Genomic DNA, 144,179 nt, shown 5'->3' with positions numbered 1-144,179 from the left:
AGTTAGCTAGTTGTGATGTTGAAAGGTGCGTATCAGGCATTATTAAATCATATAGGTTGTTTAAAAGTGATGTAGGTGTGTTTAGTTATGCTTATTGTCTGGTACAACAGAAATAGCTTTTGCCGTCATTCTTTATGTATTTAAGTTTGTCATCTTCCGTATTTTGGTTTTCCATTTGAATGTGTGACATGTCATAATAACTAATGCCCGTCTCGAAGGTAAAAGTTTCCCAGATCCACTCGAAGCCAGCAATAGTGTGCAACAGTGCCCGCCCACTTTTTCAGTAGTCTGGATTCCAGAGCTATTTTTACCATTAATTTTTTTCCATAGACTTTTCATAAAAATCCTCCATAAAGGAGTTTGTAAGCCATGAACCAAACTAACAAGTTCCAGGGTAAATCACAACATTACAAACTTTGCTTTGAGGCAAAACATTTTTTTTTTTATTAAAATCAGACAAAAAGACAGTGAAACAAGACTGTGTACTTAGCATCTTTCACTGCGGCACAAACTACAATCCCATGAAGCATTGTGAATAATGTCATTCAATAAATAAAAAATATTGATTTTAGGTTGTTGATTAGAATTATGGAAACAATATATTTAACATTTATTGCAAAATATTTTGATATGTACAAATATATAAAAGAGTGAAGAGAGATCGACTCGATTGCGTCATTCACAGCATGCCATGGAAGTGGATGGTCCCTCTTGGGCTCATTTCGTGGGGTTTGTTGACTGAGGTTCTCTGATTGGTGAAGCTTTCTCTGCTGGGCCAAGGGTATTGTAGTTGTTCACCAGAAAATTCCACTATCAAACAGTTTTTAAAAGATTTTTAAACAATGAAGATGAAATAATGCAAACTGATGGCTTCAACAGATGCATATACCAACATCAGAGTTCAAGGTAGGTCCATCTTTAAATGTTTCTAAGTTATAGTTGAAAATAAATTAGTCTATGGAAAAAAATAGTATGGGATTTTTTACTTCTGGAACCAGACTGTTGCGCTCTATTGAGCCTCTCTCTCTCTCTCTGCCAATAGATGTGGGTCTACACAACATCCCTCTGTGACAGCCATAAGAGAATAGGACAATTTGAGCTCTTTCTCTGCTAGTCACAGTAAGTCTAACCTCTCTCTCTGGCAGCAGAGCAGAGGTGAGCTAGTCTGACCTCTCCCTTTCTATTCCCAGGCAATCTTCAGGGGCTGTTCATATCAACAGTTTTGCATCCATTTGTGTGTGTGTTTCGTTTTATTGTTTTTGTATATAAACATATAGTAAACTGTACAAGACACTGTTTTTTCAGTGTCTTGTACAGGTGCACCATGTTTTTTATGAGGCAGTTAATATAACAACTAGGGCTGTCGATTTAACACGTTAATTCAGTATGATTAAATATATATAAAAAATAATGCATTAAATTAACACAATTAATCTTTCCTCTGGAGCAATTCTACCTTGAACTACCAACTTTATTGTTTTTACGAGTCTCAGGTAAAGCTTTAAAGGCAACTCGCTGCGAAGGCAGAGGTCTCAAGATGAGTTTCTCAAATTTAAACTATGTTTAACTTGATACAGCATTCAAAAATTGTGTTTATGACTGACGCATCCAAAGTGAGATGCTTCAGAAGCATCTGCCTTGATGGCTGTGGACTGTAGGCCAATTATATGCTTGTTCAATGATCTGGAAATAAACAACACATTGCATTCTAAAGCAACTTTTTGTTTATTGTGTAATTAATGCTTTACATGTCTGCTAAAGTATCTTAATTATTTGTATTATTATATTTATAATATATTATTATATATAATTATTTAATCATTATATATTGAAAAAAAAAAGTAATATGATGAAATTATTTCAATTACTACTAACTAAATACTAACAAGAACTAAATTACTTAATCTAAAACTGGCATAAGCATTTGATCCAAGTCAACATGAAATGGCATTCTCAACTGATTCTTACTTCTGTAATGGAACATATTTCTGAGTGAAACAAGATATTCAATGAAAAAAAACGTTGAAAATGTCTTGATTTTATCCATCTGTAAATGATTGGGTTGTGAAATTGGGGTGTTCCATTTCATAATGGAGTCAGACCTGGATGCAATTTTGCAGTCGATGGAGGACAACACCCCTCCTGAAACACTGCTGGCACCCAATTTTGAGGAGGCTATTTAACCAGGATGTGGATGCTGAAGGTCAAGTTAACACTTGAGAGAGATCTCAACTTATCCCAGTGGTAACAGTTTTTCAAATCAATAATTTGTATTTGCCATTTTAGCAGTAAACTTTTTTTTACATTAATGTTAACTGGCATTCAAATCACAGTGTTAACTACTGGCAAGGTTTAAGAATAGGGTTGTACTATGCCATAATCGTAAAGACAAAAGGGATGTCTGGATGTCACAAATATTTTTATTTTCACTGCTCACACCAGACCAAAAACACTCTCTTACATATCGGTCTCTGTACTCATCCAGTTCCTGTGAGAGGTTTATATAACCTTACCGAACAGGTCCCGAAAAGCTTCAACAAAGGGTCAAGAGGGTGACATCATCAGATCACTTTTCTTTAACTTGCATCTGCAGACATTTAAGAAGTTGCATGACACACCCATACATAAACTTTCTCTCAGGATCAAATCTTTGGGTTATTCACAAAAGTCCACATTTAACCATCAGACACAGTTTCTGCATTGTTTTTTCCTACCAAACCATAAATGTCTTTTTGAGGGCTTTATGCTTATTGCTATCAGATGGTTCTGGTGAATGTCTTCACTATGATCTCCTGGGATAAGACTGCAGCTGACTGTATTCAGGTGGATCACTTGTCTCTGAATAAGCAGAGCCAAGTCAAACTGGTGATTGAAGCAAAGATGAATGGGAGGGTAGGGTGTATATGTGCATGTGTGCCTACGTGATGTCAACAGAGTGAGTTTGAGAAGGAGGGAACAAAAATTCAGAATATAAGAGAGAAAGGGTTAAGTAAAAAATTATATATATAAATATATATTAAAGGCTCTTTCCTTTTAAGTGTATAAGAAAGAGAAGAGAGACAGAAAAGTGGGGCCGGTTCAGGGGCTGTTAAGACCAAACATGTTGTTGTGCTAAAAAAATTGAACAAATTGAACAGAACACAGGTGTCTCAAGAAGCTCTTTGGAGTTGAAGACCAAACGTGGCATTCATGCACAATTTGCTTAACCTAACTTAACCTAAACCTGTCCCTTATACCCTTTCATTTTCTGTCTTCCTCCATCTTGTTCCTGTCCTTTGCCCCACCCTTTTTTTCTCCCCTTCTTTATTTGCCACTCTTTTTTTTAATCTCTCCCTCTCTTTCTCTCTCTCTGAGGTAATGTCCCTGAACACATGACATTCACATCGCAATGACCTCAGCAGCAAATGAATGCTGGGTGGGGTACATTTAATGAGGGTAGCTGAGGTAGAAGAAAAAAAAAAAGAGTGTAAGGGAAGGGGAGGATGGGTGGAGGCTGGCGATTGTTCGTCAACTGCTTAGATGTGATGGGTGTGGTTTTGAATAGTTTATTAATGTTAAATTCATAGGTTTTCGTGTTAATGCATTACATCAAGTCAGTATGATGCCTTTATTGAGGAGTACATAGACACATAAATAGTCATATTGAAATTACTTAGAGCTTTTAAACTTTGCTAGTTACTTTCAATCAACAAAATCTCAAATGTGGTCTTTATATCTGAAGTAATTCTGGCACCACCAGCGTCATTAAAATTAATTGCAATTATAACTGTTTTCCAACAGATTTCTTAACACTCCCCATGTCTGCCACTGAAATGGATTCTGCACCAACCACACGCCACTGGTTGAGCCAATGTTGCCATGTCAGTCTGGGGTGCGTTTCCCGCACTACTACAGAACTCATTGCTTAACCACCATAGTACGATACATAGTTGGAGAAGTTAACTAGCTAGTCACGACTGTTTCCTGAATCTGTAGTAAGAATGTCGAACATCATTCATTCAAACCACGCTAAAAATATAGACCTGTCGTTACTGACATTATGCACAGAGTGATCCTTTTTGAGGATATTCAATTATAAAAGCTCATTTACACATAATTCAGAAAGCTGTTTAATGCGCAAAAGCTGCTGAAGACATGAAAGCTGCATGCACTATGCTTTGTGATGATGATTGTGCTACAATAGTAGGGTTTATCTTTATATCACACTTCAGGGTTCCCCGACGCACTTGAGCACATACGCACTATTCAAAAACATATAAGAACTTCACTTATGCTTTAACATGTACACGTAAGCAGTGTTCTCCATATGAAGCCATGTGTGTTACACCGCTTTCTCTTAACAGTCTTTGATCACTTTAATGGCAGCATTCGTGTTTACGTGACGTTTCGGAACTCCAATCACTGCAAAATCAAGTCGGATGTTTTTTTAGTGCATGTAAACATTTAATCTTGACAAGATTAAAGATATATATATATATATATATATATATATATAGCACAAAATATACAGAAACCTCAGCAAGGTCAAATTATGTCCAACAAAAACTATACTTTTAACCACAGGTGGAGAGCTGTAGTTCCAATCACACAATTCTTCATTGGAACTACAGTTTCCAGAAACACCAAATGTTGAACTAGGTTGGTAACAATGGAACATAAGATCATAGTTAGCTAACAATGCTTTTGGGAAGTGTACCCCAGGACAGGATTCTCAAACAAACAATGTTTTGATAGTGCCACAAAGCTACAGTGTTTACAAAATCAACCTACACATGGCTTACTTTTAGTTGTCTCTGCATACAGGTCAAAGAATTTTAACATTTGAAAAAATTAAACACTTCAGATATAAACATAACAAATATTTTTCCAATGTAAGATTTAATTTGCTATTCTAATTACAGAAGTGAACACTATTACACACACACACACAAATTCCTCTCTTTCATGGGAATGGGATAAGACACCTTAACTTTCACTGTGTACATGATGGACATGGTCCTAGACACATGCAAATACATTCCAGGCACATTCATCTCCATCTTTGTCTGAGAGAATGATTATTAACTCGGAGTGCTGAATCAGGATAATTTACATTCCTCTGGGTGGTGAGAAGATCTTTTTTAGCTCAGTTTGAAAACAGTTGTTATAATAAACTGTCTGTATTCATGGGTAAATGTTTATTATAGTCAAGGGAAAAGGTCAGTAAAGCACCCTCACACACACACACACACACACACACACACACCCATATACTGTACATACAAACAAGCACACACCCAAACTAACACCCACCTTTCCTCTCTCCATGGCAAAAAAGGCTAAAAACAGAAAATAGCTGCCTTGGTTTCTGTGATTCACACAGCCAGCAAGAGAGGGGCTGCTATACTGTGTTATGCATTATCACAAAAATAAGTGAATCACCTAGCAACCCAGATCAGCATTCCTGACATCATATTGCAGAGAGGAGTGACACAGTGAAGGAGAAAATAAAGTTTGAGAGAAATCGAATTCTGGCTTAGATGGAATCTGCTGACTTTGATTTTACACATTCTGTGCTGATTTTAGAGGAAAATCTGCTGAATTCTGATTAATTTAAAGGAATAGTTCACCCCAAAATAATTTACTCTGTTTAATTCCACTCTTCTGCCATGTCTTTTATCAATATACTGTAATAGTGACTGAAGCCTACATTCTGCCTAACATCTATTGTAAATGACAACACAATATTCATTTTTAGTTAACTATTCCTCAACAACACATTGTAAAATGTGTTAAAAATATTTATCTATAAAAAAAAATTAACAAGCAAATGGGTGCGGAATTTGTAGAATTTTGTGAATGGTTTTTCAAATTCTGCAGAAAACTACGGAGCTTTAGGAAGAGTTCTGCGGGTGCAGATTCCGAATAGGCCTATGAATGCGTAATTGAAGATTAGGAAAGGGAGGGTGGGTTTGGTGTCCGTATCTTTCACGTCCTGGAGAAAGGAGAAAGGTGTGCTGACATATTCAACTGAAAGCTTCCTGACACAAAACATAATCTAAGAAGAAAGGAACTGGAGGCAACATTAATGGGACAGACACTTCCTGTGCAGCTGAGAGCAACTCTGAAGTCATATTCTGCAGAATTCCCCCATTCACCGGTCCACAAACACACACCCATTACTCACTGTTCCAGTAACACTGATCTTTTTTTTTTTCACCGAGGCATGAATGCAGACTCATGTTGAAACCGTTAGTAAAGGAAAAATCCATAGTCAACAGAAAGCAGCACTTACTAGTGTAATTCCATGAATTTATAACAAGATTTGCTGAAAGACTTGAGTTATGACTCGGAACAAAAAAAAAAAAACATTCAAGTTATACATTTTCATTTTGTGAGAACAAGAAAGCTTAAAGAATTATGAACAGATTCATTTACTCTGAATGATATCTGTTGTAGTCAGTCCTAAACTATGGACTGTCCTGTGCTACTATCTGTTCTAACCACTTCTGAGTGTTCCTGTGGCCTAACTGGTACAGAACTGGAATTGCCAAAGTCAAGAATTAGATTCCCAGGAAATACACAAACTGATAAAATGTATATGTTGAATGTACTATAAGTAGCTTTGGATAAAACATGTGCCAAATGCATCAATGTAATTGTAACTTCAAAACCTTGGTAACAATCCCTGAGTTAATGTTATAGGGATAGTTCACCCAAAACTGAAAATTCTCTGGTGACCAGCCTGAAGCTACAAAAATCACATTAAGGCAGAATAAAAGTAATCCATAAGACTCCAGTGGTTAAATCAATGTATTCAGAAGTGATATGATAAGTGTGGGTGAGAAACAGATCAAAAGTCCTTTTTTCTATAAATATTCTCTTTCAGAATGTGAATATTTACAGTAAAAAAGGACTTAAATATGTATCTTTTTCTCACCCACACTTATCATATCACTTCTGAATACATTGATTTAACCACTGGAGTCTTATGGGTTACTTTTATGTGGCCTATATTTGGTTTTTGGCCTTCAAAGTTCTGGCCAATATTTAGTATAATTATAAGGACCAAAAGAGCTGAAATATTCTTCTAAAAATCTTCTTTTATGTTCTACAGAATAAAGTAAGTCATACATCTGTGATGGCATGAGGTTGAGTAAATTATAAAACTTTTCATTTTTGGGTGAACTATCCCTTTAATGAGAGTCCTGATACGTTTAGAATTACTAAATATGACTAATGTCCTGTTCTGTTATTAGACAGAGCACGAAAACTCACCTGTAAAACATCACTCAGGCTTCTCCTAACTCCATCCACCAAAGCAAACGGCCTGGTCTTGACCAAAGGCTTAACATCTCTTCTACGACTTGAGACTGTTAAGAGGGGAAAAAGAAAGCTTTATCTCCAAATTAAATGAAGAAAGGTTTGTTTTGTCATCGCAATCTAAATGCCAGATAAATGCTAGTTATTAGTTTGACTAATACTGCCAAAATTCCCCCTGCAGTGAAAGTTATTTTTCTTTTCAAATTCAGAACAGTAACATTCCAACACAACTTTCTATCTGTCTTCTACAGTGATGAAAAAAATCCACTACTGGTTTTGGTTTACATGCAACCTCATACGCAGATTTCCTGTCCACAGACACCAATTTGAGTTATAACTGTGAGTTAGTAATAATCAATAGATAGGCTAGCTCTGTTGTGAAGGCAGCTGTTGTTTTGACTGTGACTGACAGCTGTGCTGAAGGGCCCCTAAACTGCAACAGAAGCCCAGAAAATGGACAAGTTTTATTTAAAGCAAGCCATAATATAGCACTAGAATTCTCTACAAGCCATTCAAAATTACTTGAGAATTGGGATTGGAACTGTTTAGGACATGTATTGCTTTCTAAGAATCAGCAACCTCCAGCAACCCAGATTGCACACTTTGGAAAAAATCAAGCCACTAGAATTGTAGTCTGCTTAATGGATTCTTAAAGTTGTCTTATCTAGACTAATTAAAATAACTGATCTCTCTGCTGTGTTTCTCTCTGTAAGCCAGCTGACTTTTAGGGGTCAGAGCATTTGAGAGGTGTGAGACCACATATTTATGGATCCTCTGGACAATAAAACACCACTAAATATACTGGGAGAAGCTAGGAATTTAGAAAATCGAAGTTAGCGAATAAACTGCATACACATTCCAACAAATAGCCAATAATATGTGCAGATATGATGGAGTGATCTATATTTAATGCAAACATGACCTACATAGTAGAAATGAATAGACTGATGTTTTTGGGACTCTATCTCATAGTAGACTATCAGTCTCTTACTGTGGTTGTACAAAGCTTTTAGATATAGAACCAAGATGCAAAATGTATTTCTGGAACAGTTGTGATGACTTATTTATCTGTCTGCTTTCCATTATAGACCATAGACACTTTTATATGTAATTCCCCCAAACTTGAATATTATGGTTAATTATACATATGGTGAATGTACAATTATTATATTAAGTGCTAGGCCCTACTGTTATTTTTCATCATATTTCTAATTCAATTCGTCCCTTAAATCAGAGAGTTCCATACCGATGTGAGAAGAGCAAGTTATCTGCGCGTCCTCCTCAAGTGTGAAGCTGCTGTTCTCAACGGTCAGGGTGAGAGTGAGAGAACCCCTGAACAACATGAGCGGTGTGGCATCAAACAGAAGAACAACGACGAACGTTCGCCACAAACACCTAAACAGCTGATGGTGCGGCTTCATGGTCCAGTGACACACTTGTTTAGCTTTTATTTCTTCTTAAAAACAGTGTAAACACGTTTGTGTTGCTCGAGCGGGTCCACGTTCAGAGGGGCTGATCCGGATCCGTCACGCGGAGGAGTGCACGTGAAGCTGTCCATTCACCTGCTGAACGCCGAACTGCGGTCTGCTCTAACAGCAGGCTCCCGGCCCAGTAATGTTGGTTCTGTCAGGAGAACCGACATCCTTCCTAAAACATCACCGCAGTCCCAGCTATAATAATGGATTCCCTATTCTTCCCTTTCGTCAGCAGATCTGCGGAATTGTTAAAAAAATCTCTGCGTGTAGTATTAACCTTGCAGAATAACCTTTCTTTATGAGTCGGATCGTAGAATGCTCAATCCGTCCGTTCGGCCGTGTTAAACTGAGGCTGTATAATCGTATTTGTACTGTGACCAACCAGATAGGATTTCCTCTTTCTCGTTAACTCTTTGCTGTCCGGTCTGGTGGTTTACATCCTTGCATCGGAGACTATAGTATGCATAGATTCCTTAAAGAAATATCCCAGTTCCAGTGTTTTTTGACTTGCCTTTCCTTTTTCTTAAAAATAAAGAAAGAAAGAATGAAAATCTGGGATCCAGTGTGGCACTTACAATGGAAGTGAATGGGGCCATTATGTAAACGGTAAAATATTCACAATTTCAAAAGTATGGCCACAAGACATGATTGTAGTGCGATGAAATCACTTACTAACCCTTTCTGTGTAAAGTTATAGCCAATTTTACAACTTCAAATGACTGTAAAAATAACATTGAAACAGATTACAGCTCAAATAATATATGAGTTTTAACACAAGAATTAATGTAAGTGCTTTTAAAAAATTATAAGCTTCACATTTCTGTCTTTTAACCCTCCAGAAATTGGTCTCATTCACTTCCATAGTAAATGCATCACTGACTGTAACATAATGTTTGCTTTTCATAAAGATTAAAGATAAGAAATATTTTTAACTTAATCTGTATTGAACCTGGAATATTTATTTAAAAGCTAGCTGGTGTAATACAGATTGGTCCTACTACTGGGCATACTATTATTATATAAAATATGCTGTCAATAAAGGGCTTTGTTTTAAAGTTGTGTTTTTTCTTTTTCTTTGCGCAACTGGATTTCTATTAAAGGTAAAGTTCCCCCCAAAAGAAAATGCAGTCATCATTCAATCATCCTCATGTTGTTCCAAACCAGTGTGACTTGTTTTTCTGTGGAAACAAAAGGGAGAATGTTAGGGTCTAACAGCTTCAGTCACCATGCATTTACTTTTATTGCATCTTTTTTACTGTACATACAATCAAAATGAATGGTGAATGAGGTTGCCTCTCCCTAATATTCTGCCAAACATCTCCTTTTGTGTTTTCGGAAGAAATAAATGTATATGTGTTTAGAAAAATTTGAGGTTGAGTAAATGATGACAACATTCAAATAATTTTTTGGGTGAACTATCTCTTTAAGTACTTTAGCAATAGCAATTCAACAATCCATACAAGAAATAAGACTTTATCACTTTCTTTATCACTTATCAGAACTTCTCAGGTATCTTTGTTCATGCAGTTTGGGACTGAGAAAACTTGTGAGGATGGGCATGGATTGGCTGTGTGCTCTGTGTATAATGTATGTGCAATGGTGTGCTTTGCTTGGAGCTGGTTTAATGTTCAGATCCCATTAATAGCCATAGTACACATCAGAATCAGAGTCGCTGTCTTGCAGCTCACACTGGTTATGAGTGGAACAAGCATAGCAGATGCAGTCGAGGTCCCTCCAACACTGTTGACAATAGATCACTGTGCAATCTGCAGAACTGCACTGGACAGCCTGGTTGTGCCACACAAAGCCATCACACACACAGCACCAGGGCAGCCTACAGCTCACACACTTCAGGGGGCCAAACAGAATCAACAGCACCTGAGGAGATAAGAAGAGGGAATTCAGTATTCAATCATACAGTAATATAGCAAAAGGATAAATCCCATACTTATTTATTTTGTGATTCCTGTGTCACAATTTATTTACCAGAGGATTACACTTGTCTATTGTACTACTCATGTGTCCCAGTGAAAAGTCTGCTGGAGAGGTGCGGCTACAGAAGAATGTTGTGATTGTGTGCTCACTTTGTCAGACAAATACAGTCATCTCTCACAAAACAGTTGCCAGTTTTTATATCAGATGGAATGTTTTCTCATGTCATTTTACTCATGAATTCCTTCTAATTGAACCTGAGCACGTTGTCAGTGTGGTCTCATGCATGTTGTTTTATTTGTTTGTTCTCAAACTTTATTGCATTTATGACCTGCTCTGAGTGTTGCATTCTGTTCTACAAGACCACTTATTTTTAATAATCCCAGATTAAATTGAGCCTGTGAAAATGCTAAACGGTTGTTTAAATTTAAATTAGGACTGTCAATCAATTTTAAATGAATCAAATTGATTACATGATGTGCCAATTATTATAAAATGAGTCACATATATCAATATTTACTGGAAAAGACCAAATAAAGATAATTAGCATATACAGTGGCAAGAATTAGCTGGTAAAATATTATCTCATCTTCATCAAAGTCACAAGTATAGATGAACACAATGTGCTTAAGCTAAAATCAAACAAATAATAATAATATTTCATGTCTTTATTTAATACATCCCATTAAACAATCAAAGTGCTGTGGAAAAAGTAAGCGAACCCTTGGATTTAATAACTGGCTGATCTTTATTTGGCAGCCATAGCCTCAACCAAGCGTTTCCAGTAGCTGTGGAACAGCACTGCTTCAGCTCAGCCATATTCTTAGAATGGCTGGTGTGAACGGCTCTCTTGTGGTCATTCCACAGCATCTCTATTGGGTTAAGATCTGGGCTCTAAATAGGCCACTCCAAAAGGTGGATTTTCTTTTTTTGAAGCCATTCTGTTGTGGATTTACTTCGATGTTTAAGGTCATTGCCCTGCTGCATCACCCAACTTCTACTGGGCTTAAGCTGGTGCAAAGCCACCCTGACATTATCCTTTACGAAGTCTCCATAAACTTGGGAAAACATTTTTCCCTCAATGATGGCCAGTGGTCCATGCCCCGAAGCATCAAAGCAGCCCCAAATAATGATGCTCCCTCCACCGCACTTCACCACTGGGATGATGTTTTCATTTTGGCATGCAGTGCCCTTTTGTAGTAGTGCTGCATGTTTTTCCCAAACAATACAACCTTAGTTTCATCAGTCCACAAAACATTTTCCCAGTAGCATTGTGGAGTGTTAAGGTGGTCTTTGGCAAACTTCAGGCATGCAGCAATGTTTTTGTTGGAGAGCAGCAGCTTCTTTTGTGGTGTCCTGCCATGGACACAATGCATGTTTACTGTTTTCTGTATAGTAGACTCTTGAACAGAGATGTTAACCAGTTCCAATGATTCCTTCAAGTCTTTATATGTCACTTTTTGAGTATCCTGTTTGCCCTTTGTCATCTTGGCTGGATGGCCACATTACTAAGTAGTATCAATTTATATACAATTCATCTATCTGTGGACAAATTAATATCTAAGCTCTTCGAGATAAATTTATATCCAGCTTCATGCAAAGCAACAATTCTTGATCGTAGCTCTTCTGAGATTTTTTTTGCAAGGCTTGGTCCACGTCAGCAGATGCTTCTTCTGAATAGTAAACTCAAAATGTTTGAGTGCTTTTTATAGGTCAAAGTAGGTCTAACCCACACCTCCAATCTCATTTAATTATTTGGATGCCAGGTTTGCTAACTCCTGAGTCAAATTAGCTTTTGTTGATGTCATTATCTTAGGACTTCACATACTTTTCCAAACTTACACTGAATGTTTGAATAATGTATTCAATATGTACAAGAACAATAAATAATTTGTGTGCTATTAGTTCAAACAGATTGTGTTTGTTCATTATTGTAACTTAGATGAAGATCAAACCAGATTTTAAGACAAGTTTATACATAAATGCAGGTAATTCCAAAGGATTCACATCCTTTTTTTCTTGCCACTGTAACAAGCAAACACATTACATCATATATTGTGGCAGCAGACAAGTATTTAGACAATACGCAGAGTGGCTTTAGAAGTAGAAATACTGTTTGTTTTATTTCCATATCATTGAACATATCTCTAATATTGGCCTAATTCTGTCTGCACTATTTTAAATTGTTGCTCTATGTGCTCATGCATCAGACAGGTGCTTTTGGAGCATCACACTTTGGTTGTATTGTATCTCACTGGTTTTCAGCATCTTTAGTCATAAACATTGTTTTTACAATGCTGTCAAGTTAAACATAGTGTGAAACTTCTTAAGATCTCTGCATTCTGTATTTCTTGGTCCAGCTGTCATTAATGGATAAGTTCACCCCAAAATTGTAATTTTCTCATCATTTACTCACCCTCAAGCCATCCCAGATGTATGACTTTTTTCTTTTGCAGAACGATTCTCTCGATTACACTTCCAAGTTCTTGACACATGCGCAGAGCACTAGATGGCACTAGGAAGCTGTAATCGAGCTTGAAATCATGATCGCCAAGGAGACTGCTGATGTCAAGATATATAGTAAAAAAGGATTTTTTTGGTCTGTTCTCTCCCAAAGCCGATTGAATCGCTTCAGAAGACATGGATTAAACCACTAGAGTCATATGAATGACTTTTATGCAGTCTTTATGTACTTTTTGGAGCTTAAAAATGTTGGTCATCATTCACTTGCATTATATGGACCTACAGAGCTGAGATATTCTTAAAAAAATCTTTGCTTGTGTTCTGCAGAAGAAAGAAAGACGTACACAACTGGAATAGCATGAAGGTGAGTAAATGATGACAGAATTAAAATTTTTGGGTAAACTATTCCTTTAAGAGCACATTATTTGTGGAAGACTAAGCTGCCTGATCGTGTCTAGAAGGTAACCGTATGGCTACCCAAAGTCTCGCGAGAGTCACACGCGTCGTTCACACATGGTGTTTATTGTGTGTATTTGGCATCCCACAGAAATCCTACACCTACCCCAGCCCCTAAACCTTTTCCTTACCTTAACCCTACACTTAAATCTAACCCTCACCTTAGCAACAGCAAATGAGAATCTCATGAGACTTTGGCAGCCGGACAGTTATCTTCTAGGCACTGCCGAGCTGCATGCTCTTTTTGGTTTGATGAAGTGTCATCCCACTGCCACAGATTCGCAAAAACATCAAGGTGGTGTCATCAAGCTTGAATTTCTCAGATTGCAGGAACATACCTTACGAATAGTTAATTGTGCTTCATTTTTAATACATTATTTTTCATATCATACTAAATAAACATGTTAAATTGACAGCCCTACTTTAAATTTCAGGAATCTGCAGAAGTCGTGTTGTCTCAGTGGGGTCCTATGTATATTACATACATTTTTAAATGTTTGTTTTTGATTCCTCAGCCATCTGCGCTGTCTTTTGATAAAGGAGATCCGTTTCTGGATTTGTAGGTTGTACAGGAAGAGGATCCGTCTCTTTTCTCTCTGCAAAGCAGGATATTGATCAGATGTGTCTATCCGGTAACATTCAGAAGAACATATTCTGTTATTAGAGTAAATCCATGAAACACAGTGAGCCTGCATTTATTTACAAAAGCAAACTCCAACAATTATTTCATTAGTTACCACCATTAAGTAAGGCTCCCAAACTATGCAAGCTGCGCATTACAGAAAACAAGATTCTTCAAGATTCTTTATAGTTTGATATTGGAGAAATGATGAGAAAGAGATAGGATGTAGATGTGTTTGTGGTTCACCTCTTCATGAATGAGGAAATACTTGTGGCACCACAGTAGCTGAATCAGGCCTTACTGCGGGCCTGTAATCCCTTCCATGCCAGCACGGGCTGCAAATCTAATGCTATTACTGTAAAACCCTCTTAGCTTATTAGTGGTTTACCACACATACACAGTAGAGAACACATATTTCTCCCAGTATGTGTGAAAAGTATCCTGCCTATACACTGCATGCTGTGTCAACCCTTTGAACTTGCTGAATCTGGATATGTTACATTTGTGACCAAACCAATTAAATTGCAGAACAATTTCACATTATTTCAAGGAATAGTTCCTCATTTTCTACAAAAACAGCACAGCACTGTACAACTAAGCTAAGAACCCAGTCCTGGATACAGTGTTTCTGCTTCTATAATTTCATAAGAAAGAATGAATAATAACCCCCCAAAAATACAAGCATGCTCAGCTGAGATTACTCAAAAACAGATAAAAAGTGCATTCATGTAAATAACACTAACTACTTTAAAACATCTAAGAGCTGTAAACTGGACCATTTCTGACATAAAAAACACTATGAAAACACAAAGTTTATTTTAATTGGAGAGCTGGTGGTAAACCTAAATAATATCAGAGAAAGTAGTTTTGCCTGTCATTGTGCTTTCAGTTTGTTTTGATTATGCTGGTTAGGAGAAGCCGTTTCCCCAAGTATTTGTCCAAGCCTTCCTCGGCCAAGAGCAAGGCAAAACAACAGCCTGCATAATAATAAATATTCTCCTATGTCTTTGTGAAATACACTGATTATAAGAGGAGACAATTTACCTTGGTCAGTTTACTTTATGTCTCTAAGTACATATAGTAAGTTTATTAGGACTATTTAGGAAGAAAAATTACACAGAGTGCTCATACCACAAGTGCAAATAACATAATAATATTCTAGATAATCTGATGAACTGACACTGAATTACAACACTTTTATATTAAAAAAATAAATAAAAAAGTAAAACATTGATCGAACAAAATGCATGTTTTTTTGAAAGCCTTTGCACAATATTAAGATATTACTAACTGAGTAATAGCTGGACATGTCATGACATACAACATTACCACATGTACAACACTATATATCTACATCTGTCTGGTTTTTGTTATACTATACATGATCAGTATTAGAATGTGGCAGCACATGCAGAAGAGTGACTCATTTAACTCCTTAGCAAAATATGGCAGTTCTGATGTGTGTGAATGGCCAACAATGTGATTGATAAACACACAGGAGAGCTGCAGTTTTGTTTCTCCCATGTCTACCAGCATCTCTCTCCATTCAAACAAAACTCCAAACAACCCATTCAACGTCGTTCATAGGGTTGCTGAGCTACTGTATAGGGATGCTGAATTCAAAGTGGGACTGTTTTACTCTGAGGATGAAGGTAAGAATGTGTTACACAGTTGGTGTGCTAGCAGGGTTCATAGGGCAGTTGGTGTTACCTTAGGGAAATAAAAGGCAGTGATGACCCTGCGCAGACGGTTTGTGTACACCTGCAGGCAGCACATGAGGCACATCAGTAACAAGGGTATAAGGATCCATAGGTAGTTTGACTGACTCAGAGCATGTGGCTGGGGCAAACAACCTAGACACACACAAATAAATACACTCTAAACATTCAGCAAGACAGTGGCTAACATTATACTTACTCAGTAATATTTTCCTCATTAAAAAAGTTTAACTTCTTAAGACAATGAATTGTAATTTTGCAATATATGTAGGAAATCATGAGCACTCATATTAAAATGAAGACTCTAGTCATATCAGTAACCTTATAAAAGCTGTTTTATTCTACATGGAGAGGGTCCACACATAGGGCTGCCAAGTTAGAATCACATGACCAGCCGAATACTATTCACTTAATCTCAGTAAACATCCTGTTATTTGACACTTTTACTTATTGATTAAAGTAATCATGGCTGACTGTGAATAGAACTGAATTTCTACAATGACATTGATTTTAAAGTGGTACATTGTTTATTTAATGTTTTCTATTGAAAACAAACCAAAAACAAACCATAATTTATCTTTCACAACCATTTTTGACCCTCTCTCTCTGACACTTTTGCTACTTTGCTTTGAGAAATGTCTCCTTTGCATGTGCTCACACTCAGTAAGATAGTTGTGGAAGTTCCAAACAAGCTGTATTTGAATTTGAGTCCTTAAAGTTGCAGCATGTTTTCAGAGTACATCAAGGTAAGTTTTAGATTCCTCATGCAGGCAATGTGCCTTAAAGGGATAGTTCACCCAAAAACAAAAATTCTCTCAACATTTACTTACTCATGTTATCCCAGATGTACAGTATATGACCTTCTACTGCTGAACACAAATGAAGATTTTTAGAAGAATATCTCAGGTGTGGGTCAATACTGATAAACAGATAAATAATTAAGTAAATTTTCTTGTGCCCAGTAGGTGGCCATATGCATGAAGAATGCAAATCGCCAAAAACAAAAGAAGATGAATGTGATAGTGAAAATGGAGATTTTTAAGTAAATATTTACTTAAAAGTAGTTACATTTGTTTCTCACCCACACCTAAAATATCGCTTCAGAAGATATGGATTAAATCCCTGGAGTCGTATGGATTACCTTTATGCTCCCTTTATGTGCTTTTTGGAACTTGAAAATGTTGGTCACCATTCACTTTCATTGTAAGGACCTACAGAGCTGAGATATACCTTTAAAAACCTTAATTTGTGTTCAGCAGAAAAAAGAAAGTTATACAAATCTGGGATAGCATGAGGATGAGTAAATAATGAGAGAATTGTCATTTTGGGGTGAACTATCCCTTTAAACAACTTGTTTAAAAATACCATTATCTTTGTATGACTGTATGTAGCCTAATAAACCTAAATAAAAGTGTGGGGCTAAAGGAAATATTACACATCATGAAAGTTTATTCTGACAGATGAGTCTCAGATGATATGTAACAAATATACATGGATAACTAAAGAAATTAAAGATAATGGTTAGAATCAGCAATTATTTGATCAGGTTACACAGCAAGTAAATGGAGTGCAATGGCTGAAAGAGCACTTGACTGATCTGTCTATGTTATCTGGCATATGTCCCATCATGCCTGCCATGTTATAAATAGTCCTCTCATTAGCCAGTCTGTGTGTGTACTGCCATGTGCCTACAGGTCTAGATCAAACCTATTCGGATGAGACACATTGACACAATCAGAGCTTTGAATTTATCTCTGATCAGATTAAACATGCAGCCAGACCAAAGATGTCACTTGGCCTCAGAAGATACCAACCGTATCATTGTGCCAATGGTCACCTGTACAAGCCAACACAGAGTACAACAACAAGCTTTCTGTTTTCACTAATAAAAAAATTGTAACTACAGAATTTTCCTTTTGCTGTGAATTATTTCTTTGATTTTCCTTGAGTTCTGAAGACATGAACAGCATGTTCATGTCTTCAGAACTCAAGGAAAATCAAAGAAATAATTCACAGCAAAAGGAAAATTCTGTCATAATTGACTCATTCTTATGTTGTTCCAAACCCTTGTGACCTTTTTCTGCAGAACACAAAAGGAGATTATAGGCAGAAGGTTAGCCTCAGTCACTATTCACTTTCACTGAATCTTTTTTTTTCCATACAATAAAAGTGAATGGTGACTGAGATTGAATATTCTGCCAAACATCTCCTTTTGTGTTCCACAGAAAATGTCATATGGGTTTGGAACAACATAAGTGTGAAAAAAGGAAGACAAAATTCTGTTCTCCCTTTTGGGGTGTGCTATGCCTTTAAGGAACCAAATATTTGAGTAATTATATTTTGAAGGAGAAGCCAACAGAATCTGATTCCATCTCTGGCTTCTCAGGGAATGAGCAAACAGTTTATTAATTTAAACCCCCATTAGCTGTGATCAATTTGAGAGTGCTGCTGTAGTACATGGGCAAGGGTTGCAACACCAAACATAGAGAGTGATTGTTAAGATACAAAGCCATTATCTCCGGCACAGAGAATGGTAGTCAACCTACGCAAGTTACTGGATTCCACATCAAGATTGGAGGAGGTGTTGAAGGCACCAATGGTTTTCCGCAGTAGTCTGGCTAACATGGAATCTCCCCCGATCACAATGTCTGTGTGATGAACACCTTCGGAAATAGAGGTATAGAGGTATATTATAACACAAATAGTCTAGAGTAAATATATTTACATCAATTTTAATCAAGAAAAAAAAACTTTCCTGTATTTGTGTCTGTGTTTGTTTGTGCTTACTATTTGGGATGTCACGGTTAGATGGTTTCACTATTAACCGTGATTAAAAATATCACTGTTAATTTAAGAAATTAGATCCTATGGTTAAAAAATATGAAATGTTATATTTACATGTAGCTAAATATATAATATAAAAGAGTTTTTTGGTGTAACTAAATGTGAAAATCCCTTCTGCGGTTATTGCAGCTGTTACTATGGTTCCACGTGGTGCTTTGCCAGGTATCGAAGATTGTACATGAACTTTCAATTCACTTGAAACTGGGACTACACACAAACTCCAAAATATAACAGAGGAATTAAATCTACCAGAATCATATCCACCAAAAAGCAATTTAAATTGGCTGTTTGGGAGCATTTGAATGACTAAAGATTACTGAAGATGGTGGATGTAAACATGCAAACAAAAGTCAGGAACACATCCTACAAATGGACATGGTGATACATTAGTCACCCAAAAACAAACTAGTGTTTAAATTGTTTAGCTATGATGCTTTTAAAGGGGTCATGACATGAGGAATTACATTTTGCTTGATCTTTTGACATATGAGAGGCCATTTTACTATATTTACTATATAAAAACATACTATAAGTTTTAGAAGGCAAAAAGAGCATTTGGTGAAACCAAGCTTTCAAAAAATTACTCACTCTATTTCCACTGGTGAGCAGTGTGATGGCAAATAGAGAGTGCAGGTCAGTTAAGAGCAGAGAGCCAATCAGAACAGTGATTGTTTACTGTCAAGTCTTAAAGTAGAAGCAGCACCAAAACTAAGTATTTCTGACAGAGGCTCAGAATGAGGGTTGAAGATTATCATGTTAAAGCATGACTGCTTTTTTGTGCAAAAAACTTTACTTATATTATAAGTCAACCTTATGGAACATATTAAAATAATAAAAAGGCATGCCATGATGCTTTTAAATGGATGAATTGAGAGAAGCAACTTTCCGGAATGTTTAAGTGTGCTGACAGTGCACGGTGCATTTGCGAGTAGTTACTATCAGCGTGGTAAATATTATGCATAGTCCACAGGTTTATTTGTGAGTCTTTGAGGACAGATTTTTATAGAAACTGTTGCCGATTCTTTATTGTGGTGTGCTTTAATAAACCTGAATAAACTGTTGCAGAAGAATAAACTGTTGGATGCTGTGAACTACATGTTTGTGTACCCACAAAAATCTTACAGTTATGCACTTTTGAAGCAACTCCAAACACTCTACTTACATTGAATTGCATCATTCTGTGCCCGGGATGCTTATAAGCTGTGTTGTGCCCTCTTGTTTTTTGGAACGTCTCTAATTATATACCTCCTATTTATTTGTTGTGTATTTATCAGTTTTCCTATCAAGGGCTGCACTTAGCATCCATATATCCCTATATCCCTAAGATACTTGTCCACTAACACATTTAATTGTTATATGATATGATTTATTTTTTTTACCTCACTGCTGTTGCATAATAAGAGAATGTGCAAATAATCCCCCCAAAAAACACAATTTATACTTACTGGTAATGGAGTACTTGGTAAAGGTGTGTCTTCGGATGAGGTCAAAGATGTTGTAAAGGATTCCATCAACGGCAAGGAGAATACACACAAGCAGAGCCAGAGACACAGCCTGCAAGAAGCCTACAAGCTGCACGAGAGACACATACTTTCAGAACCAAAATCACCATCAAAGTTTAAAGGTGAAATGTCTATCAAAAAATGGCTTGTCTGTTTTTGTATCCCAACTAGCCCGACACAGCAACACTGGCTCAAACAATTGCATGAGTTTGGGGATGGAACTGTCGGTTTGTCCGAAACAATGGAAGACAAGGGTTGATCGGAAGACTTGTTTGAAAACAACCATTATTTTTGCAATATAGTTTGGTACCACTAAAGGGAATGAAATTGCACACTTCACCTTAAAGAGACAGTACAACCAAAAAAGTATGCAATGAAAGTGAATGGTGACTGAGACTGTAAGTCCCTAACATGCTGACTAACACCCCTAACATCTCTTTTGATGGAACTATTAATGTAACTCTTGTAAGCTTCATTATAGATACACATATACTGTACTCAACCAGCATGAACATTAGATCATCATCTGACTTGGTCTAAGTGGATTACAAGCTCAAAACCATGACCATAAAAGCATAATGCCCTAAAATACAGTACCACAGGCATAAGCTCGCCGGAGTGAATAGATAAGCTCCAAGGGTTGATCAAACACTCTTGCTCTGCTTTCTTCAGTGGCAGCAAATTTCTTTTCCCCTGAAACAGATTTTTAAATCAGTGCAAACCCACATATGGTTCAGCAATATGGAAGAGTAAGGTTTTAACTTACATCTCTCATTCTACGGGAATCAATCTGTCTGAAGTAGGTTGTAATGTATACATTGTCAAAGCGAATGTCTCTACAATACTGACGAACATATCCAAATGCTCTGCAAACAAAATGAAATGACAAACAAGCTATACGGAACAACATTTTGAACAGTTTTATCATTATAAACATAATAAACTAAGAAAATAAGATGCCTAACAAGAAATGAAATGAACTGAAATGAACTGTTTACATATAAAAATAAATTTCTACAAGGCAATTTTTTTAGTTAATAGAAGTGACATACGATATATGTACACTCTACATAAATGCAAATATATGCAACTGGAAAATGCTAGAGGAAAAACTTACGAGGTAAATACAGTGATGAAGGTGAAGGAAAGAAGGAACTGAATCACCTCTGCTATTTGCTCAGCGATATCTGTTTTCTCCTGAAACACACGGACTAGCTCCTCAGAAAAATCCTCGAGGACGTTCACTCCAAACACTGACTGCTGCTCCAATTTCTTGGTTATTTCAAAGGAAGGAAAGTTGTGTAAAAGTTGTAAAAGATGTATTAATACAGTCAGTCAAATCATTGCTTTCTAGTCAATGGTTGCTGCTTCTCAAAACACGTTTCATGTTGTCCCAATAAGCTGAAAATAGATAGCCTGCAGAAATTAGATAAGTGACAAAAAAACACAACAGAAACCCAAGTGCATTTGTTGTTGTTTGGCCCTATGGTTTGTTGCACCTGAAGTACTACATTGGTGGTGAAGTGCTCCGCAAGTCTGTTGATGGAGTAATTGAGTTTGTCGAAGGTCTGACCAAAGTTTCCCTCAATTGGGATCTTCTCTGTGCACCACGGGGACATCACTGAAAGACAAACATCACTGATTAAAAAAGTATCATTGGAATCTTTTAACTGATTGTTGAGATAGTTAACAAAATACTGCTAGAAGCTGATTTAGAGCTCTGAACTGTTTTGAGTACTGAAGGAAACATTATATAAATCTTACATCTCATGGTATCACACAGAAAGTTGAATTTCATAGGTACGCAGAGGAAGTGGTTGATAAGAGGGGCTTGAATGATGTTCATGCACTCTTCCCACTTATCGCTGAACCAATTCTGACACCGGCCAATTCCCTGCTGCACCACGTCTGTTTCACAAAACATTTAGCATATGCAAAAAAAAGCACTTTGTTTTACTTTGGTTTATAATGTATGTTCATTAAGCACAACAAAATCTTAAAAAGGCACAAAAAAACAATAACACAGTGAAATAAGAACTTGCTGCTGTCTTGTCATTTACACTTACAGTCACAACGTGCCCTGGTCTTCACTACATACTCCTCCTGGGTGCTGTTGGCTGTGTGGACAGACTCCTTACCAATAGAGTCATATCCGTACTGACCCATTACCTCATCACGAATTTTCTGGAACTTTCTGCTAATGTTTTGCGCCTCGATCTCAAAGTCCTCACTGTCATGCTAAGGGGAGGGCATTAATGAGACACATTTGTGGCAATGATTTTCCTGATTCATAAATGATTCATATTGGCAGTTTACTTCTGGTAGTCATATATTGTTGTTCATGAACTTAGACACTTCAGGTAAACAAACTTAGGCAATTGCTTTCCCACTGACAGCAAAGATGCCAAGAGAGTTGCACAGTGCATGTAATTATTTAGTAGAAAATACCTGCCTGATATTTACTGTAAATGTAATAAACACTTCTGTCATCATTTACACAACCATATGCTGCCTTTCACATCTGTTCTCTTTCTTCCTCCCCCTCCTGTCCGTGGGGGAAGAAGCGTTAAGGGCTTTCACCTGAGATGCATTGCTGGTAATTGCTTTTTCTATGTTCTCAGTGAGAGACGGGGGAAACAAAAGGGGCCAGTCCCTTCCAGTGATGGGGAGAGAGAGCCGAACCTGCTCGTGTGTGAGCGTGTCAGTGCAGCCAGCTTTTGAGTTGAAACTTTGAGTGAAAGAAAATAAACCTTACCTTTGGGTTGGATTCACCATCTCCTGCTTCCTCATTCCTTAGAACTTGTTACACTGGTGCTGAAACCCGGGAATAGAGGAAGAAGGATACCCTGTCATGGAGCCGTTACTGCTTGAGGAAGTCTTCCGGTCCCTCGTTAGTATCCACCAGGGCCAACACCAGGACCTTTTGGATCTTTGGAGAGAGCAGCAACAGCATTTTGAGGCATTTCTTCGGGCCCAGGAGGCGGCAGCTGCTGCGTCTCTGGCAGCAGTGCCAAGATGGGGCCTCAAGATGATTCAGAGGCATACCTTGAGCTCTTCGAGCACACCGCTGAAGCTCTGAAGTGGCTGCCGGAACAGTGGCCGGTGTATCTTCTGTCGCTGCAGACCGGGGAAGCCCAACTGGTGGCCAACCTCCTGGACTACTCGGTGCTGAAAAAGTCCATCTTGCAACAGGTTGGCCGCAGCTCAAAAGAACACCGCCAGCTCTTCCGCTCCTTGATGCTGAGTGACGTTGGCTGCCCGTTTTCCTTTGCCCAGCTGCTCCGTGACGTCTGCCGGTGGTGGGTGCTGGCTAAGGAGGACAATGATGATGATGTCATAACCTGCTGGTGCTGGAGCAGTTTGTCTCCCGGTTGCCGAAGGGGATGGCCGAGTGGGTCCATTGCCACTGATCGGCATTGCTGAATGAAGTGGTCCAGCAGGTGGAAGACCATCTGGCAGCATATCCGGGGGCCAGCACGTCCCACACCCTTTCTCACTCTAATGTCTCCTCCCCTGTTCTCTCTCCCCCTCCTTCCATCCTGTTCCGTTTCCCTGGAAACGGCGGAACATTCCCCCAAGACCGGCATCCCAGACATGGGGTTCCCTGCTCCAACAAACCCTGTCTCTCCCCTCTCTTTGTCCCAGGTGAAGGAATTCACTGCCACGAGTGCGGGAGACTTGGGCTGGTCTGCCAGGTCATGTCCAAGAGCAGTGCCCGGTAATGGAGGTGGGGACCTTGATCCAGATCCCTGACACCCCACAGACCGCCTCCGATTGAGCAGGGACGTAGCAAATACCCTTGAGTATTAAGGGGGGTACATACCAAGCCTTAGTGGATTCAGGTTGTAATCAAACCTTCATTGGAGCCAGATAATTGGGTGAGGTGTGTGCAGGGGTATATTCATGATTATCCTATAGTGACTGTCATGGTAAAATTCAGGGGACAAAAGCATAATATTGAGGCAGTGGTTAGTCCTACTCCACATCAGGCTGATGCTGAGGAAGGGGAGGTGTCATCCTCCCCCGCCCCTAATTTTATGTCATTGGCTTGATACATATTTCCCTGACTAATAAATTGTTAAACTTCATTCTATTCTGACTTATTCAGAAATTTTTGCCTTTAGAAGATGATGTCCTTGTTGACACAAATCTGCGATCACTATTAGTACAAACTAATGGCTCAGCGTTGATAGAGCATCGGGCATGTCTTCTGAGACCTTAGCTTTCTGGCTAAATATTCAGCATTTTCTAAGAGTACTAGACTGTAGGTATTGAATATAACCATTATTATTTACATTTTATTTTATCAGAAATATATTACCTCTGATTACTGTTAACATTATTCCATCCAAGGGTACATAGGAAACTATGGAGACTAAATTAAAAGTACTATCTGGATACTGTAGCATCGGTCGGCCTATCCAGATAGTATTAGTCACTCCTTCGGGCTGAGGGTAGTGTTATTTTAATTAAGTGTATGCAGATATAGAGGGACTAAACATAACTATTATTCAGAAAAATGTATGCAGGGAGCAACTTGTCTGAATAGTATTAGTCAATTACCTCTGCATAATGACCCAAAACTGGCTAGTGTGTGGAATGATCATGTAAAACCCTGCTGGTGCGTAGACTCTATGAACAGGAATCCAAAAGAACGAGTGCAATGTAAAAGTATATAATTAACTATAATAATCAAGTACTCTAATCTACATAAGATCTTAATTCATGATCAATAACAATTGGAATCTCAACCTAAATTCAAGGTCTAATATAACTGGAGTCAGATTAAATTACTAATGGAGTCAGATTCGGTCATAACTAAATCAAACAGATACAGCCACAAGCATACGAAAAATACATACGCGCAGATACCTTCACCACTTCACTGGATTCTGCCATTGGGCCAGTGAGGTGCCATTTTTACACGTTCATTGCATCTTTTCCATGCAACTGGAATGCAGTAAATGGTGCCTGGGGCTAACTTTCTGCCTAACATTCCCTTAACGGAATAGTTTGCCCAAAAATGAACCTTCTCTCATCATTTATTCACCCTCATGCCATCCCAGATGTGTATGAATTTCTTTCTTCTGGTTAACACAATGTATTTTAGAAGAATATATCTGGTCTGTAGGTCCATACAATACAATTGAATGGTGATCAACATTTTTAACTCCAAAAGGACATAAAGGTACCATAAAACTAATCCAAAAGACTCCAGTGGTTAAATCCATGTCTTTAGAAGCAATATAATAGGTGTGTGTGAGAAACAGATCAATATTTTTTCTATCAATCTCCACTTTCACTTTCTTCTTCTTTTGTTTTTGTTGATTTAAATGTTTCCTGCATATTGCCACCTACTGTGCAGGGAGGAAATGTTATTGTAAAAACAGACTTAAATATGAATCTGTTTCTCACCCACACCTATCACAACACTTCTGAAGTTATACAGTAGATTTAACCACTGGAGTCACATGGATTACTTTTATGCTGCTTTTATTTGCATTTTTGGATCTTCAAAATATTGGTACCCATTAACTTGCATTGTGAGGACCTAAAGAGCTGAGATATTCTTCTAGAAATCTTTGTTTGTGTTCAGCAGAAGGAAGTCATATATATCTGGGATGGCATGAGGGTGAGTAAATGATGAGATAATTTTCCTTTTTGGGTGAACTATCCCTTTAACTTTCATATAGTTTTGAAACAACATGAGTAGGTGAGTGTATGATGACAGAATTTCCATTTTGGGGTAAACTATCCTACTAATTATGTGGATCAGAAATACATATTGCTTTTTTCCAGACAAAAACTTTTCTGGAAATTACACATACACCAGTTGTGACTAATTGAACATTTGTACATACAGTACAAGTAAACTTCACAATTCTGTATGCTGTATATTCAAACTCAATGTTAGGACTCACCACTATCTCCTGCACTACTTGCACATAAGGCTCTGTCACCATTCTCCACATCACCTTGCTGTGAGCGATCTGCAGTTCAATGTTACAGCCCATGGATAAGGCCACATTCTGCACATTATGCTGGATATTTGCAATGGGGCCTGATGGGAAGAGCATTGGTAATGTGGTGGATCTATTGTAGGCTACTAGCTCTCTTTCAAAATTAGAAATCAACGTTTCTGTGCTTCGTATCGATAATGTCAGTATAAGTCAAATAAATAGATAACACATAACAAATGCATATCAATAAATGCATATTCAAGGGGGAGTCATCACCAGACAGTTCTGTTTATGATTCTATACTTGTTTCTGGGATTTACCTTGGAAGAGTCCATGCATGACAAAAATCATCAGGAATGCCTGACCTTTTGAGCCAAGCATACTAGGAAACATCAAGAGGACTGAGCAGCGGAACAGTGGGGAAAACATGCCTCCAAGACTACATACGCCTGCACACACCACAAAATGTTATGAAAAAACTCCAAGTTCAAATTTGCCACCTAAATCCTGTGATTTGTAACTTAAAGGAATATTCCACATTTAGTACAAGTCAAGCTCAATTGAAAGTATTTGTGGCATAATATTGATAACCACAAAAATGTACTTTGACTTGAAAATCTTGGTTACAGTGAGTCACTTACCGTGGAGGTGAAAGGGGCCAATCCGTAAATTGTAAAAAATGCACTATTTCAAAATTATCACAACATCACATAAACAATATGTGTGTTTACATGATTATAGAGTGATAAAATCGCTTACTATCCTTTTGTGTGTAACGTTATATCCAATTTTACAACTTTGTTGCCATAGCAATGTAATGTCAACAAACCCTAAAACCATGAAATACATGAGTTTTAACAGAATTAATTGATCAGAGTTAACTTCAACACTTTGAAAGTGTCTCATGGGGTCCACTCCGAATAAAGTTATTTTAACACTTTTTAAAGTATTGGCATTGACACTGTGATCGAGTTAATATTGACTCTTTGCACAGTACTCAACACTTACTAGCGTAAACTTACTAGAATTTTTATACTGGTGTGGGTTGTTAAAAATTTGTGTAATTTGTGTTCTCTATTTTAGTACTATATGGTGTAAATTTGGTATTATACAAAAATGCCCAGGTTTCTTTCTTTCTTTTTTCCAAACATGTGCACGACATTTAATAAGTCTAAACATTCAACAGTAATATAAGCAAAATCTAGCAATATGGCATGCTCAGTTATTAGTCTCATTAGAATATGTTTTATTAAAGGGTTTAAAATAGGCTGTTCAATGCATGTAACAAAAGTTGTCATTAGGCACCTATTGTATAAAACATGCATTGAAGTGTTTAGCAAAGTACAGTATACCATTTCTACACTTTTAACAATAGTACTATATTGTTAAACAATAGGAGATCATGGGACGTCATAATTGTGTAACCTAGATATTAGAATTTTTTTTTAAAAAGGACGGACAAATAAAAATATATTTTTGTGATCATCAACATTATGCCACAAATGCTGTTGATCGAATATAATTTGTCACTTGTATTGAACCTGGCATACTCCTTTAAACTAAGGTTGGCATGATTCCTACTTACCTACAAACACATATCCAACAATAGCTCGTTGTACTGTTTTCATTGGAATATTGTGCAAGAGTCCGAAAAACAATCCTTAAAAAAATAAGAGTTAAGGCAAGATCATCTCCTATGTTACTTATATAATTAATGGAATATTAATTATTATTCATTTATTTTTTGCCAGTAAAAATAATTATAAAGCAGGTTTTGCAGCACCACTTACCCACACCACTCAGAGCTCCAAACGCAGCACCCATGAAACATCTGACCACAGGGTACTCTGACATTGGGCCAAACAGAAACCTCTGAACTCCAGATGGCAGAATATGCATACACACATGCTCCAGAGCTGCAAATCCACACACACACACACACACACACACACACACACACACACACACACACACACACACACACACACATCAAAATCTATATTCAGGACAGCTAATCCCACTGTAAAAGATTGATATTATTGTCTCAAGAAATAAAGAGAAACCAACTTGAGTGTTTTTTATTTCTGCTGGTTTCCCCGAGAGACTGCATTGCTGGTTACTTCCTTCTCAACAGAGAAACACTGACGTAGAAATCAGTTTTGAAAGATGCAAACAACGGATCGGTTGGAATGTGGCCTCATGCCATGTGATTTTTACTTTTGAAAAACACAACAGCTTTTTGCTCATCCAGCCAACGTCACCACTTACAATAATCACTGGAAATGGGTCTTACACCACAATATCTCCTCTACAAATGTAAACTTTGATCCAAAATTGACAAAATGTTTAATTGAAAAGAAGTTATTACCTTAACGAGATCTATTGTAAGCAGGTAAGTCCTTATGAAACGCAGTGTCCTGCATAGAGCAGCAAGCAGGTGTCAAGAGTTTTTAAAACGCTCCAACGCGAGACGCTAAAAAAAAAATTCAGCGAGACTCAAAGACGTCAATCTAATGCGTGTTTTTACATAGAAAAGACAACAAGAGCGCAGACGTACACACACACACACAAAAATGTTACTACAAATACATTTTGACTTGACCCTAAAAAAGCAAAAATCAGGGTTCCAGTGAGGCACTTGCTATCGATTAAATGGGGTCAATCTGTAAACGTTAAAATACTCACTATTCAAAAGTGACCAAATTTACCTAAGTTGTCATGACGATGTAATGTCATGGCAACATGTGTGTAAAAACGAAGATTTAAACAACTTTACAGCTCAAATAATACACAAGTTTAAACAGAAGAATCAACGTCAGTGCTTTTATAAAATCATGTGCTTCACATTTCTGCCTTTACACTCTTCAAAAATCCATTGTAAGTGCTCTACTGTAAACTCGATTTTTGCTTCTTTTTTGGAAGAAAGGGAGGGACGAGTCGAAATGATTTTTTGTGGTAATCAACATTATGCAACAAACGCTGTTGATGTATGCGGACATGATTATCTTAATTTTATACTTTGCTTATATGATATTACACTTGAAAGCAATTATAATCAGCTATGAAGTCATATTCATAAATGTACATTAATGTAATTATTTATCTATTAATGTTATCAATGTACTTGATAATACTCAAAATGTATGCAGGCATATTACGTATTTATTTTCTTATTCAATGTTCAGTGACTATGTTTTGATGCTCATGATTTCATTGGTCATGTTTATGATAAAAAAAAAAAAAAAAAAAGGTAACGTCTTAAATAGTACTGTGCAAGCAGTTTTAGACCCTGAATGTCATCTAGACCCAGGCTGAATGTTTTGCTTTCTCCGTTAGAACAAAACATTGAGATAAACAAGCTTGCCTGCAGATTTGATCATATGTTCAGACAAATGTCTTTTCAGCTCTTCTCTCCTTGCTCTCTTCATAGACTACATCTCTGAGGCCTTAAGTCTATCTAGACTTAGACTTAATCGTTTCATTTACGTACTTAGTTCATTAGATTAGACAACATACTATAAACTTAGTTTAGGGGTAATATCTTTGACCTGTTGATGTGCACAAAAATCAAAAGAGACCTATCCAGACTATTTTGAATGATTTTTGTACAAAAAAAATGGAGATGGATGTTTTTAAGACACGGTGACAAGTTATAACTCTGAAAAGGATAAGCAATTCGGTTTCATTCAGCTGGTGTGACTCTTGTTGTTTGAAGCACAATGGACACGCACCCCTCTGTGCTTTTTTTAATTGCTGGTGTATGTTAACATGCACTAGATGGACGTTTTTGACCATCTTGATACGTTTCTGGTGATGTGCATTTTAGGGCAAGATGATACTGGAAACTGGATGTGTATATGCACCTAGTTCACACCGTGCTTTGGACTATGTATGTGCATTTTTTGCCTCATATCAGCGTGGATTGCTTGTGAAACCTATTCAATCTATTCAAGCTTTGCTAAGGAATGGGCAGTCAAATACTCTTGCAAAAGATTGGAAAACCTTACAGTTCCATTCATGAATATGAATGTTTGATAGTTTATGCTGACATGACACAGCATGACACAGCGTGACACAACGGCTTGAGGCTGTCTACACTGGACGGGTCTACACAAACTTTCTAAACCATATATTTGTGTTGTAGGTAGTTGTAGCGTCATCGCATACAGGGCAAAAATGGAACGGGACACCCGTTTTCCATCAGCGTAGCGTGATGTGATGCAATGGATGCTTCAAGTGTAGACATCAAAATGTATTTTACGGAGTTCTATTGCTTTTGATGCAATGCGATGCATCTTTGCAGAGTGCAAGGAGAGAAAACAGTGGCTGTTTACATTGAAGTTTTAAGGAGGCACTTAGGCCAAAACTGAGTGTTTCAGACAGAGGAACAGACATGGTGGAAAATTATAATATTTTAATAAATGATGTCTGTTTTGGTGCAAAAAAATATATATAAAAAATCAAGACAGTCTGCACTGCCATTTATGGTTGATTATTATGTGTAAAATACATTAACTATTATTGTTAGAACCTTCAAATTTCAAACTAAGTTTTGGTAACAAATGTAAGCGGTGTGATTCATGAGTTGGGTTGATCCTTACTGAAACTGCCATAGTTTAGGGTTCTAGAGTATGAATGTTTCTACAGTATAAACGGCACTGGGGCAAGCCTGAGCACCCTGGATGTATTACATGTTCCACATATTTCTGTTCTAATAATTTGAAAACTGCATTTATTTTTATGTTTAGCTACCCTAAGTAAGATTAAAGAGATGGTGAGGAATGCTTACTCAATGGCAGGCTGAGCACAAAAGTTCATCACATCTTTGACAGAATCGGTTCGGCATGTTGGTGAGTTAGCCAGTCAGCCAAGCATTCTGCAAAGACGTCACAATGGGCAAACCACCCTGTGGTCATTCATTTATGTGCTGATTTGAGGTTTAGGCATTTTTGGAGTCTTAACCCTTTCTATGTCAACTTTTCAACTCGTACTCTGAAATGCATTTACACACATTACACACATCACACTTCTTGGCGAATATTGGTGATGTGTGTGATGTCAAGCTTGCATACCATATTAAAAGTGCACTGGCCATTTGATGAGGCTAGTAAAGACTGCATGGAGCTGCTCTCTGTCTTCTCTTTCCTCTGCCACCTCCAGGAAAGATTCAGGCCTCTCTGTGGGCTTGCACATGGTTAGTTTCTCTGGCATATGATCAGTACCTTGAGAGCCCTGTTATTATACACTTTACAGGAAGTCTCGTGGCCATGGTGTACTAATGCTTACAGTAATTTACTGTATCCTGTTTATTTTTTGTGTCATGGTCATTTGGTTTTATTATATTTAGTACGATATGATGTCTAACTCTGCCTTCCTTTTTTAATGTGCCATTATTCATATTTTGGCGATGATGCTCTCAATGTTTCTGCACAATATATGATCCTGTGGGAGAAGTTTGTTACATTTAAGTACCCTTTAATGCTACAGTATGTGTGTTTGTGTGTGTAAAATGCATACTTTCCATTTCAAATTAATTGCTGTGTTACAGCTGACATGCCTTCAAATCCAAACATGGCCTCAGGATATAGAATTTGCGTCAATTTAAGCACAGCCCTATGGAGCGTAGTTTTGTGGTTTAGTGCAGTGCTCCTCTGAATAACAAACTTATGAATTACTTTATGTTTTAAAGTAATGTTGCAACATTGAGGAAAATATTTGAAAAGGTACCAAATGTACAGATGTTTTTCAATTATTTATTTTTTATTTACTTTTCCAACAGTGGGACAGCTGTTCTGCCTCCTACCATCATATATTGTTGACCACAGCAAGACTGCTTTAGCTGTTCATAAGTACAGCTCTTTTGAGCTTGGCCCTATTTTACACAGTACTGAGTGCTTTACTAATATGGAGTGACTCTAAATCATGTATCTCTAACACACTATTAAAGGTATAGTTCAGCCCAAAATGTAAAATATAACCCTCATGTCATTTGGAACACAAAGAGAGTTATCTAGCAAAATCTGAAACATTATTGATGTAACGGTTTTCATATCTTTTGTTACCCCTAGCAACAATTGAGGCATTCTATCGAATTAAGAGAGTTTGAATTCAACCTCTCCACCTCCATCCACTTTGACCTGCAGCTAACCAACAGTCAGTCCATGCAGGAGGCTGCTCATGACATCATGGAATGGGTATCTGAGGAGCTGGGCCTCCTCCGGGAGCTCATGGTCCTGCTGGCGTACTTTTTGGGGATTTTTCTTCTCTTCAGTATGTACCTCAAAACTCCACTTTATCCACAACCTGCCCAACTAAAGACACAAATTTAGCCACATTCACTGTGTCAGGTTTACATATATATATATATATATATATATATACATTGGATTCATAAAGTAGTTTTTTTTTTTACATTTTATGTTGCAGCCTTATGCTAAAATGCTTTATTTTATTTTTTTCCACATAAATCTACCCCATAATGACAAAACCTAATTTTGATAACTTTGCAAATATATTAAAAAGAAAAAACAGAAATTTCACATTGACATAAGTATTCAGACCCTTTTGCTATGACACTTGAAGTTTAGCTCAGGTGCATCCGATTTCTCTGGATCATCTTTAAGATGTTTCAACACTTTGACTGGAGTCCACCTGTGGCAAATTCAATTGGTTGGACATGATTTGCGAATGGCACACACCTGTCTATATAAGGTCTCACAGCTGAAAATGCATATCAGAGCAAAAGGCAAGCCATGAGGTTAAAGCAACTGCCTGCAGAACTCAGAGTCAGGATTGTGTCAAGGCACAGATCTGGGGAAGGCTACAAAAAAAACAAAAAAATATCAGCTGCATTGAAGGTTCCCAAGCGAATGTGATGAAAGAAATAAAAGCTGAAATAAATAATTCTCTCAACTATTATTCTGACATTTCACATTCTTAATATAAAGTAGATCATAACTGACCTAAGACAGGACATGTTTTCTGCATTAATAAAGAGGGACTTTCTGTACAAAAGCCAATCCCTTCATAAGGATGAATTTGAGAACATCTACATGACAGACCGGTTTATTGAGTTGGACAGGAAGATCTCTAGATGGGCCAAAGAAACAGTACTTCCCTCTGCTTTAGAGAAACTATCACCTACATCAGCCCCTGTGTGTTTGTGTGTGTTTGTATGAGTCTATGATATGTGCGTAGCTTACAAATCTAAACTAGTCGTGAATGTGATGCCAATTTGCAGTACATTTGCCACTCGTTATTTTCACATGCAAATAAGCTTTTGATTTACCACAAATGTTTGCCAGAAGTTTGCAGCTCTTCGCCGGTAGTGGTGAACCTCTGGAAAACCTTTGGCAACAATTGACAATTTGCCACATGTTTGCCGCAAACTCATTTGCATATGAAAATTATTAGTGGCTAATTGGCGGCAAGATTGAGTCAAATTTGCCATGAATTCTCGGTTTTCATAAGGGTATGCATGTCTGTGTTAGTAGATAGATAGTGTGGGGTGCAGGGGCCAAAGACGAAGGAAGAAAGGAAGGAATGTTCATTGACATAGATAATTGAAATAGAGCTAATAGAGGCTAAGTTGAAAAATGTGGAGGAGGACCCTGAACTAAGAAGGGAGAGATTAAGAAGGAGGGATGTAAGTGCACAAGGGCAAGCTCATAAACAAGCACCAGAAAACAGAATGTGTTTCACACTCAAACAGAGAGAACATGCCAAGAGGTCAATCTGTAAAGCAAACGGCTGGGTTGTCTATTGTAATAGGGGACAGCAGACAGCAGTGAAGAAACAATGCTAAATGCAAATAATAAATTGTAGCAAACTGTTTTCCGAACTGCATTTTTGCACCGTTGAAGGGGAAGGTGACGCCACTCATTTCAAATGAAAGTAAGAAAATTCTTTTTTTTCCACGAATTGAATTTCCTCAAGACGTTTGCAAAGGGTACACTTATACAGTTATAGCCTACAGTTATAGGCTCCCTTTAGAGTGCCCATCAAGAGCTCTGTCCTTCATAGTGAGTAACGCATAGGGATGATAACTTTGAATAGTTAAAACTGCAAAATAAATAGACTCGTCAACTTATAATTTGTGTACAGAGACAAGTGCTACTTTGCAAACACATGTAGTCGTCTTGTTGTGCAGTGCCACCTTGTGGTCAACACAGGAAAATACATTTGAACACGGGTGCTGACTGCTATCAAACAGTACACTTCAGTTGTGATTGAATAAAAAAACTTTAATGCTCAGTTATTTGACCACCACATTGTACAGTTAGTTACTTATTAAACTTACATTATTTTCTAATTAATTGAAGCATATTTTGAAAGGCTGTGATCTATTTCAATTGTACCATATTTTAATGGACATTAGCCTACTTTGATTAATGTGCCAATAAGAACGCTGTGAAACATAAACAGGGTTGGGAGGTACATGTAACGGGAATACATATTTAAAATACAAAATATAAGTAACTGTATTCCACTACTTTAAATCATTTGTATTTTTAATACAGTTACATTCAAAAAGAGATTTGATTACTGAAGAGATTACTTTGCTTTTTATTGTCATTTGTTTAATTTAATCCTTTCAGATGGAAACATTTATACATATAAATGATGCAATCTAAAGTGCATTTGAACAGTGGTGAAACACTTACATTTACATTTATGCATTTGGCAGACGCTTTTATCCAAAGCGACTTACAGTGCAATTATTACAGGGACAATCCCCCTGGAGCAACCTGGAGTTAAGTGCCTTGACACAATGGTGGTGGCTGTGGGGTTAGAACCTGTGACCTTCTGATTAACAGCCCTTAAGGTTCATGCTCTGTTTGTGGAAGCAGCATTACAAAGTTATCCTTCCACATTCCATCAACCCTTGGATGAACAGTAGAAGTTCTAGTAATGTACTCTTGAATATACTTTTGATAGGATTGCAGGACTCTCTTCCAGTTGTTTCTATGTGTATTTTGACCTTTAATTATTGACCCTTTATTTTATTTATTTTTTTATCAGATTAGAAAAGTCAATTCTTAGCCTAAACCTTAAAAGTACTTATCTTCTCGTGCACTGGAAGCTGTTCACTTATAAGGAATGACTCACAAGACCCCTTGTGGTTAGTTCTTTATGCAGCTCCCAGGTTTGAAGACAAGTCAAAGTTCCAGGAGGCAGTTGTAAAAATAAAATGTCTTATTTTATTTGTTACAGTCTAAAGCGTTTACAACTTAATGTTAAGCAGTGCTGTTCTCTGTACCGTATTTACACATAATCAAAATATGCATGTAATTCCAAATATGCTTACTGGGTTGGGCCTGGGTAGCTCAGCGGGTATTGCTGCTGACTTCCACCCCTGGAGTTGTGAGTTTGAATCCAGGGCGTGCTGAGGGACTCCTGCCAGGTCTCCTAAACAACCAAAATGGCCCGGTTGCTAGAGAGGATAGAGTCACATGGGGTAACCTCCTCGTGGTTGTGATTAGTTGTTCTTGCTCTCAATGAGGCACGTGGTAAGTTGTGCGTGGATCGCGGAGAGAAGCATGAGCCTCCACATGCTGTGAGTCTCTGCAGTGTCATGCACAATGAGTCTCGTGATAAAATGGATTGACAGCTTGGACTGACGGTCTCAGAATCCACCACCTGGATTAAGGTGAGTAACCACTCCACAGTGAGGAACTAGTAAGTATTTTGGGGAGAGATTAAGCCAATTTGGGGAGAAAAGGGGAGAAAAAATAACCTCACTGGGTTTTTGTGGAAAGAAGAGTGGATGAGAGCATTTCTCTGCATTAAAAGGCATTGTCAACTCTACAAACAGAAACATCTTCCCCCAAAATAAAAGCTTGGGTTTAACTGGATCGCATAGCAATTCTACATACATAGAAAATATTACACAAAAATGTTACTGTTTTATATTAATATGGTTAATATAATAATAATAATTCAAAAATATATTTCCATAGTATTTTCTTAACTTAATAATTTTTTTACTTTTTTTTTAAAGGACTCAAGTGTTAATATACTTTCTTGAACAGTATTTCTATTGGCAGTATAGTGTATGTTTTCCCATGACTTAATTTTGGTCAAAAGGAAACTTTTACTAAAAATGTTTAGTATCGCAGATCAAATCACAATAGCATTATTTTCAAAATCATCGCAATTTGATTTTTTTTTGTCCATATCATTTAGTCTTATCCATTATTTTCTCACCTCTTATTTTAATCATTCTTCACTTCCTTTAAGATTACACATATCATTGTTTAATTCCTTAATTTACTGACATAGTAGTTTTTTTCCCCAGTCTTGCTCTTCTGTCTCATCATGCATTTTCGAAGAAGCTTCTTCAAGTCTTCTTATTAACTTGCTGTAGCATTTACACTATTATCTTTTTTAATCTCTTGTAGAGGTCTCATTAAATTCAAAAATACACCCACACTTTTTCTTTTAACACCTCTGCTAGTTTATCAATCTCACACCTTAACCACAACTTTTCTGTTTGTCTCTTACAGCATAAGGTCAATAAATCAAGCATCCTTTTCTAATACACACAGGTCACCTGGTCTAATGCATGCACACAAACGTTTTGTTGCAATTCTTATTCGTATAATTGTCCAAAGCTTAGATATAGTTAAACAGGATAATGGCACTTCCAAACAGTGTTCCTGGCAGTACTTTCTTCATTTAAATTAAGGCTCTCCTAACCTTGGAAGAATCAGAGCAAAAGTTGTATGTCATATGACAGAACAATGATAGTTACAACAACAGTATACAGTATGTCGCAGCATTGTAATGTGTTTTGCCCCATAGACTTACATTGTAATTGCCATTAAGATTTTGATTATGCATAATTTTTTAACCAGTTTTCACACACTGAGGGATGAGTCAATATTATTTTCTGTGGCAATCCATAGCTTAACATACATTTAACCTGAAATGTTCCTCTCAAAGTCCAGACCAGCAAAGCAAAAGATTTCTGATAGAAACACTCTATAGTAATTATCAAAGAAGAAAATATCAAGATTGAGATTTTATTTATGTAGAATTTCAATTCATTGGTTGTTTAGATAAGCTTTTGATTTCTGCTATGCAATTTTGAAAATGCACAGGAAAGGTGTTTTATACGTGAGGCTTACATTTGTAGTTCTAGAGACTCAAGCGATGAGGAGCAAGTCAGTTTGTGGGAGTTTGCAATGAAATCACCACAGATTATAGCAGAGAGAGGAGGAGCCTAAGGAGCAGGTGTGTTTCCAGGGTAACTGAGCAGCACAGAGAAGAAGACAAACCCCAGGGCAACAAGGAGGAGGACCCCAAGGATAATGAAGACATAAGCAGTAGATACCACAATCTCAGGTACAAATTTACATAAAAGTCAACAAGTTAAAAAGCCTCCTTCTATCAGTCACATGTTTAGAGTTTATACAGATGATGGGGGCAAATTATCTGTTGTAACCTTTTGTTTTTTGTGTGTGTATGTTAATCCCAATAAGTAAGTTGACCAATTTTGCCCTATTAAACTGCCCAATTTGCACACTATAACCCCCCATTACTCAAAATGTGGGAGCATTTTACCCGTATGTTAAAAAAAAAAGAAAGTTCAATCAATAAATACTTCAATTAATAAATTATATTAAATTATTATAAATAAATATACACTTTAAGCAGAAACTGTTCTTTCAGGTGTGCCTTAAGCCCTTCAAAATGAAACTACAAATATTTTACAAAAGTTACAAACGTTTCTCATCATCTCATCAATCAGAATGCAGGTTTTCTGGTTACATTCTCAGCTGAAGGAATGTCCGGTATGAGTCGACAATGAATGCAATTTGTTAACTGTAAAACAAACAGGCCTATTTCTATGTGCTTTAATCGGTCAATTAATAAACGCAGAAATACCAGTCAGCCTCAGCCTGTCTAGCAAATTAACACACATTCCGTACAAATACAATGTACCAACTTAAAATAGCTACTACACAACATGAACATTCTCCGTGCGCGCGTGAAAAGTGGGCGTGTGTGTGGCGCGAGGCAGCGCTGGTCTGGTGAGGAAATGCGTTCACTACACTTCACCTGCTTTAGTTTCTCCACATTCGGTACGTGAAACAAGCCTAATGGCCCTACAGGTAAGATATTATTTTTGTTGTATTAAAATAGTCGATGTTATCGACTCGTTTACTTATAGCCCCCTGAAGTTGTCCACTGTTCTTGTCTTTATTAGATGTAGACATTTCCAATAGCCATAGAAAAGTTCTGTAGCAACTGTACTGGGCTACTTTTCCTTTTCATTAATAGGCTTTTTCAAAGGCAGAACATTTCTGAACCGAACTTGCTTATCTAAGAGTCGTTACTTTTCCTCACACGTTTATTTTTTATTTAGTAAATGTGGACCAATTCTCGAGCCTGTGAAAATATTTCGTAAGTGCGATATTAGTATTATATAAGCATTTTGATAATGGTTATTTAAAAAGACTCGGTAACCGATGAATTTTACTTTTTAAATGTTTTCTTGTTTTATTTATTTATTTGATTTATTTTCAGCGGCCAACGCCCATTAATCAAATAGATTGAGTCGCGCTAAACTGTACACTGGAGTTTACTTTAATAGTGGAGGTTGTAACAGGTCTCTATAGCTCCTGTTGAACAGCAAACAAAGGATTATGTTGATACACAGGAGGATTTTAAGAGGAATGTAACAAAGCTTTAACGTTATACCTTTTGCCTGCCATTGTAACTTAATATGTGGTAGAACTTTGAAAACTGTTGACATTTTAGTCGTATTTTAGTTACATTTATTCATATTGACATTTTAGTCATATATATATATATATATATATATATATATATATATATATATATATATATATATATACACACACACACACACACACACACACACACATTTTATTGTTGTTGTCATTTTAGTGTTATTGTTCACATAAGATTGATCTTAGCTTGATGATCACATCAAAACTATTACTGCCTCTAAATAAGTCTCTAAAAATTAGGCAGAATGCATTTTAAAAATGGAATAGGTTTCAGTGGGATTAAAATATGATTTATGGCCTGTATGTTAACAATAAAACAGCATTTCTAATAAATGTTTTGAAGTGCTCAGATAGTGCTGAAGCGTGGTAAAAACGCACATTTGATTACTGGAATCACCTTTCAAATGTTTTATTACTTCCTGGTGTAATAGCAATTTTCAGAGGTTAATAAAAACAGCATCAAAAGTGTAAGAAAAGTTTCAGGAGGCAAATTGTAATAAAGAGAAAAGGTTTATTCTTCTGAGGATTCTTTTCACAAACCGCAGCTACCCAGTTTCGAAACAGAATGCCTGTTAGACTCAACAAAACATGGATATTTTATACAATTCTCCGACATTGTAACCCCTCCCACCCAGTTTCTAGATATCCCATATCTTTAAACTGGTTTGGGATGGTTTCTACCCCCCAGGGCAGGTCAAACTGTGCCTTAGAAGCCAAAAAGGCCTTCATTTACGACCTAAATTACCCCCTGCTTCTCTCAGGAGGGGGGCATGGGACTTCATTTTATTATTAAACGACCCCCTGTATTCTCCTGAAAAGGTCACTTCTCGGGCTCTAGGTGTCTATCTTCCTGGCCCATCTGGTTTTATTACGTTTGTTCTTTCCTGTCCTGCTTCAGTTGCTGGACGCCCTCACAGAAACACATGATTAAATGAAATTAACAGTTTGGGAACAAATAAATATAATAATACTGAATTTTTCCATAACACTGGCTAGAAGGATGTGCCCTTTTTTTAGCTGTGTGAAATGTTGTGCAGTGCTGTGTTTGAGTCTGAATTTTCTCCCTCTGTAGTACACAGAGCTAGAATTGGCCCTGAATGTCCTGGTCACAAACTTTCACTCAGCTTCAGCCACTCATGCTGACACTCTCACAGTCCAGGAATTCCAGAACATGCTCTCTAAAGAGCTGCCCAACATGGTGAAGGTAAGTCAGGGCACACAATCCAATCATCACATTATTGATACTCACTAAGTTCAAATGGATTCATGTAATGTATTGTTGGTGTACATGATACTGACTGTATTATGACTAAACCACTACAATAAAATTAAGTAGGCCTATCTCAAACCTCTAATTTCTTCCCAAATGAAGGGGTACTGTATTTACAGTATATTACATTAGCAAAAGCCATCCTGTATCAACAACCATACTATAGTTAGACCAAATTTACACTAAAGGCAGCCAAGAACTGCAAAAGCATTCTCTTAATTGGGATTAAGTGCAGATTTAAAAAGATATTGTAAAATTTGTCTTCCAAACAAGAAAAAGTCAAGGCATTAGTTGTTTATTCATTGTACTTTAGCAGGACTTTGACATGCACTATGAATAGCAGTATGAATAGCTACCATTTTCTAAAAGAGTGAAAGTGTTTAGTCAGCTAAACACACAACAATCATGATAATATTTGACAGGTTTTACACACCTTGTGTTCTTTTCCAGACATCAGGGGACCAGGAAGGGCTAAACAAACTCATGAAGAACATGGGCATGGAAGAGGGGGAGGGAGTCACGTTCAAGAATTTTTGGCAGCTGGTGGATTCCCTGGCCAATACTCAATGTGGGCTGCAGAGCAAAGAGAAGCAGGTGAAATGTGTAAAATGTATTCTGCTCTGAGACAGGCCCAGGCGAGTGCTTGTCATGCCCCTGAGCAAACAAAACCAATCTACATTGCATACGTGTTCATCACGTCCAATCAGTCACTCCTTTTTCCCTTCCCTCTGCAATATTGTACTGTATATATCAATCTGCTTGTCTTGGGTATATTCACTGAGGTCTTACAGTAATTAACTGTTGTTATGGAGCTCTTTAAGCAAATACTCAACAAGATCTTACGACATGCTAGACTCTAAGTAATCTCTACCATCATTGTAACCTGAGCTACACCTACCTGGCTTGATATTGTACAATTGATTTACCTATCTGTTTTGGTGCTGCAGGTTTTTGTATTATTGTGTCACTCTAGACCTAGCCAATATTTTGTACTTTCTTTTATACATAAGTAAAAAATAGGAGAACACTTGTTTGAATATGTGTTTGATGGGACAACTGTGATGATTCTTGTATAAATATGGGCCACATACAGTACTGTGCAAAAGTTTTGTGCACATAAGATGTTTTACAAAAGTATTTGTCTTAAGATGGTTATTTATGTCTTCAGCTTTAGTGTGTTAATAGGAAATTTATATTTTAGACTCCCAAATATTCCTTTTGCAATTTGAATAGAATAGAAGAACAGGGAGCCTGCAATTGATGGCATGGCCCCAACTAAACACTGAGCCTGTCTGGGATTACATGAAGAGACAGAAGCAACTGAGAAAACCTAAACAGATAGAAGAACTGTGGTGAATTTTCCAAGAATTTTGGAACAACCAATTGGCCAATAACCAAGAAAAACTGTGTCCTGGTGTACCTAAGATAATTGGTGGTGCTTTGAAGGCAAATGTGTTCACCAAAAACAATTTAATTTTTTTAAACTGGAATTTTTATGATGTTAATTGATCACTTCTAACTATTTATGAAATTATTTTTTAAGACATACTCACTATGCAAACATTTTCACTGAGCCTAAATATTTTGCATAGTACTGTATTTATTGGTGTTTGCTTATTTTCATGAATCAGAAATGAGATGATGTGATTAAAATATTGTAGGCAGAGAAAGAGTTACGACGCCACATATTCTGTACTGTATTTGGCTTTATTGTAACACAATGTGATTATTTTTGTTGACACTAATAAATATGTTGCAAAGGTTTTTATCAGTCTCATTGATCTGTAAAATTCAGACAATATTGGTGATAGGTCTAATGTAGATACTCCCCTGTCTTTATTGACCTATATTTATAATAAAATTGTAAAAAAAAATAAAAACGGTTATCAAACATAATCAGCTCTATTTGGCACTTCACCAAGTTTTCTATGTTCCACTTTGCAGCTGTGAGAACAGGGTCGAACTGGCTGAGATAATGTGGTTTATGTCCTTTGAAGCATTGCTATAAAGCCATTTCTGCTTTTATATGCTTGTGCATGTTCTCTTCCTTCATTTTTACACATGATGCATATAATACTAGTATTATATTTAACAGCTGTTAAAAATCTTGTTGTTTTTTTTTACTTAAAAAAAGTATTAGTTTGTGCTGCCTTAATATTTTAAGTTGTCTGAACTTAAAAGGGAAAGTTGTTTAAACAGAACAGAAAGTTTACAAATCAAAACATGTTAAATGAGCACAATGTCTTTGTAAACTGAACTTACTTAGTTCAATCAACTTAATTTAACTTAATTTCAAACTGAATATAAAAATGTACTTATATTATCATTTAATATTATTGATAGCCATAGAAGTAGTTAGGGTTAGTAAGAGGTCAAATAAATTGCCATTTAATGGCAATGGCCAGATGATGATCAGAGACCAATGTCTCTATCAAGGAGACATGCATGGGTGTCAACAATTTACAGCACACAAATCACAATGATTCTGACAATCATCTCATTGTTGAGTAACAAGATGAGTTTGGAATTATTACATGGCAAATAACTGAAAGTGACAACAAATACATCAACCAATAGGATAAATCAAAGCAACAATTTTGTATAATTTATTAATTAATCCAGAGACCACAATTCGAGAGAGAGAGACACATTCGGCCGTGCACACGTGCGTGCTGCCGGGTCACGCCTCCTCCTTGCCCATCCTTTAGCTGTTACAGTGTCGTACAGAGATTAAAGAGTTTACCAAGTCCCTCTGAAACAAAAATTGTGATGCCTGTGAACTGGATTTTTCTGCTTCTAGCAGATATAGCAGTGGAAGTGGGATGTGGTGGCTTTCTCCTGTTCATGTATGAGAGTCAGTGAGAGGGAAGATTGGCATTTAAAACAAAATTAAAAACATAAAATTATTATGATTTTTTAAACAATTCTTTATAATATAGTCCCCCATTAAGATGGTTGTGCTATATATCTCTTCATGTATTTTCAGAAATTCCCAAAATAAAGAGCCAACAGGACATAAATCAACCAAGTTCCACCCTGTGTGCTAAGATTACTAAGGCCCCTAAGATTTACTGTTGTGCTTGAAGGAATGTGTCCTTTTGTAAAACTAAAAGCATATGGAACTAAAAATGTTAGTGCAACCCCTTAGATCAAAATTTTAATGGGGAGTTTGACATTAAGGATTGGGATATCAATGTATATAAATGTTTTATTTGGTAACAATGCAATATCTCAAGCTTTTCAAACATTTATCCCTACTTAATAAAAAGTTGCAGTGACTTGTAGCAGCACTGGGGCAGAGCAACAGTGGTTTTATAAAAAAAAGGACAGTACTTTGGTGTGGCAGCGGGGGCGTGGTCAAGCGCCCGTCCGGGAGAGAAAAGCGGTAAGGGCGCTTACACCTGAGCTAAATTATGTCTAACACCTGTCTCTAATTTCAGTGAGCACGGGGAGAGCGGCATAAAAGGGCAGCGAGAGGGCCTCCGGGGGAGAGAGACGACAGACTAACTCAGTGCGCTGTTGTTGTGTTGTGTTGTGTTGTGTTGTGTGGTATAACCTGTATTGCAAAGAACAACGGGAATTAAAAAGCTTACCTTGTGGTGAAGACGTGTTCCCTGTCCTCCTTCATGTGAAAGGTGTTACACTGGTGCCGAAACCCGGGAATTTAAGGGAAACAATATTCCAAGCATGGAAAGTGGTCGCCCCATAGAGTCCCCCCAGCTGGCAGAAGTCCTCCAGTCCCTCGCGACGCTGCATCAAGGCCACCAGCAATCCCTGCTTGAGCTCCGGCAGGACCAAGATCGCCGGTTTTTCAAAATCATGCGGGCTCAGGCAGAGGACCAGCTCGCCATCCGGAGCCTCCTCAGCCATGAGGCCGTGTCGGCCACAACCCCGGACACCCGCGCTACGCTGCCCCCCCCCCCCCCATGCTACAGAAGATGGGGGCAGCAGATGATCCTGAGGCCTTCCTCGATTTGTTCGAGCGCTCAGCAGAAATCTGGGCTGGCCCCTCGAACAGTGGGCAGCCCGCCTGATTCCCCTCCTGTCCAGGGAAGCTCAACTTGTGGCACAGCAGCTGCCGGCGACGAACCTCCTGGCCTACGCCGATCTGAAGAGGTCTATTCTGCAGCGGGTCGGTCGGAGCCCAGAAGAGAATCGCCAGCTCTTCCGGGGCATGAAATTAGAAATGTCCGATCGCCCGCTCGCGTTCACTCAACGGCTCCGGGAGGCCTGTCGGAGGTGGCTGCTTGCGGGGGACCGAGACGTCGAGGGAGTAATTGACCAGGTGGTACTGGAACAGTTCCTTCAGCGGCTGCCTCAGAAGACGATGGGGTGGGTCCAGTGCCATCGCCCGGCGTCCCTGGAGGAAGCTGTTCGGCTGGCGGAGGACCACTTGGCGGCGATCCCGAGGGCGGACGAGCCCTCTTCTTCTCTCTCTCTCTTTCCCCTTCCCTTGTGTCTGCCCCTGCCCTCTCCCCCTCCCCTATGTTCTCTCCCTCTGTTCTCTCCCCAGGGCCCGTTCCTGCCCCGCGCAGGCATGGAGGGTTCCAGAGACTAGCTTCTCGGCCTTGGGAGAATGTACCCTCCCATTCCCCGTCATTCAGCCGCTCTCCTCCTCAGGTGGGGGCGCCCGCCAGCACAAGTGCGGCCGCAACGCCTGGGCCGGCCTGTTGGAGGTGCGGAGACCCGGACCACTTCCGGGATCAGTGTCCACTGATGGAGGTGGGGATGGTGGTGCGGGTCTCCGACGTCCCGCAGGCTGCCCCCTATCGGGCTGGAGCATACCGGATTCCGGTAAGGATCGGGGGGGTATTTACCAAGCTTTGCTGGATACCGGCTGCAATCAGACCACCATCCACCAACGCTTGGTTCAACCCGGGGCTTTGGGTTTAGCTAAACTGGTGAGGGTGAGGTGTGTGCATGGGGATGTTCACAAGTATCCCATGGTGACTTTGGCAATTAAATTCAGGGGAAGAAACCATAGTGTGGAGGCCGTGGTTAGTTCCCGCCTCACTCATCCGCTAATCTTGGGTACTGATTGGCCAAGCTTTAAAGATATTTTAGAGGGTATTTGTGCGGATGGGTCCTGCATAAAGAGGTGTGCGGTGTGCGATGCTTTGGCAGGGGAGGCGGAGCCGGGGCCGTCCTCGGCTGCTCTGAGTGACGAGGGAAGGGGCGAGGTGGCCACCCCTCCTCTCAGGGAATACCCTGAGGGGGACTTCACTCTGGAGCAGTCGCGGGACGAAACCCTTAAACATGCTCTTGACCAAGTGAGAGTAATTGATGGTCAACAGCTTCGGCCGGGCATCGCCATTTCATACCCGTATTTTGCCCTGATTAAAGATCGGCTATATAGAGTGACGCAGGACGCTCAAACAAAAGAGGAAGTGACGCAATTGTTGATTCCACGGAGCCGCCGGGAAATTTTCCCGGCGGCTCACTATAATCCTATGGCCGGTCACCTAGGGGAACGAAAAACACTTCTCCGTCTAATAGCCCGTTTCTATTGGCCTGGCATTGGCGGTGACGTCCGCAGGTGGTGTGCGGCGTGCCGTGAATGTCAGCTGGTAAACCCACCGGCCACCCCAAAAGCGCCATTGCGCCCTCTACCATTGATCGAGGTCCCCTTCGAAAGAATTGGGATGGACCTCGTCGGGCCATTAGAACGGACAGCACGCGGGCATCGCTTCGTGTTAGTCCTAGTGGATTATGCAACACGATATCCGGAAGCAGTGCCTCTGAGCAACATCTCTGCACGTAGTGTTGCAGGGGCACTCTTCAAGATAATCTCCCGGGTGGGGATTCTGAAAGAAATCCTCACCGATCAAGGCACGACTTTTATGTCACGAACACTCCGCGAACTTTACGAGCTCTTGGGCATTAAATCGATTCGCACTAGCGTTTACCATCCGCCGACTGATGGCCTAGTGGAACGGTTTAATAAAACGCTCAAGAACATGATTCGTAAATTCGTACACGATGAAGCTAGAAATTGGGATAAGTGGCTGGACCCCCTGTTGTTTGCAGTACGAGAGGTCCCACAAGCCTCCACAGGGTTCTCCCCGTTTGAGCTGCTGTACGGGCGACGCCCACGCGGGGTCCTCGACGTCATCCGCGAAGCTTGGGAGGAGGGACCTTCTAATAGCAAAAATGAAATTCAGTACGTTCTTGATCTTAGAGTAAAACTCCATACACTGGGGCGACTAACACAGGAGAATTTGCTCCAGGCTCAATAACACCAACGCCGGCTGTATGACAGGGGTGCTCGGCTACGGGAATTTGCACCGGGAGATAAGGTGCTTGTATTGCTCCCAACATCGAGCTCTAAATTACTCGCCAAGTGGCAAGGACCCTTTGAGGTCACACGACGAGTTGGGGATCTCGATTATGAGGTTAAATGTAACGATAGAGGGGGCGCGCGGCAAATATATCACCTCAACCTCCTGAAATTGTGGAGAGAAGAGGCAGCCTCTGTGACGTTGGCCACGGTAGTTCCGGAGAGGGCGGAGCTCGGACCGGAGGTAAACAAAGCTTGCAATCTCAACACCCCGGTTACTTGTGGAGACCACCTCTCACTGCGTCAACTCACAGAGGTTTCCGATTTACAAATGGAATTTGCAGACGTGTTTTCTCCTCTACCGGGCCGTACAAACGTCATACAGCACCACATCGAGACCGAACCGGGCGTGGTGATACGTAGCCGCCCCTATCGCTTACCCGAACATAAAAAGAAAATAGTTCGGGAGGAATTAGATGTGATGCTTGATATGGGCGTAATAGAGGAATCCCACAGTGATTGGTCCAGCCCAGTTGTTCTTGTTCCGAAGAGCGACAGGTCTGTTCGATTCTGTGTGGATTACAGAAAAGTCAACGCGGTGTCTAAATTTGACGCGTACCCAATGCCCCGTGTTGATGAACTGCTCGATCGGTTAGGTACTGCTCGATTTTATTCGACCTTGGATTTAACAAAGGGTTATTGGCAGATCCCCTTGACACCAATGTCCCGTGAGAAAACAGCCTTCATGACGCCGTTTGGATTACACCAATTTGTGACGCTTCCTTTCGGTTTGTTTGGGGCTCCGGCCACGTTTCAGCGACTCATGGATCGGATCCTCAGACCTCACACCGCGTATGCCGCTGCCTATTTATATGATATTATCATTTATAGCAATGATTGGCAGCGGCACATGCAACATCTGAGGGCCGTCCTGAGATCGCTCCCTAAGAAGTGCGCGATTGGGCGTGTGGAGGTACGGTATCTGGGGTTCCACTTGGGTCATGGCCAGGTGCGTCCCCAAATTGATAAGACCGCGGCGATTGCGACTTGCCCTAGACCTAAGACCAAAAAGGGGGTAAGGCAGTTCCTGGGGCTGGCTGGCTATTATAGAAGGTTTGTGCCCAATTATTTGGACGTCACCAGCCCGCTGACTGACCTCACTAAAAAGGGGGCTCCAGATCCGGTTCAATGGTCGGAGCAGTGTCAACAGGCGTTTATGCAGATTAAAGCCGCACTTTGTGGGGGGCCGCATCTTCATGCACCTGACTTCTCTCTCCCTTTTATTTTGTAGACGGACGCTTCAGACAGAGGGCTGGGGGCCGTACTCTCGCAGGTGGTGGAGGGGGAGGAGCACCCAGTGCTGTACATTAGCCGGAAGCTCTCTTTGAGGAAGACCAAGTACAGCACCGTGGAGAAGGAGTGTTTGGCCATCAAGTGGGCGGTCCTCACCCTCCGTTATTACCTGCTGTGGCGGGCCTTCACACCCCACTCCAGTGGCTCCACCGCATGAAAGATACTAATGCCCGGATCACCTGTTGGTACCTGGCTCTCCAGCCCTTTAAATTCAAGGTGGTCCACAGACCGGGGGTGCAGATGGCTGTCACCGACTTTCTCTCCAGAAATGGGGGGGGGGGGTGGTAGACAGGCCGGATGGTGCCCCGGCCTGAGTCGGGCGGTGGGGGTATGTGGCAGCGGGGGCGTGGTCAAGCGCCCGTCCGGGAGAGAAAAGCGGTAAGGGCGCTTACACCTGAGCTAAATTATGTCTAACACCTGTCTCTAATTTCAGTGAGCACAGGGAGAGCGGCATAAAAGGGCAGCGAGAGGGCCTCCAGGGGGAGAGAGACGACAGACTAACTCAGTGCGCTGTTGTTGTGTTGTGTGGTATAACCTGTATTGTAAAGAACAATGGGAATTAAAAAGCTTACCTTGTGGTGAAGACGTGTTCCCTGTCCTCCTTCATGTGAAAGGTGTTACATTTGGGTAACACTGTGTGTATTGGGATGAGTGACAGGAATGGACACAGTAACAGGGTAGTATAAAATGTTGCAGGGGCAGTGGTGTATGTGGCAGGCTAACAGGATGGAGGTAACACAGATGTGAGAGATGTTTGTAGTAAAACATTTTTCTTAGTTTTTCCTTAATATAAAGGACACATACTCTGAAGCTACATTCCAAAATAAATAAAATAACAAAAGCAATTAATTGTGCAACCAAAATCCCAATAATAACTAGAAAAATTCAGATTTGGTTCATTACAGTAAACTTTAAATTTTAAACAGGATTTTTAAACAATTTCTCAGATTGTTCTCCTTTTTATTCTTGTTTTTTTTCTTTTCCCCTCTTTTCATGGAGAGCCTAAAGTTAGGATTTTAGAAATAAAAGGGCAGTCTTATCATTTAATTAATCAATTAATATTAAGAACATTAATATCAATTTTCTTTACAAGAAACTCATTGTGACATGACGAATTATATAGACTGGAAAATGTGGTGGGAAGGAAATATCTTTTTTTAGTCAAGGCTCTAATGTAAGTGGAGTGTCGCTATTTTATTTAGAATTTTCTTTTTAATATGACTCTTGTTTCTTCTTGTGAGATAGAAAGAGGATGGTATTTAGCTCTTCAAGTTCAAATAATGGGCCAATTGTTTGTTTTTGTTCATATCTATGCTCCATATACTCCAAATAAAGTACAAGATGTTTTAAGGCAATTTGATAAGAATGCATTTAAAATTTTAGGTGGTGACTGGAATTGTACTCTATACTTTATTTTAGATAGAAATGGAGAGGAACCCTGCCCTCCCTCAGTACATGTTTTAAGTTATATTATTAGAGATTATGATTTATTCGATGTATGGAGAGAACAGCATCCAAAGGCTAGACAGTACACCTGGGTTAAAGTGTCCAATGCACATATTAGTTCAGCTAGGTTTTATATTATTAGAAACAAAAATATTAAGAATTTTAATAAAATTTATAAAATATAGTTTTTTGGATCATCATTTGTGTTTATTTGAAATAAGTTTGAAAAAAATCACACTAGTTTTTATTGGCATTTTAATATTAAATTATTGCACAATGTAGTTTTTTGTGAAAAGTTTGATTTATTATAGCATAAATGATATTGTACAATGGTGGAAGGTGGGGAAAATCCAAATAAGAATGTTTTGTCAAAATTTTACTGCTCACTATAATAGTTTGTTTAAAAAGACAAGTAGAGGACTTGAAAGAGATATTGAACAACTTGAAATTAGTGCAAGTAATAATAATTTAGCAGATGTGGGAATGTTGAAGAAACAAATAAGGCTTTAGGTTCTCTTCTTCATGAACATACAAAAGGAGCTTTAATCAGAACACCTAGTTCTTTAATTAGAACACCTAGAATCAGAGAGAAAACAGATGCTACATCTGAAACAAACTAATGGAACTTTGACGTCTGATCCAAAAGAGATGCGGACACTTGCAATGGATTTTTATAATGTACTGTTTGGAGTGCAAAAGTGTGATGTCCCTAGTATGGACTTTTTTATTAAGGATTTGCCTAAATTGAGCGCTGAACAGCAAAAGGAATTAGACTCTGAGATACGAATACAGGAACTGTCAAAAGCAGTTCAACAACTTTCTGTTCGTCAGGCCCCTGGTATTGATGGACTTCATGCAGAATTTTACAAACATTTTTGGCACTTGTTTAAAGAAGACATGTTAGAGGTTTTTAAAGCTTCTTTTGAAAAGAAGGAATTACCAACCAATTGTAAAAGAGCTATATTTTCTTTACTGCCCAAGAAGGGTGACCTTGGTCTTTTAAAAAACTGGAGACCAGTTGCTTTATTATGCACAGATTATAAGATTCTTATAATAATTATTAAGTGTTTTTCAAATAGACCTTGCAATACCTTGAGCATATGGTACATACAAGCCAGACCTACTGTGTACCCAACATAACTATAATGGACAATCTTTCTCTTTAGGGATGTAACTGATTTAGCATATGGATAATCAAGATTTAGATATACTTTCCATTGATCAAGAAAAGGCTTTTGATAGAGTTGACCATTCTTATTTGTTCAGTACTCTTAAAGCTTTTGGAATTGGCAAAAAATGTATATCAGGGATGAAACTTTGATATGCTGGGCCATCGGCTATGTTAAAGGTAGGAGGTGGGCTTAGTCAGCCAGTTTTTATACGGGGCATTAGAAAAGGATGTCCTTTATTTTATGTTAACTATATTCTCTGGCAATTGAACCCTTGCTTTGTCAGTTAAGGATAGAAGGTTTTTTAGTTAAAGGGTTAGAAAACAGGCCTGTTAATGTATCTTTATATGCTGACGATATAATGGATTTTATAAAAAATTTTACTGATGTAAGAGCGTTAAAAAAAAGTTTAAAAATCTATGAAAAGGTTTTATTATAGGGAATCGGCAAGAGAGAAATCCCCCTGTAATACCAAAAATTCTTGGTGTCTATTTAGGAAAGGAGGGGTATCAGGGAACGAACTGGGAGGGTATGGTGGAAAGGTGTGTGCCAACTTGTCTAGATGGAACTGGGTGCTACCTCAGCTATCATATAGGGGAAGGGTTTTCGCTGCCAATAATTTAGCTGCTTCCATGCTCTGGCATAAAATTACTCTGCTTAATCCACCAGATGATGTTATTCGTGAGATTTATTTTTTTTTGGTCTGGATGTCATTGGACGAAGGCAGCAGTGATTTTTTTGCCCATTCATGAAGGTGGGCATGGACTAATGGATGTACAAAGCCGACCCATGACTTTCAGACTTCAAGCAGCACAGAGACTGTTATATTCTAGAGGATCTAATTGGATTGATACGGCCTGTGCTTTGCTGCAAAAAGTGGAAATTTGTAATTGTAATAAATATGACAAGCAGTTGTTTTTAATAAGGCTGACAGATCTGGATTTGAGTGGCACTTCGTCTTTCTATCAGTCAGTTTTAAAAGCACGGAAATCCATTTTTATATTGGAGAGACTGAAGAGACTTTTCAAAGCTTGGAGACTGGATAAAACTTTAACCACTTTCAGTAATCCCCTGATAGAAGCTAAGTTGTTAAGCATTAAAAGCTTAAGAACTCTAATGACAAAGGCTTGTTGTACTAAAATATCAGATCTGAGAGCTAGTAAAAGATGTGTTGCCTGACGGGCATTAAGTCTGTCAGGTTCATGAATATGGTACTTAAGGAAATGTTTTCATTTTTACCTTCGGTCCTTAGACAAGTTTCTGAGGCCAACAAGATACCTCCGCTGTAGGAGGAAGGCTATCATTTTTTTCCCAGAGTTAAAGGTTTTTGCTGCTATTGAGGAACACCCAAAGGAGGACTCAAATCTCAATTTAAGAACTTCAGAATTAACAAAGTTTGAGGAAACCTCTAAGAAAGAAATGTATGTAAAATGTGTGAAAGTGTCTCATCATGCCTCCCTAAACAAGCTGAAGGAATCAAAATGGCTAGATCTATTTGGGCCAGACTCATCCTGTAGGGGCTGCTGGAAGACCCTGTACAAGCCTCCCATAGCAAAACGCACTGCGGATCTCCAGTGGAGGGTTATTCACTGGGTGGTAGCCACAAACAGACATGTGGCACACATCGATTCCACTGTGGAAAAGGGGTGTCTGTTTTGTAAATTTGAAGAGTCTTTAGACCCATTTTTTTTTTTTTACACCATTTTAGACTGAAAGTTTTGTTTTAGACTTTGGGGGGAATGGTTTAGGAAATGTTTTGTGCAATACATTTTATATTTGGACCCAAGTACACTGCTTCAGAGAGAAAGCAAATTTCTCTGATAAACTTTATAGTGGGTGAAGCAAAGGTGACAATATGGTTGATAAGAAAACGGAAATTAACGGGGGGAAAAACAGACTCTGAATTGACAATGAATTGCTTTTTACAAAATGAAAAATAATCTGTTTGTCTTTAATGAATTTTGGGGTGTTGGTGGAATTTTATATGCAGTTGATGAAGAAAAGAATTTAGTTTGAATTTTGTAATATTTTTTTTGTGATGGATTTAATTAAAGAATGACATTTATTTATCACCTAATTTAGAGTTTTTATGAATTTTGTTCTGTTGTCATAGGGTGATTATTTAGAATTTTTTTTATAAAGAAGTGTGAAAATTCAAAATTCTCTCTCTCTCTATATGGCACTAGTTATTCCTCATTCAAGTTCTCTCTCTCTCTCTATGGCACTCGTTATTCCTCATTCAAGTTCTCTCTCTCTCTCTATGGCACTAGTTATTCCTCATTCAAGTTCTCTCTCTCTCTATGGCACTTGTTATTCCTCATTCAAGTTCTCTCTCTACATGGCACTAGTTATTCCTCATTCAAGTTCTCTCTCTCTCTATTGCACTAGCAGAGATCTTGTCCTTCAGAACGAGAGATAAACCACTCGCAGGTTAGGAAACATTTGTCCGTCCATCTGCTGACACACAGGAGAAGAATCACTGTGCTGTCGATGAAGAAGGATGTTTGTTGGAACCCCAAAGGGAGCAGAAAAAACTATCCACCCACTGTAAAGGTGTGCAGATCTGATGAAGAACTAAAGATGGGCATCCAGAGTAAGCTGACCCTGAAAGAGAAAACTGTGATCAGAATTAGCGCTGTGCTCCACTTTATACACTTGTGATAACACACGCGCGAATGGGGCGGAGCACAAATCTTTATCTGCCAATAAAAATTGGCATTATTCTAAAGAGCTTCAGAGATCCGTTGTCGAAGTGACCGACTTGAAAGGGAACTTCCGAATTGAAATGTTTTACTTTGATTTCAAATTACAAGTTACTTTTATTAATATATCTCATTCCTTTTAACCGAACTAGTCGAAGTCATTTATTTGTGTCTGAAGGTTTCTTCATGCATCAGGAATTTGTAAAACATTTTAATGTTGCATGTGCTTATATCCTCTGCACTTTTAGTTTCATTTAGATTATTTGCTTAGTTTTTTTCTTCTATGGCATTCCAGCAGTACCTACAGAAATAAATATATTATATTAATATATATGCTATAACAAAGACCAAAACACACCTAATGAACACGAACAGTGGTTCTCTATTCCAGTCCTGGAGAGCCACAATAGGGAAGCACTGCACAATTTAATGGTTCCCTTATTTAACGCATCCAATTCAGATCATGCAGTCACTACTAACATAATGATGAGTTGAATTAGGTGTGTTAAATAAAAGGGAGACATAAAATATGTCATAACATAAATAAAGTTGTAATTTAGACTATGGTGTATTTTCTAAAAATAATGAATTGATATTATGTGTAAACAAATGAATGTAACCAATATGATATTACTCTGTAAAGGAAGGCAGAGGTGTATTGAGTCACCATTAAGATTACGTGTCCCTTACATAAAGTATGACATAGCACAGTCTATGGAAAGTAGACAAACTGTTTATGCAAAGGAGGGAATAAATCTTTTTTTTTTTTTAATAGACAGGCGAAGGACTTTCACCAATAGTTAAAAAGGAGAAGGCCTGAAAGATAATGGTGGCAAGTGGAAGGACACTGGCTGTGGGCCCATTGGTCAGCGATAGTGGACATGAGAGATTAATGGGTGCAAAAGAGATAACTAAAAGGTATATAATTGAGAACTTGGAATTGTGTATTTAGAATGGACAGCTGACACAATAAACTTTAACTTTGGCATCTGAAACCCTGGACGCTGAGAGTTTTCTTGCATCTTAGAGGTATTCTTCAAAGATTTTCCACAACAAGACTTCCGATTTAAATGAAATAGATTTCAGAAATAATCCATTACAAATTTAGTGACCTGAAGAGCTCCCACTTACATATTCCAGTGATAAGCCTATCCACCTTCTGCGTCACTGGATGTGTGTTTCTCACGGTCATCTCAGTTTTTATTTATGTGGAAAAGGACACGCCCCTAATAGAGGAAGTTAATGAATATTCCAGCATGTCCCGCCCAGCGCAAAAGAAAATACCAACGGCTCACCGTTAGATCAACTCTGTATAAGCGAATCGCGTCTAGTTTACTCCGAAGTGTCCCAAATAAGAAATATTTGTGTGCTATTACACATATTTTCAAGAAACAAATGTTTACCCTTTACCAAGCAAGGCGTCCAGCGTCGCCTCATCCGGATTTACCGAAAAGTGTTTGCGGAGCCTGCGCTGTTTGTAAAACACGCCTGAACTCTTCTTCAGACCCAAAACTTCTGCCCTGCCTGCATACAGTTTGTAAAGCTTGCATTACGAAGACCTACACCGATGAATGCTCACACGGTGAGAACTTTTTTGCATTATTGACAGTTTGGTTGATAATAATTTTAGCATTTTAGTCGATTCTTTTGCTTGCAGTGTTTCTTTAAAATTCAGCAACGTATGATTAAACTGCGATATGAGGCGCAAACATGTAGATAGCTCTCTATGTCTTTGGGGTAGGGTTACGTTTTTCTAATTTGAAGTGAAGGTGTGCCTTTGAGAAATAAGAATGTGGAGCTGCTCAATATGTTTGATTTATTTCACTATATACTCACTCGCTTGCAGAATTGGTGTGACAAACATATTGCCATAAAAACTTTAAGAAGCATATTAGAATAATAAATCACAATAAAGCTAATGTATTGCATGTTTAATATATATTGAGTCTTTTGTTTCTTTCTTCCTCGAGAATGTCCATTGTGTGAGCAGTCCTTCCGTTTGTTTGAGATCACGGAATGCGTCATTTTTGAAGATTTGTCTCACAATAACGAGCCTCTCAAGGTAAGAGCTCAGAAACTGACGGTAAGTTCAAAAATGAAAATTATAATTTTCTCACCCTAATGCCATCTAAGATGTGTATGACTTTCTTTCTTCAACATCTATCATACTCCAGTGGTTTAATCAATGTCTTCTGAAGCAATCAAATCGATTTCGGGTGAGACCAGACCAAAATGCAAATCCTCTTTTACTTTATATCTTGTCATTGCAGTCTCTAGGCATGATCATGATTTCAAGGTCGATTACACGTTCTAGTGCTTAACGCACGCACAGAGCGCTAGATGGCGCTGTAGGACGTGTAATCGAGCTTGAAAAAATGATCGGCAAGGAGACTGCTGTCAAGATGTACAGTGAAAAAGGGGTTACATTTTTGCTCTGTTATCTCCAAAAAGCAACTAGATCACTTCAGAAGACATTGATTAAACCACTGGAGTCTTATGGATTACTTTTATGTTGACTTTATCTCCTTTTTTGAAGCTTCAAAGGCCTGATCATCATCATACACTTGCATTGTATGGACACCTGTCCACTATAAAACATTATAATTATGGGTGCTTTCACATTTCCACTTTTGGAGCACACCCGATTTCAAATTAAATAAAAGTTTGGATTGTTTGGGTAATGTGAACACTGTTTTCAAAACTCTGTGTGCACATACGAACCAGACCGGTTTGAAAAGGTGGTCTGGGGTACGGTTCATGTAAACTCCAGTACGGTTCGCTGCTGATATGAACTCAATCGTACCAAATTGCACAAGTTAACTGCTATTGATGACATAATTTGTTAATAAATCGCCTCTAGAGAGCAGCTCACATTCTTCACATCTCTTGCAACACATCCACGGGCTCGACAAGCACTAACATTCATGCAAACAAACATTCCTTGCAGACAAACACTATTGTTGTTCTGTGCATGTAAAGTTTTGCTGGTAAATCCAAAGAGATGAATACTTCAATAAAACTGTGAAGCTGATTTCTTCTTGAGTTGTTACCTAGTTACAGTTGTAAATAACTGCTGATTGTAGTCACTTTGACTCAATCGGATGGCTTTTCAGACCCAAATAATATGATGTGAACAGAAACAAGTGGGTGCAGGAGGAGGGAGGAAACAAACTCTGGTTTGATCCAAGTGTGGAAGCACCATTAAAGTAATTTTAGAATATGTACCACTGTAGATGTTGAATGAACTTAAGGCATGATTGGAGCACTGCTTTGCGGGACTATTTTTCTGTGACTCACTGTCCACAGGTTCAGACTGTGCATGTCCATAAAGTAGTGCTCGAATTTGAAAGGAGTCTGTGGTGGTTTTCCCGCTTCACCTGATTGTTTTGCAAACAGGACACAGTACCGGCAAGCGCTGCCGGTACTGTGACACAAACTGCACACTTGGAGCACTGCAATAAGGTAATGAATCTCCCTGTGCTTTTGCGACGTTGTGCAGTACACAACATGCTAAAACCATCTGACAAACCTTTTTCTGGCTGTATAGGAGTATTCCACCAGCTGCACCCAATCACATCCAATGGATTTGAGTATGTTGTTTGTGCACTATATCACTTAGCATGCACAGACAGAACCAGAACCCAGCTCAAGCACAACATTTTTGTTACTTTGAGGCTGTATACAATAAGACTATTTTATAAGCGTTTGTATGTATGTTTTACATAAGGCCTTTTTAACAAAATTTTCCCTATTATTATTATTATTATTATTATTAATCTATATCTGCATTTCTTTTCAGATATAAATAGGGCTACTCATTGCACAATAGTCTTTGTCTCTTCATACATATTTTTCAACGCAACTTTGGTAAAGTGTGAGCATCAAGGTAACTTAAAGGGGGTCACACACTAAAATGTAAATAACTATTATCTATGAAAGTACGCACACCACTGCTCTACAGTTACACCATGAACCTGCTGTAACAGGGTAATGTGGGCAAGGAGAAGGCGGGAACCGGCTGAATGGTCAACGTAAGTTTTAATGTCATAAATTAACTTAAATCAACTTAAACACAAGTTAAATGCTGGTTCCTGCCACCCCCCATCCCTTACCCATTACATCTGCAAACTCAAAACCTTTGTAAGTTGTGTGTATTGTGACTTGATTCTCAACTTTGGACTGCCAGTGCATCGTGCATCAAGTGATATCTGTGCCTTGTCCTACCACCTGATGCGGCACTTCTCTTCCGGTGTGCGACCAGCTTCAGTATTAAAACATATAAATACAAATATAAAAAACCCATAAATTAAAATTATCTGATTACTCACTTATTATTTACTTATTTATTCTTTCTTCAGTAGAACACAAAGATTTTTAGAAACATATTTCAGCTCTGTAAGTCCTTACAATGCAGTAAATTTTGACCAGACCTTTGTAGCACCAAAAATCACATAAAGGAAACAAGCAAGTAATCTGTATGACTCCAGTGGTTGAATCCATGTCTTTAGAAGCCATATGATAGGTGTGGGTGGGGAAACAGTTTAAAAGTATTTTTTTTCACTCTAAAGCTATACTTTCAGATATGAAAATTAAACAAAACTGGCACCACATGTGGCTTGCAGATGTAAAAGTGCAAGTGGAGATTTAGAGTTAAAAAAAGGACTTGCATTTTTATCTGTTTCTCACCCACATCTATCTGGAGTCATATGGATGTTTCATGTTTCCTTTATGTGATTATTACTGCTATTTGATTATTATTCACTTGCATTGTATGGACGATGAAATAATCTCTTAAAAATCTTAATTTGTGTTCTGCTGAAGAAAGAAAGTCATACACATCTGGGATGGCATGAGGGTGAGAAAATTATGAGGGAATTAAAAATTTTGAAAGAACAATAACTTTTAAGTACAGTAAATGTTATATCACCCCCTTGTGGTCTACCAAAGCTGTAACGCCAGACTACACTAAATGGAAGGCCAATTGGCTGTGAGTTGGAAAACACAAATATGTGCATGCGCACGTTTAGTGAATGAGACCCACTGTCCATGACCTAGATGAAGTAAGTCTGGGAATGTATTAATACTACTCACCTCTATGCCTAAAGGACGTCCTTTTATTAAAGGTTGGGAAGTAAGTTCTTCATCAAGAACAACTCACTCTGACAGTATATGAATTAGGATGCAGTAAATTTGAAAACATGTGGAGTAGGACTTGATTTGTCCATCGTGCAAAAGGGCATTTCATACCAGAATGGACCCAGACATAAATGCGAGTTTATTAAAACACTTCTTCAATTGCTTTTTGACTGTTTATCATTATCCAAAGTGATATCAGTGGAAAAAGAAAGTCATTTCAGATGAAGATTATTGATTTCACGCTATTAAAATTAATTATTTAATCTATGTAGTGTTCTGGGTGTGAAGAAAATGAGGTTGGTGGATGGTGTGTTCAGTGTGAGGAGGCTCTGTGTTTGGACTGCGTGTCTGCCCATCGTAGGGTAAAGGTGACCCGCGACCATGAAGTCATACCCAAAAAACCACCCACAGGTTAGACTTGCTGTCTCTGCACACGGTTTTCTCAATATTTCTGGACAACAATCCCTGTGGCATAGTTCATAGAATTTGAATGTGTGCTCTATCAGGTGTCTTTTGTTTCTCTTGATCAGGTTGGATGCAGAGAAGACGCTGTCCCTTGCACAAACAGGAGAGCTTGAAATTCTTCTGTCTTGTCTGTGATGAGCTTACCTGTAGAGACTGTCAGCTGATCACCCATAGGGGCCACAGGTATAACCAGCCAATGGATCGATACCCTCTCAAACAGTGGATGTGAATATTAGAAGTTGCATCAGTTATACAGATAGATCATTCCATCTTTGTAACAGTCTTTTCATTATGGGGAAGAAGGGAAGGTTTTTGCATTATAAGAAATGATTCCCACCAATTTGCTTAAGTCTTTCTGGTAATTACCATAATTTCCCCACATTTTTGTATTCCTCCCCAACATATCCTTATCACAGTCTGTTTATCCATTTGCTTGTCAGTTTTATGCAGGAGGAGGAAGCTGTGAGATCTCAGAGACAACAACTGCAAAGTTTACTGGCGTCCATCAAACAGCGCAAAGAGACAGTCAACACCAGCCTGCAGCTCCTAGAGACAAGGTAAGTGGATGGAGCCCAGAGGGCCTGCTGAAGCATGTAGACAGATTTCAATGTTATCTTATCATGGTAACTTTTATCTAAATCAACTCAAAGAACATCTATCGACGAAACGGTCTGCCAAGTACAAACTTGAGTCTTTACAAGGCAACATTTCAAAATGGACCAAAATTTGGTTTTATTAAAAGTCACATGTAAACAATCTGTCCTCTCATTGGTCAGAATGTTTGTGCGCTGTTCCGGGATTTAGCTTGTACATCAATATACCAGTTAAAATGTTATACATGTAAAAGTAATTGTCAAATTTGAGTATTGTTCGTCACATTTATGCAAAACTTCCCCATATGCTACAGAATGCGCATTCCAGTCAGAGGTTGCACTGCAAATAAACATTACCCATCACTCGGATGGATATTGGTTGTAAGATTTATGTCATGGTAATTTTAGCCATCATTAGTTGCTTTTATATTATTTATGCTTTGAAAACTAAAGGCCCTGATATACTTCTGGAGAAGTTCTTCTGCATTCTTTGTTCAGGGGTAAATATAAGTTCTAAACAGCTGAGCAACAGACATTTAGACACCCACCGCACCACTGTGGGTATGCGTTTAGAAGAGCATTTAAATATGAGGACGCTACATGTAAAACCTTAACTAATTTTACATTAAAATGTGTTATCTGTGACTTTATGCTTCATTCTAGGAGTAGAATTTACATTAAATAAGTAAAAGATGATGATTAAATAAATATGCAGTAGAATTTAATTTGTATTGTTTAGATTCTGAATTCATGACGCTAATGTTTCACCATAACAATAGAAGAATGATTCAAAGGAACTTTCAATAAATTAGAAAAATTTAACTTTGATTGAGTTGGTCAAATTGAATAATCTGAATGATTTGTGAGATTCTGCCTAACCTTTTGAGCCCTTACTCTGTTTTGAACAGTCATAATAAGATACATTTTATTTACAAAAAGAAAAACAAGAATAATTAATAACAATTACAAAATGATACTAATATTATAAATGAGATTATGAATGGATAAGAAAATAAAGTGAATTAAATGAAAAGATGCTGTGGTTGAGTTGGATATAGCTATGGCAGAGCATGGCTATTATCTACTGGAAAGAGCTGTTTCTCTGTAAACTATTAAGACAAAGACCTCCTCTCTAATTAAACAAATAACTCCAATATTATTTCCAAAACAATTCGATGATCATAATCTGGTAGTATACACTAATGCCAAGGTCTCTGGAAAGAGGTTTGGATAGTGATATTTATGTTCTGCTTGATCGAGTGTTCGAGCTCAGTGATAGCGTAGCCTTCCACTAGTCATGCTGCGTTGCAGTGGGAAAGGCTGTTCACACCAGAAGTGGCACACATGGTGTGGCCCACCCTTCCTTCTGGGTGTGGAATTTATTTGCATAGTCTAAAGTTAACAGTTTGAACAGTGTCTTTGTGGTTTTACCTATGCATTATTCACTTTTCAAACCACTTCCAAAATTCTCTTGGAATTATTCTGAATGCAGAGTCCAAATATGATGCTGAAAGGTTGAACTATCAGCCAGACATTTATTTGTGTCCTAATAGGTCAACTTCTGTAAATTGTTTTAATCAAACAACTGCAGTTAACATACACAGTTCTGTGAATGAACATGGAGTGGATGTGTTGCAGTTGTTGTTCATTTGAATTATTCCAAGCACATGTATGGATATATGTGCCTGCCTTTGTGACCTTTCTTTGTTTCAGCCAATGCTGCCACATAAGCAGTTTATTAACATGCTGCATCTGGAGGTCCTAAGGAATTTTTATGGCCATTTTAGCTTAAGATGAGAGTCAAGATGTGCCAAAGAAACCTGTGGACCAGTGAGAAGTCCCTTACAATGTGTGGGTAGATCTAGGGCTTTCATTACTAGTCTAGAGGTGTCTGGTAGTTGTCTGAGCAGCTTTATCTGATGGCTGCTTGGCACTTGTTTGTGTTAATCCACCATGATCCATTCAAATATAGCAACTTTTCTTCACTGTGACAGAGAGGGGCCCAGCCATAAACTGGGGCCCCCAGAATGGCATCTTGCCCATTGTTCACTACAGCCACCATCCAAAAGAAAGAAGCGATTTGTACTAAAGTTACCCCAGGAATAAGACAACTTTTTAAAATATGCAATTATGTATAATCAATTTGCAAAATGCAAAAAAAAAAATATTGATTACATTTCTAAAACAAGCAAACAACAAAATATTAAATCAAATTATATACACTAAGCCCCCAATAAAAATCATTTAAAAAATATATACTTTCAAAAAACAACAAGAATGCACATACACATCTAAACTACAATTCCCTCTCCACTGCCCCTCCATGAAAACCCTCCAATAATATTGGAAATATAAATATAAACCCCACTTCCTGTCAAACAAATCCCATTTTCCCAGCCTTCTATAAATCACCTCCTCGAATGCCGCCACCCCAACCATCTCCCTCACCACTACCAAAACAAGGGTGCCCCAGCCGGATTCCATCCAGAGGATGATCCGTCTGACGATCATAATTCCGGCTAGGACCCAACTTTTTAAATGTCTATCTGCAATATTAATGACTGTCCCATTGCTCAAGATACAGAGTCTGGGGCAAAATAAAAATTGAGTGTCCAATACATCACACATAAACTCTGAACCCTCAACCAAAATTCTTGGATCTTAACACACCCCCAAAAAACATTGATTGTGTCCCAGTTTTCTGATTGGCATCACCAGCAGGTGAGTGTGTCTTTAAGACCAAGCCTATACAATCTAGAAGGGGTTTAATAGAATCGATGTAAAATGTAAAATTCCATCAGATGCATCCTTGCATCTCTAGATGTTGACTTTTTACTTTTTTTTTTTTTTTTTTAATCCTAGCCCACACTCCCTCCTCCAATACCAAGTTTAAATCTTTCTACCTTAATCTCTTGAGAGATGTTGAGAGACACAGTCTTTTAAGATTACAAGCCATTCACCGCCCTAGTTCTAGAAGCCTCTAGCAGTTTTGACCCTGTGACTCTGAGAAGAATTCCCCCTCCCCCCACCGCCATGAGGGGTGGAAAACGATGACTCATCTAGGATAAGAGGATTCCTCTGCAACTACATAATTTCCTACAGTTGATGTCAGAATTTTACATACACCTTAGCCAAATAGATGTAAACTCTGTGTTTTTCACAGTTCCTGACATTTAATCGTAGAAAACATTCCCTGTCTTAGGTCAGTAAGGATCACTATTTTATGAATGTGAAATGTCAGAATAATAGTAGAGAGAATGATTTATTTATGTATTTCATCACATTTCCAGTGGGTCAGAAGTTTACATACACTTTGTTAGTATATGTTAGCATTGCCTTTAAATTGTTAAACTTGGGTGAAACGTTTTGGGTAGATTTCCACAAGATTCTCACATTAAGTTGCTTGAATTTTGACCCATTCCTCCAGACAGAACTGGTGTAACAGAGTCAGGTTTGTAGGCCTCTTTTGCACATGCTTTTTAGTTCTGATTTAGTTCGGATTGAGATCAGGGCTTTGTGATGGCCACTCAGATTCCTTGACTTTGTTGTCCTTAAGCCATTTCCCCACAACGTTGGAGGTATACTTGGGGTGATTTTCCCATTTGGAAGACCCGTTTGCAACTGCGCTTTAACTTCCTGGCTGATATCTTGAGATGCTGCTTCAATATATCCACATAATTTGACTTCCTCATGATACCATCTATTTTGTGAAGTGCACCAGTCCCTCCTGCAGCAAGCACCCCCACAACATGATGCTACCACCCCCATGCTTCATGGTTGGGATTGTGTTCGTCAGCTTGCAAGCCTCACTGTTTTTCCTCCAAACATAACAATGGTCATTATGGCCAAACAGTTACATTTTATTTAATCTGACCAGAGAACATATCTCCAAAAAGATCTTTGTCCCCATGTGCACTTGCAAACTGTATTCTGGCTTTTTTATGGTGGTTTTGGAGCAGTGGATTCTTCCTTGCTGAGTAGCCTTTCAGGTTATGTCGATGTAGGACTCGTTTTACTGTAGATATAGATACTTGTCTACCTGTTTCCTCCAGCATCTTCACAATGTCCTTTGCCGTTGTTCTTTAATTTATTTGCACTTTTCGTTCCAAAATATGTTCATCTCTAGGAGACAGTGTGCATCTCCTTCCTGAGCGGTATGAGGGCTGCATGGTCCCATGGGGTTTATACTTGCATACTGTTGTTTGTTCAGATGAACATGGAACCTTCAGGTGTTTGGAAATTGCTCCCAAGGATGAACCAGACTTGTGGAGGTCCACAATTTGTTTTCTGAGGTCTTGGCTAATTTCATTCTGATTTCCCATACTGTCAAGCAGAGGGGAACCGAGTTTAAAATACATCCACAGGTACACCTCCAATTGATCTAATTAGCAAATAAGCCTATCGTAAGTTAATTGGCTAATTGCCTAAAGGCTTGACATTTTCTGGAATTTTTCAAGCTGCTTGTAAACTTCTGACCCACTGGAATTGTGATGTAGTCAATTAAAAGTGAAACAATCTGTCTGTAATCATTTGTTGGATAATTACTCCTATAGTTTGCTAATTTGAAATATGTGGAGTGGTTAAAGAAATGAGTTTTAATGATATCAACCTAAGTGTATGTAGACTTCTGAAATGAACTGTTTATACACTTAACTAGAATAATATTATTAATAATATTATTAATCAGAGGTATTAACTAATACTATAATACATTAGATTGATGAGTCAATCAACATTACTTGTTCTAAGTAGTCAGTTCTTAAAGCCCTTACAGTCTACAGTATATAAACTTAACTAAAGCCAAATAGAAAGCTAAGATCCAAGTTGAAGTGCCCATGCTTCATCAAACACTGGGTCTTAATTTGTACTATGATCACAGATTAGCGGTAACATGGATTTAATATAATCTTCTAAATCCAAAAATATCACAATAAATCAGAATATTATCAAGTTTAACAATTTATTAGTGAGGTGAAAATGTCTCATACCAATTACATCGTTAATCATAATCATAAAAATGACATGAATTACGGATGGAAATGTTGTGCTTTGTGGCACAGTGTAAGATATTAAGGCTTTATTTAAAGCTTTTCTTTGTCTTATTAATAAATAAGCCCAGCATTTGTCAAAATCTAGGGAAAATAAAACCTGCCATTTGTGGTGAAAACAGTTGGTGTTTAAACTATTTTTAAAGTGTCTTCATATATTCCTTTGCTATACTTGTAAAGACTGACTTCAGCGTGAGCCAATAGCTTAAGAGAGCGGGCTGTGAAGGAGTATAACATTGGTTGAACCCACTGAACGAATACACCCTGTCACTGATCAAGTAGTGGTCAGTCTTTTCGTTCGTGACGTGAACAAACTAAATGTACTGGAAAACTCGTTCGCATGAACGAATCAGTCATCATGAATGATGATCTGCTGCATAAGATATGGCACTAACTTGCTCAGATGACATGTTTTCAGATATCTGTCTTTTACTTTCTTTTGTTATTTATTTGTACATTTGCTCTGATAAGATGTCCTGTATCCATGTGTATACCGGTGCTTTGAACCACATTCCTCCGCACAGAGGAGCAGAGCCGAAGCAATACCAAAACGATGTTCTTCTTCAAGATGCATGCAATTTTATTTTTTAACCGCTAGAGGGCCAAAAGTTACATAGTGTTGCTTTAAGTAAAACTCTGTGATGCATGATTTATTTTGAGATGGTGTGGGCTGGTTTTGGTATGGGGATACGCTATTAATTTGAGTTGTTCAGCTCTTAAAAAGTATTAAATTTGATTCCAAAAAATCTGCAGCAACCCTGTAAGGAATGCAAGCCTTGGAGATTGGGTAGAAAGTTATATTACATGCACTGAAATACTTGTTACATATAAAATTTAAATTCCGCGTTTCAGATGAATTGAAAGACTGATTGAAAATCTGAGGTGTGTATGACTTCTCAAATCATATTTAATACTCACTACAGCCTGATTTTTCTATAAAATAATGTAACAAATTTAACTAAGCATAAGTTGCTTCAATTCAGCATGAGCTGCTTCAGTACTAATTAATGTAGAATCATTAACAATATTTTCATCAAAATCAGCGACACTTTCACAGCAAAAAAGACAGGTGCATCACAGTACGAAGGCGGCCATTTTGAAAATTATATTGCAAGGTCTTCTACTTCCAGAAGTGCATGTAAACTTTCACCAAGAGGCAGATGACATCTAGTACATTGCATACAACTGGGTTTTCAGCAAAGTATTGATCATGTTGATGATGTAGGGGCTTTAGGAAATCATGAACCAAATGATATGCATGGTTTATATAAATAGTTATGATGTTGTGCTAAAGAATATTTATATTTTTGCTAGATTACGTGACATTGAGATGGTGAAGGTAGAAGCAAGAAAGAGGATAACAAAGGTGGTCCATTCCGTTTATCAGACTTTAATTCTGAGAGCTAATGAGATCTTAAATGAGATTGAGGTAAGCATTTAATACTGAATAATAACGTTATCTATTTGCATATGACATGTTCAGAGAAGGTTGAGTAGGGAGATGTGTAGAGCTACAGAGAAAAACGTCCAGTTGATCAGAATAATCTACATTAACACCAGTACCAAAGTATTAACTGAATAATTCTACCTGTATATTAGGAGGGAGTCCTATTTGGGGATCTTGTAAGATCCTCAAATTTGTAACTCTTTTTTTTTGTGTGTGTTGGTATTAAGGCTCTGTATGCGGAGGAGGTGAAAAGTTTGATGCTGCGGAAGACATCTCTAAACAGAATAGAAGGCTCTCAGGACTATGTAACTGCTTTTATTGACAAGATCTTAAGCACAGAGGGCCATTGCCTTCTGGTCCACAAAAAAAGAGTAAGCAGTTCTTCTCCTTGCATATAGTGAAAGTAGATATTCAGGTCTAAACACTGCTCTTCACATTCATAAATGTACACTTTTCTACACACTCTTTAGTATTAGTATGCTTGGAAAATATGATTGGTTGCCTGGCTGTTTGTTAATAACTTGTCTGTCTCATGGGTAGGTGTACATGGCACGTATATGTGTGGTTTTTCTTCCTACTCCAGTTTTCTCCCCTCTCTTCCTTGTACCTTTAAAGCATCTTTGTTGCAATGGCCTTGTCAAACAAGCACTAAACAATTAAATTCTCAATGGAAATCATGAATTGGATTTCTGAGCAGTGCATGTTCAGGTCTTTTTTCACTTATATTTTTGAATATTATTTTGGATAATATTTGCTATATATATATATATATATATATATTAGTACTTCAGCTCATGGTAATCTTAAGTCTTTATTGTTCAGTCCTTGTGTTTAAAGTTGAATAGCATTAACTGAAATAATCGATGCAGATTTTATTGTTGTCATGCATCATCTGTCAAGTTATCTTTTGTCTCTCTAACTAAGATTGAGACCCAGGTGAAAAAGCTTCTGTCCCAGAAGACGTGCCCACCTGAGACCATGATTGAACTGCACCTTCAGTTTCAGAAAGAACTCCTTGAAAGCATCAATAAATGGGGTACTATAAAGTCTTAATTTTATTTTATTTTTGTATAATTTGTATACAATTAACTTTTTTACTAGAGCTGTCGAAATTAACTTGATTAATTTAAATTGTTTAAACGCATTTACCAAATTTTACATAAGATTCTGACATTTTATTCAGCTTCGATTGAGTTCTTATACTCATCCATCAAATGTTTTTATGGGCTCATACAATATCACCTTTGACTGCATTGCCGCTGATTTTTCAAAGTGTCAGCCCATGAGTAACAGAGAGTTCGGTTGAAGTATCATTACATGTGAAGTGCAAGGGCTAAAAGCAGAACAAGACGTTGGCCGTGTTCAGAATTGTATACTACCATACTACTCATAATCTTTCTGCCATATGACAGAACCAGTAAGTGTAGTATGGGTAGTATGCATTTCTAACTCTGCTGTTCTCTGCACCACCTTTCACATGGAGTTTAAACTTTAAATTAGGGCTTGACTTTGGCATTGAGCAATGCGTTGATGCCCAACGTGAATCATATGAATGTGGCTCAATGTTTTCACTAAAGGCATTTAGTGGTGCACCGTAGTTTATTACATTCTTATATTCTACAGCTGAATGGGGTTGGTATGAAGCAAAAGGGACCCCACCACATGCACAAATACAATCAAGTACTCACCGTGACATCACTGTATAGCGGTCCATCAAACGTTGTTCACAAGTGCATGTGCACAATGGAGAAGCAGGATCCCCAATAGTAGGGACATGCACAGGGGGTTGGCTACTGTAGCCCAAGCCACTGCTCCTTTGCCCTCCTGGGCTGAGGTGCCCATCTGGAGAAAGTAATTTCATTTGCATGTATTTATTTTGCAAAAGTTTTTTTATTCACTGCGTCAAAGCCATTTATATATGATAAATAGTGCAGCACTTTCTGCATTTTTTTTCTTTATTATAATGTTGGTTAGTTTGTTTTATAAATTATCTTCTGTTTTGTAATTTTGTCTCCCAAAATTTGTATAGAAAAAGCAGACTTGAACAATCTAATGTCAAAGTTGTCACGGGGGCTCTCGTAAGCATGCATTAACTGTTTGAGTTTAGAGAGATGGACTCCAGTTGGCACGCTTGTGCACAGGGTTAACGTGCACGTTTTTCTTTTTTCTGTTTGTTTAGTTCGGGTGGAAGTTTGGGGTTTGATTGTTGAACTAATGTTGGAAAGTGGTCTTTATAATTTAGTTTTTGACACACAATCAATTTTTTCTAATATGTCAAAATGTCAAATGTTAATATGAGTGGACTGTCTCTCTCTCCATGTAGAATGTGAATGGTTTGGGCCAGGGGTGGAAAGAGTACTGAAAAATAATAGTACTGTTACATAAATGTAGTAGAGTACAAGAGTACCTGTCCTAAAAACTACTCAAGTAAGAGTAAAATATTAGCTGATTTAAAAGTACTCTTGAGTATTGAGTACTGAGTTGCGAAAGCTATGCCCCTTTATAATAAAACTCTATGCAGCAATTTAAAAATGTAGCACACGTACCATAATTTACATTCCCTTTAATGGCTGTTTGCCAGAAATAATAAAAAATATAGGTATTTTATAGGTTTTTGTGATTGACAGCTTTTAAAATGCATCACTTATTTATGATACTGTAAACACTACATTTAATCTGATGGAAAATATAAATAAAAAGGCGACATGAAATTAAAGATGAAAAAGTTATTTTCAATGTCTTAATGTATGAAACATTACATTAAAATCAGTTTGTGTAGGGTCTAAATTTCCCTTAATGCCGACAGAGCATTATTGTTGTGCATAAAACATGTTCAAACTATGCAAAAAATGCAAAAATGTATGAAAACACTAAAAAAGCAGGGCCACTTGGTGCGTTATGTGCCGCACAATACAGGGGTAGAACAGTTGTTTGGTACAAGGGCCACATCAGGCTTCAAAGGAATAATTCACACAAAAATGAAAATTCCCTTATCATTTACTCATCCTCATGCTGTCTTGTATGTGTATTACTTTTTCTTCTGCAGAACACAAATTATGATTTTTAGAAGAATGTATCAGCTCTTTTGGTCTATACAATACAAGTGAATGGGTGCCAACATTTGTAAGCTCCAAAAATCACAAGGCAGCATAAAAGTAGCCTAATTCATGTGACTCCAGTGGTTAAATCCATGTGTTCAGAAGAAATATCATAGGATGGTGAGAAACGGATCAGTAGTACATTTTTACTGTAAATTGTCTTTAACTTTCATTTCTTTTGTTTTTGGTAATTCACATTCTTCATGCATATTGCCATCTACTGGGCAGGTGACTTAAATATTGATCTTTTTCTCACCCACACCTATCATATTATTTCGGAAGACATGGATTTAACCACTGGAGTCATATGGATTACTTTTATGCTGCATTTATGTGCTTTGTGGAGCGTCCAAATGTTGGCATCCATTCACTTGTATTGTATGGGCCTACAGAGATGAAATATTCTTCTAAAAATCTAATTTGTGTTCTGCAGAATAAAGTATGTCAGACAGATGGCATGAGGGTGAGTAAATGATAAGAGAATTTTCATTTTTGAGTGAAGTAGCACATTGGGGGCCACATTGTCCTCCTCTTGAGATACATTGTTCCACATTGATTTAGTTCTTGTATCTTTTAAGTCCAGAAATAGTTGTTCTCATTCTAATGCATGATGCATAATTTTCTGAAGTTTGTGGCTTGTGCATGATCTTCCTGAAGTATTGCTCTACAGTGGTTTTCTATCAAGGCATTATTCTTAGTTATTTTATCATCTCTACTTTCCTGGTAATTTATCATACAATTTAACACACTCTACAACAGGAAAGATATTACTATAAAAAAAAAAAAACAATATTATTTTTTGTTACTTTAATACTTTTAAAGCTACTTCATTTATTCTGCCAAAATTAGTGATTGGTTTTCTCGTTTTCTTGTTACTGTTGTTTGATTAATAGACTTTATATGACATAGCCTTCTATACAGCGCTCTATTCGGTTACATGTACACTTCAAGTCCAACATTTTGATGCAAATACAATTTTTATCAGACCAAACCGACTGCATTTACATTAATGTCTCAAGACGGGCATTGGCGGAATTATAAAGTGTATTTGATAATTTAGGCGTGATGGCAATAGCGCTCAAACATTAGCGCCTGTCAATCAAGCAAGACGCAGCGACAGACGTCAGGAAATAAAAAGTCAATCTTTTATATTTTATCTACATTAGATCAACCAGCCAGTGGTTGTTTTGCTATCACGATCAATGCAATAAACACCCCAGGTCTAGATGTTGAACATAGGCTTAAGTATAGAAAATTACTCAGAAGTTAATCATCCATATTGCGGACATCTCACTTTTTCAGATAAACTTCAAGATGGTTTTATTGCCCAGCACTATTGATAACATTGCCTTAATCTCTCACATCAACCCAATAATCTCAGTTATAGATCATTTACAGGCTACATTATAGACACAGAATCTAGTAAGAAGAAAAATTGAATTTACCTCGATATGTTCCTTCAAGGCAGGATTAATGCTGATATCTGGCTTGAGCAAGTTAAACTCACATGACACAATCAAGCAATTGGCCTTTTCACTGCGAAAAGCCCTTTTAGGTGTGGCCGTGATGTTCAGGTGAACTGTGCTTGAACAGATGGTGCCAAATCTGCAGCTTCTGTTCAAGTGTGTGATTTGATTTGGCTTGAGTCACAAGACTCTCTCTAGGCAATCATGTTGATGGATAAAAATAAAATCAGGACATGGAAGTAACGAACACAGACGGTGGGAAAATAGTGCAGTAAAAGTACAGTTACAGCATTTAAAATATATTCAAATACTTAAAATAAAAGGAAAAGTATACAATCTTAAACTACCTCTAGTACAATTCTTGGGAAAAAAGTGTAATAGTTAATTACAGTAACGTGAGTATTTGTAATTCATTACTTTACACCCCTGGTTGGGGCACCCCATTTAAACGTAAGAAATATGATATAGTGTTTCTTCAAGAAACGCATCTTCCCCTGCATGAAGCTGAACAATTTGTGAAGATATGGGGTGGACATGTTTTTCTAGTGCTGGCTCAAGTAGGAGCAGGGGAGTCATTACATTGATATTTAAGCATCTACAATTCAAATGTCTCAAATAACTAAATATAAATTAGGAAGAATCATTATTGTTTTACCAGAAATTCAGGGGCAAAAAAGATTTCGGCTAATATTTACGCACCTAATGCTGATGATTAGGGCTTTTTTCATCGATCTTGAAAGGATGTTGCAAGCCACAGGCACCCCTCATGATATTATATTTGGAGGAGACTTTAATCTATTGATGGATTCACTCCTTGATCATAGTGAAGCAAAAGTGTGTAAGCCCCCAGAGCAACATTGATGCTTCACAGGATGTGTAAAAATCTAGCTCTTACAGATATTTGGAGACTTTTGAACCCATCTGGTAGGGACTATACATTCAGTCCATAAGATTTATTCTAGAATAGATTTTTTTATATATATCCAAGTCCCTCATTTCATCGATTGCTCAATTGTAAACATATTAGTCTCAGGTAACTCCCTGGTGAGTTTAGAGATGTTGCCACATACGGAGAAAAATAAATCATATATTTGGTGCTTTAATGTATCCCTTTTGCAAAATCCTGAATTCCAACAAATGTTAAAGGATGAAATCAATGCTTATATGGAGACCAACTGGTCCTCAGTATCCTCTGTGGGCGTGGCTTGGAAGGCACTTAAGGTGGTTCTTAGGGGTTGGATCATACAGTATGCTTCATTCACTAAAAAATCCAAAGCACGAGAACTCCTGGAGTTGGAAGAGAATATTAAAAGTGCTGAGGCAGAGCTGAAGCGCTGAATGTCATCTGATGGCCTCAGAGAATTGACCCACTTGAAATACTATTTTGTCACAGAAAGTGGAGTTTTGGCTATTCAGGGCAAGACAGTCATACTTTTGAGTCAGAGGAAAATGCAGGGAAGCTTTTGGCTAGATATATAAAGCAGAGAGAGTCTTTTTTTTCTACCATTCCCTCAGTGAAATCTGCTGGTGGTAAAATATTTACCTCTGCCATTGATATTAATAATGCTTTTAAAGACTTTTATCTTGATCTCTATAGTTCCATGTCTTCATCTATTAGAAACTTTGTGGAACCATTAGAACTCCTAAACTGACGACTGAGCAAAAAAAACAATTCTTGATTCTGAGATAACCTTGGAAGAGCTTGGCAAGATAATTAAGGCCTTGCCTACAGGTAAGGCTCTGGGGCCAGATGGTTTTGCTGCTGAATTATTTAGATCTTATGCTACAGAACTGGCTCCACTTTTGTTAGAAAGTATACAGAATCATTTAAAGAATGGAAAGCTTCTGCCAACCATGACACTAGCCCAGATCCAAGTGAGTGTAAGATTTACCATCCAATTTCCCTGATTGCTAACGATTAAGTTAAGTTATGACATCATTTTTTTAGATCAGATGGGGTTTATTTGAGGCCATAGCTCTTCTGATAATATTAGGCATTTCATCAATATCATGTGGTCAGTGGCAATTGATCAGACTCCGGTCGCTGCCTTCTCACTTGACGCTGAAAAGGCATTTGATATGGTAGAATGGGATTATCTTTTTAAGATTTTGGAAATGTACAGTTTGGGAATAGTTTTATTGGATGGATTCAATTACTTTATAGACACTTGGTAGTGGCGGTACAAACAAATTGACTCATTTCAGATTATTTTACAATGGATAGGGGCATCCGGCAGGGTTGCCCTCTTTCCCCATTATTGTTCTGTCTTGTCCTGGAACCAGTAGCTGCCACGATAAGAAAGGAGGATGATTTTCCAGGGGTGGTTGCGGGAGGTGTGGCGCATAAGCTTATTCTCTATGCAGATGATATTTTATTATTCGTCTCCGACACCACTAGATCTATGCCTTGCCTCCACAGAATTATTAATTCATTTTTGAATGAATTAATAATTCTAAATTCTCAGGATACGGAGTCAGTTGTGATTTAATCCAAATCTTTGGCTCTGTCACCGTACTGCCCAGTGATGCCTTTTCAGCCGGGTGTCTTCCAATGACCCAAACAGGGCATTAAGTATTTGGGCATTTTATTCCCAGCAAATTTGTCTGATTTAGTTAGTTAATTTTGGCCCGTTAATAAAATGGTTTTCGATCAATGTCGGCAGGTTTGCTTCATTACATTTATCTATGATTGGGAAGTTTAATGTTATTAAAATGAATTGTATTCCAAAATTCAACTATCGGTTACATTCTCTCCCAGTAGATGCCCCCCTCTTATTTCAAGCAATTTAATAGCATAGCAAAGTCCTTCATTTGGAATGGTAAGCATCTCAGATTACATTTCAGTAAATTACATAGGCCGATTGAAGTTGGGCTAGGCCTTCCCAAGATTTCGTTTTATTATGCATTTGGTCTCAGACATTTGGCTCATTGGTCACTTCCACCTGAGAGAGCCCCTCCCTGGTTTTGTATTGAGCAGGAAGTTTTCCCCCCATCCTTTCTATCAAACTAATCAAAGTTAAGTTACACCCTGTTATCTCATATTTGCACTCTGTATGGACAAGTGTCCAGAGTGTTTATTTCGACATCTGTTTAAATGTTGCCTCGAGCTTATGGCTGACCCAAAATTATATATTATTATACACTCAGTGAACTGTGTGTCAACATTTTGGGATTCCCAGATCTCCGTTTTTTTTTAGGTATTTACAGCTGCGCCACCTGGTTTCTACTATTTTTGGGAGTAGCATACACCCCCTTAAAGTGGCAGACACTCTGGGAGTGGTGATTACTGCTTTTGGAAAAGGTCATGAGGCATCAGTGTATTACTCCCCTGCTAATTCAGAGTCTGGGGTACGGAGCTTTAACTTCTATCATGATATTATTGGTGAAAGATTTATACTTGACTTTGGAGGAGGGAGTGTGGGTTAGGATTAAAAAAATTTAAAGTCTCCATCTAGATATGCAAGGGTGTGCCTAATGCAATTCAAGATTTTACATTAATTCTATTGGACCCCCTCTAGATTGTATAGGCTTGGTCTTAAAGACACACCCACCTGCTTGGGATGCCAATTAGAAGATGGAGACACAACCCATGTTTTTTGGTGGTGTGATAAGATCCATGAATTTTGGTTGAAGGTTCAGAGATGTATGTGTGACGTATTGGGCACTCAAATTAAATTTAGCCCCAGACTCTGTATTTAAGGTGATGGGGCAGTCATCAATATAGAGAATAAACACATACAAAAATTGGGTCCTAACCAGTCATGATCACCAGACAAATAGTTTTAAGGGGACAGAAGTCAGCTGGAGTTCCCCCATTTCAGGAGTGTTGCTCTGAGATAGGATGATGGTGACTTTTGAAGAAGGCTCATCTAGAAGACTGGGGATTTTGAACTTGTTTGTGGGGAAATGGGGCAAATATTTTGGCATTTTTGGAGCGGCTCTCGTTGAGGGGCAGTGGAGAGAGAGAGGTGTAGTTGTAAATGTGTGTGATTTCTCATATATTATATTATTATACATGTGTATATATATATATATATATATATATATATATTTTTTTTTTTTTTTAATGAACTTATATGTGACCACAGGAATGTTTGTTGAGGATCGGTTGGGGAGGGGGAGGAGTGCTTTTCTTTGTTTAATTACATATTTAATCACAAACAAAAAAAAGTTTTTTTACTTGATTGGTGCTAATTTACTGCATTTCTGTGTTTATATTGTGGGAGGCTTTGTTTTTGGAAAAAGTTAATAAAACATAAGTTTTGTTGTCTTTACTAAGAAGGAATTAAATTCATTTTGAAAGGAAAATAAGTATACATAGTCAAATTTCAGCACTTTCAAAATCTGATATATTGCGATTAACTCTATAATGCCAATAATATCATTAATGATGATTAAATATTTCAATCAACTGACAACTATTTTTTAAATCTTTTTTTTTCTTTCTACACAGGATTGATGAGGGTTAAAAATGTTCCTGTTCCATTTAACTGTTCGACAACTGGTTACAATACATCTGTATTTGAAAAAGCTTCAAATCCTCCATTAGAGAGAATAAACTCTAATTCTCCTGTAACTGCCATTGATGCATCTGCCTCCTCAAGTTCCCTGCAGGAAAGTACCACTGCTCAGTCAATAACCCCTTCATCTAAATCTCATTCTCAGCCTCGTCTTCTACCAAAGATGCTCATTACACGGCAAAAAAAAAATACACCCAAGTCAGCCAACCCTGGGAAGACCTGGACATTACACTATTACCCTGCCATGCAAGTCTCCATCCAGACACCTATGCAGACCCACGCAGTACCAACCAACACCCAAACACCTGTACTCCTCCACCCAATACTAGCCAACAACCAAACTGCACTTAACCTCCCAAATCCAGTTAAAAACCAAACCCCTTTACTCACCGAGCCAATGCTAGCTATACCAACTGCCACTCAATCATCTGTACTCACCTGCCAAATACCAGTCAACAACCAAACACCCATACTCACTCACCCAGTACCAGTCAACAAACAATCACCTGTGCTCACCCACCTAATACCAGTTAATGATCAATCACTTGGACTCACCCAATCAATACCAGCCAACAACCAAACACTTACACTCAACCACCCAGTATCAAACATACAAACTGACACACAAACACTTGTACTTAACCATCCATTGTTAACCAATATTCTGGGACACGTGCATACTTTTGCAACACAACCCAATATTCCCTTAACTGTTGCTTCAACAAGGAACAATTCTCATACCAATGATCTTTCCAAATTGAATCTCTCCGTTCCAGCCTGTAACACCATACCAAGCACAACTATTGATTCTTCAATTCCTGTAAACTCAATGCAGTCTGCTCCGATTGGAGGCAATGACACCTTCCAGAGTCAGAAAATCCTGCAACATAGCACAGACCCCAAGGCTAACCTCACTGTCAAGGCCTTTGCTGACTCTGCCTGTGATCAAGAACCTGGTGTGAGCAGTACAAACTTCACAGATATGGATCATCCAGAGATTAACTCCACTGTGCCAGAGACCGATCCTGAAGAACCTTTGCCAGCCATTGAGAAAGATACCGTAAACTCCGCTGTCCCATCCAACACTCATCAGGCTCCTCTCACCACCACCAACTCCACAGAGGAATGTTCTCTGGTACAAAGTTCCCACTCTCTGTTGAGATCACCACCAAAGGGCGGCCAAGCTCAAACCAATCATTCATCCACAGGGAACTACTCTGGACCAAAACGATGGAGTGATGGCATGCCAACAAGTTTCAGGCAAATTTTGGAGGGAACACACAGACCTTTTAGCTTGATAGACAATTTAAATGCCAAATCTCCAGTGGATTCAAATCCTTGTAGCACGTCAGAGGCCATTGGAAGGGAGGTTGGTGAATGTTTGATTTTTAGTACATACAGCAATACTAGTATATAAAATACAGAGTATTTTATGTCAGACTAGAGTTTTTAGTCAAAGGCCTCTCTTTGTTTCATTAAAAGTGAGGTATTCTTTTTCTCTGGTATAGGTTACAACACATGACAAGACTGCCCAAAGTTATTTTTACCAGATGATATCAAAAAAGGAAGATGTAGAATCTGCAGGTAGCGATTTAATAAACTACCCTAAGGCCAAAAACACTATGCAAGTATGTGAATGCAGACGTAAGCACTTGGCCAACGCATGTCTAGTTGAACATACTTAATGTGCGTTCTTGTGTTATTGTAGCAGTGATAAACCTCAGTACTTAAGGGGGCGGTAGTTCCCTTCAAAAGTTTGACATGAACCGGATGTTATTCTTGAGTTTAAAAAAAAGTTAAAATATATTAATGACTTCAACTTTAAATTACAGTAAATAAATTACAAAGATAACATTTATGTAAAAGATTAATAAATAACAGACTAATTTGCTATAGTGCCACTTGTAACTTCTGTCGTAGCCATGGTGAACTTCAGGAAATGCTGAAAATACTCAATCGTTGTCTTATGCCCCTATTCCACCAACACCCAAAAGCTTGCTGGCCTCAAACTAGGAACCGTTAATGTCAGAAGCTGTTGGGCTGGATAATGTCATCATCAAATCTTTTAATTTTCATAAAGTAGACAACCTTAGGTTGCTAAAATCCTAAACAATTAGACAAGTATTTAAAAAGATAATAAATAAAATCAAATAAAGTTTACAGATCTCATGGAATCGATAATCTTTCTTGGCCCACCCACCCAAAAGATTCTGGTTACGTTACTGCTTATGGCAATGTTAAAAATGCAATGTGTACTTGCGTTGTGTTTTGAATTGAAGTCTAACACATTTCGGAATGAATAAGACCCAAAATCGAGCTTGTGTCACTACAGGCATCTGCGTTTACATACTTGTGTAATGTATGTTTTGAGCCTTTTCAGTTTTTTTACGCACTCATCTTTTTTTAAATTATTATTTACATTTTTTTCAGTGATGCTAGAACACACCAAGCAATTCAAGAGGTAGGTTCCAGATAATAAATTCTTATAGTACCGGTTGAATGCCTGCTTCATAGTTGGTTTTAAAATGTTTATTAGTCTCCCTCTTGTATCAGAGGAATAATGTTTTAACCGTTTATAGTAAAAAGTAGCAACAGTCAATATTATGGTATTTTTTATTATCTGTTTTATATTTAGATTGTATGTATGTACTTCTTTAGCAACTGCCAAGTCAGATTCCTTGTAAGTGAAATCTTACCTGGCCAATAAAACTATTCTGATCCTATGACTAATTAATACTTATTACATATTTTAAAACTACTACCACATATTACTATGAACTTGAATAGATAATGTACTACAATTCAGTTTAACAATGAATAGTATTTTTGTAGTCAACCATTATTACTTGAATGATTAGACAGGGTTTTCGTAGGAGAATTAGAGCTGTTTCAGTGTTTGGTTCAGAACTAGTTTGTGACTAAAAGGTCAATATGTTGTCTGGCTTTTCTTTCTTTTGGGAATAGATTTCTGCATGTAACCCTGGTGCGCCTGCCCATCTCTCTCCCTCCATGTGGGCAGCCACTACCACAGTTCCACCTTACTACGGATTCCTTCACAGACCACATCTTAGTTCAAGAAACACAGGGGGGACAGGCAAGTTCTGTACTCTTTAGAGAAAGACAGACCTGAATATACAGTGTGGTTCAAAAGTCTGAGTATACATGTAAATCAGGGATTCAAAATGTAATTTAAACCTGAAAATTAACAATGTTTCATCACAATATTTAAAACCAAGTAACATGAATGTAAATTGAAATATGTAAGATTCTGCACTTTTTTGTTGTTCATTTATCAAATAAGCTCATTTGTGACCTTGATCATGTTAACTCATTTGTATGAAATGCCAGATTTCCTTGCATCCACTGAAGCACACAAGATTCTCTTTGAAACATTTAGAAATTTTGCTAAACTAAAACTCAGTGGGGTTTCTTACTACAAATGTATGGTGTTTGTTCAATGTAACTTCAGTCAAGATGTTAAGCTGATAATATAATTTGGAATGGGGGAAAAATATATTACATTTAAAAAGTGTACTTTACAACTCCTTTGTTTACGTCATAGCTGTGAATGGTCTATATGAGGTATTCCAACAGAATATTTTAGATAAGTTCATTTTACTAATGCTGAATCCTATCAGTTGTGCTCTGTTCTTGCTCAGATTAAGCAGTTGTGGCGATGGCAGGAAGATCTAATAAAACCTAGAGCTTCACCTCTATCTACATCCCAAAGTATCGACAGCCCCCTGGTGTCTGAAGTACAGTTCTGTACTGTGTGCCAGTCGGCAGGAGCCACACATTTGTGTGCAAAATGTGGACGTGCTTTTCACTCTGACTGTCACATCCCCCTGATCTTCATAATACCTTGGTGAGACCAACTGGACACCGGTCAATAGAAATCAAACTAAATTGCTTAATTTTCAGTGATTATGAAGTGAGCTCTAATTCCATCTGGATACTCTACATTGTTTTCTTTTACATTTAAAGTGTTTGAATGCATGCCTAAGAGAGAATTTTAAATAGGATAGTTCACACAAAAATGAAGATTATGTCATCTACTCACCCTCATGTTATCTACTCACCCTCATGTTATCTACTCACCCTCATGTTGTTCCAAACCCCATATTACTGGAACACAAAAGGAGATGTTAGGCAGAATTTTAGCCTCAGTCCTTATTTATTTGAGGCTAACATTCTGCCTAATATTTATTTTTGTGTTCCACAGAAAGTAGTCGTCATACAGTCTAGGAACAACATGATTGTGTGAGTAAATGATGGCAGAATCTTCATTTTTGGGTGTACTGTGCATTTTACTGCATTTTCTGTCTCTAAAAGTGAGGTGGAAATGTGTGCATGTGTCTTAATGTTGTTCTTCTCTCTTGTAGTGAGGAATGGGTGTGTTTGCTGTGTCAGGATGTAAATGATGAGACCGTTGTATATGGCAGTATGCAGATGATGTCCAGTCTGAGTCCGCAGGATCAAAGAGTAAGACATCACCAGCATGACTTGATTAGCACTTCAAATAATGTAGAGAAAACTGTAGTATAGCATAGTTTGTCATCCAACACATTACTACAACTCTCCTCATTAATATCAATACCTATGATAAACATTATTTATTAAAGGAGTAGTTCAACAAAATTTGAAAATTCTCTCATCATTTACTCTCCCTCATGCCATCCCAGACATGTTTGACTTTCTTTCTTTTCCAGAACACAAACTAAGATTTTTAGAAGAAATTCTCAAATATGTTGGTCTATACAATGCAAGGAATGGGTACCAGAACTTTGAAGCTCGAAAAGCACATAAAGGCTGATTAGACTCCAGTGGTTGAATGTGTGTCTTCAGGAGTGATATGATAGGTGTGGATGAAAGATCAGTACTTAAGTCTCCACTTTAACTTTCATATTCTTCTTCTTTATTTTTGCCGATTTGCATTCTTGGTGCATATCGTCACTTACTTGTCAGGAAGGAGAATTTATAGTAAAAAGGATTAAATATGTATCTGTTTCTCACCCACACTTATGGCTTCTTAAGACATCAAACCACTGGATATTATGGTTTACTGTCAAGATGCCTTTTATGTGCTTTTTGGATCTTCAAAATTTGGTACTCATTCACTTGCATTGTGAGGACCAACAGAGCTGAAATATTCTTCTAAAATCTTTGTTTCTGTTCAGCAGAAGAACTCTGAGATGGCATGAGGGTGGGTAAATAATGAGAGAATTTTCATTTTTGGTTGAACTATTCCTTTAATCTCAATAATATACTAAAATTATATAAAATCCCACAAATGTAATGTCATGTGTTCTGTTTAACTCAGAAGTGTGAGAAGATTCTCCTTAGTCTCCTGTGTGATGAGAACAGGTGTCTGCTCTACAGTGCTACCAAGGTGAGCATAAAGTTTATGGTGAATTTGCAGCAGAGCCTGGGCTTCTTTAACCCTCATTTAAATTTTTTCAACTTTGAGAAAACCATTTAGGGAATATATTTCTTAGATGAGTTGTGCTATGTTTTTAAAGCATCACTCAAAAACAGCAGAATTTGATATAGTACTTGGTCGATTCCTGGGGAAAAGGAAGCCTCCTTATCGGACTGCTGCTGAACTGGTGTCAGATGTGTGGACACTTTTTGACATCCTGACAACAAAACCTGAGGTAAACTGCTGTAGAAATGCTACATTCAAACTCAAGTGCAATTTAACAGTAAGCTTCCCATGCTTTGTAGTTCAGAACTTTATAGTTGAAGGGAAACTAATTCATACATGTATAACTGTTGAATTGTTATATAACAACATACAAGTGACATTTTTGGTTATTTACACAGAGGAGAGACTTGGTTGTCAGACTGCAAACAGCTTTTCAGCAACAGCTGAATGAGTCTTTTGGGAAGAGTCTCCATGCTTCTCTCCTGAGATACTCAAGTGAGTCCAGTGACAAGGAATCAAGAAACACCTCAGATACACAGACTGAAAAAGAGAAGCACAAAAAAACTTTAAAACGGATGAGACATTTTTCCTCAACAAACTGTGGTACAGCAACAAAGAAACACTGCACTGAGAGAGAAGGTTGTGGGAACTCTACATCTAGTGATCACTAAATGTATGAACTGAATGCATGAAGTGCATTGAAATCTCATTAATACTTTCTGTATATCTTCTCTTCTTCTTCTTCCTTCTCTTGTGAAGAAGAAACTAGTTAACTTTATTTATTATTGTAATTTATGGTTTGTTTATTTGTCTTTTAAGTACAATACATATTAAAAAGAAAGTGTAGCTTCTTGTCCAAGGTCACACTTAATTCACTGTTCATTTCATATCCAGAGCTGCTACATCTATTTGTACATTTGTGGTTGCACATGTCTACAGATTGATGTTGTTACGCAGTTCTGCTGGCAGAGGGCACCTTTGTGCTATTTTGTTTATACTGGTCAAAGTTGCCTTATTTATTTGTGATGTTTAATAAATGTGACATAAGAGGTTATATAGCATTTAGATACATGTAATAAATTGACAAATTTTAATATAAAGTTTTGTTGAAATTTGGAAGTTGAAAAAAAAACAGTTTTTGAAAAAAAAAAGGTTCAGTACTAGATGTGGGCCTAGGTGTGATATCATGAGAAAAACTTTCGCTTACACTGTAAGGTCACACAGATTTCTATATAGTATATGCCTTCAAAAATAAATATGTCACAACATACACAACCCTGCTGAACAAAAGCACCCTAAGCTGGTTGTGGCTGGTTTAAATTGGCCATATCTGGTTTAAGATGATCTTCAGCCTGACCAGTTTAAATGTACATTCCGTAATTAATACAAGTTAAACTCAATCGAGCAATTGTGGCATATTATTAATTTACCATAAAAAAATATATATATATATATATATATATATATATATATATATAAGATACATATTTTGTATCTTTTTCACTGCCTGATTGTGGAAAGCAATCAGGATTTAGTGTTTGGTCATGAGGGGAAATTCTCAAGGGGAACATTCGAAACAGAAAACAAATCTTGCTATTAAAAATATCTGTCCCGATGCTTTTGTTTGTTTTCTCAAATGCGCACTGACGTCCTGTTCTCCGATTGGTTTAACGTTGACTCGAATTCCATAAGCTCCACCTACTATTTTATATATAGTTGTGCAATCAGAATAAGTTTATAGGAGAAATTGGTGAAATGGTTGTCGTTGTCAAACCGAGTTCTCAGCTGGTCTGTAAAACCATGGATGGAAACCAGCACAAAGTGGAAGCGAATGTTTTGCTTCTTGGAGCAGAAAATGTTGGGAAGTCAGGTAAGCACTGAAAATGACAAGATTTTCATCCTTGTGATATCAGTATTGTTCGGCAAATGAATAATTGTTATTCATTGTTTGCAGCGCTCACCGTGCGTTTTCTCACCAGAAGATTCATCGGGGAGTACGGGGATATTGGTACGTAAATTACGATAATACTGAAATTTAACTGCATGCAACACGGTGTATCTATGTATAGTTTTTAATGTCATTATTGTCTTTTTCAGAATCAATATACAGTCATATTGAAAAAACTGATGGGCGAGAGATATCCTTAAATATTTGGGACTCTCTGTATCCACAGGTAAGTTGACGTTTATTTTGATATTTGTACATATGATATGAGGTATGTTTGCTCCAATATTTGTGGCCATAAAAAGTGCTGTTTGACCGAACACGCTACTGTAAAAAAAGACGCGTTCTAAACGAATATTCTGAATTCGACACAAGTTAAGCTCAATCTACATCATTTGTTGCATAATGTTGATTACCACAAATAATATTTCGACTTTTCCTCATAAAAAAAAAAAAAAAAAAGCAAAAGCAAAAATTGAGGTTACAGTGACAAACTTACAATGGAAGTGAATAGCCAAATCTTTAGAGGGTTTAAAGGCAGAAATGTGAAGCTTATAATTTTATAAAAGCACTAACATTACTACTTCTGTTAAAAATTGTGTGTTATTTGAGCTTTCAAGTAGTTTAAATTGACGTTTATACAACGTTTTAGTGTTTACAATGTTATGTCATAATGGCAACGAAGATGTACAATTAGATAACTATACACCATAAAGGTTCGTACCCTAAAATCATGTTAACACATATTGTTTACTTCTGGTGGCTATACTTTTGAAACGGTTAGTCTTTTAATGTTTACGGATTGGCCCTATTCACTTTCATTGTATGTGTATCATTATAAGTTATAACACAGATTATTGTAATTTCTTTTTTTTAAGAAAGTGGAGGAGTCAAAATTTATTTAGTGATAATCAACATTATGCCACAGTGTTGGGTAAGTTACTCTAAAAAGTAACTCGTAAAAGTAAGTCAGTGGTTAAGGCTCAGGGTTACTGACCAGAAGGTCAGGGGTTCAAGCCCCAGCACCACCAAGATGCCACTGTTGGGCCCTTGAGTAAGGCACTTAACTCCAGGTTGCTCCAGGGGGATTGTCCCTGTAATAAGTGCACTGTAAGTTGCTTTGGATAAAAGCGTCTGCCAAATGCATAAATGTAAATGTAAATTACTCTGTCTGAAAAGTAACTGAATTACTAATTACTTTCTAAAACACTTATCAACCAAATGAAAAATGCAAGCGTAGACATGAAATTGTTCTTTTAATTCTTTCAGATAAATCATATAAAATCAAATACATTTTTCACGAACTGTAGAATTTAAGGGGTCTGCATCAAATTAGAAAACACAAATTTTAAAGGGGCCTGGGTAGCTCAGCGAGTATTGATGCTGTCTACCAACCCTGGAGTCGCAAGTTCGAATAAGCAACCAAACTGGCCCGTTTGCTAGGGAGGTCACATGGGGTAACCTCCTCGTGGTTACAATTGGTGGTTCTCGCTCTCAATGGGGCACGTGGTAAGTTGTGCTTGTATCACAGAGAGTAGCATGAGCCTCGACATGCGGAGTCTCCGCGGTGTCATGCACAATGAGCCACGTGATAAGATGTGTGGATTGACTGTCTCCGAAGCGGAGGCAACTCTGCCACCTGGATTGAGGCGAGTTACCGTGCCACCACAAGTACCTACTTAGTGGAAATTGGGCATTCCAAATTGGGGATAAAAAAAGAAAACATACATTTTAACATTAGACGTTATGTTTAAATTTTAAATTCACTATTATTTTATATATATTTTTTATATGGAATTGTTCTATAGTCTATACCGTATTATCACAATTACATCAGAACTAATTAAATTACTGAAAAATTAAGAGCAATCCCTTACATTTTTAATGAACAAGTAATTTAATTACACTTATTAATTAGTTAATAATGCATTACACCCAACACTGGCCACAAATGCTGTCGATTGAGCTTAACTTTTATAGAACCTGAAATATTCAGTATAAAAACGTGGCATTCCTGTTCATCTAGTGCATGTTTACATAGGAAAACAATTGAAATAGCATGGATGGATGCATAGAGACGTGTTCGGTGTGAACGGCCCCTAACCCTCGGAATAATTTTATCTCCAGAGCTGCGAAACGACCGAATCCATCAGTGACAAACAGCTTCAGTGGGCGGATGGTGTGATCCTCGTCTACAGCATCTGTGATCGCTCTAGCTTCGAAGTGGTTCAGCAACAGGTGCAGCTCATCCGCCGGACCAGAAAGCTCTCCATGTCTGCTCCGATCATAATCGTGGGGAATAAGCGTGACCTGCAGCATCAAAGAGCCGTGTCTAGCGAGGAGGGCAGACTGTTCGCCCTCTCCGCAGACTGCGGCTTCTTCGAGATCTCTGCAGCTGAAACATACCACGGTGTGATGCTGGTCTTTCATGAAATTCTGGACCTCATCAAGGAGTCCAGAGCACTGAAAAAGGGATTGGCCGGGATCAAGGGCATAGTCAGGAGCGTATCTGCAGTTTTTGGGAAGAAACGGGAGTAGCGCTAAATTAATAATGATGGGATTAGGCTGATCAAATCACTCGTGGTATCCAAACAACTAGTTTAGAAGACAACTCGGACTGATGGAGTCTGGGACCGAAGGGGGTCGCGTCCGTCTAATTGTAATAAACCTAAATGGCTGATGAGAAGAGAAAAATAATGTTGATAACAGGTTAAAAGCTCAGGGACCAGCCTTATAGTGAAGGAAAGTCCTAAAAAAATTGTTTTAGCAAGGCAATTAAGTGACTGCTGAAGATAAGTCATCCTGGGCCTTGATACAAGTTGGCTAAAGAGTATGTGCATTTAATAAAAAGAGAGGCGGTCCTTTGTGATTTCTGAAAGAATGATCCTTCAGTACTGAACAGAGCTGAATTCAAGAGAGCTTTGGCTCCTTAAAGGGACAGTTCACCCAAAAATAAAAACTCTCTCTTCATTTACTCACCCTCATGCCATCACAGATGTGTTTGACTTTCTTATGCAGAACACAGATTTTTAGAAGAAAATATCTGCTCTGTCAAAACTTTGAAGCTCCAAAAAGCACATAAAGGCAGCATAAAAAAAATCCATAAGACTCCAGTGGTTTAATCAGTCTTCTGAAGCGATCTAGTTGGTTTTGGGTGAGAACAGACCAAAATATAACCCTTTTTTAGCGCCATCTAGTACTCTGTGTATGTGTCAAAAACTAGTAAGTGTAATCAAGCTTGAAATCATGATCTTTACATGATTATTTTCATTTTTGTGTGAACTATCCCTTTAAATAGCGGAATGGACTGTGTCCCTGTTTAGTCCCCACTGACATTGAGGCATTTTTGAGGTGTAAAACTAAATGTAAAAAATGTATAGAAATTGTTTGTGTATATATTGTAATTTCTAGAACATGTTTTCAAGTTTCTCTGAGGTTGGCTGTAGGTAACTGTATGCCAACTGGTTATTGTTATCAGACTGGCCAGTATTCTGATGCTCTTGAATATTTACAATACAAGAAGATTGTTATGAATATGCCTGGATCTTTAACTTTTGTATGAAAACATGTTGTTCTTTGTTTTAATGAGATCTTGTGTATATTTGTTGATTTTCAATTATACATTTATGTTTTCAATAAAGGAAAATCAATTACCTTTGTTGCAAAAGTGTGGTGACTCTTTAGACATTCTCCGCTTAAATTATCAAAACAACACAAACATTCCTAAAAATGTTTTATTGATTTTTTTTATATATATAAAGCACTACAGGAGCTTAAGAGGATTTGGGTGTAAACAATAAAATATGCAAAACTTAAGCAGCTAAATGGTAACAATTCACATATACCTGTTGCATCGAAACAAATGGCAGTTTCTCATCTCACTGAAAGTCACTCTCGATATCCATTTTCCAGTTCTATTTTAATTCCAAAGTTCTGGTCAGTACAGAGAAATATGACGCATGCACTTTATCTTTGTTTTACTGACATTCCCTGTCTATTGCTACAACCCAGTTCACGTTAAACTTTTTTCACTCTGTAACCTACATGGAATATGTATAAAATATATGCGTGCAGGGGTTTTATTAGGGCTAGCGTTTAAAGTAAGAAAAGGAATTTAAATATATGTACGTGTTGCATGCTAATATTTGAAAGAATAGTGTATATAAAGACATTACACTATAATTAGTGTACAGCATGTTGTCTCAGGTACTATTATCAGACATTCAAAGTTACAAACCACCACTAATCATTCCAGATCTCATTGCAACCATATCAGACAGAAGTATATTAAAGCAGCTGTGACAAAGTAATAGATTGCAAAGAGCAATTTTGCATCAACTTTAAATTTCACTTTTGTAGGCTTAATACACATGGCTCACCAATGCTTTATTTCAGCTTTTAAAATACCTGAACATACTGAATGCTAAGTTAAATATTTTATTTAAAAGTTAACCTGTTATTATTTAAGTGTTTTCTCCACAAGATTTTTTTATTATTATTCATTTTTAAACCTTTTAGAACTGCTGTAGAAGAGCTGTCTGGTCTGAGTTCAAATTATTTGTGATTACATATCGGGGGTTATATTTATAAAAAAAAAAGAAAAAAAAAAGCTAATACTCTGTGGTTTCCACCACAGGAATGACCTGGTCTTCGGATGATGGGCCAGTGCTCAAAAATTCAAATGCTCGCTGGCTCTGTGATACCAGCTGCATGATAGGTGCCAGCAGAACCTCAGTGGTTGACAGACGGCGGTGGATCATATCAGTAGTGGGCAAAGCCAGTGTGTCAAGTTCTGGAGAGCCTAAGAGCTGGGCATCTAGCTTCAAACTACCCTTACGGCCATTTGAAATTGTGGTAGGAGTTGGGGAGAGAGCTGTGCTGACTGGAGAGCCACTGGCAGACCCACGTCGAGAACGGGCATAAAGGCTCCTGCGGTGACGTGGACGACCATCCATGGCTTTGAGGAAGAGACTGTTTACAGAGGCACGGTTGGATGGACTTTCAGGAAGTTCATCTGATGTTGAGTTGTTTGTTGCATTCAGATCAGACACCTGTTTCACCTGTGAGAAAGAAAAGCCACAGTAGACACCTGAAAGTATGATTCTATTTTGATTATGAGTTTGAAAATGTACAGACTAATCCCATTGTGATGCCTGCGTCTAGATAGTATACATCATATCTTTACAATGCCACACATTACTTTAACTCAATATTCCAGGCTCAATAAAAGCTAAGCTCAATCGACAGTATCTGAGGCATAGATGACCACAAAAATAAAGGTCAAATTGTCCCACCTTTTCTTTGTAAAAAGCAAAAATCTGTTTTACAGTGAGGAACTTACAATGGAAGTGAATGTCGATGGAGCTTAATTTGTATTGAACCCAGAATATTCTTTTAAGACAGGCCACTTAAAAACCATGGACTGCTTCATGCCTGCTGTTTCACATTTTGTGCTTCACTTGTTAATTTTCAATGGTGTGATGGTTTACTGGATATTCAGTGGCATTTCTATGCTTAAGAGAGCTGTGTGATTTTTTTCTTCAATAAAACCAATATGAGAAAAACAAAAAAGCAATAGCAGACATATAGTTAAGAAATTCACAATTTGTTTTGAGCTTCTTGAACCGAACACAGGCTCCTATAGTTGTTTAATTAAGACATAAACTGGCTTAAAAACATTACAGTATGTACCCAATCTTTTTTATTGATTTATTTAATTTTTTGGGGATTTTGTCCCCTTTTCTCCCCAATTTAGAATGCCCAATTCCCAATGTACTCCAAGTCCTTATGGTGGCATAGTGACCTCAATCCGGGTGGTGGAGGATGAATCTAATGACTAAGTCTGAGACCGTCAATCCGCGCATTTTATCACGTGGCTTGTTGAGCACGTTACCCTGGAGACCTAGCGCGTGTGGAGGCTTCACGCTATTCTCCGTGCTCCACCGAGAGCGAGAACCACATTATAGTGACCACGAGGAGGTTAACCCAATGTGACTTTACCCACCCTAGCAACCGGGCCAATTGGTTGCTTAGGAAGCCTTACTGGATTCACTCAGCATGCCCTGGATTTGAACTTGCGACTCCAGGTGTGGTACTCAGCATCTTTACTTGCTACCCAGGCCCCAGTATGTACACAATCTTAAAGTAAAGTAAGATATAAAAATGGCACTGTGCTAAAAGAAAACTGAAATAAATCCCACACCAATTTCCCCCAAAAGGCACAGTAACATAAAAAAGGACAGGTGATTAATGCTGCAATCTAGCTATTATGAAAACAGATTTACTGTCCTTGAATTTTCATTTAGTTATTTTTATGGGAACACAGAGTGACACATTTAGCTTGGTCTATCTATCTCACAAATTCAGTGATTGATGTGTTTGGCAAAGAAAGCAAAGTCATAATGCTGTGGAAACTGATGCGCAAATAATCTGCCTTATTTTAGTAAAACACAAGAGTTCAAGACTTTGGTTAACTGATTTTTATCACTTGGTTCTGGAGTTTGTGTGTTTTGTTAATTGGGTCAAGAGAGGTGTATTTTAGAAAAAGGTTCTAGATTGTTGTGTTTGTGTGGCCATTCTCACCAGGTCATAGAGCGGGGTGGTGTTGATGAGCAGCTGTATGAGAATCTGTCCCAGTTCCAGCAGGTCATTCATAATATTGCGTACCTGAGCAGATAGATTAAGCATTTGCTGTACAGGAGGCAGACCCTTCAGTGCCTTTATACCTGAGGAGAGTTGAGCCATGAGCAGAGAGCGCAGTTCTTCTATGCGATGCACCTGATCCGTGTAAAATGTCAGAAGCAGCAGCAGCAAGGATGTCACCATCTCCATCAGCCGCATTAAACCCACCTGAGCATGAGACAAATTACAAAATATCTGATCAGGAAACTATTGACAACGAAAGACTTGAAAATGTGACACATAGTTACACCAGGCCAGTAAACAGGCAAGAAAGCAGTACACAAAGGCAAGTCACACTTGAGCAGGATAATTGATCACATGGGGAAAGCAATATGCAGAACTTCATAGTCACAACAGATAATTAAGTTCAAATTAGTCACGTTTTTGCTGCTCAAACTTAGAAGAGAGTGGCCTGAAAATTGGGCCTAACTGTATGATGAAGTGGCACTAATAGCTATTCACACACCCACCCACAGACTGCCGGCAGGAACGTGAAGTGCTCTGTGCAAGTAAATCAAAAAACAACACAAACTGCAAGTGCTGCGAAAACCAGTATTGTTAGCCACACTGCTGGAGATAGCTGAATATTATCACACAAACAAAAGAGACAACCTTCCATTCTTTTAGACCTGCTATCCTAAATTATTTAATCACTCTATCACACTATGTCCTCTGTCTACATGTTTTTGTTATTTTTTAATTTGTTATTATTCTGTTCTCAATTCATTTGGTCTTCTTCTCATGGCCCCAAACCAGATTAACCCAAACAGCCTGTATTGTTTAGACAGAGAAAGAGACACTAGCCAAAAATGTAGAAGACAATTACTACTTTTACAACTTACTGTTACAATATACTCACTGAGCACTTTATTAGGAACACGTACACCTACATATTAATGAGATTATCTAATCAGCCAATTGTGTGGTAGCAGGGCAATGCTTAAAATCATGCATATAATGGTCAGGAGCTTCAGTTAATTTTCACATCAACCATCAGAATGGGGAAAATATGATCTCAGTGATTTGGACCGTGGCATGATTGTTGGTGCCAGATGGGCTGGTTTGAGTATTTCTGTAACTGCTGATCTCCTGGGATTTTAACAGTCTCTAGAGTTTACTCAGAATGGTGCCAAAAACGCACCTTATTTTCTTATAAAAACGATTAACTGATTATGCACCGGAGAATCTTACAGAAATCTGTTTTGCCATCAAGCCATTTCACACTTCCAAGCATGCCACAGGCAGCCAATCTCTCATGTCTCTCACGTGGAACTGCATATGCTGCCAGGAAACGTGAGTTTGAGTACACAGTGCTAAAACAATACAAAGACCAGTCTAGCAGATACAGGCACACACAGTCCTGCTGTGGCACTAGGATCCCCCAACTGTTGCCCATTCAATTAGGTGAAGGAGAAAGTGGGTCAGCCAACTATAAAGGTTCCCTCTGTGTTGTCCATTCCCATCGTTATTCGGCCACCACCTCACCACTGGGCCACCTCACAGCCCGTGACAAAAACGTGAATTACTGTTTCCAAGTCTCAACAATGTCAAGCATATCACACAGCAACTCTTATAAGGGCACACACACACAAAACCAGTCACATTTCAGCCTGTTGCTCCAGGCACTCTGGGGTGTCTTTTGGGATTGTCAATAAAGACTCAGTAGAACACAGTGCAGTGGGGTTCTTGCGCTCTCAGCCCCAATTACTCTCTACCCTACTGCTGGGAAAACTCAGGCCCAGCACTGCAGGACCTTGATTGGAGACAATAGTCCACCTTGGACTCTCTGATCCACAGCCCACAAGCTGTCTACCCATACAAAACATACTGAGATATGAGGTGTTTTGATAGTTTGGTTGAGGTAGGGTGTTTCTGAGGTCTGTATCTGGACAACAAGTAAAGATTTTCCATCAGTCTAACCATGCAATTTATGAAGCATACTTTATACTGCAGTACTGCCATAGGGTAAATGCTTTAAGCCATGATATAATACAAATGATGGACAGTGATTACCCTGTTGAAAACATCAGCAAATGTTGGCTTTTGGACGTTGGTCTTCAGTATAGGTTGCTGGTATGCTAATGTTACTAGAAGGGTTCTATAACAGCTTTACCAGCAAGATTTCCTTGGTCGAAAAGCATTATCCGAAAGACAATGATTAGTTGACCAGTATTACCAGCTACATTTAGCAAGTAAATGGAAATTCATATTGGTCAAATTGATTGCAAATGATTACAGTTTACAAATGACAAAACTAAAATTTAAACGATTTACCTAACCTTTTAGATTACACTTTTTGGGAAATCTACTCTGATTACTTTTGAATTACTTATTGCCTGTTTTTAAAGAAAATTAGTAAACATGAAACTAAGCAACAATTTGCCATTTTTCAGTCCTGTGGCATTTATGTGACCCTGTTTCAAACTGGTATTAAGATGTGTTTCTAACGTTATGATCAAATGTGCTGTGCTAAAACAAGAGTTTTAACTTTGCCGTTTACGAGCAACTTTGAAAGTAAATAACCGTCCAATCGGAACATTTTAAAAAGCAGATACACAAACAATTATGAGAACATCATAATCATCATAAGGTCTTCTTTAGTGTGTGTCTAATATCAACACAGATGAGAAACACAAACACCTCAAGTTAATTTAATGCAGGTAAATAAACTAAAATAATGGATAATTGTACCTGACATGTTGTGTTTGTGCTTAGACTAAATTTCAACCACATCTGGGAGAAACGGCACTTCACCACTTCAACGGCGGTGACACACTGACAGAGTGACTGATGTATGTCATCATGAAAGAGACCCTCCCATCCAAATCCAAACACAAGTGGTCACAGGAGACACAGTTAAGTGACCAGGTGTAAACAGCGATGTGTCTCAGCGGACAACATGTGATAAGGACCACCCAAGAAAGATCATAATACCAGTTGGAAACAGGGCCTTTGGAAATCAAGAATGATTACAATTTTTTAATCAACTTTTGACCAACCAATAAATGAAAATTCTTTCATAATTTACTCCCAGATGTGTTTGACTTTCTTTCTTCAGCTGAACCCAAATAAAGAATTTTTGAAAAATATCTCAGCTCTGTAGGTCCATACACTGCAAGTGAATGGTGGCCAGAACTTTGAAGCTCCAAAAATCCCATAAATGCAGCATACAATTAATCCACAAGACTCCAGTGGTTAAATCCATGTCTTTAGAAGCAATATGATAAATGTCAGTGAGAAACAGATCAATATTTAAGTGACTTTTTACTATACATTTTCACTTTCCCTTTAATTTTCACATTCTTGTTCTTTTGTTTTAGGCGTTTCCCATTCTTTTTACATATCGATTTAAATATGTTTCTTACCCACAACTACACCCACTTCTCAAGATATGAATTACTTTTATGCTCTCTTTGTGTACTATTTGGACCAAAGTTCTGGACACCATTCACATGCATTGTGTGGATTTACAGAGCTGAGATAATCTTCTAAAAATCTTTGTTTGTGTCCAGCAGAGACAAGACGGTCATAGAGACAGAGTGTATTTAGGCCACGCCCACACCGGAGGGGGGAAACAATCCAACCGTCTCCATTGACTTTGCATTGCGATAGGCTGCCTCCTTGCCATTTATGACTTATAACAAAAAACAAAACAATGTCTAAAAGCTGCTTTGTGACAAGGTGTACAGCAAACAAGCTAAATAACCCAGAAATAATTTTTTATAAGCTGTCGACCCCAAAAAATGGTTTGTTTCAGGACATAAAAGTGGATCAATTGAGACAGAGCGCAATTAGCTCTCAAACTACTCTGAGAACTACGCCCACTGGAATGCGACATGATATTGTAAAAAAAAAAAAAAAAAAACATTCATAATTTTAACCATGTTGATTGCTTATTTCACCACCCTATGTGAACCTGAGATGAGGAGATATATTGAGAAGTTAAATTGTATTGGTTTATGTCAGTGCCCCTTTTCCTTACCTTCCTTTTTTTGGAAAAATTATCCGACTGAATGGCCCAACGTGAAATACCCTGATATCTACAACTATTTGATCGAATCACCAGGTAACAGCATCATTTCACCTACGATCAAAACACACACTGTTTATAAAATAATGGGACAACTTAGCTATTAGAAAGCTATATTAGCTATATATATATAAATATAGCTTATATATATATATATATATATATATATATAAGCTATGTGTGCAAGTAGCTGTAGCTTGGGCCAATTGGTATTCGTCCAAAAGCTTTCTATGTCAGATAAATGCTATTATTTTGAACGAGTGTCAGGATCCCACAATTTACCCACTCTTCCTGCTGATGCTTCACGTCTAATTGCCTGTATCCACTTTTGTCTCCTTAAAGGTTGGCTTTTACGGTTCGGAAGCTTATAAAAATGTATTTCTGTTTTTTTTTAGCTTGTTTGCTGTACACCTTGTCACACAGCAGCTTTTAGGCATTTTTCTGTCTTTTGTTATATGCCATAAATGACAAGGAGGCAGCCTCTCGCAATGCAAAGTCAATGGAGACGGTTGTATTGTTTTGCCCCCGGTGGGCGTGGTCTTCAGATTATGACGCGTTGCGTGCACTCTGTCTCTATATCTGGGATGGCATGAGGGTGAGTCAATGATGAGAGTATTTACATTTTTGAGTGAACTATCCCTTTAAGATGGAATGTCCAGCTGGATCTGGTTTGTTGCTGGTTCTTACCGGCTTGTTTACCAGCTTTGACCAGCTAATGACCAGCTAGGACCATAATTCATAATCATAATTTTCTCAGGAAATGTTATCAAACAGTATGGTTGTCCAAGGGTGGAGGGCTTGCTTCTCCTGAAAGCTGGAAGTGTGTTTAGCAAGTAGTGTCTAAGCATCTCCTCACCCTGTTGCTTAATGTGTTTTCTTTATGTGTGGGTGGTTATTGTGTATTTAGGTCTGTAACACATGCATTCGCAGCCAAACAGCACGTAGCAGTAGATCCCACTGGGGTTCAAGCTCAATTATGACTAGTATCTGCATAAACAAGCACTCCCATCCAGCATGTCTCTGTTTGTGTATCTCTGAGTTTTAGAGACCAAAAAAAAACTGCCTTCCCCTTACATCATCAGGAATGTCCCATCATTTATTCATAAAGATGACACATTTAAATCAGAGGTGATAAATCCACTTCATCAATTAGTGACTAAAATCATAAATGCAAAATACTGTGTGATAAGTTCTATGATATCAATTAGGCTTAACACTTTGGGAAGGGTAATATTCATCCTGTTTGGTCGATTGCTCTGAAAAAGAGAAAGGCCATATATAATATGTTTTTTTTTAAACTCAGCAAACCCTCAGGTTGTGATACAGCTTGAAACTTTGTTCTCCCTTTCCCAATGTCCTCCTTTGCCTGAGTATGTCTCAGGGGTCTTGATTTAGAACATGTAATTGCAGTGATTTATTCAATGTGGCTGAGTCTACGGACTAGACAGGAAGCCCTGTGGGTGGAACGGCATTGTGAATGGATGTAGCATAGTACACGGCACTTAGAGAATCAAATTTAATTTCAAACCAAAAGAAAAGGAAATGTGCCGGTGGTCTAAGAAGGTCCTGAGGAGCCACTTGCTGTAGATATAGATATCATCCCATCAGTGTGCATGGTGAGTCTCTCTAGTCTCTACCAGACATGTCTAGAGACATATTTGATCCTTTGATTTGACACTAGCAAACTCTCCATTACTGACTGGTGACTCACGTCTTCATTACCATGTTTATATTCTAAGTCTTTATTTATTCTGATGTGTGTTGGCAAAGTCAAATTAAGCATATTTAAATTTAAATCCGCTCAGTTTATGAGAATTAACACCTTTAGTCTCAGCAAAATGAACTGGATATTAAATCGTCCTGTGATTAAAAAAAAAAAATGTTACATACGCTTACAAAATTTTGAAACTCATATTCACTTACTTGACTATTCAATTAATATCATGGAAATTGTGATTTCATAAATAAAACAGTAGTTCAGTCCAACTGTTTGGAAGGAGTATAATATTGATGAAGCCTTATACAGGCAAGGTCTGCATGTAACCTTAAAAAATGTGCCTTAAGAGTTAATGTGCCTTAAAAAATTATGTTGATATTCTGGAATTACCCAATAAGGCTTAAAATCATTTTCACCTCTGTGGTATGACCAGAAAATTACTGTCAACTCTAATTTAGTAGATTTGGAGCAAATTTGCTTTACCAATGCTTCAATTGGTAAATATTTCACAATAGATGTCTATGCAAAAGGATGTTGTAAAAGTGCAGACTTGGCTAATATTTAGAAATATACAACAGTTCCGGTCCTCGAAACTGATTGAACGAAAGATGTTCCAAGAGTGTTGATGTCTCAGAACAGCCATACTCTTTACTGTTTGTATAACTCCGTTTGTATTCGTTTTCTTCTTCTCTAAAGTGTAAGAGCAGCACAGATGTGTAAAAGAGCAAGATGTGTCTGTTTTCATTTATCCCTGTGACATTAAAGATTTTAGCCAGTAGGTGACGATAAAAGACAATTTTTCTATGTTATGAGCTAGTTGAGCTGACATTTATTTATGTCAACAAGCGGTTTCTTTGAAGTCATTGGCAATCAGGGGCACATTTCAAAATGTTTTATAGGGTGGCAAGTGGGTGGCATGAAGACTATAAAAGTTGGCAACACCAAATCAAAAACCCATGCACATTTTTTATGTATTCATTTCAAGCTTCATTGCAACAATTCACTAGTTTATTTATAGTTCACTATCAAATCACAAATGTTTTACACATTATTTTACAATTTCTTTTCTACAAAAAAAAAACCATAGTAACCAATTTGCTACTGATTTGCAAACATTAAAAAAATCCATTTTGTTAATTAAATTACATTTGTTTCCATTAAAGGCTTTTTTATTATTTTTTATTTTTTTTATTTTTTTTATTTTTACATAACAATAATACAAATAATTAACAAAATATCTTTCTCTAGAGCACCAAGACTTTGTCTATTAAGCACATCAACAATTTCAAAATGTTCCTTAGCTTGACATATCGAACTGGCAATCAAAAGTCAAGCAATAGATCACACTTATTAGGCGTCATTGGGGTATCAACTGGGAAAGGTACAATAGCAGGGCAAAAAGAGCAACAAACTATATGGTGCTTAATAATGACAGTTTATTTAGAGCAGGGTTGTAAGAGACTAATTTTAAATAAAAGGCCAGATTGGACTAAACCTCACCTTATGCATGCCAGTTTGTTTTATTTTGTTAAGTGTAGGCTACCCATGGATGGAGAGTGCAGGCACATACCATGTTCTTCTAAAGCTTATAAAGTCCTGTAGGCCTATGACATTTGTAAAATCTGCAATAAGACATTTGAATGTGAACATTAACACGAAGTTAGGGCTGATTTGAAAATAAACCGTACAGAGAATATAACTGTAAGGGGGTAGTGCGAAGTGGTGAAACTTATGTTTATTAAATATGTTATGCACAGTAAAAGATTATTTTTTAACCACTCCACAGATTTAATATTAGCAAACTATAGGTGTGTCAAGTCTTTTAGGACATCTACTTTGTGCATGACACAAGTAATTTTTCCAACAATTGTTTACACACAGATATTTTCACTTTTAATTGACTATATCACAATTCCAGTGTGTCAGACGTTTACATACACTAAGATAACTGTGACATTAAGCAGCTTGGAAAATTCCAGAAAATTATGTCAATCCTTTATACAATTAGCCAGTTAGATTCTGATTGGAGGTGTACTGAATTGGAGGTGTACCTGTGGATGTATTTTAAGGCCTACCTTCAAACTCAGTGCCTCTTTTCTTGAAATCATGGGAAAATCATAAGAAATCAGCCAAGACCTCAGAAAAAAGATTGTGGACCTCCACAAGTCTGATTCATCCTTTGGAGCAATTTTCAAACACCTGAATCATCTGTATAAACAATAGTACACAAGTATAAGCACCATGGGATCATGCGGTCATCATACCGCTCAGGAAGGAGATGTATTCTGTTTCCTAGAGATTAATGTAATTTGGTGCGAAAAAAGTGTAAATCAATCACAGCACAACAGCAAAAGACCTTGTGAAGATGCTGGAGAATACAGGTAGACAAGTATCTATATCCACAGTAAAAATGAGTCCTATTCGATATATCCTGAAAGGCTGCTCAGCAAGGAAGAAGTCAGTAATCCAAAACTGGCATAAAAAAAGCCAGACTACAGTTTGCAAGGGCACATGGGGACAAATATCTTACTTTTTGTCTGATGAAACAAAAATGGAACTTTTTTGCCATAATGATCATCGCTATGTTTGGAGGAAAAAGGATAAGGATTGCAAGCTGAAGAACACCATCCCAACATTGAAGCATGGGGGAGGCAGCATCATGTTGTGGGAGTGCTTTGCTGCAGGAGGGACAAGTACACTTCACAAAATTGATGGCATCATGACGAAGGAAAATTATGTGGATATATTGAAGCAACATCTCAAGACATAAGCCATGAAGTTAAAGCTCGGTCGCAAATGTGTCTTCCAAATGGACAATGACCGCAAGCATACCTCCAAATTTGTGGCAAAATGGCTTAAGAACAACAAAGTCAAGGTATTGGAGTGGACATCACAAAGCCCTGACCTCAATCTGATGGCAGATCAGGGCAGAACTGAAATAGCGTGTGCGAGCAAGGAGGCCTACAAACATGACTTAGTTACACCAGTTCTGCCTGGAGGAATGGTCCAAAATTCCAGCAACTTTTTGTGAGAAGCTTGTGGAAGGCTACCCAAAATATTTGACCCAAGTTAAACAATTTAAAGGCAATGCTACCAAATACTAACAAAGTGTATGTAAACTTCTGACCCACTGGGAATGTGATGAAAGAAATAAAAGTTGAAATAAATAATTGCTGAAATAAATAATTATCTCTACTATTATTCTAACATTTCACATTCTTAAAATAATGTAGTGATCCTAACTGACCTAAGACAGGGAATGTTTACTATGATTAAATGTTGGGAATTGAGAAAAACTGAGTTTATATGTATTTGGCTAAGGTCTATGTAAACTTCTTACTTCAACTGTATCTATCCATGTTGTCGTCATAGTTGCGGTTGAGGAAATAAGGCAATCCTGCGAGTGCCCAAACACTGTGAACACACTGCAGTAGCAAAAACGCGACTGGCTACTGCTGTGATCAATCAAGCTATCGGTCTGTGTAGTCATTTATGTGTGTTCAAAAATGAAAAATTACTTTATCGGTTAAAGTTAAGGCAGTTCGACATGAATAAACCAATACATAATGTCAACATCAACTATAATAAACTTACATTTTTGTTTTATACATTGGAATACTTTTCGTAGGGTGGCAGTTGCCACCCCATGCCACCCCGGTAGATCCGCCCCTGTCAGCAATTGCCTCTAACTCCATGATCGCTCTGAATACTACTACACTACAGCTGGGAAAAACAGTTAAACTAACAGATTCCTTCAGCCTTAAAGGGTTAGTTCACCCCAAAATTTTAATTCTCATAATTTACAAACCCTTAATGTCTTCCCAGAAGTGAATAACTTTCTTCTGCTGAACACAAACAAAGATGTTTAGAAGAATATCTCAGCTCTGTTGGTCCATACAATGCAGGTGAATGGTGATCAGCACTTTAAAGCTCCATCTTGACAGCAGTCTCCTTGGCTTCATATAGTGCCATCTAGCGCTCTGCGCATGTGTGAAGCACTAGGAAGTGTAATTGAGCTTGAATCCTGATCATGCCAAGAGACTGCAATGACAAGACGTAAAGTGAAAAAGGAGTTACATTTCGGTCTGTTCTTGTTCTCACCCAAAACCAACTGGATCGCTTCAGAAGACATTGATTGAATTGATTACTATTATGTTGACTTTATCTCTTTTTTGGAGCTTTTGGAGTTCTGCTCACCATTCACTTGCATTGTATGGACCTACAGAGTTGAGATATTATTCTGAAAATCTTTGTTTGTGTTTTTCAGTTTTTACAAGTTCTGAAATTTAATCGTAGAAAACATCATCTGTCTTAGGTCATTTAGGATCACTATTTTAAAAATGTGAAATGCTGAGTCGCGTGGCGACATGCAGGGGTTTGACGTGTGAACGACAAGCTATACGCACTTTGCTAGTTTTTAATTATTTTTATGTCATAAACTGGTGAGATTCTATACACCCTGCAACATAATTGTTCTATGAAGTCAGCATGTCAAAGAATTAAAAATCCTTGGGCTCTGGAGATATTAAAAGAGGGAGAAATTCAATGTCAACTGTCCAGTATGTCTGTAATGCTGGCAACGGTTGTGGCAGACTTGGAGGATCTTGCTGTAATACGTCAATCGTTGGATACGTGATGGATATGAAATTCAGATGGTTACAAGAATCGAGGACGTTAAGAAACGGATCGATTATCTAGAGTTATCAGAGAGGGAATTAGCTGCTAATCCGCTAGCATCCAAAGCAGATTTTGAATGTGTCTGGGAAAAGTTGAAAGACCTTGAGAATCGTATTCAGCAAAACAACGTCTGAATTGTTGGAATTCCTGAGAACAAAGAAGGCCGAGATATGGTGAAATTCCTAGATGAGCTCTTCCTGAGTCTGCTCAACATAACACCACATAATCTAGAAATTGACCAACCTCACAGGGTCCCGACTCGCAGATCCTCTGAGTGAGACAGGCCCTGGTCAATTCTGGCCAAATTTCTGAGATCATCCGATAAATATCTTGTGTTACGTGAGGCGAGGAGTAAAGGAAGACTTGGAAGAACCACAACTTTTCTTGTTCCCGAACTTTGCAAATTCTACAAGAGATATACATGATCGATTCAAGGAATATAAGAAACTCTTACATCAACAGAAGGTCGCTTTTGCACTGATGTTTCTGGACAAATTAAGAATAGATACTAAGGAGGGCTGCAAAATATTTACATGCCCACCACAAGTGATGTCTTTCATAAAATCAATGGACTGAGGAAGTCATGTTATGTTTCTCACATTGCTCCCAAGTGAGCTTGACTCGATGAACATACACTTGACTGTCTGAGGAAGCTGGGCTTCTTTTTTCTTTTTTCTGTTCGTTTGGTTCAGAGGTATGTTCGGGGTTTGACTGTTGCAGTAATGTTGGAATGTGGTAGTTATAGTTTTGACACACAATAAAAAAATTTAACATGTCAAAATGTCAAATGTTAATATGAGTGGATTATCTCTCTCCATGTGGAATGTGAATGGGTTGGGGCACCCCATCAAAATAAGGAAGGTTATTTATTTTCTGAACCGGAAGAAATATGATATAGTGTTCCTTCAAGAAACACATCTTTCCACACAGGAAGCTGAAAAATCTGGGAAGATATGGTGTGGATATGTCTTCTTTAGTGCTGGCTCAAGTAAGAGCAGGGGAGTCATTACATTGATAAGTAAACATCTAAAATTCAAATGTCTCAAACAGAGCAAATATAAATTAGGAAGAGTCATTATTGTCTTAGCAGAAATTCAGGGGCAAAGGTTGATTTGGCTAATATTTACACACCTAAATCTGATGATCAGGGCTTTTTTATAGATCTTGATGGGATGTTGCAAGCCGTTGGCAGACTTAATAGTGGGAGCAGACTTTAATCTTTTGATAGAATCAGTCCTTGATCACAGTGAAGCAAAAGTGTGTAAGCCCCCTAGAGCAACATTGACACTTCAAAGGATGTGTAAAAATCTTGGTTTTACAGATATTTGGAGAATTTTAAACCCATCTGTTAGGGACTATACAAGTCCCTCATTTCATATGTTGTTGATTGTTCAGTTGGAAACATCTTAATCTCAGATCACACCCTGGTGAGTTTAGAGGAGTTGCCACATATGGTGAAAAATAAATCATATAGTCGGTGCTTTAATGTATCCCTTTTACACAATCATCCAAATTTTCAACAAATGTTAAAGGAAATTTATGTGGAGACCAACTGGTCTTCAGTATCCTCTGTGGGCATGGCTTGGGGGTACTTAATGCAGTTCTTAGGGGTTGGATCATACAGTTTGACTCATTCATCAAAAAATCCAAAGCACGAGAACTCATGGAGTTGGAAGTGAATACTAAAAGTGCAGAGGCAGAGCTGAAGCACCAAATATCGTCTGATTGCCTCAGGTAATTTGACCCGATTGAAATGCAGATATAATACTATTATGCCATGGAAGGTGGAGTTTTGTTTATTCAGGGCAAGATAGTCATACTTTGAGTCTGGGGATAAGGCAGGGAGGCTTTTGGCTCAATATACATAGCAGAAAGAGACTTTTCTTCCATTCCCTCAGTGAAATCTGCTGATGGTGTAATTTCTTCCTCCGCCATTGATATTAATAATGCTTTCAAAGAATTCTTGATCTCTACAGTTCCACGTTTTCATCTAATGATGAGGATATTAAAAATTTTGTGGAACCATTTGTCTCTTGATTCTGAGATAAACTTGGAGGAGCTTGGTGAGGTAATTAAGGCCTTGCCTACAGGCATTGTTCAAAGGATAATACCATTTGGTACATTCTGTACCTGGATATTTAAGGAAGGCTGGCCGAGAGCTTGAGGTCAGATCTCCTGCACAAATTGCCGTGTGTCACTTTCTATTGCAAGGTATGTTTCTTTGACTTGTCTTTTATATTTAAGAATGTTTATTTATTCTGATCATGTGTAAATTTGGCTTTGATTGTTTTAGAAACTTACATTTTAAATCCTACCTGGCAAATAAATTGTTACTTTTTGATTTATTCTGTATTCCTCCAAAATCATTTATCACGGGTAGATTAGAGGGACACCTTTTGTTACCGCAAATTTATGTCCAGGATAAGGATCATTACTGGAGCTTATGAATAGGAGAAAAACACATAAGACTACCAGTCATTGCTTATCACCATCTTAGTAAGTGGCTCACGCTTTCCAAGCAGTCACGATGGCTGACCCAGACTGTCCGACTCGGCTATGTGATTCAGTTCGCCCGATGACCACCCAGGTTTGCTGGTGTCCATTTCACCATGGTGAAGAGCGAGAACGCCGCCACCTTGCGCGTGGAAATTGCCACCATTCTACGGAAGCACGCGATAGAGCCTGTCCCTCCAGCCGAAATGAAGAGTGGGTTCTACAGCCCTTATCAGAGCATCTCTTTTCTCGGTTTGGAGTTGGACTTAGTCTCGATGACAGCGTGCCTCACAAAAGAGCACACCCAGTCGGTGCTGACCTGTCTGTAGGCATTCAGACAGAAGAATGCGGTCCCACTGAAACTATTTCAGAGGCTCTTGTGGCATATGGCAACCTTGGCGGTGGCCATACCACTCGGGTTGATGCATATGAGACCGCTTCAGCACTGGTTCCGGACACAAGTCCCGAGATGGTCATGGCACCACGGCACACATTGCATGACCATCATGCCGATCTGTCGCCATCTCTTCAGCCCTTGGTACGACCCTGCATTTCTACGGCAGGGGGTTCACCTAGAACAGGTCTCCAGGCGCGTCGGCAACCGACACCTCCAAGACAGGCTGGGGCACTACATGCAATGGGCATATGGCCGCTGGCCCCTGAATGGGCCCACGGTTACATTGGCACATCAACTGCCTCGAGTTGCTGGCAATACTGCTCACCCTGTGGAAGTTCCGGCCGCTGATCCAGGGCAAGCACGTGTTGGTTCGAACAGACAACATGGCGACAGAGGAATATATCAACCGCCAAGACTCCTCTTCTGGAGTCAGCAGCACCTCAAATTGCTGCGAGCCACTCACATCCCGGGCGACCTCAATACCGCGACGGATGCGAAGTCGTGACAGGTCAACCGCAAGGGAGAGTGGAGACTCCACCCACAGGTGGTTCAGCTAATTTGGAGTCGATATGTGCAGGCACAGGTAGACCTGTTCGCCTCCCCGGAATCCTCCCATTGCCCACTCTGGTACGCCCTGACCGAGGCTCCCCTCGGCATAGATGCGTTGGCACACAGCTGGCCACCTGGACTACGCAAGTATGCGTTCCCCCAGTGAGCCTATTGCACAGACCATGTGCAAGGTCAGGGAGGACGAGGAGCAGGTCACCCTAGTGGATCCCTACTGGCCCACCCAGACTTGGTTCTCGGACCTCATGCCCCTCCCTGGCAAATTCCCCTGAGGAAGGACCTCCTTTTTCTTAGAGTCAGTAGAGCTTAAGGCACTGTCATTGAAGACTGCCCCCCTGACGGCACTCACCTCCATCAAGAGGGTAGGGGACCAGCAAGCCTTCTCTGTCAGCGAAACGTGCCTGGATTTCGGTTCCGGGCTACTCTAACTTTATCCTGAGACCCCAACCGGGCTATGTGCCCAAGGTTCCCACGACCCCTTTCAGGGACCAGGTGGTGAAACTGCAAGTGCTGCCCCAGTAGGAGGCAGACCCAGCCTTAGCATTGCTGTGATCTATTTGGATCACTCACAGAGCTTCAGGATCTCAAGTCAAGTCAAGTCAAGTCAAGTGGTTTTTATTGTCGTTTCAACCATATACAGTTAGTACAGTACACAGCAAAACGAGACAACGTTCCTCCAGGACCATGGTGCTACATAAAAACAACAAAGGACCAACATAGGACCACAAGAGACTACACAACGAAATAAAATACCTATATAAACTACCTATATATACCTATATAAAGTGCACGTGCAAACATGTGCAAAAAGTACAGGACAGTACAACAAATTACTGACAATGAACAGGACAATAGACAGTGCAGCGCCGACCAGTACTCACTAGTGCAAAAAGATGACAGTTTCTAAAAATGTAAACATAACATACTATGAGATAGTGTTCTATGCACATAGCAGTTATTGAGGTAGCAGAGAGTTATAAAGTGACAGTTATTAAAGTGCAACTCAGGACACATGTGTGTCAAACCAGTCTCTGAGTATTGAGGAGTCTGATGGGTTGGGGGAAGAAGCTGTTACACAGTCTGGCCGTGAGGGCCCGAATGCTTCGGTACCTCTTGCCAGACGGGAGGAGGGTAAAGAGTTTGTGTGAGGGGTGTGTGGGGTCGTCCACAATGCTGGTTGCTTTGCGGATACAGTGTTTTTTGTAAATGTCTTTGATGGAGGGAAGAGAGACCCCAATGATCTTCTCAGCTGTCCTCACTATCCTCTGCAGGGCTTTGCGGTCCGAAACGGTGCAAGTCCCAAACCAGGCAGTGATGCAGCTGCTCAGGATGCTCTCAATAGTCCCTCTATAGAATGTAGTGAGGATGGGGGTTGGGAGATGTGCTTTCCTCAGCCTTCGAAGAAAGTAGGGATCTCTGAGCAGCTCTTTGTCTGCTTTGATGGACAGCGGAAAGGAAGCGCTGTCTGCAAACAGAGGATCGCCCACTGGATCATCGATGACATAGCTGTCGCCTACCAGGCTCAGCACGTGCCGCTCCCTGCAGGGCTACGAGCCCATTCCACCAGGAGTGTGGCGGCCTCCTGGGCTCTGAACAGTGACGCCTCTCTAGCTGACATTTTCAGAGCAGTGGGCTGGGCTACACCCAAAACCTTTGCGAGATTCTACAATCAACGGGTTAAGCTGGTCTCATCCCGTGTCTTAGCAGGAACAAAATGGGTAAGTCCGGGTCGACCGGCCGGGTATATCGCTTGTGCCTAGCACCTTTCACCTTCCTTGAGCTGAAGATGTGCATTGTTGATTCCCAGCAATGTTCACAAATGTGTTTCGCTGGTTGATTTCCTCCTAGCCCTGCGGCAGATGAGTTTGTGGAGAAACTCATTGCCAGCCCAGTACTTGTGCTAACTACACCCGTACTGGGACAGGTGCTCAGCATGCACTGGTTCCCCATAGGCAACCCCTTGCGACGTATTTTCAGCTGAAAAACTTTTCCCTGTAGGCAAACTGTGTCTTCCTTGGGCAGAGACCCCTCTGGCCCAGTCTCCATGCTCTTCCCCTTGGGAGTAACCCCCCCCAAAGGGCTGTTCGACTCGTCCCTAAAAGGGCTGTTCGACTCTCACACTAGCGTCAGGGGAGGTAACGGCTATGCGTCACACAGCAGTCTGCCCATCTCGCACCACCGATCCATGTAACCCAGTTCAGCTAGTTGTGCCGTTTTTGTAGGGGACCCCTAATGTCACTACATCAACACAACGTTGAGTGAGGGACAGATAGGAAACGTCCTGGTTACTTTCGTAACCTTTTGCCACAACGCTGAACCTTATTCTCGGCTCCTCAGCACAAAACCTAATGAGCTGTATGCACGTCCCCTCATTTTATACCCTTATGTCCAGGGGAGGGGCATGTAAATACCACTCGCCAATTCCCATTTGCCTTTTATCAAAGATCAGAGGTGTCTCTGGCTCTATACAGTGACCTCTAGTGTCACTACATCGACACATCTTCTCACTCCCTCCATGAGGGAACAGAGGTTACGAAAGTAACCTTTTATTGGATGGATTAAGTTACTTTGTAGACACCCGGTAGTAGCGTTACAAACAAATGCATTAATTTCAGATTATTTTACTCTGGATAGGGGCACCCGGCAGGGTTGCCCTCTTTCCCCATTATTGTTCTGTCTTGCCTTGGAACCATTAGCGTGATGAGAAGGGAAGATGATTTTTCAGGCGTGGTGGCAGGAGGTGCGGTGCATAAGCTTTTGCTTTATGCAGATGGTACTTTATTATTCGTCTCCGACCCTACTAGATCTATGCCTTGCCTCCACATAATTATTCATTCCTTTTCTAAGTTCTCAGGATACAGAATTAATTGATCTAATCCAAAGCTTTGGCTCTGATAGCATACTGCCCAGTTATGGCTTTCCAGCAGGGAGCATCCAGTGGCCTAAACGGCATTAAGTATTTGGGCATTTTATTCCAAGCAAATTTGTCTGATTTTGTTAGAGTTAATTTTGATCCCTTAATTAAAAAATGTTTTCGAGCGATTTGGGCAGGTGGGATTTATTACATTTATCTATGATTGGGAAGGTTAATGTTATTAAAATGAATTGTATTCCAAAATTTAACTACCTGCTACAATCTCTCCCTGTAGATGTCCGCCCCTCTTATTTCAAGCAATTTGATAGCATAGTGAAGTCCTTTATTTGGAATGTAGGCGTCCCAGATTACATTTCAATAAGTTACATAGGCCGATTGACAAAAGTGGGCTAGGCCTACCCAAGATTTTGTTTTATTATTATGCATTCTGTCTCACTGGTTGCTTCCACCTGAGAGAGAGAGAGCCCCTCCCTGGTTTGGTATTGAACAGGACGTTTTTGACCCTATTTCGCCATTACAAAGACTTTCTATCAAACTAATCAGATTTATGTTACACCCCGTCATCTCGCATTTGCACATGGTATGGACAAAAGTGTCCAAAGTGTTTAACTCTGACATTTATATAAATTGAGCAAATGGCAGAACCCCAAATTATGTATTAAAAAGTACCCCTTTTGCTGGATTGTGAGGGGAAATTAATACGCTCAAGTCAAATCAATTTTATTTGTATAGCGCCTTTCACAACACACATCGTTTCAAAGCAGCTTTACAGAAGATCAGGCATTAACAGACGATGAAACTGTAATGTCTATAATGTCGATGAATCATCATTGTGTAATTAGATAAATTATAACTAAAAATAAGTAATTAAATAATAATTTAAAAAGAAGCCTTTTAGATTTTGTCAATATAGGACTTTTACTGGATATAGATACATGTCTACCTGTTTACTCCAGCATCATCACAAGTTCCTTTCTTGTTGTTCTGGGACTGATCTGCACTTTTCGCACCAAATTATGTTCATCTCTAGGAGACAGAATGTGTCTCCTTCCAGAGCGGTATGATGGCTGTGTGGTCCCATGGTGTGTATACTTGCGTACTATTGTTTGTACAGATGAACGTGGTACCTTAAGGCATTTGGAAATTGCTCCCAAGGATAAACCAGACTTGTGGAGGACCACATTTAATTTTCTTACCATGATGTCAAATAGGCACTGATTTCAAATACATCCACAGGTACACCTCAAATTCCCTGAATGTAAGCTTCTGGCCCACTGCAATTTTGATTTAGCCAATTTAAAGTTAATTAACCTGTATGTAAACAATTGTTTAAAAATAAATTACTCATGTCATGCACAAAGTATATATCATAAACAACTTGCCATATTATAGTATGCTAATATGAAATTTGTGGAGTGGTTAAAAAAAAAAGAGATTTAATGACTTTAACCTAAGTGTATGTAAACTTCTGACTTCAACTGTACTTAGATTGTCTTAATTTGACCTCAAAGTTTCATGGAGACAGAATTTGTCTGTAGGGCAAATGGCATTACCTTTAAAAAAACAAAAAATGTATTGTTGGCTTAGTTCTCATGTTTAAGGACATGAACTGATACCCACATGAAGTAATGTAGATCAGATCAGAAGGACTTATGTTCAAGGGCCTACCTTCTCAGCAGCTGCCCCTAGAGTCTGCAATATGCTGTCCACTCTTTCTTTCAGCTTCATCAATCTGTCATACAGCTGCAGGTACACACACAACAGCAGACTGCGGACACGTGTCCACATCTGAGGCTCTTCTTCTTCATCATTACTATTCTCCTCATCTTCATAGCTCTGCACCCTTCTCTCCCACTCACAACCTATAAGGTGAAACAGTGTGACTGCTCTACTGAAAGTTCTACAAAGATGAACTCATGTGCAATTGTGCTCTCTTGTGGTTAAATCTGCATGTGCATAACATAATTGTAAACCTATGTTTGTTTTGCAAAAACCTTACTGCTTCATAAAAAAAATTAAAATTCAAACAACTCTGTGTCTCCCTGTCAGTCTTTTTGCTTGTTTCAAAATGTCTTACGCAGTGTGGGTGGCATAGGAAGGTAGTAAGCAACTGCCTCCTCTGATTGAGTGATGAGCTCATCCAGGACAGCGGTGATAAATTGCCCAGTCGTTGTTTCTTGAGCTGCTTCCAAGAGGCGCAAGATGAGCTCCAAAAGTTGATCCCATCTGATCACAGCTCTGTCCAGCTCTTCGTTTACACGAGATTGTATATCATCCAGCCACGAGAAGAAAGCATCCTTTAGATTAGCAACCACCTGAGGGGAGAAATGTAAGGTGAGCATCAACAAGGTCAGGGGAGAAATGTAAGGTGAGCATCAACAAGGGGAGAGTGGCAGAATAGACATTTAGGAGACCTTTGGTTCAAGTGACATGTTAGTGCGAGAAGTGACTAAACAAAATGAAAAACAGCCACAAAGAGGTTGTAGTTCAAATACGTCTGTCGTAAATACTTTGATGTTTTGTTCTACAACATAAATTACACACAATCATATACCGAAAGTGAATTTTGAATCTGCCGTGTTTTCATGAAAAAATTTAAAAAGTATGTTTACGACAAGTTGCTAAATCAGAATCAGAATCAGCTTTATTTTCAAGTATGCTTACCCATACAAGGAATTTTTCTTGGTGACAGGAGCTTCCAGTGTACAACAATACAAAATCAATACAAAAACAGCAGCAAGACATGGATAATTAAAAAAAAAAAAAAAGAATAATAAATAATTATACATATACGTACATTCACTCAGACACACACCTTCATACATACCCACATACACACACGTAGTGCAAATCTATTACAAATCTGTTATATAAAGAACAAAAATACAGTATATAATGTGCAGTGCAATGTATGTAATGGCAGAAGTGGATATGTTGGATAATATAAATAGACTCAACTGTGTATTGCACATAATTATTGCTCAATGGGGCAATTTTAACTGTTCATGAGATAGATAGCCTGAGGGAAAAAACTGTTCCTGTGCCTGATGGTTCAAGTGCTCAGAGCTCTGAAGCGTCAGCCAGAAGCTAACAGTTCAAAAACGTTGTGGGCTGGGTGAGTGGGGTCCAGACTGATTTTAGAAGCCTTTTTCCTCACTCTGGAAGTGTATAGTTCTTGAAGGGGGGACAGGGGGCAACCAATAATCCTCTTAGCAGTCTGAATTGTCCTCTGTAGTCTTCTGATGTCCGATTACATAGCTGCACTAAACCAGACAGTTATTGAAGTGCAGAGGACAGACTCAATGACTGCTGAGTAGAACTTAGATCAGCAGCGCCTGTGGAAGGTTGAACTTCCTCAGCTGGTGAAGGAAGTACAACCTCTGCTGGGCCTTTTTTACAATGGAGTCAATGTGTGTCTCCCACTTCAGGTCCTGTGAGATGGTATTGCCCAGGAACCTGAACGACTCCGCTGCTGCCACAGTGCTGTTTAGAATGGTGAGGGGGGACAATGTTGGGGTGTTCCTCCTAAAGTCCACAATCATCTCCACCGTTTTGAGCATGTTCAGCTCCAGGTTGTTTTGAATGCACTAGATAGCCAGCCGTTCAACCTCCTTTCTATATGTAGACTCATTGTCATATCGAATGAGGCCGATGACAGTGGTGTCATCTGCAAACTTCAGGAGCTTGACAGTCATTGGTGTAGAGGGAGAAGAGTAGTGGGGAGAGCACACATCCCTGGGGGGCACCAGTGCTGATGATACAGGTGGTGGAAGTGAATTTTCCTGCCTCACAAGCTGTTGCCTGTCCGTCAGAAAGATGATAATCCACTGACAGATAGACATGGGAACAGGGAGTTGGTTTAACTTAGTCCAGAGAATAGCTGGGATGATGGTGTTGAAAGCCTAGCTTAATTCCACCAAAAGGATCCTTGCGGATGTCCCCGGTCTGTCCAGATGTTGCAGGACATTATGCAATCCCATGTTGACTGCATCATCCACAGACCTGTTCGCTCGATAAGCAAATTGAAGCGGATCTATAAAGAGTCCAGTGATGTTCTTCAGGTGGGCCAACACCAGTCTCTCAAATGAATTCATGACCACAGATGTCAGGGCGACAGATCTGTAGTCATTAAGTCCTGTGATTTTTGGTTTCTTAGGGACAGGGATAATAATTGAGTGTTTGAAGCAGCATGGGACCACACTCTGCTTCAGTGATCTATTAAAAATCTGTTTGAAGATGGGGGCCAGTTGGTTAACACAGGAATGAAGGCACGCTGGTGAGATGCCATCTGGGCCTGAAGCCTTCCTTGATCTTTGCCTCCGAAAGACATGGCACACATCATCTTCACAGATCTTGAGTGCAGGTTGTGTAGCAGGAGGGGGGAGGAGGGGGTTGCAGGAGGTGTTATTGTTTGTGTGAAGTGAAGGTCCCATTACGTGTGGGGTGTGAGATTGGGCCTTTCGAATCTGCAGTAGAACACATTCAGGTCATCAGCCAGTCGTTGGTCCACCACAGGGTTGGGGGTAGGAGTCCTGTAATTAGTAAGTTGTTTTAGGCCACTCCACACAATATGTTGCTAATAAACTGCTAAATAAGGAATACGTCATGGTTACTGTTGTAACCTCCGTTCTAGGTGACAGAAGGGAACGAGAAATTGTATTGAATTAAGTGACAAAAGGGGTCTTCCTTGGGAGCCTTGCGTACCTCTGAACTTGAGAAAAGGCCAATGAGATATTGGCAGACAGAATTTGCATGTCCCGCACCCAGACATACAGGTATAAAGGAAAGTGGGCATGTGTCTGTCAGCCGAGAATAAGGTACGGCCGTTTACAGTGGTAGGTCTGGTGCTGTGGCAGAAGGGACACAACGTCTCATTCCCTCCCTCAGGGAACGGAGATTACAACAGTAACTGTGACATTCCCCTTCTGTCACTCACTCAACATTGTGTCGAATTAAGTGATACCAGATGTACCATTCAAAAGCGCCATGCACTAGCCCCTGTTAAGTGAACTGCGGACACAGGTGCAAGCAGGCTGCTGCATGCTAGAAGCAACTTTATCGGCAGCACGTAACCCTCCCCAACACCCCAAGGACAGGTGTCATATACAGACCTTAGGTTCCCAGCACCCCTGAGGGGGAACAGGTGGTACATGACCAGCATGGGAGCAAGCCAGGCAGCTGCAGCCTTTTCTCTCTCTATGTCTCTCGCATAGAGTGTGAAGCGACTGGGGCTATCTTAACGCTATGAATGTGTTGGGGAAGGAGGTCTTTCCCAATCCTATTCTTTCAGGGGGAAAAGACATTGCGAAGGCCACATCCTGCCCAGACTAGCGGGAGGTTATATGTGGTTAATACACCATGTGGGTTGTCAAGCCACTTGTGGGAGTGGCGCGGTGGTAGGTCCTGCCTGATGAGGGAGGAGCTCTACAAGCACGGCGACAGGGGACTTCCCAAAGGAGACGCCGGTCCACTGACAGGGGGACCGTACCCTAGAAAATGCATCACAGGGAGATGCCTGAAGAGTGAATTAAGCCTGTGGAGCCCTATACCAGTACAGAACACTTGTGGCTCGTAGTGGGTCTGGTCGCAAATTGCTCCGCTGAATTCGCAGGTCAGAAGGCTAGGGAGGAAGAACATCCAGGAAGCGACGCTTAGTGGCTAATCTGGGAGAGAAAGCACACTGGATCAACTTGGGTGTGCTGGGTGCAAGCGGAACACCCGGTCGGTTGTTCCATATTACCTAGTGCGCTTTTCAGGCTCCTGATCCCTGAAGGGGGTTGTAGGAACCTTGCACACGTAGCCCGGTCGCGGTCTCAGGATAACGTGAGAATGTGCCAGGCCGAACTCCAGGCAGGTGTCACTGACAGAGAAAGCTTGCAGGTCCCCAACCCTCTCGATGGAAGCTAGAGCTATCACCTAGAGAGACAAACTGCCTATGATCAGAGAAATAGGACCTGAACCAGTTTAATGCAGTACCGGAGACACCAAAGACAGATTCAAGACGAGTAAAACAGCACTGAGATCAAGAAGAATGAGAATAGAAAACGAGCCTGAGTCTGAAGCCATTAACAAGTCATTAGTGATATTGACTAGAGCCATTTCTTTACTATGAAATTTCCGAATTCAGGACTCAAATTGCTCTAAGAGATCAAAGATTTTTGCAAGGAAGGGAAGATTTGAAATGGGATGGAAGTTGCTCAAATTGTCCAAATCCATATTAGGCTTTTTTGGAACTGGAGTTACAGCAGCAATTTTAAATGCTGCAGGCATAACACCAGTACGCAAGGAGTACTTTATTATGTCCAAAACAATAGGACACAGAGAGGCAAAACAGGATTTGAATAGACTAGTTGATAGAGGATCAACAATGCTAGTGGTAGCTTTCATATGTGATACCTCATTACTTAGAGTAACATGGTCGAGTTGAGAGAAATTTGAGAGAGGTGTGGCAGAGAATCAAGACAGGCTGAGAAATGAAACCGAAAAAACAGATGTGGTAGCAAGAATATTTTTCTGAACAGTGTCTATCTCAGTGCAAAAACATTCTAAAAACATGTTACACAGTGCAGGTGATGCAGGTAAGGTGGTGGAACAAGTACATTTGAGCAATCTATTAATAGTATTGAATAGATGTCTCTGATTATTTTGATTTTTTACAATTATTTCAGAAAAATAACAGGATCTGGCTGATCTGATTTCTTCTTTATAATCATGTAAGTTGTCTTTCCAAGCCTGGTAATATACATTCAGGCCAGAAAGACACCATTTTCGCTCCATTTTACAACAAGCAGCCTTCATTGAGTGCAGATTTTCATTATACCAGGGAGCAGAACACAAAGAAGAGATAGTTTTTAATTTCAATGGAGCAAAATCATCTAAACCAGATGAGAGAACAGTGTTTAACAGAATAATCTTGTCTTAAAGAAGATCAGAAGAAGAAAAACAACTTAAAGAAGAAACAATAGAGTTTGTAAAAGCTGAAAAATTTATAGATTTCCATTTATGATATTTTACAGTGTGAGAAGATGAATACATTTTTGGAAGTTCCATATTAAAAAAGATGGCCACAAAAGTGGACAGAAAAACCTAGATCAACAGAGGAAAACACAAAATAACCATTTGCAATAACTAGGTCTTAGGTGTGACCTTTGTTATTTGTAGAACAGTCAACAAACTGGATCAATGTGGATGTTAAAGTCCAAAATAAGAATAATATGAACTTGAAGAGCAGAGACAACAAATTAGCAAACTCAGACAAAAAGGCTTCATTAGTCTTTGGAGACATATAGACTGTAGCAATAATGGTAGTGTGAGGGGCAGAGACACTCAGAACGAGGCACTCAATGAAGTGAACTGTGACACATACAGACAAAGGACTGTCTGTATGTGAAACACAATTTCTTGTATTTTAGGTTGTAAAGCACCATAATACACCCACCTCAGCCAGAGAGTTGTAGGAGATAAAAAAAACAGAGTCCATGGGAATAATTAGAAATAATTTTTTATACATCGATTTTATGTTGCAAGCCACTGGCACCCCTCATGATATAATACTGACAGGAGACTTTAATCTATTGATGGACTCAGTCCTCACATCACAGTGAAGCAAAAGTGTGTAAGCCCCCTAGAGCATCACAGGATATGTAAAAATATTGGTCTTACTGATATTTGGAGACTTTTGAACCCATCTGGTAGGGACTATAATGTTTTTTCATCAGTCATAAGATTTATTCTAGAATAGATAATTTTTTTTATATCCAAGTCCCTCATTTCATCTGTTGTTGATTGCTCAATTGGAAACATCTTAGTCTCAGATCATGCCCTGGTGAGTTTAGAGATGTTGCCACATATGGAGAAAAAGAAATCGGATAGTTGGCACTTAAATGTAACCCTTTTGTAAAATCCTGAATTCCAACAAATGTTAAAGGCTGAAATCAATGTTTATATGCAGACCAACTGGTCTCGGTGTCCTCTGTGGGTGTGGCTTTGGAGGCACTTAAGCCGGTTCTTAGCGGTCGGATCATACAGTATGCTTCATTCACCAAAAAATCCAAAGCACAAGAACTCATGGAAATGGAAGGGAATATTAAAAGTGCCCAGGCAGAGCTGAAGCACTGAATGTGGTCTGATGGCCTCAGAGAATTGACCCGATTGAAATACAGATATAGCACTATTTTGTCAGAGAAGGTGGAGTCATACTTTGAGTTGGGGGACAAAGCGGGAAATTATTTGGATATATAATGCAGAGAGAGTTTTTTTCCACCATTCCTTCAGTGAAATCTGCTAGTGGTAAAATATTTATATTTATAATATATTTACCTCGGCCATTGATATTAACAATGCTTTTAAAGGATTCCATCTTGATCTCTATTGTTTCACATCTTCGTCTACTGATGAAGATAATAGAAACTTTGTGGAACCATTAGAACTCCCTAAACTGACGACTGAGCAAAATAATTATCTTGATTCTGAGATAACCTTGGAGGAGCTTTGAGAGGTAATTAAGGCCTTACCTACAGGCAAGTCTTGTCTCTGAATTATTTAGATCTTATGCTACAGAACTGACTCCACTTTTGTTAGAAGTTTAAATGGAATCAATAAAGAATGGAAAGCTTCCTCCAACCATGTAAGAGTTACCGTCCAATTTCCCTGATCCAGCTAGATGTAAAGATATTGTCAAAAATTCTGGCTAAACAATTAAGCAAAGTTATGACATCTCTTATAGATCAGTTTATTCGGGGCACAGCTCTTCTGATAACATTAGCGTTTCATCAATATCATGTGGTCATTGGCAAATGATCAGACTCCGGTCGCTACCATCTAACTTGATGCCGAAAAGGCATTTAATATATTAGAATGGGATTCTCTTTTTAAGATTTTGGAAATATACGGGTTCGAGAATACTGTTATTGGATGGTTATTAAGTTACTTCATAGACACAGATAGCGGCAGTACAAACAAATTGATTAATTTCAGATTATTTTACTCTGGATAGGGGCACCCAGCAGGGTTGCCCTCAATCCCCACTTTTGTTCTGTCTTGCCCTGGAACCATTAGCAGCCATAAGAAAGGAAGATGATTTTCCAGTGGTGGTGGCGGGAGGTATGGCGCATAAGCTTTTGCTTTACGCTGATGATATTTTATTCATCTCTGACCCCAATAGATCTATGTATTGTTTGGGCATTTTATTCCCAGCAAATTTGTCTGATTTATTTAGTTTTATTTAGTTAAATTTGACCCCTTTTATAAAAAGGTTTTCGAGCAATCTGGGCAAGTAGGCTTCATTACATTTATCTATGACTGGGAAGGTTAATGTTATTAAAATGAATTGTATTCCAAAATGTAACTATCTGCTACAATCTCTCCCTGTAGATGTAACCGTGTCTTATTTCAAGCAATTTGATTGCATAGCGAAGTCCTTCATTTGGAATGGTAAGTGTCCTATATTACATTTCAATAAATTACATAGGCCGTTTGACAAAGGTGGGCTAGGCCTACCCAAGATTTTGTTTTGGTTGGTTGGAAGGGGTCTTAAAATAACATATATTAAACAGTTTTTGTTTTTTTGGAAATCACGTTTCTATTTGAAATTCCGTTTGGTGGTGCTAGTGACACAGAAATTACTCACTTCATCTTTAAAAGGAAACTTTAAAAGAATACAAATTACATTTAAAAAGTTGCCAGTGCCATTATATTGTTCACATAGGCCTACTGCACACTCTTGGATGCTGTCAAATACTCACCTCATATGTGGGTTGTTGGAGGATAGGGAAAAACTTCACTAATTGCTCCAAACCCTCCAGTGCAAAATTGTTCACAGCCTCAACTGCAAAGGCAGACACACAATGAAATTACTAATCCTAAATTAAACTAAATTACCCCCTAAAGAGATGCATGACCTTAAATTATACAGTAAAATTGGAGGAGATTTGTTCAGAACCAACTGTTTTTTTATACCTACAAAACCAAAGAACTGAGGAATTTGTCAATGCCTCATTAAGTGGAAATAACCAAATAGTTCTAGTTAATAATAATCATAATAATTAATAATTCCTTACATTTATATATCACTTTTTTAGGCACTCAAAGCTTTACATAGTACAGGGGGAATCTCCTCTACCACCACCAGTGTGCAGCATCTACCTGGATGATGCAACGGAAGTCATAGTGTGCCATTACGCTCACCACACACCTTCTATTGGGTCAAACTTCAAAATATTTCCTCTTCAGGAAAGCATAGTTCACCCACAAATGACAATTCTCACATCATTTACTCTTATACCATCTCCAACTCGTATATGACTTTCTATCTTATGCTAAATATATGTGTGTTTGTCCAAAAAGGACATAAAGGCATCATAAAGTTAATCAATATAATTTGAGTGATTTAATCGATGTCTTTTGAAGCGATACGGCTGGTTTTGGGTGAGAAAAGACCAAAAAGTAACATGTTTTTTCACTACAAATCTGCAGTTTGCTTCATGCGAAAAAAGCTTGATTACAGTTCCTCACACTTGATGCATGCACAAAGCATCCTCAACCATAATTGATCGTATCGCTTCAGAAGACGGATTAAACCACTCAAATTGTATAGATTACCTTTCTAATGCCTTTATGTCCTTTTTGGAGCTTGAAAGTTTTTGCCCCATTGACTTGAATTGTGGGTATAAACGCATTATATCTCCCTGAAAAATTTGTCATTGTTTTCTGCAGAGGAAAGTAAGTTGTACGATTTTTAGACAACATAAGTGTAAGCGAATGATGAAAGCATTGTCGTTTTTGAGTGAACAATTTCTTAAAGGTCTGCAAATTCTAGATTCTTAAAGCAATTAATTCTCTTATGACAGTGTCACGTTGTGTGACTTCAGATCTCTCACAGACCCTTTTGTCATGAATTTAGTATTCCTGTCACGTGATGTATGTTTTTCACATCAAATCTTTTTTTGCTGGCGGTGGTGTAAGCTTTTAATTTCCATTGAAAAATTTAAGAGAAGTATTCAGGTTTATCTGAACTTATGTTAATTTTTTAGATGTACCATGTGCATGAATGTGAGTGACTCACTCTCAGGTGCTAGGTTCTGTAACAGAGGTGCTGCTTGTTGCATGGCTGTCATGGATGCACTACGGATACCCAGCTTGGCTACAATGCCCATAAACCCAAGCAGGGGATAACGACCTTTCACATCCATGTAGACGGCAATGGCCTGCTGCAGCGCTGAGCTGACTAGTGGCAGTTTTACCACACGCTTCAACACATTCCCCTACAGAGGCAAGACAAGTATGTTATTATATTGTTATTGGTCTAGCTGTGGTCTACAGATCCATGAAAACCAATCTTACCTCATTGTTTTGTGTTGAAGACATGTCTGCTTTACTCTGTGGAGTCAGAATAGTGAAAACAATACATTCATAATTCACAGAAACATTTGTTGGGGTGCAACAATCAACACACACACACACACACACACACACACACACACACACACACACACACACACACACACACACACACACACGCTTGTGTTTCCATGTTTTATGGGGACTTTCCATAGACATAATGTTTTTTATACTGTACAAACTTTATATTCTATCCCCTAAACCTAACCCTACCCCTAAACCTAACCCTCACAGAAAACTTTCTGCATTTTTACATTTTCAAAAAACATCATTTAGTATGATTTATAAGCTGTTTTCCTCATGGGGACCGACAAAATGTCCCCACAAGGTCAAAAAATTTCGGGTTTTACTATCCTTATGGGGACATTTGGTCCCCACAAAGTGATAAATACACGCTCACACACACACACACACACACACACACACACACACACACACACACACACACACACACACACACACACACACACACACACACACATATATAATGTATTTATACATTTTAAAGGAAAAATTATTTTGGATCGGTTTTGGAATAAATATAACTCCTTTTTCACAAAACATCTTGACATCAGCAGTCAAGTGTAATCTAGCTTGAAATCATGATCATTCCGAGACTACAATGGCAAGAAGTACAGTGTATAGGAGATACATTTTGGTCTGTTCCCACCCAAAATTGACTGGTTAACTTCAGAAGACATTGATTAAACCACTGTAGTCATATGGATTACTTTTATGCTTCAAAATTAGAGATATTCTTCTAAAAATCTTCGTTTGTGTTCAGCAGAATAAAGAAAGTCATACACATCTGGGATGGCATGAAGGTGAGTAAATGATGAGAGAATTTAAATTTTTGGGTGAACTGTCCCTTTAATATGCTGATGTTTTTGGAAGATGGATGAATATTCATTCTCATATTAATGTATTGACGTACATTCAGTATAAACAGTGTAACGTTTCCGAAAAATCATGCGATTTGAGAATATCAAAACGTTCCCTGTTTAATAAATGTGTGACCTTCCCATGGGGAAGTCAGCTGATATCACTTGACAATACCAGCCTATGTTAGACCCACTCACTGTGGAAATGTAATTAAGTATTTAAACTACAGGGGTCAGAATGTACCCAGCAATCAAATGTTAAAATACAAAATAAAAGAATCACCAAATCTGTTCAACCAGCAGGTCACAGGCAAGATCACAAATTACTGTCATCAAAATATGTCTTGGATATTTTACACAGGTGTTTTTATTGAATAGAATTGTCAAACAAAACAGGGAAGAAGCTGTCTTCGCTGGTGACCCTGAAATGTCATTTCAGGCAATGTCCCAATCCCTCAAACCAAAACCAATGAGATCGTTCAAAAAATGACTTTAGAATTTTGTTTGAAGTCTTGAGGCTCAAAACATATATTCAAATTAAATCTCAAGATCAATGGGTTCTTGAGAGCTTTCTCTGATGCAATAAAATCCAACTGTGTCAAACCTGATTAAAGCATTCGCACAAGCTTTTTAGACATTTGTTTTCAAATTCACCTATTCACACAGGGGCCACACAAAGTGTTTACCAACATAACATTCTAATTAATTTGAATTTGGAATTAATATATATATATATATATATATATATATATATATATATATATATATATATATATATATATATATATATATATATATATTCCAATGAATAGTTAATAATAACAAACAGCAGAAATGAACAAATCTGAAAAAAATTATTTGGTTCTTTGTCAGAAAACCGGAGTGTCCTTACAGAATGACTTTGGTTGCCTGTACAGAGTTTAATATCTATGAGTGGAATAAGTAGAAAAATACTTTTAATAGCAAAATCAGACATAAAATGAGCCTTGTAAAGCTTTGAAACTCATGTCACTGTTAATTCTTTTAAAGACTTCAAGTCAGACAGAGCTGTCGGTTATCGGTTCTTTAATATACGGTGTACAGATAATTGGCACTCAATGGCACCACAATTTGTAGGTCTAACAATCCCATAACCTGCATTCAACAGGAATCAACAGTGTTTACAGGTAATATAACTTATGTAATGTATTGTTTGCATGAATTACTCCACATAAATATGATGACATTATTGACAACAACAATTATAATAATATTTTTGTATTATTATAATTATTATTAATAAAAATTATAATTAGAAGAAATTAATAATGCCTAACCTTTTCTTATTGTAGTACTCTGATTTAGTTGTGTCAAAATAAAACAATAATTAAAATTGGTTCTGTAATTGGTTATCGGACACTTAAACAATAAAATTATGTATTGCTTGTATAAAAATAATCTATTGGTAGATCTCCAAAAAATACATTATAATACTTTGTATGTTAGCCATGTATCTCACAACCTATTATTGTTGTTTGACTCTAAAAAAAATTATGCTAGTTATTTCTGAGCAGACTGTTGAAAGAAAAAATAAATAATTTGAGCAACAACATCTGAATTGTCTTACCTTTAAGGTGAATGACATTGAGTCCTTAAAAATAGAAATAGATTTCTTAGATATTTGTTGCAAACACACTAGTTTTGCCCTTTCTATTATGCCTCACTCTTCTGTAAGCAGAGTCTGAAAAGAGGGTTTTGTTTAGATGATTTTATAGTTTTTCCATGTTAGTTGCATGTGCTTCACATTTAGGGTGTGGCTGGTCCACACATGCTGAGAGATTTCTTAAAGCATTGCTTGCCAGTCAGTTGGTTGACCCATGAACTTGACTCAATGGTCACAATGGTCTTGGCAGTGTGAAACGCCACATTTTCCATGAAACCATCAGGTGTAAGTGATTTTATTTAATCTGTTTCACTGACATTTCTCCAGTGTCATACGTTTGCTCTTTGGACCACTTTCATTGACTCAGATGAACAAAAGTCTATCATGGGTTACCAGCATGTGTATTTTAGACCAAGACTATACCCTTTATTTTTTTCTGTGAAAGAGCAGTACACATTTCTATATGTATAACAGTTACTAAATTACCAGTATAGGTTATTTTTGTAATCAAAAGACAAGAAGTTGCTTTACAGCTTTATTATCCTGTATTTTATGAAAATGGTCTGATTGAGTGACCTTAATGAAAGAATATTTTGAGTGACTTGAGTTCATATCTCTTTATAATATAACTAGAAAAGAATGTAACCTAAACTTGCAGCATATGAATATGCCTGCTGTTTACAGAGTGTCGTCAGGCATTCCTTAATGAATTTATCAAGAAATGAACCGAGAAAATCAATCTTGCATTGGAGATGTACTACATTAAGGTTATCTTACGTAGCATGTAAAAACAAAAACCCATTCCCAGCTAAAATGTATTCAGTAAACAGGTTTTTCCCAATCATTAGTAGGGTAAGTGTAAACAGTGCTTTGACTGTTTGAGCCTGGGAAATGTCTCAGTCAAAGATGTTGCAATTGATCGGAGTTTCCTAGGTTTATAGAGGCCACTATTGTATTTTCTCATTCCCCACACAAATACTGCTGGTAACATTTAAATATCAGAATTGTAACATTCTCGGTGATAAAAAAGCAAGACAAAATTGACCATCATATTTTAATTTGGTAACTGGTCAATTATTTCATTTTACAGTAATTGAAGCACTGTTTAGAGCCTTATTACCATTAATTTTAACAAATATTCTGTACTCCTGAGATATCTTGAGATTTAAAATAGTTTTTGATTTATTTTATATTGTATAAATCATCTCTATAAGCATTTTTTCCAAATGGAAGACAACGCTCAACTGACATGTTTACATTGTGGTTCAGACTGAAAATATAACAACACATGATTACTCAAATAACATTATTTACATGAGATTTATGACATTAAAGACACGGGAGAGAATTCACTTGTGTGTCATTTATTTAGCACATTCAGTGGATGTTAAGAACACTAACATACAGGTGGGTGTGCAACATTATCATTGATCTCACAATATTTTGCAGATAGAAGATCATTTTTAGTTTGCACTAAAACAACATTTTGCACATTGTCCTGCCAATTTATGTTTTTAACACCAAAGTGATCATGCATGGAGCACAAACAACTTTGTTGTTGTTGTTTTTTTCAACTATTGTGTTATTTGTCATCATGTGTGTTGTATCCAGTGTTGGGTATTTCACTGTAAATTACTAATTAATTCTCTAAAAATGAAATTAGATTACTTTACTGATTACTTCATATCAAAAGTAATCACATTACTAATTATATTACTTTCAAGTTACTTTCTAAATCACTTTTCCAAAATTCAAATTCAAAGTGTTTATATAATTCATTGTCACACACCATTTAGCTGTCACAGAAATGCTAAAAGACATATTTTAAATGTATTAGACAGTACATATTACATTAGCGTGAGTAATGTACTTAAAAGTAATTACATAAATTGAAAGTCAGTAACTCTATTCTGATTACAAGAATTTAAAAGGTAATGTTTCTTTTTTTTACTAAAAGTAAATAGATTACAATAACTAATTACTTTGTAATCAGATACACCCAACGCTGGTTGAATCTCACATGGTTTGAACCTTTTATTATCTTTAGATTTTGTCATACCAGCAATCAGATACAAAAAAGTGTTTCGTACATGATGGACATTATTGAGTGGGTAGGATATGCTTTTATACAGGGAGAGCACTTCAGAAGCTCGAATGAAAAGAAGCATTTTACCAGCAAGAATTGCAGTTTACACCAGTGTCTATCCAATTCTTCGATGATAGAGAAGCATTTGACCAGACCAGATGAATGCCAGTGGCTAATTGGTATTAATGTGATGTTTGAAAACCAGAAATGGCATAAGACCACATGTCAAAGTTGTGTATGAGTAAGTGACATGAGAACTGTATGTTCGAGTCTGCATCTTCCAAAATCCGTGGTATGCCCTGCTCTGCTGGGTCACAAATGTCCTGGGCAAGTTCTGACTCCATATGGACCACAGTTTGCTCCATGCCAGACTCAGACTTCTCAGACAGTGAATCAGAGATAAATGTCCAGGTTATCAGCATGCACATTGGCAAACAATTTAAAGAGAAGCAGACTATAAAAAAATAAATTAAAAAAACATCACTGTACAAGTTTACATGTTCATATAAGAATGATGTGGAAAATGGTACAAGGTCGAAGTTCACCCTTGGACTCTAACTTTGGCCATGTTTACACTAATATGTTTAAGTTTGAAACTCAACTGTTTTCAGTTTCCTAACGCATCGTTATGTGGTAATGGGGAGCCTTTTTTGAAACACTGTTTTCGGTGGAGGAAAACACTGTTCCAGTGTGGATGAGAGGTGTAAACGTTGTGAAATCAATGCGTTTTCAAATAAAACATATTAGTTTGGATGTGGCCTATGACAGGAAGGGGGAACTGGGGTGGAGAATTGATACTGGATGAATAGATGAAGAAGTGAGGTATACTCACATATAAGTGAGGTCAATGTATAAAACCTGTAGTATTGCGATTGATGAGATTATATGAACACATACTTCCAGGATTTTATGAACTACAAATAAAATGAATCCTTCCCTTCCATTTCTCAAACACATCACACCACAAGGATCAGAACGTCCTTTAACATGCTAAAAGTTTTCCACTTTTAAACTGTACTCCCCTCTTTGATATCTCTATATCACACAGGATTTAAAAAGACAGTGGATCCAATCCACATCAAAAAGAGCATGTGATGACATTGGATGGAGAAATCTGTAAAAGCAGCTGTGAAGTGAAGCTCTGATGTATGAAATTGCAGTACTTCATAAGACAGTGACATTTAGAGTGTGTTTATAGCATAGCAGTGCAGATTAACATTTTCAGGGAGAGATTTATCCACATAGTGCATGCTGAAATTGTTGCACAAGCAATAAATCAGATCCTGAGTGCTGCTAAAGTTTTGTTGTACAATCACATGACTTAACTTGTAGCTGTGGAGAATGTGACACAGCACAAATCTTTGAAACATCTAGACAGTCTAAGCAGAACAGAACGAATCATCCTTGAAGATCATACTACCTCTGTGTCACTTTAGTGCATTGGTGATACAGTGGAGAATCAGTACATATGATAAGCTGGCCATCTCAAGCTCCTTTGGATGCAAGGGGAAACTCGATAAATCAGACCCCGCAATACCAAAAAAGTGTTGTTCAACTGTTAGGAGTCATGGCACACACACACAGATGCAGCTAATTTTAATGTCACAAATCCATAGTTCACACCATGTCCTGCTCTGTGTCCTGCCCTGGTGTTAAATATGGAGCATTGTTCAGACATGCAATAAGGGCAGCAAAAGCCAGTGCATGGAGAGGTCTATTCACTCAGACATCTTATACAATTTAATTAGAGCCAAACCTCAGAATACACTCAGAATAAATGTTTGTGAACAGTCTGTGAACATGTTATATTATATTCTGGTCTTGTTATCATTAACATTTATCAAGTTTGTTTGTGTTTTAGATTGTACAACTGGTGTTGCTAGTGTTTACTGGTGTTCAGTGGCATTAATTATACAGTAGATTTGTTTAAAAAGATTTATTTCCATGGCCCATAATCACAACAGCAATGATGTAACCCCAATTACCTTCTACTTCAGAGATGGTATCAAAGGCATCTTTTACATAACTCTAACTCCTGTTAGGTTTCACTGTGCCCGTGTTGAGGTGTGTGGGGAGTGTGCAGTGAAGCTCTAATATTCACTGAGCGTGTGCCACTTTGGGATTTGGCGCCGTGGGTTTTGGCAGACCTCTTGCCAGTGAGCAGCACCCGAGGGGCAGGGGCTGTTGGAGCCAAGCATCAGGCGTCCCAAGCCCTGGTTTTTAGTGGTGCGGTCAAAGTCCATGACCAGGAACTCAATAGAGATGTCTGGCAGCAACTCAGCCGGTACATCGTAGATGAAGGATTCGTTAAAGACAGGGTTAAGTGTACACTTCTTCACATGCGTTTTCTTCTTGGCAATGCGCTTGTGGCCACAGAACACATTTAACTTCACGTAAGGGTCTGGAAAATAAAAGGTGGCATGCCATTAGGTCAGAAAATACATTCAAACTGACTTTAAAATGTGTTCAGTCCTAGAGGGTTGCCCATATATCTGACAAGAGAGGCAAAAGATGGTCAGAACACATTGGAGAGAAAGAATTACAAATGAGATCTCCACAACTTACAATTGCAAATCTCAATTGCTTCTCCTAGAGAGACAGCAATTAAATTAAATCTCCTAAGTTTCAGAAGAGATCTGAATGTCCTACACAGTGCTCAGAAATGCCAAAATAAAGGCCAAAAGTCTGCAACTCAACCATTTTTTATCAAAACCTTTCGAGACCAAATTATCTGAGCAGTACCATCCACATTAATTTTATAGATCTCAATGACAAAGTCAAAGTCTTTTATTTATCACACACATAAACAGTGGTATTGTATAGGCAGTGAAACTCTTTTCCTGAATAAAAATATATGAATAAATTAAAGCGGAATATAATTAGAATACTTATAATTAGAGCTGTCAAAGTTAACTCGCGATACATTTAAAAAGATTAACTTTTTTTATTACAATTAATACAGTATAAACCAGCATAAAAATTGGTTATAAGGGCAGAAACATTGTAATGTGTCTGCTTTCGAGTCATTACACTGACACACACTTCACAACACACACACACACACACACACACACACACACACACACAAAACAGCGCTTCCGTGTCAGTGATCAAATAATGGAGAAAGAAGCTCTTGAAGCTATTTGTTGTACCAAACAAGGCCAGATGGGAATTGTGACAAAAATAAAGTATTTTTCAGCCTATTTTAATTACCACAGAAGCACATCAAGTCTTAACTATCACCAAAATGCAGAATGAAACATTTGTGTCTGCAAGCACTTTTTATGTGGCGTTCAAAGCAGCGCTTGACTCTAGAACTGACGCCCTGATGCAAATCATGAATGCAGCTTCACGATTGATGTAACAAAGCACAAAGTCAGAGTCTACCAACAGATAAATATTGTGGAGGATGAGAGTTTAAGAGATTTAATACCAATTGCAATGAATATGTAACCTATGAGGAGACTTGTTCTTTTAATTAGTCAACCTTATACTTTGGGAAACGTTTAATGTTACTTGAATTGATGCTATTTTGTGCATTTCTATCTTTATACTTTGGAAGGATTTGTTTGTAAAATGTTAATAAAGCATTATATTGTTACATATTGTTTAGTTTTTTCCTAAGAAGGAAATAAATTCATTTTGACAGTAAAATAAGTATATTTAGAGTCAAATTTCAGCACTTTCAAAATCTGTGATTAATCACGAAAAATGGCAAAAAATAATGTGATTAAAAGCGATTACTTATGTATTACATGACAAATTATAAATTTGCATGTACATGTGTATATACTGTATGTATTGTATTTAAATACATTCCGATAAGTGAACAAGTGTGCAAATATTTTGGTATTATGTAGCAAAGTCTCAAAGTTTCAAATGGTAGTGTTACTACCAATTGTTAATGGTAATTGTGCTTGGTGTATATAACTAGTCAGAAAGGCATATGTAGATGCCATGGAGTATTATGGGATTTAGAGTTTGGTTGTTGTATAGGGCTGTCCCATGGCAGTGTCTTCATTCAAGATCCTGATTTAACAATTTTCTGATTTGTTTTTATTTTATTGCCATTACATCTCCTGAGCTATGAAAGAATATCCACTGAGCAATACAATTGTCCTCTGGAACTGAACATTACAGATCCAGAATTCTTTAGGAGAACTCCGGAGAGAGGCATCCACAGAAATGTTCCTTTTTTTCCTTTATATATTCATTATTACTGTGTTGTTTAGCTAAACAAGAGAAGTGTTTGTTTTTGGAATGTTTCAGTTTATGCCTCTGTCTGTATGTTTATGACTTTGTGTTTTTTGGTGAATGCATGTTTCTGCATTTGTGTGCTTGTGTGAGTGAACACTTACTGCCAGACAGGCCAGTGATGTCCAGTTTTGGAAGGTGTTTTGCTTTTAACACCACCACGCTGAGTCTGTGAGAGACTGGTTGATACGACAGAGAGACCAGCAGCTCTCCATGGCTCACACACTGGAGTGACACAAACAAACAAACAAAGTTATGTGATGAATTGTATTTCTCATCTGTACATACATTCACGCTCGTTTGCCATTTGTCTTCACAGCTTATCCACTTTGGTTCTGTGCAGAGGCATGGACAGGATTTCAAGTATGTGATAACAGGATTGTCTATGTATCGTCTAAACCCACCCAACAGGCAGAAGGATTTGCAAATGTATCAATGACTAACATTCCCTTTTACAAACTGCAGTAGGAGGATGAAACATAATCTGAGCAGTGAGTCAGTGCTGCTGAGCTCATACAAGTGCCAGACACATAACAAGCATCCAGATGAATCACAAAGCACAAGCATGAATTACATATAGGAACTCACAGTTAAATGCAAATTTAAGTCCAGGTTGATATATGCAGGTTAGTGCTGATCTAGCTAGTGGATCCGATTAGTTATGCTGTTCAACAGCACAAGTTTTTTTTTATTTTTTATAATTTGATCCTCATATCTAGTTATGGGTTAGGTATGGGATTAAATTATTTGACATAAATAAACAACACACTATTTGTTTTTATATTCTTCGAAGAAAAAAAAATACCCCTGAAAATCAACTCCTTAATTAATAATAATTTTTGTATCACACAGTTTGCATGAAACATGCTACTAATTATTCATCCTATTGAACAGACTGAGTTTTGGGTCCATAGATCATTGTTTTGTACTTGCTCTCACCTGCATGTTCCTCTTAGTGATCTGTTGAGTGATATGGACTCGGCCTGTACTCGGGTCCACGCCTGCCAGTGGAACCATCGCCTCCCCGATCACGTCGTCTCGTGAGAACCGATCAAAACTCAGGACAAGGAAGTGCAAAACAAGATCGGACAGTGAGCTGTATGGCACACCATAAAATGTGAAGGTCTCATTAAACACAGGCTCCAGCGTCTTTCTCAGAACACGAGTCTTTACGCGATGTTTTTTCTCTGGCAGAATGGTCATCTTCACGTAGGGGTCAGCACTGCCTGCCTGCCCCTCCACTGCTGACAACCCTCGAGCCTCAAGGATGGTGACCACTAAGGCCTTCTTGGGGAAGTTATAGTCGATGGCAATGCTAAGATCCCCGCGGCTTGGCTCGTCAGCAGGGGTAAAGGGGGTGGCCGTGCTGGAAACAGTTGTACTGGAGGTCTGACTGCTGCTTGCAGAGCTGCTCTCCAGACAGCAGTAATCAGCATGCACAGGAAGCTTTCGCTCCAGCCTGGGCACCTTGTGGCCATCTTCCACGAACCTCATCTCCATTTGTTTCTCTCCCAGCAGACCACCCTCTGCTGCGTTAACTTGAGTCCCATCAGCAAGGCGAGATTTGGCCTGACGTGCCACCCGTACGATCCGCTTGCTGCTGGTCAATGTATCGGGGTAGATGCTCATTCCTTTCAGCATGTGAATGAACTTGTATGGAGGGTCTGTGAGAGGGTCACTGTGTTCTGAGTGGATGCCATGGAGCTTGTAGCTTGTCCTGTTATAATGTTTCTGACAGCAAGTCCAGATGAAGATTAATGCTATGACAGTGACAACCAATACGCCAGCACCGATAAACCCTGCCAGCACTGGGGACATATCTGAAAGACAAAGAGGGATAAATAGGCTGATGAACAGCTTGATTGAATCAATTTATCTATATTCACATTGTGATAAATCAATTGTTCTTTAATCATCAAGAATGAAACAACAGTTCTTTCCAGTTCTAGATGGTGCATGAAAACAAAGACTAGTCCACTTCAGACCTACTTCATCCACTCTACCCATATGATGCAAAGGATCACAAGTTCAACATCCCAAACAGAACTGAAAAACTCAAGGCATGATTATAACAAACTCTTAAAACCAGTCCCACACTGTAAAAACTGTGATATTTGACAGTGATATTTTACATTTCAAAAATGTAATTCTTCTTAATTATGATTAATGCATTTACCGGCAGAACCTTTGTAATGTGTCTACCCGGAGTCATTACACTGACACACATAACAGCCCTTCCATGTCAGTGACAAAATGATGCAGAAAGGACCTTTTAACACTGTATGTACAAAACAAGCCCAGATGGGACTTGTGATAGAAATCAAGTATTTTTTTAACCCCTGTAAGGCACATTTTAATTACCACAGAAGCACACAGTCTTAACTATCACCAAAATGCAGAATGAAACATTTGTGTCTGCAAGCACAATGTTCAATGCTTATTGTTACTTGAATTGGTGCTATTTGTGTGCATTTCTATCTCTATACTGTGAAAGGCTTTGTTTGGAAAATGTTAATAAAGCATTTTCTTTCCTAAGATGGAAATAAATGCATTTTGACAGGAAAAGAAGTATATTTAGAGTCAAACTTCAGCACTTTCAAAATATTTGATTAATCATAATTAAACATTTTAATCAACTGACAGCAGTTATAGTAAAGAAATCAAGTCTTAGATATTAGAAATAAAAATAGAAAAGATTTTGTCAGTGTCACTCCAATGTGCCTCAAGTTAAATTTAAATAAACCAAAGAATATTAGAATAAATAAAAATGTATTGCATACATTCACGGTAAATGATAGACAAGCTGAGTGCAGTTTATTTGCTGAAGCTTCCTGTCCTTGTGTTGTCGGTGACATTTATTAAAAGACTAAGACTGATGACAGCAGAACAGAAACGCTCCCTAAGGGAGAGTGTGTTTGTTTGTGTGTGTTGCTGATGAAATTATGGATATTGTAAGAAGAGCTCTCAAACATTTGGTTTGATTAACAATTAAACTTTATGCTGATCACTCAGCAATGTCATTTTATGAGGTCATTAAGAGTGAGCTCTGAGATGTGACATGCCTGCGGTCAACCATAATATTGGATGGCTGTGAGAGGTTCTTCGATGTTGGAGGAGGACAAAGAGAAAGAGGAAGCAGATAATTTAAGAATAAGAGGGGTGCCTGGGTATCTCAGCAAGTTAAGACGCTGTCTACCACACCTGGAGTCGCAAGTTTGAATCCAGGGCGTGCTGAGTGACACCAGTCAGGCTTCCTAAGCAACCAATTGGCCTGGTTGCTAGGGTGGGTTGAGTCATGTTGAGTTAACCTCTTTGTGGACACTATAATGTGGTTCTTGCTCTCGGTGGGGCGCGTGTTGAGCGGTGCGTGGATGCCGCATAGAATAATGTGAAGCATCCACATGTCCTATGTCTCTGCGGTAACACACTCAACAAGCCACGTGATAATATGCGTGGACTGACTGTCTCAGACGCGGAGGCAACTGAGATTCGTCATCTGCCACCTGGATTGACGCGAGTCACTACACCACCACGAGGACTTAGAGCGCATTGGGAATTGGGCCAGCCAAATTGGGGAGAAAAAGGGAGAAACATTTTTTAAATAAAAAACAAAAACTACAACAACAGAGAGGCACAAAAGAATATATGGAGAAGAGCCTTTATTATTATAATTCATTGCAATGCAGACATGAAGGTAGAGGAATAGCAATGGGAGTTGTGGGTGCAAATGTTCCTCCCAGTCTGTAATTTCTACCCTAAACAAAGACCCTCAACCATATCGCTAGATAAAGCAAGACTTTGGTAGGCCCTAAAAAAACAAACAGCTGCTCCAATTACCTGGAAACACCCAAATGGGAAAAGGCATGCATCATCTAAAAGAACACACAAATAAAGAGGATGGACATCCACCTTACACACACATTTACACAGAGTTGTTAAGAGCATACAACTCAGCACACAAATCTAGCCTCATTTAATAAAATTTACGTGACAATGACAACATATTTGGAATCCAAAATGATGTGCTTCTTTACATTTTTAACTGCCGTTTCCTAGTGAAATGTGCCAAAAGTGAGTGAAATTATGTTGTAATAAGACTAGATTTTTAAAGTGAATATTAGATGGATGTTTTAATAAGTAAAATGTACCTCCATTACCCAAAACTTTAACCTAAACCTAAGTAATAGTGTCTTAAATGATAAATGAGAGGTGAACAAAATAGACCTCCTACCCTTAACTAACGCCTATACCTTACCAATAGTATTCTAAAAGCAAATTAGTCATGAAAGCACATTTACTAAAGCAACCTCATCATATCGTGACGCTTCTATGGAACTTTCACTTCACTTTCAATTTCGTTTCGAGCTTCATGAGCTTCAAAGTCCAACACTCTGAGCTACCGTGCAACACTGAGCTACCGTGGAAGTTCATCACATTGGAATAAGTGTGTAAATTTAGGTGGATCTGTAATACAAGCGTTAAAATGTATAGTTTTTCAAATAATTATGTTTTGATATAATAACATAGCAGGGTGTAATATTGCAAAACATAAGTCTTTATAAAGTCATAATCAGCCATTGTACTCATGATATGTGTGAAAGTGAATAAAACTCACAGTTGTTGTAGCACCTCTAGTGTTAATTTCACCTGGAAACTTTGAATTTGAATTCATAATCAGTGTTTACAATGCTTCTGTTTTCATTTCTAACCCTCGGACTAGGGCTGAGCGATATATCAAATATTTATGATATAATCGCAATGATTTTGCTGACGATATAAAATTAAGCAATATCATGAATATCACAATTTTAATGCACCTTTTATTTGGCTACTGCATTTCCAAAAGAACACACTTCATGGCAGGTCAGGTCTACATTCTACAATATTTTTGAGTCAGTTTGAACATTGTATTTCTTTATTTCTCATGATAGAAATCAAGATAACTCCTCTTTAGTAACAGATGTCTAATCTGTGGACAGGGGAGAATGTTGAGATATAAAGTAGGCATATCTGTATTAGATTAAATGACAAACAAGCACATTTGTCTCTGAGTGAGGATGACAGATTCATACACTGAAATAAATGTCAAACTAAAAATGTGCTTCATGTAGTAATGTAAATTAACTGGTTTTATTAATTTCAAAATACTATTTAACATCACAGAATCAACCTGAAAGTATTTGTTTACATTAACAAAACACTCCCTAAACCACTTTTTACAGTGTAGCAACGCCCTTACTTTATCGTGCCAGGAAACAGCACTGTCAGGAAGCTGGACTATTTAACATGTGAGTAGAGGGCTGTGCTGCTTAAATTAATCCAAATAAATCTTTAATTTCCAACCCTGAAAGACAGTAATATTATCAGATGTGCTACTCCTGCACTGAGCGAAAGTGCTGTTTTGGCTCAAAGTGGATAATACTTCGATTCACATGCTGGGATGATACAGCAAAACTTCTAGAAAACGTCAAATATGTCTTCTACCTCAAAATTAGATACAGAGTTGTAAAACATGGTGAGGAATAGCTTCTAACAGAAGTCCTCATTCAAATCCTACATCTTACGTCATCCAAAACACGCAAAGCTCCTACTCATTGTACATAATACCTCCCACAGTGAGTGTGGGCAAAGGAACTGTGTCTGAAGCGTAAATGTCTCTCCGATGCAGATGCCAGATGGAGGTGGGCACTGTGGTACCAGCAGATGCTGGCACACATATCCGAGGACTCTCTTTTGCATCAGACACCATCAGAGAGGACAAATTAATTTATATCTAAATGTAAAATAAATGTTTTTCCTTTAACTGCACATTTTATATCAGATTTGAAACTGATAACAGGCATTCTATTCTATTTTGTCATTGTGAATAAATAGGCCTAGTGAGTTTATGAACACAGATTTCAATTATTCCACAAAAGTGAGACAAAAACAACAAAACCTAAAGCTAATTTATCTGTTAAAGCGAAAGCGAAATTATCTTATTATTTACTCACCCTCATGCCATCCAAGATGTATATGATTTCTGCTGAACACAAACTAATTTTTTTACAAAGATATGTCAGCTTTCTAAATCCATACAATGCAAGTGAATGGTGTCCAGAACTTTGAAGGACCAAAAAGCACATAAAGTCATCCAAAACTTCAGAAACGATATGATGGGTGTGGGTACTAACATTCTTCCCCTTATGCTTTTGATGATTCGCATTATTTGTGCATATCGCCATTTACTGGGCAGGACAGAGAATTTATAATAAAAATTGACTTAAATATTGATCTATTTCTCACCCACACCTATCATATCGCTTCTGAAGATATGGATTTAACCATTGGAAGTATATTGATTACTTCTATTCTGCCTTTATATGCTTTTTGGACCAACAAATTCTGGCCACCATTAATTTGCTTTATGGACCTACAGAGCTGAGATATTCTTCTAAAAAACTATGCCTTTAACATTGTTTTAAAGCTATTCTGTTGATGGAAAAAAAAACGACTTTCTAACATAATTCTAATATATTTTGACATTATTATCATTTAGGAAAATACTTATGTCACCCCCTCATTAGCTACAGATGTCACCCCAAAAACTGTATTTCTGAAAGTGAGGAGAGAGGCCTTATAACCCAAACATTTACTGTCTCTGCCTACGCTGCAAACTGTAGGACATAAAGCTGTCAAAAGCTTATCTACTGCCCTAAACACCGGCACCTGTTCCAGAACAATGTGGCTAGAATTTGATGAGCCACGGGCCTCAATAATGTCCAGAACAAAATCCATCCGTGCGCTTCACAATCAGGTTTTGATTACTGATATTAAGTTGGGCATACGATCAGAAAGATGCATTGGTCTTTAAATATTTTATAAACGACCACAAACAAGTCAGAATGTATACACCTGTGTCATGTTCAGTGACGTTTGAGAATATTGGGTGGAGTCTGTAATCTCAGCGGTGCGTTTAATGCGTTATTAACAAACAAAGGGCTCTCGGGTCCAGTCCGGAATAGACATCACGTCATTCCGACTCTTCATCTCACTGCTCATCACTCCAATTAATCACTTTACAATCATGGAAACGTTCACAAACGCTAAGACAAAACACTAAAACAAAAACAAAGGATCCTTACATGATTGGAATACATATTCCCTGATTTCTAATGGGCCGTTCACACCGAACGGGCCGTTCACACCGAACACGCCTTAGCGCTAAAAAAAAATAAAATACAAATACATATAAATAAAAACCTAGACGCACATCTGTCGCGTTTACATCGAATAAAACAATGAAAACAGCACGGACGGACACGCGTTCGGTGTGAACTGACCCTGAAACTAATGATATCGGTTAGCCTATATTCCTTATTTTACGACTCCCTGTAGCAACATTGTCACAATTGCATGGCATTGTTTTACCAAGGGCAGGTGTATTTCATAATCCCAAACATTTTTTTCCAGAAGATTCAGGCGTGTCAGGATGCTAAGGCCTGCTGTACTCACCGTATGCGGCTACTATTTCAGTGATCTCAGCCATTTTGAGGGTTGGGCGCGCAGCGATGCGATCCGAAAAACAGCAGTGGGATAAACAATTGATGTCGACGGTCATTCGTTTAGATGATATAATTGTTTTGCATCACGGTACACCTCTACAGTACATGTTGTGACCGCTCGTCTCTGGTCCACGCCGATGTGGGATGCTGAGCGACGGGATGCACTGCGTCAGATTCAGAGTCTGACCGTAAGTACCGCCCACCAGCAGCGCTCATCTCATGGACAGCATCCAAAGACGAGGTTCGTGCTATTACGTCCCTGCATTTCAAGCAATTTCATATGCGCAGAAGTACACAATGTAGATGGAGCAAAACGCTGTCCCTTATTCATAAATAAAAGCGTGGGAGTAGCAGTGCTTTAGAAAAATAGATAAACCATCAAAAACCTGACAAAGTTAATGGAATATTCTGGGTTCAATACTCAGTCGACAAGTTAAGCTCAATCGACAGCATTTGAGGCATAATGTTGATTACAACAAAAGTAAATTTCGACTCGTCCCTCCTTAAAAAAAAGAAGCAAAAATCGAGGTTACAGTGAGGCACTTACAATGGAAGTGAATGGGGTAACATTTTTAAGGGTTTAATGACAGAAATTTGAAGCTTATAATTTTAATAAAAGCACTTACAATAATTATTATGCTAAAACGTATGTATTATTTGAGCTGTAAAGTCATTTAATATTTGCTGACATTACATCGTCATGGCAGCAATGTTGTAAAATTGGCTATAACTTTACACAGAAAAGGCAGGGTGGAGCCAGGAGTTTTTCAAAAGGGTGGCCAGGCAGGGGCAATTGATCAGTCTTTCGTGGCACAGAACTTTTCGGGCAGCATTTTATATCGTCGGACTGTGGGGGCGGGGTAAGTGGATAAAATGACACCTGGCATGGAGAGGTTTGGCGACCTTGGTGTGCGCACATGTTAAGTTTGTACATTTGTACAGAGATGATTTCACCTAAACTAAATTGTGCCAAAAAAATGACTAAAACAGCAATTGCGAGTGGGGTGGCCAATGGGGTGGCCTTTAGTCCATGGTGACGATCCGCCACTGAGAAAAAGTAGTGCGTAATTATCACACTAAAATCATGTTAACAAGCATATTGCTTTTGTCTTGTGGTTATACTTTTGAAATAGAAAGTATTTTAATGTTTACAGATTGGCCCCATTCACTTAGGCCTACATTGTAAGTGCCTCTGTAACCCATTTTTTTTTTTTTTTTTTTTTTTTTAAGAATAGGAGGGGCAAGCAAAAATAGATTTTTGTGGTAATCAACATTATGCCACAAATGCTGTCGACTGAGTGTAACTTGTAATGGACCCAGAATATTCCTTTAGCAATATTGGCCTGGTGGAACACACTTGTTTATAGAGTGCAAAGACAAAATAAAATTAATTAAGCAATATCACACGAGCAAGAGTGCGATATGGCCCTACATCAGCACTGCTGTGATTTGGCCGGCCTCGTGCCATAGGTAATTACAGCAATGCTGATGTAGGGCCATATAGCACGATTGCGAGTGTGATATTGCTTATATATAACAGTTCAATAAACAAGTAAATTTAAAAAAATTAGGAAAAACCAAGTACGATAAAAAAAAAAACGCATTTGTGCATGGAACTACTTTCTTACGTGACGAATCAGAATCTGCCGTTGCTGGTTCAAAACAAATTATGCATCAAAGCCTCTGTAGTAATTCAAAAAGTTCACTTCAGAAATAGTATCACAGCTTGTGCTGTTTCTAACAAGTTACTGGATAAACAAGGATAGACAGCTGGATGTGTGTGTGTGTGTGTGTGTGTGTGTGTGTGTGTGTGAGAGAGAGAGAGTGTAAGAACCAAATGTAATGATTGTTCAAACCACTAGATGGCAGTGTGCACCAGTGATGTGGGTGTGGTCACCTGTTAATTAAACATGGAATTTAAACTTCCCATGGGTTGTATCAGGAGACAGGTGGCGGGAACATATGGTTCTTACCATAGAGCAACATGTGTTACACTCTGTAAGATATATATATATATATATTTCATTAAATGGACAACAATCAGTTGGAATGGATACCGATGTGTGGACATAGTTTATTCCAAACTATGCCTAAAGAACATCATACCACTTGGCCCATAGGAAAAAGCCACTAGAGAGAGAGAGAGAGAGAGAGAGAGAGAGAGAGAGAGAGAGAGATCACCTGTTGCGACACCCAATCAGAGATGCGGTCAACTTTCTCAGTGGAAAATAGACATCCAAGCAGGGGTATTCCTCTATATTTCGTGGTAGCCGGTGTGGGATAGTCATTCACTATAGAAATATTATTAGGAAAGATAGATATTTTTCCTGTGGCCGGATCTAGAGGGTTTACAATTAAAATGGCTTGGTTCTACAGTATAAAAGCAGCCTCTAAAAGTGAAATAAAAACATTCATGAGGGGATTTGCTGCATCTAAATCTTTCATCAATGACAATATTTAACCATATATTTAACTCAACGTTGTGTCGAATGAAGTGACACAAGGGGTCTACCTTGGGAGCCTCGCATACCTCTGAACTTGAGAAAAGGCCAATGAGAAATTGGCAGACAGAATTTGCATGTCCCACCCCCGGACATATGTGTATAAAGGGAAGCGGGCGTGCGTCTGTCAGTCAGATTTTTTCTTCGGAGCGGAGCGGTTGTGCAACAGCAAGATGAAGTTCACCACTGTTCCACTCACATCTGTTGGCAAGAAGCACTGCTGTTGGATCTTACAGCACGTTTCTAGTGGTGTTCTCTCTCTCTGCACGCTGTGCAGTCCACGCCTCTGGGCACTTCGACAGCGCTTTCACTGCCTGAAAGAGTGTTTTCCCCTCTTTAAAAGTGTTTGAATTTCACTCATAAAAGAGCAATACACAGACAGTTCTTTTCAGGATGCGTCTTTTTAAAGATGCCCTTCCTCCTCTGTATAGTTCCTGGATGCGGTCAATATCTCTCCAAGACCGACAGCAACAGACGCTGTCTCATGTGCCTGGGCAGCGATCACACTGAGGCGGCGTTTGTGGATGGTTCATGCACTTACAGCGAGAACATGACCATGGCAGCGTTGCGGTCACGGCTCTCCTTCCTTAAGGTTAACGTCAGTTGAGCTGACCCCCCCACCCCCACTGTCTCTCCTTCCCACAGGATTGAGGATGTGCCGGCTGGCGATGAAGGCGATTTGGGGATGACGACTGGCTTGGTTTCGCCGGGTAAATCCCAACAAACCACCCGCCCCCCCCCGGCACGCTCGCTTGCTTCCTTCCATCCGAGCTTTGCTGCTGCATCGGAGAGCATCCAGGCATCTGACGCTGATGCGCAGATGACCGACATGCATGCCCGGAGCGTGGGTTTGGACTGGAACTCTCCGTCCTTCCCACAGCTTTCATGGCTCGACGACTGGTACCCTGGCTCAGGGCGCCGTTCCCAGCCACGCTCTCACTACCCTGGATGGCGGGGTGGCCCACGGGTACACGGAGGTCCCCCAGGTGGACAGAGCGGTTGCGATCCACCTGTGTCCTGAGAACGCTGCCACCTGGCGGGACCGCCCGGTACTCTCCTTCAGAGCCTGTAGGATGACGTCATCGCTGACCTCGAAAGCCTACAGCGCCACCGGACCAGCTGCCTCTGCCCTGCATGATAGGGCTCTCCTGCAGGTCCAAGTCCACCAAGCCAAGGCACTCAAAGAACAGCACATGGGTAGTCCCGACCCTGACATGCTGCAGGAACTGCGCTCTGTTCTCATGACATGTTGTGTATGACTTTTTTTCTTCTGCAGAACACAAACAAAGATTTTTAGAATATCTCAGCTCTCTAGGACCATACAATGCAAGAGAATGGTTACTAAATTACAGATCTGAGATATTCTTCTAAAAATATTTTCCAAAAATATGTTCAGCAGAAGAAAGAAAGTTATATAAATCTGGGATGGCATGAGGGTGAGTAAATTATGAGAGAAGTTTTATTTTTGGGTGAACTGTCCCTAAAAACAACATTAAAACACCTCCCAGAACCTAATCAAGTCACAGACAGCTCATGTGTGTATCATGGTGACATCACACACAAAAGTTACAATGGACTGAAGTTGGAAGAAGAGAATGTGAGAGATCACAGAAGGAGAACAGAAGAGAAAGAGTACAGAGCAACATTCAACTCTGCTGTCAGACCATCTTCTCTAAATCACAAGTGAGTGTCAACATGCTGTGATCTCATTTGCTATTGGAATGACTTACAACTCTTCAACCAGGAGACTGACCTTCCTAGCAGAGACAGTCAGACACAGCTGATCTAATGCCAAACCCAGTTCATTTGACAAACTCACACACAGACAGTTTTAAACTCTCAGAACTCTGCAGGCAGTTCCTTTGACCTCATGACTTGGTTTTTGCTCTGATTTTAATTTTCAGCTGTGAGACCTTATATAGACAGGTGTGTGCCATTCAAAATCATGTCCAATCAATTGTATTTACCACAGGTGTACACCAATCAAGGTGTTGATACATCTCAAAGATGATCCAGAGAAATGTGATGCACCTGAGCTAAATTTGAAGTGTCAAATAAATTGAATAATTATGTCAATGTGATTTTTAATTTTTTCTTTTAATAAATTTGCAAAGTTATCAAAAATTTGATTTTGTGTTGTCCTTATGGGGAATGGAGTGTAGATTGCATTTTAGCATAAAGTAAAAATAATGAAGTGGTCTGAATACTTTCTGAATGCACTGAATACACACACACACACACACACATACATACATATATATATATAAATATATATATATATACACACACACACACAGTTACAAATCAAAAAAGGGAATAGAAAATGTACACAGCAGTCATGCTTGGGTCTCTGGAGGATTTAATAAACTAGAGGTTTTACCGATTAATCAGTGGCGATATTTGCAGACTATCAGTTATTGGCAAAAATCTGTCGATAGCTGCAGAGAGTTTTTTTTAATTAATTTGGCAATTTCAAAATAAGAGTCCCCAGTGTAATTTGGGCTTGTTTATACTTAAGTGTTATGTACCAAATCTTAATTTTTTTCTAGTTATTAATAGGATTTTGGTTGAACAAAAAAACTGCATCTGGGATTTTATTCATTTTGGACTTTTTGTGTTTGCCAACCATAATAAAGAAAGAATAACATTTTTTACTTATTATTATTCTATAAATAATTTAGAAAAACTATCAACCGATTCATCGGTTATCTGCCTTTCCCACCACCCTAGTTATCATTATCTGCAAAATCTACTATTGGTCGACCTCTATATTAAACTTTCAAACTAAATGGCATGTATTTAAAAGAAAGACAACACAAGCACACTTTTTCTTGTCAGGTTTTAAACAATTAAACAGTTTAAAATTAAACCAAAGTATTTAGACACTTTCTGGTTGTCAAAGTTTTGCAATAGTTGGTTCTGAGAGAAGGTCTAAGATAATTTGTTTGCAGATACCACTTTGTTCGATATTCTGTTGGGCCACTGTATAATTTTACAGAAATAGTGAAACCGTGACAAAGGTTTAAAACTGGGCTATACCTTCAGACTGGCATTGCCGTACAGGCAAATGTAAGATTTAAGGATTCGATTTTTCCGAGTAATAAGCGTACAAATACAGACAAAATCCCATTTCAATGTCAAAATTACTTTCTGGTATAACTATCTCTGGTCAAGACATTCCCCTTTCCATAACAGTTACCAATCTCGGTGTGAGATAAGATCCACAACTCACCTTTGAAGCCCATATCAAAAATCTCTGTAAGATCTCCTTTCATCATCTCAGAAATATCGCAAAACTCCGTTCTACACTTACCTTAGCTGATGCTGAGAAACTGGTTCACGCCTTCGTCTCCTCTAGACTGGACTACTGTAACGCTCTTCTCATCGGGATCCCCAACAAGAGTCTGCAAAATCTACAGTACGTCCAGAACAGCGCTGCAAGGATCCTGATGAGAGTGCGAAAGTATGAACACATCACTCCCATCCTCCACACGCTTCACTGGCTTCCCGTTTCTGCTAGGATCGAATACAAGGTTTCACTTCTCACTCACCAATGCATTTATGGAACCGCACCCCCTTACCTGTAAGAGCTACTTACTCCTGTTTCTACAGCACGATCCCTCCGATCACGATCCGGCTCTTAATACCAAAAACGAAACTCTGCACAATGGGCGATCGCGCCTTTTGCTCTGCCGCTCCCCGGATTTGGAATGCCCTCCCGGACAATCTGAGGTCACCACAGACCATCGAGACTTTTAAAAAGGGATTAAAAACATTACTTTTTAGCAGATCTTATGGATTTTAAGAATGTCTATATATTGTTCTTAGGAACGGACCTGTAGCACTTTGAGGTTTTTTCTTAAAATGTAAAGTACTTTTACAAATAAAATTTATTATTATTATTATTATTATTATTAAAATAATTTTATATTAACTAACCAAATTAATTCATGTTATATTTCATAATGGATGTGTCTTTAGGACATCATTCTAAACATCTACATGAAGTTCATAGCCCCACTATGAAACACTGAACATCTGGGTGTTCTGTCTTGATAATGCTTTATAATGTCCCACATGTTGAATTGAGACAGTCAGGGAAATGGCTAACAGTTACTTCCTGATTCCTCAAGTTATTTAATCTGTCTCACTCTTAGACAGCATATAGCTATGCACACAACTATTAATGACTAAACACATGAAAAGATGTACATAGTGTGTTCATACAAGTAAATAAAAACAGTACTTACAAGTTAGTTAGGTGTCACATGTGCGTATTCTTTTTCATGTACGTCTGAGAGGGAGACCTCTCTCCCCGTGGTCACTCATCCAGCTGCTCCTGAAAGAGAGACAGATTTTCTTCTTTGTTTGCCGTTTTGAGATGAGAGTTATATAAAAAAATTTACAAAATCTGAGAGAATACCACATACAGAACTGAACTTTGATGGAAAGAACTAAAAAAAATTCAATATTTTTGTTTTTAAAACCAAACATTCAGCACAGAGGATCAGAGGATCAGACTCTAGCAACACAGCAGCACAGACCTGCAGGAAAATTGGAGGAACATTTTAAAACAAGACTAGATCCAACAATTCTCATCGGGAGAAGCAGTAACTACAACTAAAATTGCACTGAACAATCTTTTTTTCCCCCCAAACAAAAGGGCATAAAATGTTAAATATTTGTTTGTTTGTTTTTTTTTTTAGCTAAAAATGCTAAAAAGCTAACAGCTATGGCTATTCCAGACTCAATTTATCAATTCAAATGAGCCAGAGAAAATGAGCCAAACAGAGGAGCAGCTGCAGTCACCCCACTGCCATATGCAGATGATCTTCCCGCTCTACACAGACTGTGTGCACATACAGTATCCCCCTCATGTCAAAACTGAGTATGCAAGAAAAATCTATAAGCAGAAACTTCTTAAAGACAATTCAGAAACTCTTTTTGCAGATTTGTTTAAAACTGGTGAAGTCTGCAACCTGAAGGTATTCCAGGCTGACTACAGTGCCACACGTGAAATAATGAAATGCGAGAAAATCTTATTAACTAAGAGTCTGTCATCTGAGCAGAATCCACAGAGCTGCACCCCAGATCTCAGCCCCGCCCCTGCAGAAACTGCTGAAAATGAGAGCCCTGCCAAGGACCCCTCTTCCCTCTGCTCAAATCTATACCTCTGTTCCAGGAGCATTTCACAAATCTGGAGATGGAGCTGGTGCAGCTCAAAGAAACGGTGCTCCAACAGCAGCAGTCTGTGCACTCAGACACATGTGCATGTCACACTAAACTCGGGCCGAACACAGAGCACATCACACAGAGACTTTCAGTCCTCATGCAGCAGGTGAGAGAGCTCCAGACAGAGAAGGACAGCTATCAGAGTGAGCTGACCACACTGAGACTTCAGCTACAGGACAGAGAACAGTCCTCGCTAGAGCTGACGCAGCAGCTCAGAGAGTTAGCAGCGAAATGAGATCCAGGCACTGAGCTAGCAGGTGAGAGAGTTGCTCCAGGCCAGAGAGGAATCACAGCAGATCCACAGAGCTCAAACACTGCCCCTCTCCCCACCGCCTTCCACCCCAAAGACACCTGACACAGACAGTCAACATCCTGACAGCTCACAGTTATCACAGTGACCCCTGTCATGTGCCCCAGCATACAGATCATACAGACTGACTGTCTGTATGATCATGTCCACTTATATAAGAATCTGGTGCATGTTCTGGCAAAGATATTGCTCTAAACAGGACCAACCAGACAAGCCCCAGGTGGAACAAAACCAGCCCCAGCCCAGCCAATCCAATGAGACACACTTCAAGAAATAACAGCCCACCCAGCACCTCATTTAGAGTCTTGGCCAGAGCATCTACCAGGGCTCCGCCCAGAGCAGCACCCAGACAGGAGCCACAGAGACAGAGACTACTCTCTAAAAGCCACACAGCTCCTACAGAATTGTTCACACAGCACTGGAACCCCCTCAACAGCAGATCCTGCACCTGCCAGGTAGGCAGAGCTATGCCCAGGCTGTCAGTGGAGTAGCAAACCGAGCCAACGCTGAACTTCAGGACATCCAACATACAGTAGCATCTGCTCTCGCTTTATAACTCACAACGGAATGTGGTGAGAACTGAAAAAAAAAAAACATACATAAACTCAGTTTAAGGATTTGGTGATGAAAAAAAAAAAATCATTTTTTACTTTACATTGTATATTACTCAAATTGTTTGTATTCACTGTTGTATCACACAAACTGTATATGCCTTTTTTGTGTGTGTCTTTCCCTTTTCTCAAAATGGCAAACAAACCCTATAGATTATCTTAATAATTTTGCGATTAAATCCCTTAGTGGAACCCATGTGGACCATTCAATGACTGAACTCCTCATCTTTTGGCCTAAAGAGTAGAAATTCTGACTTTTTGAGAGGAATTGAAGACTTAGATATCATCAGCTTACAGGAAACCTGGTGTAGAGGAGATGAGTCCACTGGTTGCCCCTCAGGATACAGAGAGATAATACTACCATCAGTCAAACTCACATCAGTCACACAGGGGAGAGATTTAGGAGGGATGATAATCTGGAATAAATCTGAAATGTCCATAGAATTAGTCAAAAGAGAACAATACCACCAGTGGCTGAAATTTAAAAAAGCCATTATATCAACATCTCAACCTGTCTTCCTGTGTGCCATATATATACCACCCCTTGAGTCACCCTATTTCCAAGAAGAAACATTTCAAAACATAGAGCGAGAAATCAGCCATTTCCAGGCAAAGTGAAATGTGCAATTTCTGGGTGATTTAAATTCTAGAACCAGTGTAGAATTAATTTTAATAGAGCTTGTTCAAATCCTAATTAAATTGATCCTAATTCAATTGACTGTCCAAAAAAAAATGTCTATGTTGTTTTAAATGCTTTGTCAATACAAAATGTACTTTTGTCATGCCAATAAAGCAACCTGAATTTAATTGAGAGAGAGAGAGAGAGAGAGAGAGAGAGAGAGAGAGAGAGAGAGAGAGAGAGAGAGAGAGAGAGAGAGAGATGTAAACATGCGCAAAATGAACATCTTTTCAAAGCCTTTTTGTTGAGGCACTAAACCAACGTCATTAAATAGAAGATGAAAGTGGGCAAATTCCGCTACCTTTCATTTAACCCCTGCTGGTTGAATAGGGAACTGCATGTCCAAAATGAACCTTGTTTTTTTAATTACTTTATTGTTGAATGACATAGAGGCACCAATCCAGCGTAATTTATTAGAGGAGGGCAATGGGAAACTTTCACAACCTTTTATTTGACTCTTACTGGCTGAATAAGGAACTGCATGTCCAAAATTAACCTTTTTGAAATAGCTTTTTTGTTGAAGGACATAAAGGTATGAAACCAGTGTCATTCAATAGAGGAGGACAGTGGGCAACTTTCACAACCTTTAACTTTACGCCTACTGATCGAATATGGAAACTGAATTACCCCGGCCTCTGGTGAATGACAGACACTGATTTCGTGCCTCAATGTCCTTCAACAAAAAGCAACTTCAAAAAGGTTATTTTTGGACACGCAGTTTCCTATTCAGCCAGTAGGGGTAAAATTAAAGGTTGTGAATGTTGAGCACTGTCCTCCTCTATTGAATTATACAGGTTTCGTGTCTCTATGTCCTTCAACAAAAAACTATTTCAAAAAGAAGGTTTATATTGACATGCAGTTCACACACCAAGCTATTACAAAAAAACTAAGGAAAATTGCACTTCCTCCACATCCCTTGTGTAACACTACCCCAAGAGGAACTCTTCCCGGGGTAACTCAGATTTCAATGACTTTTGCAGGCCAGTGCTCATAATATCGAGTGAAAATAATGTAAACAAGCTTGTGGAATATTATTTGCTTTCCACGTTTTACAGTAATACTATTTTGGAAAGTATTTGCTAAGCCATTTAGGAGTTATCGCTATTTATCACTGAATGTGTCTGGAATATTGAAAACAAAACTATCTTAACCTCGCTGAATATTTCAGCTCTGTTGTTCTACACACAATGCAAGCCAAACCAAAATTTTGAAG

At 38.5% G+C, this 144,179-nt stretch overlaps 7 protein-coding genes across 13 annotated transcripts in view; 3 read left to right on the top strand and 4 right to left on the bottom strand.

Moving 5' to 3' along the window:
- adam15 (ADAM metallopeptidase domain 15) overlaps positions 1–9,519 on the bottom strand; it is a 35,796-nt gene extending 26,277 nt beyond the window's left edge. For all 5 annotated transcript variants that reach the window (XR_007972055.1, XM_052143519.1, XM_052143520.1 and 2 more), the window contains exons 1-2: positions 8,549–9,519; positions 7,258–7,352 (exon numbers count right to left, since the gene is read on the bottom strand). Coding sequence is in view for 4 of the 5 variants with exons in the window: in XM_052143519.1 (XP_051999479.1) it covers positions 7,258–7,352; positions 8,549–8,723 (270 nt within the window). In the remaining variant the exon portion in view is untranslated. The remainder of the gene's footprint in view (positions 1–7,257; positions 7,353–8,548) is intronic.
- A 213-nt stretch (positions 9,520–9,732) lies between these two features.
- On the bottom strand, positions 9,733–28,184 carry dcst1 (DC-STAMP domain containing 1). The gene is made up of 15 exons (XM_052144371.1): positions 28,065–28,184; positions 27,860–27,934; positions 26,595–26,723; positions 26,236–26,375; positions 22,381–22,552; positions 22,079–22,222; positions 21,670–21,935; positions 21,432–21,586; positions 21,081–21,180; positions 20,912–21,007; positions 20,258–20,384; positions 18,515–18,631; positions 15,961–16,103; positions 14,114–14,224; positions 9,733–10,655 (listed from the first exon to the last, which is right to left on the bottom strand). Exons 1-15 carry the CDS (start codon positions 28,171–28,173, stop codon positions 10,416–10,418), a joined length of 2,124 nt encoding a protein of 707 aa, XP_052000331.1. The 5' UTR covers positions 28,174–28,184; the 3' UTR covers positions 9,733–10,415.
- A 10,070-nt stretch (positions 28,185–38,254) lies between these two features.
- LOC127656214 (protein S100-A12-like) lies at positions 38,255–42,085 on the top strand. Its single transcript, XM_052144418.1, has 3 exons — positions 38,255–38,390; positions 40,105–40,236; positions 40,753–42,085. Exons 1-3 carry the CDS (start codon positions 38,379–38,381, stop codon positions 40,924–40,926), a joined length of 318 nt encoding a protein of 105 aa, XP_052000378.1. The 5' UTR covers positions 38,255–38,378; the 3' UTR covers positions 40,927–42,085.
- Positions 42,086–54,537: 12,452 nt separating this feature from the next.
- Positions 54,538–81,592, top strand: trim33l (tripartite motif containing 33, like). The gene is made up of 17 exons (XM_052144838.1): positions 54,538–54,831; positions 55,220–55,311; positions 58,658–58,796; positions 58,916–59,033; positions 59,291–59,407; positions 65,806–65,920; positions 66,166–66,309; positions 66,863–66,974; positions 74,956–76,391; positions 76,531–76,606; positions 77,453–77,483; positions 77,987–78,116; positions 78,682–78,887; positions 79,405–79,504; positions 80,343–80,411; positions 80,542–80,676; positions 80,846–81,592. Exons 1-17 carry the CDS (start codon positions 54,645–54,647, stop codon positions 81,116–81,118), a joined length of 3,480 nt encoding a protein of 1,159 aa, XP_052000798.1. The 5' UTR covers positions 54,538–54,644; the 3' UTR covers positions 81,119–81,592.
- Positions 81,593–82,044: 452 nt separating this feature from the next.
- Positions 82,045–86,035, top strand: LOC127655489 (ras-related and estrogen-regulated growth inhibitor-like protein). Its single transcript, XM_052143343.1, has 4 exons — positions 82,045–82,317; positions 82,402–82,455; positions 82,545–82,621; positions 84,520–86,035. The coding sequence occupies exons 1-4, from the start codon at positions 82,203–82,205 to the stop codon at positions 84,928–84,930; spliced, it is 657 nt and encodes a 218-aa protein (XP_051999303.1). The 5' UTR covers positions 82,045–82,202; the 3' UTR covers positions 84,931–86,035.
- Positions 86,036–86,057: 22 nt separating this feature from the next.
- Positions 86,058–119,820, bottom strand: LOC127655488 (perilipin-5-like). Its single transcript, XM_052143342.1, has 8 exons — positions 119,714–119,820; positions 117,170–117,205; positions 116,892–117,090; positions 115,573–115,655; positions 107,907–108,144; positions 107,498–107,691; positions 88,975–89,241; positions 86,058–87,452 (listed from the first exon to the last, which is right to left on the bottom strand). Exons 1-8 carry the CDS (start codon positions 119,729–119,731, stop codon positions 87,003–87,005), a joined length of 1,485 nt encoding a protein of 494 aa, XP_051999302.1. The 5' UTR covers positions 119,732–119,820; the 3' UTR covers positions 86,058–87,002.
- A 1,285-nt stretch (positions 119,821–121,105) lies between these two features.
- LOC127655459 (synaptotagmin-11-like) lies at positions 121,106–141,459 on the bottom strand. 3 transcript variants are annotated; one of them, XM_052143294.1, is made up of 7 exons: positions 141,306–141,459; positions 140,385–140,473; positions 139,733–139,886; positions 139,448–139,650; positions 127,029–127,909; positions 126,194–126,314; positions 121,106–124,236 (listed from the first exon to the last, which is right to left on the bottom strand). In XM_052143294.1, exons 5-7 carry the CDS (start codon positions 127,905–127,907, stop codon positions 123,926–123,928), a joined length of 1,311 nt encoding a protein of 436 aa, XP_051999254.1. In that variant the 5' UTR covers positions 127,908–127,909; positions 139,448–139,650; positions 139,733–139,886; positions 140,385–140,473; positions 141,306–141,459; the 3' UTR covers positions 121,106–123,925. The 3 variants fall into 3 exon arrangements, with proteins under 3 accessions (XP_051999254.1, XP_051999253.1, XP_051999252.1); XM_052143293.1 differs by having other exon boundaries at positions 139,448–139,647; XM_052143292.1 differs by lacking the exons at positions 139,448–139,650; positions 139,733–139,886; positions 140,385–140,473; positions 141,306–141,459 and adding an exon at positions 133,584–133,820.
- Between the last annotated feature and the right edge of the window lie 2,720 nt (positions 141,460–144,179).

The sequence above is a fragment of the Xyrauchen texanus genome, chromosome 15 (genome assembly GCF_025860055.1).
Source record: "Xyrauchen texanus isolate HMW12.3.18 chromosome 15, RBS_HiC_50CHRs, whole genome shotgun sequence".
Taxonomy (NCBI): Eukaryota; Metazoa; Chordata; class Actinopteri; order Cypriniformes; family Catostomidae; genus Xyrauchen; species Xyrauchen texanus.
This window is presented reverse-complemented; position numbering and strand designations above follow the sequence as displayed.

Bases quoted from the DNA above. Each gene is read 5' to 3' on its own strand.
- dcst1 (XM_052144371.1), bottom strand. From the start codon at position 28,173: ATGCATATTCTGCCATCTGGAGTTCAGAGGTTTCTGTTTGGCCCAATG. The intron at 21,181-21,431 runs GTAAGTTTTTCC...TTTTGTTTGCAG, and splicing joins TTCATCACTGTATTTACCTC to AGCATTTGGATATGTTCGTC. The intron at 18,632-20,257 runs GTAAGTATAAAT...CTATTTCCGAAG, and splicing joins TACCAAGTACTCCATTACCA to GTGTTCATCACACAGACATT.
- LOC127656214 (XM_052144418.1), top strand. The intron at 40,237-40,752 runs GTAAGTCAGGGC...GTTCTTTTCCAG, and splicing joins AGCTGCCCAACATGGTGAAG to ACATCAGGGGACCAGGAAGG.
- trim33l (XM_052144838.1), top strand. From the start codon at position 54,645: ATGTTTACCCTTTACCAAGCAAGGCGTCCAGCGTCGCCTCATCCGGAT. The intron at 59,408-65,805 runs GTAAGTGGATGG...TATTTTTGCTAG, and splicing joins CTGCAGCTCCTAGAGACAAG to ATTACGTGACATTGAGATGG. The intron at 80,677-80,845 runs GTAAACTGCTGT...TTATTTACACAG, and splicing joins TCCTGACAACAAAACCTGAG to AGGAGAGACTTGGTTGTCAG.
- LOC127655489 (XM_052143343.1), top strand. From the start codon at position 82,203: ATGGTTGTCGTTGTCAAACCGAGTTCTCAGCTGGTCTGTAAAACCATG. The intron at 82,318-82,401 runs GTAAGCACTGAA...CATTGTTTGCAG, and splicing joins AGAAAATGTTGGGAAGTCAG to CGCTCACCGTGCGTTTTCTC. The intron at 82,456-82,544 runs GTACGTAAATTA...TGTCTTTTTCAG, and splicing joins CGGGGAGTACGGGGATATTG to AATCAATATACAGTCATATT.
- LOC127655488 (XM_052143342.1), bottom strand. The intron at 107,692-107,906 runs GTAAGACATTTT...TTCACCTTATAG, and splicing joins TCCTATGCCACCCACACTGC to GTTGTGAGTGGGAGAGAAGG. The intron at 89,242-107,497 runs GTAGGCCCTTGA...TCTCATGCTCAG, and splicing joins TAGGGGCAGCTGCTGAGAAG to GTGGGTTTAATGCGGCTGAT.
- LOC127655459 (XM_052143292.1), bottom strand. From the start codon at position 133,689: ATGACCGTCGACATCAATTGTTTATCCCACTGCTGTTTTTCGGATCGC. The intron at 127,910-133,583 runs GTGAGTACAGCA...TTTGTCTTTCAG, and splicing joins TGAAATAGTAGCCGCATACG to ATATGTCCCCAGTGCTGGCA. The intron at 126,315-127,028 runs GTGAGAGCAAGT...GTGTCACTCCAG, and splicing joins TCACTAAGAGGAACATGCAG to TGTGTGAGCCATGGAGAGCT.